General features: G+C 34.1%; 14 protein-coding genes, 1 long non-coding RNA gene and 1 pseudogene across 28 annotated transcripts; 4 read left to right on the top strand and 12 right to left on the bottom strand.

The window, feature by feature from the left end:
• Window positions 1-13,608: 13,608 nt before the first annotated feature.
• Window positions 13,609-14,960, bottom strand: LOC140831683 (uncharacterized). The gene is made up of 3 exons (XR_012117909.1): window positions 14,943-14,960; window positions 14,753-14,851; window positions 13,609-13,840 (listed from the first exon to the last, which is right to left on the bottom strand). It is a non-coding gene; the product is annotated as an uncharacterized lncRNA (long non-coding RNA).
• A 2,061-nt stretch (window positions 14,961-17,021) lies between these two features.
• On the bottom strand, window positions 17,022-18,817 carry LOC140832710 (allene oxide synthase 1, chloroplastic). Its single transcript, XM_073196862.1, has one exon. It carries the CDS (start codon window positions 18,753-18,755, stop codon window positions 17,145-17,147), a length of 1,611 nt encoding a protein of 536 aa, XP_073052963.1. The 5' UTR covers window positions 18,756-18,817; the 3' UTR covers window positions 17,022-17,144.
• Window positions 18,818-23,606: 4,789 nt separating this feature from the next.
• On the top strand, window positions 23,607-27,184 carry LOC140832707 (uncharacterized). Its single transcript, XM_073196860.1, has 5 exons — window positions 23,607-23,786; window positions 23,865-23,934; window positions 24,022-24,333; window positions 26,365-26,705; window positions 26,785-27,184. The coding sequence occupies exons 1-5, from the start codon at window positions 23,640-23,642 to the stop codon at window positions 27,001-27,003; spliced, it is 1,089 nt and encodes a 362-aa protein (XP_073052961.1). The 5' UTR covers window positions 23,607-23,639; the 3' UTR covers window positions 27,004-27,184.
• A 660-nt stretch (window positions 27,185-27,844) lies between these two features.
• LOC140832708 (dirigent protein 2) lies at window positions 27,845-28,731 on the bottom strand. The gene has a single exon (XM_073196861.1). It carries the CDS (start codon window positions 28,606-28,608, stop codon window positions 28,090-28,092), a length of 519 nt encoding a protein of 172 aa, XP_073052962.1. The 5' UTR covers window positions 28,609-28,731; the 3' UTR covers window positions 27,845-28,089.
• A 319-nt stretch (window positions 28,732-29,050) lies between these two features.
• On the bottom strand, window positions 29,051-32,225 carry LOC140832706 (probable hexosyltransferase MUCI70). 2 transcript variants are annotated; one of them, XM_073196858.1, is made up of 6 exons: window positions 31,772-32,225; window positions 31,143-31,360; window positions 30,820-30,996; window positions 30,583-30,738; window positions 29,796-30,072; window positions 29,051-29,635 (listed from the first exon to the last, which is right to left on the bottom strand). In XM_073196858.1, exons 1-6 carry the CDS (start codon window positions 32,118-32,120, stop codon window positions 29,400-29,402), a joined length of 1,413 nt encoding a protein of 470 aa, XP_073052959.1. In that variant the 5' UTR covers window positions 32,121-32,225; the 3' UTR covers window positions 29,051-29,399. The 2 variants fall into 2 exon arrangements, with proteins under 2 accessions (XP_073052959.1, XP_073052960.1); XM_073196859.1 differs by having other exon boundaries at window positions 29,053-29,632; window positions 31,772-32,223.
• A 2,989-nt stretch (window positions 32,226-35,214) lies between these two features.
• LOC140832705 (chaperone protein dnaJ C76, chloroplastic) lies at window positions 35,215-37,556 on the top strand. Its single transcript, XM_073196856.1, has 4 exons — window positions 35,215-35,683; window positions 36,168-36,424; window positions 36,570-36,738; window positions 36,827-37,556. Exons 1-4 carry the CDS (start codon window positions 35,615-35,617, stop codon window positions 37,424-37,426), a joined length of 1,095 nt encoding a protein of 364 aa, XP_073052957.1. The 5' UTR covers window positions 35,215-35,614; the 3' UTR covers window positions 37,427-37,556.
• A 5,286-nt stretch (window positions 37,557-42,842) lies between these two features.
• LOC140832704 (protein DETOXIFICATION 33-like) lies at window positions 42,843-46,841 on the bottom strand. Its single transcript, XM_073196855.1, has 9 exons — window positions 46,461-46,841; window positions 45,468-45,663; window positions 45,034-45,379; window positions 44,845-44,931; window positions 44,666-44,722; window positions 44,325-44,563; window positions 43,575-43,693; window positions 43,276-43,362; window positions 42,843-43,140 (listed from the first exon to the last, which is right to left on the bottom strand). The coding sequence occupies exons 1-9, from the start codon at window positions 46,713-46,715 to the stop codon at window positions 43,084-43,086; spliced, it is 1,443 nt and encodes a 480-aa protein (XP_073052956.1). The 5' UTR covers window positions 46,716-46,841; the 3' UTR covers window positions 42,843-43,083.
• Window positions 46,842-50,785: 3,944 nt separating this feature from the next.
• LOC140831916 (uncharacterized) lies at window positions 50,786-51,199 on the bottom strand. The gene has a single exon (XM_073195625.1). It carries the CDS (start codon window positions 51,197-51,199, stop codon window positions 50,786-50,788), a length of 414 nt encoding a protein of 137 aa, XP_073051726.1.
• A 12-nt stretch (window positions 51,200-51,211) lies between these two features.
• Window positions 51,212-51,796, bottom strand: LOC140831915 (uncharacterized). Its single transcript, XM_073195624.1, has one exon. The coding sequence runs from the start codon at window positions 51,794-51,796 to the stop codon at window positions 51,212-51,214; it is 585 nt and encodes a 194-aa protein (XP_073051725.1).
• Window positions 51,797-59,333: 7,537 nt separating this feature from the next.
• On the bottom strand, window positions 59,334-62,909 carry LOC140832703 (F-box/FBD/LRR-repeat protein At1g13570-like; annotated as a pseudogene).
• A 1,179-nt stretch (window positions 62,910-64,088) lies between these two features.
• LOC140832702 (BEL1-like homeodomain protein 4) lies at window positions 64,089-70,598 on the bottom strand. Of its 6 annotated transcripts, none has more exons than XM_073196854.1 (7): window positions 70,284-70,598; window positions 69,974-70,129; window positions 69,693-69,907; window positions 68,952-69,590; window positions 67,556-67,941; window positions 66,598-66,658; window positions 64,089-64,681 (listed from the first exon to the last, which is right to left on the bottom strand). In XM_073196854.1, exons 3-7 carry the CDS (start codon window positions 69,852-69,854, stop codon window positions 64,295-64,297), a joined length of 1,635 nt encoding a protein of 544 aa, XP_073052955.1. In that variant the 5' UTR covers window positions 69,855-69,907; window positions 69,974-70,129; window positions 70,284-70,598; the 3' UTR covers window positions 64,089-64,294. The 6 variants fall into 6 exon arrangements, with proteins under 6 accessions (XP_073052955.1, XP_073052954.1, XP_073052952.1 ...); XM_073196853.1 differs by having other exon boundaries at window positions 69,693-69,899; XM_073196851.1 differs by having other exon boundaries at window positions 69,693-69,896.
• A 4,891-nt stretch (window positions 70,599-75,489) lies between these two features.
• Window positions 75,490-79,547, top strand: LOC140832701 (uncharacterized). Of its 7 annotated transcripts, none has more exons than XR_012118160.1 (3): window positions 75,490-78,853; window positions 78,973-79,043; window positions 79,275-79,546. XR_012118160.1 is itself a non-coding variant. In XM_073196847.1 (2 exons), exons 1-2 carry the CDS (start codon window positions 75,914-75,916, stop codon window positions 78,660-78,662), a joined length of 2,613 nt encoding a protein of 870 aa, XP_073052948.1. In that variant the 5' UTR covers window positions 75,491-75,913; the 3' UTR covers window positions 78,663-79,544. The 7 variants fall into 7 exon arrangements, 1 of the variants encoding a protein (XP_073052948.1); XR_012118159.1 differs by having other exon boundaries at window positions 79,235-79,546; XR_012118156.1 differs by having other exon boundaries at window positions 79,116-79,546.
• Window positions 79,548-90,716: 11,169 nt separating this feature from the next.
• On the bottom strand, window positions 90,717-92,225 carry LOC140832700 (probable galacturonosyltransferase-like 1). Its single transcript, XM_073196846.1, has one exon. The coding sequence runs from the start codon at window positions 92,017-92,019 to the stop codon at window positions 90,946-90,948; it is 1,074 nt and encodes a 357-aa protein (XP_073052947.1). The 5' UTR covers window positions 92,020-92,225; the 3' UTR covers window positions 90,717-90,945.
• Window positions 92,226-96,253: 4,028 nt separating this feature from the next.
• Window positions 96,254-98,076, bottom strand: LOC140832699 (uncharacterized). 2 transcript variants are annotated; one of them, XM_073196844.1, is made up of 2 exons: window positions 97,901-98,076; window positions 96,254-97,373 (listed from the first exon to the last, which is right to left on the bottom strand). In XM_073196844.1, the coding sequence occupies exon 2, from the start codon at window positions 97,353-97,355 to the stop codon at window positions 96,654-96,656; it is 702 nt and encodes a 233-aa protein (XP_073052945.1). In that variant the 5' UTR covers window positions 97,356-97,373; window positions 97,901-98,076; the 3' UTR covers window positions 96,254-96,653. The 2 variants fall into 2 exon arrangements, with proteins under 2 accessions (XP_073052945.1, XP_073052946.1); XM_073196845.1 differs by having other exon boundaries at window positions 96,254-97,397; window positions 97,901-98,056.
• A 1,010-nt stretch (window positions 98,077-99,086) lies between these two features.
• Window positions 99,087-100,261, top strand: LOC140832698 (pathogenesis-related protein 5-like). Its single transcript, XM_073196842.1, has 2 exons — window positions 99,087-99,337; window positions 99,447-100,261. The coding sequence occupies exons 1-2, from the start codon at window positions 99,283-99,285 to the stop codon at window positions 100,142-100,144; spliced, it is 753 nt and encodes a 250-aa protein (XP_073052943.1). The 5' UTR covers window positions 99,087-99,282; the 3' UTR covers window positions 100,145-100,261.
• A 422-nt stretch (window positions 100,262-100,683) lies between these two features.
• Window positions 100,684-107,164, bottom strand: LOC140832697 (uncharacterized). The gene is made up of 17 exons (XM_073196841.1): window positions 106,692-107,164; window positions 105,614-105,970; window positions 105,383-105,523; window positions 105,028-105,160; window positions 104,814-104,927; window positions 104,638-104,711; window positions 104,485-104,559; window positions 103,950-104,042; window positions 103,805-103,865; window positions 103,374-103,706; window positions 102,353-102,479; window positions 102,168-102,267; window positions 102,013-102,082; window positions 101,704-101,856; window positions 101,526-101,621; window positions 101,096-101,415; window positions 100,684-100,949 (listed from the first exon to the last, which is right to left on the bottom strand). The coding sequence occupies exons 1-17, from the start codon at window positions 106,776-106,778 to the stop codon at window positions 100,767-100,769; spliced, it is 2,517 nt and encodes an 838-aa protein (XP_073052942.1). The 5' UTR covers window positions 106,779-107,164; the 3' UTR covers window positions 100,684-100,766.
• Between the last annotated feature and the right edge of the window lie 4,786 nt (window positions 107,165-111,950).

The raw sequence follows: 111,950 nt of genomic DNA, 5'->3' as shown, positions 1-111,950 counted from the left end.
CGTTTTTATGTTTTGGCTTTTGACATGGTTAAGTAAGATTAAATTATAATTTTGATAATGTAATTTATCAAATATTTTCAAGTTGTAATTTTAGTGTACGTAGTAAAATCGTCCTTATTTTCAATTTTAATCATTTTTTATTATAATATTGATATGATATTGAAAAATTGTGACATGAAACCGAAAAACAATAAACATTGATGACGTGTCCAGCATCAAGTCAACAATACTTTGATAAAAAAAAATGATTGTAGAACCAATTTACCGGACTAAAAGTGCAGGACAGATCTAGAGTTTTTAGAACTAAAAAAGAAAATTGCGAGAAGTTAAACAAAATCAAAATCATAAATTTATCGACTTTTTGAAGTGATAAATACAGAAATTAACAAGATGTGAAGAAGAACTTGCGTATACATAACAACTAAAAGGTTTTCGAGTATTTTTCCTTGAAAAGAATTAAGATAAAGAAATGAGTAAATATTTATCAATCACACACAGCTAAACATATGTTTACCTTTTTTGGCTTGCCTTTTTACACACAATTATCAACGAGGTTTGAACAAAAACTTGTACTAAATTAATTTCTTACTTTACTTTCTACAATTGTGAGTGGGAGAAAAACAGCTAGCATTCAATTTTGTCTTAAGTTTTTATCATGAAAATGGCTGCCCTACCAACCACAATAACCACAATGGAAACAAATCCAAAGCTAATTTCGACATCTGTCCCCAACAGAATAATAGGTCTCAAAACTATTGCCATTTATTTCTGATACTTAAATTTAACCAGTTGACCAAGTAAACACGTGTATATATACACTTCATCCATCTTGTCTATTTTCGTATCCATGAATAAATTGATACTTATTTATTAGATATGATTAAACATATATAAGTTGTATTTTCAATAGTTGAGTGTTATCTAATAATATTTGTGTTTATTAATTAGATAACACTCAACTATTGAATTTTTTAGCGAGCCATGACCATCATATTCCAAAACATGATGCACAAAGAGATCGAGAACTACGTCGACGATACAGTGGTGAAATCAGGCAAAGGTGTGAATCACATTGCAGTACTGGATCGAGTCTTCGAGAGGTGTCGAGCAAATTAGATGATATGTCTCTGTGTGTGTGTGTATAGTTCATTTGAAATTGACATATCAAGATGTTGGGCTTCTTGATATGTCAATTCCAGATGAATTATTCTAAAAAAAATTCCAAATGAATGGAAAATGGTTGAAATTGAATTTAAAAAAGTAATCATCGGCGTGAGGGCTTAATTATTTTGCTGGTTTTTTACTGTAAAAACTTTCAAAATTTTAGTCTTTTGAAGGTGGATGAAGAAGGGACATGCATGCATGTTAATTAAGGAGTTGGTCATTCCTTTGTCGTTCCTTTATTTCCTTCGGGTACATATTGCATAAATTAAGGTTATTATAAGGATTGAAATATTAGATATATACGACATATTCTCCTTAATATTATTGGATTATCCATGTTAGTCTCAATCATATTTCCATTTGTACTAAGGCTGTCGATGTTTAATTTCGATCATCGGGGAGGAATCTCCATGGTTTTCCAAACTTAATACAGATGGATGTTCGCGCAAGCAAGTCGTCTTTAGGGTTTAATAATTCATGACCATGCATATATATTAATAGGTGTGCATGGTAGGTTTGCACGATAGGTCATGTGCACGGCAGGTATGCAGCATATCAAAACTGTATATATATATTGAATAGTCATTCGTAAAAAATACATAGTTTACCGGGAATATTAATAAAAAAAGAAGAAGAAATGTTACTAAATATAGAAATTGAAACTATATATTTTGGACAGTCGAAAAAATACAATTGAGATTGATGTATTAATAAAAATTTTAATATTTTCCACACAACCCTAGCTAGCTAAAAGATTCAATCACAGACCAAACTTTAAGTCACAGTTCATCCCATTATCTAATCTTATTCGTTACGCTATGGTCTCTATCTAGTTACAATATATAATGGACAAGAAACCCTTCGAATTTCCCAGTTAATCGAAGCCTAATTTCTAGCTAATTTTAATATTCCAACACAAAGTTATGAGTTCTCAAATCTCCAAAAAACACTTCTCTGATCTCATCTGTCCTAACATTCGTCCAGACGCAGAGAAAAACGAAGCAGTAGAAGAAGAAGAAGAAGATGGCGATAACCCTATCTCCGTTACCACCCACTTGTACTTGAAGCCTGCGCAGAGCATGGACAAACTCGACAAAGAGGTGGTCCTCCGCCGCATCCGCCACCGCAAGCGTGTCAGCAAGGTCAAATCCTCCGCCCCGCAAGCCCTTCTTAACTCCAAGCCCCTTGCTTCCAAGAGAACTGCGCCTGATCATAATAATAATAATAAGAGTCCTTCGATCCCTCTGATGATTAAATGGGCTGATGATGCTTTTGCTGCGCCGTAGAAATCATTTACAGATGCTTACAATTAGCTATCTATATATCTATATACGTGTGTGTATGTATTTACGTTGCATAGAAATTATATGTTGGACGGTCCCAGATGATTGTTCATAAATTTTATATAAATATCGTGTGCAAATATTGATTTTTCCTTGCTACGATAATTGTACATGATTATGGGTAATTAAAAAAATTATTTAATGTCGCAAAAAAAAAATTTATTTAATAGTGTTAAGATCGTGAAACATCTAATTGTACGTACGTAATTTCTTGAAAATAATATAAATACTCACGATTAAATCATTCAGATGAAATTTCAGGCATCAATCAAATCAATGAATTAAAATTACAATATTATCATTTATATTTTTCTTTTATTTATATTATTTAGCTATTGATAATAGGCAACATAGGAATTAATTTATTATCTTATGCCAAATTTTAATCTATAAAATCAAATATATTATTATTTATTCGATACTATTTCATATCTTAATCAAATATTTTAATAATTACTACATTATTTATCTATAAAATCTAATAACCCAACTAAACAGATCTTTATTAAGTGAATAATACTCCTAATCTATCATTAGCAGTTGTTGACAGAAAGTCCAAAGATTCTTATTTAGTGATATTAACTTTTGGTGAGCGTATCCTTCAAGATTAGCACAAAATTTACTTTATTTTCTATTAGATGATTCAATCTTAAAATTATAACACTTGGAATATTTTCACTTTATAGCACTTTAAATAAGGGGTAAAATTTTAATGGAACGCAACTACGAATTTTTTTTAAGTGCTTGTAGTTTAGATTTATGAGTGGGTCTCATGTGAGACCGTCTCACGGATCATAATCCGTGAGACGGGTCACCCTACTCATATTCACAATAAAAAGTAATACTCTTAACATAAAAAATAATATTTTTTTATGGATGACCCAAATAAGAGATCCGTCTCACAAATACGACTCGTGAGACCGTCTCACACAAGTTTTTACCTAGATTTTAATGGCATCTCGTGCAAACTAATTTGTTGAATATATAAATCACATTATAGTTATAATGCACTGAAATATATGTATCAAAATATATATGCATGGACGTGTACATCTAGTAAAAATTGGTAAACTTTGATATAAAAATAAGAAAATTAGAGCTGATATAACACCATAAAATACTGATGTGACACGGGAAAATACTGACGTATCTGATGTCAGATCAATACTTTATAAAAAAGAATCAACCAAAATCCAAAACATAACCTAACTTAAATGACCAAAACCCAAACTTGATGCTTACACTATCAAAATACAAAATAGGTAAACTTATATGCGCATTTTGACTATTATCCTATCAGAATATAATCATATGTAATATGCCAAGAAATGAACCTCCTGACATAGAAAAATCTTCTCATTAAATTGTATCAAAGTTAGCATGAACTATAATATTTGTGAGAAAAATATGGAGTCCCTACATGGCTTAATTGTATTATTATCTTGATCTTAACAAGGTAGAATATTAATGTTACTCCCTTCCCAATCAATATATTATTATCCTCTTTAGATTATCATTTTCATTGCTTTTTCTTGAGATTCTATTTTATCTTCCATTAGTGTACACTAGCTAGTATATACATACACATAGATACATATCGTGGTTTTTTTTTTTTAAATAAAAAAACTTTGAGATGACCCAAACAGTAAAAGTCAGGAACAATCCAAATGGGCCTCTAATCAATTTTTTCCTACTCTTTTTTTTTTGTTTTTTCAAAAACACAATAAGAATGTAATAAGAAATTAAGGGCATATGTTTAGTTGAAATTTCGAAAATACGATTGTAAATATTTCCATAATTTTGTTTTGATATTCTTATAAATTTAAAATTTTGTTTTAAGGATTTTTTTTTACTTAACTATACCAATTTGGAAACTTATAAAATATATATATATATATATATATATATATATATATATATATATATATATATAAATGGTTTTATAAGTTAATATGTTTCGGCTTTTGATTTTGTAACCAGTCAAAATTTAGTATTTGCAATAAGGTGAAATTTTATTGATATTTTTAAAACTTTCGATATTTTTTTCTTGATAAAATTTTGGTATCATGTGGTCAGACACATTAGAAGACTCAGTACCACATCAATAACATCGAATTTTACGTCAGTAATATCCAGTACCACGTTGATAATATCTTACACAACGTTAATACTTCAACAAAAAAATATATTTCAGTAAGCCAATGGTTCCCTTGTGAAAACTATATTATTTAATATATTAACATAGTTACTCTCAAACATTATGAATTCCTATATCCCGAAAATGTTTGAATCCTTTAATTATATATAGATATTGTAGGTCAGAAATATGTGCCTGTGAGATTATTTTTAATCCCATTTGAAGCATAAACATTATTTATCGAAGAAAATACCAGATTACTAATTATATATATATATATATATATATATATATATATATATATAGATATTTTAGTATTCTACTTTTATACGTCAATATATTTTTTTCCCAGTGTCTTCGTATTTAATAAATAATAAAACATTGACTACAATGAAATGTTTTGTTCCATATTGTGCTTGGCCAAAAACTCGCACGTACGTACATGTTATCTTTTAAAGACAATTTTATATTAACACACTTTAGATGTTCTCCCTCAATCTTTCTAGTTTGATTAACCAATAACCATATAGTTTCCAACCTTATAATCTATCTAACATACATATAATATAATATAATTATATAAATATACCACTTTCATTTGTGAATTTCTTTATATGACCTTGTTCATTTATTTAATTTAAGTTAGCAAGTAAATTAATAGGTTATCTTAAAGGTGTTTTTTTTTTTTGTAATTCATTGTCATCTTAAATGAACTTGGACATTAATACACATTCATCTTTATTTCCTAACTTTTATGCCAACAAAATTATTTATTTAAATTTTCTTATTAATTTAATTTAAGTTAGCAAATTAAATTAATAGGTTTTTTAAGAGTTTTTTGTAAGTCATTGTCCATCTTAAATGGATTTGGACATTAATAAACATTTATATTTTTTTAAAATTTTAGGCCAGAAAAATTATTTATTTTAATTTCTTAGTAAATTTTTTAACAAACTAATAAAATCATATATTATATAGATATTGAAATATAACAAAGATTAGAAATTTTTAGTTTAACATCTAACATACATATATGCCATTTTCAATTGTGTTTTCCCATATGTACCATTATATTTCTAGATTTTATAATTTGGATTCATGGAGGATTAATTTTTTCGCTGCTCACTACCATTTAATAGATATATTGACCCATTTATTTTCTTCTTATTTATTTTCTTCCTACGTTTCTTCCTTTCCTTCACCATGGTCATTACTGTTGATGGGTTATTTCATCCACCTTCCAGTGAACTCACCGATTTCTAACGCCTGCAATTTGTTTATGTCGCTGTGATCCTCAATTTCTCTCTGTTATTTTGGTTTTACTTCTTCTACTTTTCATGGCGTATGGTATACGGTCGGCTGCCATCTCGGGATTTGTATTAGGGTATGTGTTTCGCTCTCTTTATTTCTCTCTTGCTTGCTTTGTTGCGGCCCCTTTGCATCTTCCGAGTTCCTGTTTTTTCTATGTGTTCTCCTAACGTTATTTTCCCTCTTAGCTATGTGTGTTATCTTAAAGAGTTTCATGTAATCATTTTAATTTGGCAGTGGCGCTGCTCAATCTCGACGTGTTGGTGGTGCCGGTTTATCTACTTCCAACGATTAGCTGCTCTGTTATTTTCACCATGTTTATTTGCATCGATTGGATTGTTTTCCCCTCTTTGATATGTTTATACTTTTTTATCTCATATGTTGTTGTCGTTCAATGATATAATTCCATCATACAACACATATTGTGTATGTTCCTCTGGCGTGTTCTCCTATTTGTAAGTAATATGTTGTTGTTTTCATCGTGCCTTTATTTTACTTGGATTTTTTTGCTCGACTTTCCTATATTCATTTTTTCGCACCTAAAATACGTTGGTTTTTTCCCCAATTGCATTTCTTTTTAAATTCAGACAATGAAGGAGATATTGCTGGTATCAGTGTCTTGCCAATGGTTTCTTCATGTCAATTTTGTGGCGCAAGATTCCTTTGTGAAGCTCCATTTTTTTGTTGCGCATCTGGTAAGATTAGATTGGCATATTCTATTATTCAGATTTGCCTTGCTGGAATTATTCAAGGACCCATCATCTCCCGTGGCTATTTTATTCTGTTGTCAAGTACGATTGTGCAACAATGTTTTCTCTTTCACTTCATTTGCGGTTAGGCTTGACAAGAAATTGGCTTCTCTTCAACGTGGGGTATACACATTGTAAAATCCAAGATTCCCGATTCTTGATCGTGATAGTATTTGTAATTTTAGATTGGACAATATTATGTCAAACTCAAGAATTTGAATAATATCGTGTATTTTTCTGAATTTGAGATGTACAGAAATACCTGGATAAAGATTTAAGCAAGAAGATAATCCAATCTTGGAACTAAAAATCTTGAGGATTTTATCATGTAATTTTCGAAAATAATATTGGAAGATTTGTTAAGGATTTTCGAAAATAGTAGGGAAAGTCTACGCGATAAATGCAGTCTTGGAAAATATTTAAAAGTTCAACTATCAGGATTTTAGGAAAAATAATCCATATATTATTTGTGGAAAAATACCACTAAATTTCGGATTTAAGTAAGCAAATTTGTGGGATTTAAGAAATATAATTTTTATTATTTTAGGAAGTCAAAAATCTACCGAATATTGGGAATTAGACAAGGGAAAGGCATAATTTCGAAAATTACCTTGGGATATATACATAAATTTCGAAATTTAGGATAAAGAATAAATGTAGATTTGATCACGATTTAGATGGAGATTTGATTCAATTCAAACGTGATTTGATACACGATCAGGATAGCAGCCAACCCTTATAAATAAGAGGGCTCAGTGTCTCGAAAATCACACCATTTTTACTCTCAAATTTTCGAGAATTCCCCCTAGTTCCTTAGGATTTTCGAGCACAGCGAAGCGCTGCCGCAGTCCAGCCACCGGAGTTTTTCACGTTTTTCTCATCAAGATTTAAGGTAAGTGGGCTTGTTTTAAATTGTTGCATTTTTCGGTGCATGTAATTTTCGGTTTTATTAAATTTCGGTCGAGTACAATTCTTCTTCTACACCTTTCTGGTTACGATGTTTTTGGCATGATGTAAATGTTTTGACACTGTGAGAATTCAACTTGATATGGGTGGGAATCCCAACCATACGTACCCTTACGCGGTGGGGGAGATAACCGCTATACGGCCTCGCCCCCTTAGAGGAGTAAAAATTAGAGACTGATATCAGTAAACCATTGAAAGTAGAGGAATCTCAGTGTCAGGTCAATGATACGAATGTGGTATGAGTCAAAGTATGCATGGTGTGCGTGGGTATGTATTTCGAAAATGTTATGCATGTTGTTGTGTACTCGAACGGCCCCCACTTGCTGAGTATTTCTCCAAATACTCACCCCTTACAACCTTCCCAGATAAATCCGAAGATAAATCTGAGGAACTTGTTGAAGAAGAAGAGTCGGATCAATTTTGGGGCTGTTGAAATTATTCAAATTTCGAGAATTTTGCTGCAAGGATTTGAGAATTTTAGTAGGTTATTTTAATTGTAAACGCTTCCGCAATTTATTCAATTTATTCAGTTGTAACGACAATGATTATTTTTGCGAATTTATGAAATAAACTGGTTTCGGTTTATACTGTGCTACGAGGCTGGTCGTTTTTCGATTTTGTGATTGATAAGCGACGCCGGTTTCAATCCCGAGTTTCGGAGCGTGACACACATTTCGTGCGCTTGGCCAGATTTTCCATTCATTGCCACCACTTATACCTAATTCGGATGGTCCAAGGTATTTCCAACTTTATTTTTGGGACAACGATAATGAGTTGGAAAATAGGATGTCCGTTTTCTTGGACGCTTATGTTGACAGAGAACTCATGGTTTTGCTGATAGACATAATGAAAGTAAACCCTTATGCACAACTTCTAAAGAGGATAAATCAGTATTCTTCAATCAGAAACTTAAGATTGCATATTTCCAAAAATGTTCCTGTTGACCAGAGATGTTATAACAGCCCATCCGCTGATCAAGTTGCGGCTATTTGGGTCGAAGGCAATGATGATGCTAATATTCCACAAAGCAGGGACATAGTTGCTTGTCGTCGTGATGGTCAAACCCATCAAATACAATATTATTATGGTTATTATGATTCCTTGCAATATCCGTTTTTTTTCTGTATGGGGACAATGGGTGGCAGCAGAATATTCTGAAGGTAAAAAATGAGTATGCCCATGTTGGCGTGCATGAGAGTGTGCTACCACTTGCAGATGTTAATTCCTTCGATCGTATTATTGCTGGTGAAAGCCGTGGTGCATTTTTAATCTTTTACCCCATACTCAATTTTAGTAATTATTTTTTGCATTTTCACCCAAATAAACAAGATAATGGTCGGCTGCATATATTTATATATATGTCCTGCAACTAATTTGTGTGTATTTTATTTGTTTCATGCAGTTGTTCGTGGAAAAAATGATAGGATTGTTTCTTGTGGGAGTACTATTGTTACATGTTGCAAATTCATGGCAGCAACACTTCGTTAATATTGTAAGGTGGTCGATTATTGCAGCAATTTGTTGTCGATATGTACATTAAACTAGAAACAACGAGATTAGATTACTACAGAAGGCACAAAAGTGAGATAAGATCGGAATTGTACCAAGGTGTGGTTGACAGTGTAGCCAATGGTGAATCACGTGGGAGTGAGGTCGGGCAACATATTGTTTTACCAGCATCTTTCTTAGGAGGTCCAAGAGATATGCGACGTCGATATCTTGATGCAATTGCATTGGTTCAGAAATTTGGAAAACCAAACTTGTTTATTATGATGACTTGCAATCCGGATTGGAAAGAGATTCGAGAAAATTTATTCGAAGGTCAGCTTGCTCATGATCGTCCAGATTTGGTCTCTCGAGTGTTTCGTGAAAAATCACTTGATCTTAAGGACCGGATTCTTAAAAATCTATATTTGGCCCTGTTTTTGCTTATGTTTATGTTATCGAGTTCCAGAAACGAGGTCTACCTTATTGTCATATGATTATTATCCTGCAATCTAATTATAAGATTAACTCGCCTCAAAGGTTCGATTCTTACGTTGTTGCTGAGCTTCCAGATAAAGATGTTTTTCCTCGATTGTTTGGTTTGGTCTCACGACATATGATGCATGGACTTTGTGGCACGTTAAATTTATAATGCCCATGTATGGTTAATGAAAAATGAAAAAACCATTATTCTCGCCCTTTTTTAGAACATTCTGTTCACGATCTGATGGTTACCCTATATATGTACAGGAGGAGAAACGATGGTCGCTCTGTTGAGGTTCGGAACTGTACATTGAATTCTCAATGGATTGTTCCTTATAATCTTTATCTACTATATCACTATGATTGTCATATCAATGTTGAAATTTGTTTGGCATAACGGCTGTAAAATATTTATACAAATATATTTACAAGGGCCATGACAAAATAAGTGTTCATTTATCACCTCATAGTTCTAACTCATTTGTAGATGAAATACGAGCATTTCAGGATGCTCGCTGGGTGTTTGCTCCATAATCAGTGTGACGCATTTTGAATTTGATATGAATGAAATCTCTCACGCAGTTATCAATTTGCCTCTGCATTTACCGGACAAGCACACGACCTCCTTCTCAAATTACCAAAACTTGGGCAATGTGTTGGCATCCGAATGTGTCTCCAAAACTATGTTGACTTAATTTTTTAAGACTTGTTCGCACATTGTGGAAGCAACAAAGTTCTTATATTCTGAATTACCAGAGCATTTTGTTTGGGATCGACCAACTAGAACTTGGAAACCAAGGAAACAAAGACATGTTATCGGACGTGTTAACTCGGCAAATCCGGCAGAAGGTGAGAGGTATTATCATCGTTTATTACTTCTTCATGTTCGAGGCCCTAAGTTCTACTCTGATTTGCTCACTGTTCGTGGAATATTTTGTTTCGCTTTCAAGGAAGCAGCACAACGTAGGGGCTATTAAAAAGTGATAAGAGTAATTTTGAGTGTTTAAATGAGACAGCAAGTTTTCACATACCTATTGCTTTGTGTAGGTTGTTTGCTACGATCTTAGTACATTGTGTAATACTTTGTTTTGTTGTTTACAACCTTAACTGAAAATTATTATAGTACTATGTCTTATATAGACACGAAGTCTTATTATTATATAGATTTATCTCTCTATTGCTTAGTTTGAAAACTTTTGTCAATGAATTGCTTACTCTATAATATTTATTGCACAATTATTGAAACATATATCTCCATGTGCATCGCACGTACACCTACCTAGTATATATATATATTATAAGGTTGGAAACTATATGGTTATTGGTTAATCAAACTAGAAAGATTGAAGGACAACATCTAAAGTGTGTTAATATAAAATTGTCTTTAAAAGATAACATGTACGTACGTGCGAGTTTTTGGCCAAGCACAATATGGAACAAAACATTTCATTGTAGTCAATGTTTTATTATTTATTAAATACGAAGACACTGGGAAAAAAATATATTGACGTATAAAAGTAGAATACTAAAATATCTTTTTCCTAAACAATGATAAGGGTACGGCTACCGACACTTTCTCAAATAAATATGTCGTACATATTTTTCTTGGTATAATTTATTCGATGAACGTGAGCTGTAGATTATTGTGTTAGTTTATAGATTTATCTATTACACATCGAAAATTAACAGTTGTGTGTTCTATCATTATTAAGTAAAGTATGTATTTTTTTATTTTTATTTTTTGATATTATTGCGTCAGTAAGTTCTATCACCAAGTATATTATGGTAAATAGCATTTTCTTCATCTTAAATCTTTTGAGCAGGTCTTTTGTGAGACGATCTTACGAATCTTTATCTATGAGACGGGTCAACCCTATCGCTATTCACAATAAAAAGTAATAGTCTTAGCATAAAAAATAATACTTTTTCATGGATGTCCCTAATAAGAGATCCGTCTCACAAAATAGATCCGTGAGACCGTCTCACACAAATTGTTGTCAACTTTTTTTCTTCCGTGATAATTGTACATTTGTCAACAATCAAAATTACAAGGGATATTTTTCCTTATCGTTATATTCATTATTCATTAACATAACATAATCATAAAGTATAACATAAAAAATTCATCGTACCTTTACAACATAAGCCACGTGGGCACCAACCAATCAAATCAAAACATATGTGTTTTGCTAGCTTTTTTTTGGTATTGGCACGTTTTGACCTTCTTTTATTGTTGGGTTGTTTAGTAAATATAGTTGTAGCTTTTTATTTGATATTGTATTTTGAATAGTAAGTTATGATTGAGAAATAATATTTAGATCATATCGATAGATATAGCTTATCAAATCTCTTACGCTTACATATTCCTTATGAATATGTATTGAATAATTGTCCAAGTTCGTATTGCAAGTTTCAAAAGAAAATTATAAATTGGATAATGATAAAACTAGCCAAGATCTATTCAATGTGTTGTGGAGTGTGTTGTGGAGATTTCGTCGAGGGATAGATATTTTCGTAACTATATTATTCTGAGAAAGTATCAATTTTCATGAGTAACTTTTGTGAAGACAAATGTCTCTTGTTCATTTTGTGTCGCGGCCATTACTATGACAAAGTTCGATCAGCTCCACCTTATTATTATCTTTTGAGAGCTTTTTTATTGTTGGTGGTCCATAAACATTCATTGATTGATTATTAATTCATCAGGAGATGAATGTGACATTCTCGAAAGAAAATTTTTCGTGGTATCGAAATAGTAGTGTTCGTCAAGTGAAGTCTGCTGAAAGTGTTTATCATAGAGGCGTCATAAAAAGAGGGAGTCTTTTGATTTGTCTAAGTCTTTGTGTGATTATAACATTATTTAAATTTTAGTGGATTCAGTTGATATTTGGCCTGACTCTGTATACATAGGTCTGTCAACCGAATTACATTAAATTCATGGTGAATATGTGTTCTTTATTTTATTATCCACACGCGTAATAAACGACGATAAATAACGAGCCAATAATACTGCAAGATAACATAATTTTCAATTGATATCAGAGAAAGTTCATTATTTATTATAGTGTGACATCGGTCGCTGTTTGTTTGATTTTGCACAAAGATATTTTATGTGTAAAGGATGATTTATTTCCAAGCCACCACTACTAAATGGTGCAAACTACTCCCATTGAAAATCAAGGACGAGGGTGTTCATAAAGTTCATTGAGGAAAAGCTTTAAACACTATGTGAAAAAAGGCTTTTTACTTCGGATATTATCTGAAGTAATATGGTAGTTAAGTGCCGAAGTATATGGACGTGAAGTAATAGATGTACCTTTTACTTCGCATAATACCCGAAGTTGTAGTATTGAAAATACCGAAGTCATTTGGCCGGTTTTGGGAGGAAAACCGGTCCGGAATTGGACAAGTACCGAAGTAATAAATGTGTTTTACTTCGTCGATTATAGTGAATAATGAAGTAGTATATTATATATAACTTCATCTTAATTATTATTTAGCGACGTAATTTATAATATTTTACTTCATTATTTTCAATAATAGAAGAAGTAATTCAGCTGAAATACTTCGTAATTATGTATTTTAATGAAGTAATACATTCAAACAACCTCACAATTTATCCTATTTGTTGAAGTAAATTTATTCTATAACTCCAGCATTTATCCTATTTGTTGAAGTATTTTATATTATGTTACTTCACAAGTAACATTTAGTGACGAAGTAATAATTGTATTTTACTTCATTGATTATAGTGAATAATAAAGTAATATATTATATATAACTTCATCTTATATGATAGTATTTCACAATTATCATTTAGTGACGAAGTAATTAGTTCTAAATACTTCAGTAATTAATATTTTGGTGAAGTAATTGCGCAAAACAACTTCGCTTGTACAGAATACATAATTGCAATATATGACTTAATACACTATTATAATTAAATTCATAAATTATCCATCTAAAAATAATTAATAACCACGAATCCGTAATTACATATTCATCAATCCACAATTGTAACCCAAAAAATGCATCCAGAAAACCAAAAGTATATCCAAAAATCCACAATGACAAACAAAATATTTATCCCAACATGCACCTTCCATCTAAGCACCTACATGGGAGTAAACAAATTCACTCCATTCACTTCTGACCTCGTCATATTGACATTGGGTGTAATATTGATTCTTGATGCATCCTGCAAACTGAAATTTGAAAAAGAAAATACATTAGATTCTTCTATTTCAAATAAAAACCACCCAAATAGAAACATGATGTAGCATATCGAACACCAAGCAAATTTATTTATCCATGGACCATTAACGCACAACAGGGAAACAAATTCAATCAACTCGATTTCAGTTTTGAGGAATATAAAACAAGGTGGCAAATGGAAGCATTGATCTATGAAAGAACAGAGTGATTGAATTCAAGCAATCAATCACAAATCATACGCTGAATTCAAACTTTTATCATATGTTTGATCCCTTCAACTGCACCCCAATCACCATGCATTCAGAGAAGAAAAATAAGGAAAAACAGAAGGAAAAAAAAACAGAAACGTGGATGTCAATGACAGGTTTGTTTCATTGGAACTTGGAAGAAAAATGAATGTAAGCACTTGAGTAGATTTAAGATGAACATTTTATCATTTCCTCGAAGAAAATGCTAGAATTAGGCCACTACCTTATCGCCCACATGCACAGTGGACAAATCATGCAAGTAAAACCAGTTCTTATAAAGCATTGACTATAGTTATGTAGCAGCAATGGAAACGATTCGCATCACATAAAGGATACAATGAATATTATAATATTCTATCAACTACAATGATAGCATTTTCCCAATGTCCCAGAGACGTGATCCCAAACCAACCCCCAATGTATCAAATATATTAACATATATTAACTTTTTTAACACTAATATAAAATATATCACAATGACAACAATTCATCTCAAGCAATTATCTCAACAATAAAATATATCCCAATGGCAACACATTTTCTCAACAATAAAGCATATTCCAATGACAACACATTATCTCAACAATAAAATATATCTTAATGACAACAATTCATCTCAATCAATCAACAAATTTATCCGAAGAAGAAACTCACCATCTTCTCCAAGTGTGGATCATCACAATCGACAATCTCTTTCATGTACCTCATGACACAATATCCACACTCAACCGAACCACTTTGTTTCATATTACCCTATAATGGAATTGAAAAGTTAATGCAACAATCACAATCTAATTAATAACCACTACCAATTCATGTATTCACAAATAAGTACGATACATACCGTCAATATTTTATAACATGGCCCTTTAGAAATATCCTGAGAGGCATTGTACATCTTCACCCCACTACATTTTAAAAAGTAAGAAGTTATTTTTTTTCATATTTTTAAGTTAATGTATTCGAAATCAACATAATCTACTACCTACTTTTAAGTTAATGTATTCGAAATCAACCAGAATATTAAAACTTGCAATCAATTTTTTCACCAAAAGCTGAAGTTCCAAAAAACTGGTAAGAGTAAAAATGAAAGAAGATGGAATCAAAGGGAAGCAGGTACAGGAAGGGTTCTTTAAAGCAAATAATCTAATTAGGTAGCATTTGCTAATCCCCTTCAAAAATGAATATTCAACAAAAACTTATTGTCATAGTAGAAAAACATTGCAATGGGATGTCACGGAAGCAGATAAGTAGCATATTATTATATCAAGTAATATGTGACTGCAAATCAACAAAACAATTATAATCATGGTGATAACAGGTAACTGCATTAAAAACCTTAAATATTACAGGACAAATTCAAAGCACATGACTATGATTCAGCTCAGAAATGTATAACCATTTCAGTTGAGGGGCAATAGCCAATAAGATAAAGAAAAGATTTCAAAGCAAGACCGTACCCAAAATAAAATTGATAAAAACAAACAAAAAAAAGGCCAAATACCAACGCATGTAAAATCAACTCAGCTGGTTAAAAATTATCGCACCGCAGGTAACATAAAATTATAAATCTTCAAGCAAGTAGATACTGTTACAGAAAACGTATGTGAAAACATGAATGCCAAATCAAAACCAGTACAGACTTCAAATCACAGATTAATTGGAAAAAAGATAATCAGGGACGGAATAACTAGACTTACGGTGGTGGTGGTGGTGGTGGTGTTTTGCTTCTCTCTCGGTGAGCTGAACGCCGGTGGTGTTGGCGGTTCGAAGCGAGAATGGCGGTATCAGCTCGTCTATGAAAATAATCGATATAACGCAGCGACGGTTTTTCAAAATCCGTCGCTAATAGCGACGGCTTTTGATATACCGTCGCTAATAGCGACAGAGTTTTTAAAACCGTCGCCGACGAGATCGGCGACGGTTCAAAAACCGTCGCAAAGTGTCAACACTCACCAAATGTTCAGCGCGGTTCATCTTATTACTTCGACATTAACTTATTTTTCTTCTTTTTTACTTCATCAACATTGAAATACTGAAGTAAAATATAATAATAAAAAATAGTGAAGTCCGTGTTTTTAAACATCCGAAGTAAAATATATTATTCGCTTGTGTTATTACTGAAGTTATTGGTAATGTATTACTTCGTAAATTATTATTGTCGAATTAAGGTCTGGCGAAGTAAAATGTCATTTTTCACATAGTGAAAATCAAATTTTTCAGGATATGAGCAGCCAACAAAGACGAAGAAACCTGAAGTGCTAATGAGGATTGATTGGTTAACAACAATCCGAAAGCATTGAATGCAATTTTCAATACCATTAATTCTAATTAGTTTAAATAGATATCCACTTTTGAATATGCCATGGAAGCATGAAGCATCCTTTTAACTGCATATGAAGATGTGACTGCTGTAAAAATTTCTAAGCTTCAGATTCTTGCTTCTAGGCTTGAAGTGTCAAGGATGCATGAAGACAAATGATTGCTGGTTCCAATGCCAAATTGTGCAACATAGCAAATGAGAAATTTTTTTATGGGAGAAAAATATTCTGATTCAAAGGTTTTTTAAAAAAAAAAACTTTAAGATCTCTTCCTAAAATATTTGACATAAAAGTGGCTGTAATCGAAGATGCAAATGACGTTGACTCCATTAAACTTGTTGAATCGATGTGTTCTCTTCAAACCTTTGAATTGAAGTTCAAGAACAAGGAAAAAGTGAGGGGAATTGCTTTACAAGCGTGAGGATATCGATGTATTTGACAATGATGATAAACTGGTTAAATTAGTGGGCACATTTCATAAAAACTTGATGGAATTAGTGGAAAACGAAGGTAAGTATTTAAAATTTAAAAATTCTAATAAATTTTCAAGTTTTGATAATTAAAAAAAAAAACAAATTTACTGCAAATAAATTTGAAAAAAATAGAGAAACAAGAAAATTCAATGTCACAAATATGGTCAATTTGGCCTTGTTCAAACCAAATGTACCTACTGGTTAAATTACAACAATACTATGAAGACTAGAAAAGCTAGACCGAATACCGGTCTAAAAACTAGCCGGCTTCAACGACGTTATTGTGACAGAGGAGCCCAGCGGCGACACCGCCGCCTCAATACCAAAGGAATCGTAACGGCGGAACAGCTCAACTAGCAGCAACCTGGAGGCCAGAACCACAAAATTCTTCCCAGCGCACTGTTTGTTGTTAACTGTGGGGTTCTCTGTCTCCGGTCCATTAGACCACAGCACGTGTTTCAACAGTTTCTCCCCTTCTTCGCCGAGGAACCGTGTGGGAACAAACTCCTCCGCCCGGTCGAATATCATGGGGTCCATGGTGGCGAATGGCTGGTACCCGAACAGCATTTCTCCTTCTTTCACCTTAAACGCTGCATAGTGTGACTCGATCACCAAGTCGCGCTTGGCCTTGCCGTACTGAAGCGAAACCGGCGGCTCGATACGCAGAGCCTCGTACACCACTGATTTCATCAGCGGCATCTTTTCCATCACCGCCATCGTGACGTTTCCGCCGCTGGATTTGATTGCGGATCGGATTTCTTGAGCTAGTTCAGCATGCAGCTTGGCTCCAGCTCGGCCCACCCGTTTGAGAATGTTTGGGAAGAGGATTCTCATGCCACCGAATGAATTGAAGCACGTGGAGTATAAGAGATTATGGCAAGCTTCGTCTTTGGTGAGGCCGAGCTTTTCTGCTTGATCGAGAAGTGGGGCTGAGTTCTGGTAGAAGAATTCGTACAATCTTTGATAATCCCTCTTGATTAAAAATGGCGGCAAGCGAAACGTGTGGAGAATGCCGTCTTCTAAACCTTTGGGCAAGCCTAGGGTCAGCAGTGGGTGTAGCTGGAAGAGAACCCATTTTCCGATAAGGGTTGGCCCGTCGGATCCGAGCTTGGTGTCATTCGGGTTGACGCCTAAGAACGATCTAGCCAAGAAATTGAACGCCGCCTGTTCATTGGCGGCACCGAAGTTTGCTCTCCCTTTGGTGGCCAATTCCTTCTCCAATCTCTCAAAGGCTTCTGTGTAGCTGTTCTGGAATTCAGGGATTACTTTCTCCCGCCGATGAGAGAGTAAGAAAAACATCAAAGTTTTCAGCTTTGCGTGGTTGGGTTCGGAGGGGTCGAGGTAAGAGAGTGTCCTGTAGCCGCCGGAGAGATCAGTGGAAGGCATATATGTGCCGGTGAAAAGATCCTTCTTCTCAACTTTGTCAGTGTCAAAAAGGATAGGAAAACTCTTGCCATCGAGCAAGACGACGACGTTTGATGCGAAGGAAATGAAGGGACCCGGCGGCATGTTGACTCTGAACACCGTGGAATCATACTTCCGGATTCTTGATTTGAAGAACTCGTCCCGGCCTTGATTGTAGAAATAGTCTTGCCTGTCTCTCCACGGGCCGATCAAGGGCAGCCCGTAGTTGCCGGGGATTTTCCGAACCGGAAGTTTAGAGGGGGCCACCGCCTCCGTGTGCCGCGGCGGTGGAGAAAGGGATGGTTTTTCCGACAAGGCTGATTCTATGTTGATCGGCTGAGCAGAAAACGATCGCTGGATTGAGAGCTGTGAAGGGACCCTAAGTAATTTTGCTGACGAATATTGGGAGGAGAATGAAATCTGTGAAGAAGAGACAAACGATACATGAGAGGAAGCCATTGCCGAGTGAATCAACCTTTTGACTGTGAATTATTTGTGGTGGAATCCGATGTATAAATACACACGGAGTTTGTACTGAATGCAAATGGATACCTTGTCAACTACAGAAAAGGAATGAACTTTGCCTCGAGTGGGAAAAAAATGGCCCACTTTTCTTATTATTACAAATAATTTTTTATACTATAAAAATAAATAAATAAATAATTATGGTGGTTGTTTCCAGTCCAATTTAAAGTCAGTCATAAAATAATCTAAAAATAATTTTATGGAATTTTTTTTCTTTCAAAAAGTTGAACTAAAAGTAGATGATTAATAATAATTGTTTGATTATAATAAACATAAAATCAGAGGACACATTATTATATTTTATCAATTTTCCGTACATCTTATTTTTTAAATTAAATTTAATATAAGTTGGCACATGATATAAATAAAATATTAAAACAAATGAATAAAATTCAATACATCATTTATGTTTTCACGGAAAATTGATGAAAAATCTCCAATCAAAACATTTCTTTGAGTTTATTTCCTACTCACAAAATTGTGGTACTATATCATATAAAATGTGTGGAAATGTGGTACTAAAAAAATATCCAGTGATTGAACAAAAAAAATTCGACGACTAGAGACTGAAGACCAATTTTCCGATGTTTTTACATGTCGCATAAAGCTATTGCAACTACCGGTGATTGATTCGGAAGTGTGCGATACCTTTTTATTAGTCTTCAGGCGATTGGCTTGGGAGTCCCCGTCAAACAAGCATCAGAGTCAAGACACTATCAATCATATTATTACGTAGAAAAAAGCTGTTTTGTAAACAAATTAGAGTCTAAACAAATCACTATTTTTTTTAAAAAAAAAAAGCTGTTTTGTAAATTTTCATATCAAAAATTATTGTATTGTGATATAAATTACATAGAAAACTTATTTTTTATATTTAAAAATAAATTTGAATTTATTTTTTTCTTAATTTTATGGTTCCGTCCACTAAAGGTGTTGCACAGTTTCCGATGTTGAATCTATTTGACCAAACATATTTGGACCCATTCGGGGTTTTGTATGTGAACTTGAATCTATAATTTCGTAGAAACTCTCGTTTGATAAAATAAATATGGTCGGAAATATAAAGGTCATAGCAAAATCCAGAGGTCAAACAAAAGAATGTGTTCAAATTTATTGTTCATATGAATCAAATAAACATCTGTTATTCCTAATGGATTTCCGACCAAATTCACACCACCGGCCATCTGACAACTCCCAATCAGGGGCGGAGGCACTAAGGGGGCTGGGTTGGGCTCCAGCCCCACCTAAATTTTTTTAAAAAAAAAATAAATATGTTTTATTTTAAAAAATTTGTTGATTAGTCCCTAATCTGTATTTTTTTCTTCTTTAGCTTCTCTATTCTTCTCTCTCAAATCATCACAATTTTAAATACTTCAAATTGTCGTAACTTCATAATCGGTCGCCAGTTTTAAAAATCGATTGTAGATTCGGAAATCTCACGGAAAAAGTTTTTTTTAATACCAAATTTTCAAAGTTTCTTTGTCGTCTTGAAATCAGCCGTCGCCCATTGGTCACCGTTTTCACCGAAAATATGAGAAAATCTTAACGTTAGACTTTCTACCGCTCGTTCTTGTTGTTCTTCGTTAGATTTCGAATTTTAAAGGTAATTTCAGATTTTAGTATTTCAAAATTTGGGTATTTTGGTTTTTTTTTTAATTCCGATAATTGATATATGTTAAATTTTTTATTGTAGTTACTATTTTGAGCCGATTGATGATATTGATAATTTTTGAGAATTTATTTGAGCATTATTTTGAATTTCCAGATTTTATATTGAGTATTGCGATTTTTAGTGTTGATTATTTATTATTTGGATGTTTAGATGCTATAGAAAATATAAATGCGAATTTATGGAATTTTGTAAGAATTTTGGAAAAATTCAGAATTATGTAAATGGGATTTTCGAATTTATATTCAGTAGTGTTTTAGCTCTATGTTTTTGAAGGTATTAAATATTAAATACTCTTGTTCTATGTTTTCATGAAGTCAATTGTTAAATATTTTTATTTTAATTTTTTTAATTAATTATTTATTTTATTAAATACAGCATGGGACGGAGCCAGTCCCAGGTAATTTTAAATCCTGGCTCCGCCCCTGCTCCCAATGCACGGCTATTCTATTGGGTTCTTACAACAATGTGACGGTCACACGCACGTGTGCGTGTGTGTGTATATATGTGCGTGGCCAAATTGAGTAACATCTACTAATAACAGATACTCTTCCAATGTTCGACTCACATTATATAAAATATTAAGTTATAAATTATTATTTTATTTGTATATATGATTTGTAGGATCGATTGTTTGTTGTTTTACTAAAAGTTATAGTTAGTGTTAACGGTCAAACTCAAATATTTTAAATCGTACAATAACTCAAACACCACGTTTCAGTTGTTCTACTCGATCAACATGAACACTTATTGCACCAAACAATCTCGCTTCTCAGTAATTGTCTTCTTTGCAATCAATGAGAATCGAACACATGAACTGAGCTCTGATATTATAAATTATAGGGCTGAGTGATTTTCGCTTTACCGAAAATTATAGCTAGTGGTAATGATACAACTCAAATCTTTAAATCATATAGTAGCTCCAACACCATGTTTTGATTGTTCTACCCAACATAAACAATTATACACACAACATATTTTATAATTTATACGTCATACAAATTTAGTCATCTCATCTTTCAAATCAAATGTGACATACTAAAACTTTACTAACATTAAGATTCATTGGCACGTTATATTTATTGAACTTTGATCTAAATTATACATAATTTTAATATATCAATTTTTTCACAAACTGCAATTCCGTTCAGATGATTTTTCTCCACAAAACGTTATTGTCGAGTTTTTTACTTCAGTATTATTTATTTATTTATCATAAAAATAAAACTTCTAGAGAGACGTCTTATTTGGATCTCATATTGTACATAACACGACTTTTAGAACACGCAAACTCGATGTTGATTCCACATGACACAACGACTCTACGGCGGAGAAAACATGGTGATCCAAATCCCCACAATGTCACTGCCGAAAACATCAATTGATCATGGACCATTGTGCCACTTGTTTTAGTACTGCGGCTGGACCAAACAAGTTCGATTCATATGAACAAAAAATAAAATTTTATTTTTGTTTTCAAAAAATTTGGATCCAAATTTTCAATCATAAAGGTCTCAAAATACTTCGTTGCCAATTTAATTAAATATAAATCAAAGAGTATGTCTTATATGAAATGGTCTCACGAATCTTTATCTGTGAGACAGGTCAACCTTATCGATATTCACAATAAAAAGTAATACTATTAGCATAAAAGGTAATATTTTTTCATGAATGATCCAAATAAGATATTTGTCTCACAAAATACGACATTTGAGACTGTCTCTGTTAAGATTGGAACTTGGACCTAACTCAACCCCAAAAGCTAGCTCAAGGGGGGAGGATTGCCCAAGACCATATATACCACTCAAAGGTTATATATCCAACCGATGTGGGACAATTAACACACCCTTTCACGTCCAGGAATGAACATTTGGAGCGTAGAGTTTACAAAAGACCCAATTATGAGCAGAACGGGTGGCCTAATTATAGGCAGTCCAACACATATCGGTTAGATAAATAACCTTTGAGTGGTATATATCGGATTGGAAAATCCTCCCCACTTGAGCTAGCTTTTGGGTTTGAGTTAGGTCCAAGTTCCAATCTTAACATGGTATCAGAGCCCGGGTTTCACCGTTATGTGTTGGACTGCCTATAATTAGGCCACCCGTTCTGCCCATAATTGGGTCATTTGTAAACTCCACGCTCCAGATATTCATTTCTGGGCGTGAGAGGGGTGTGTTAATTGTCTCACATCGGTTAGATAAATAACTTTTGAGTGGTATATATGGGAGTGGACAATCCTCCCCTCTTGAGCTAGCTTTTGGAGTTGAGTTAGGTCCAAGTTCCAATCTTAACAGTCTCACATAAGTTTTTTGTTTAAATCAAACATATTATTTAGTTTCCTTATGAATTATGATTCCAACTTGTACTAAAATTGGAATTGCCCATATACATATATTCTTTTATGCAATTTGGAATTGTCTATTTTCAAAACTTGATCCAACTTACTTGTGACCTTACAACTAATTGTTGTTACAATAATATAACCTTATTGGAAAATTTGTAGCTTATTGGGAAGAAGTTGGGTGCATTTATTGGGAAACTTGAGTTGATTTTTGGCCCGCAACTCAGCTATCAGAGTTTAAAATATATTTTATGACGTGAGACCTACAGTCTCAAATTATATAGATATGCTTCTTTTTTCACATAAATAAAAATACTTATTGAAAATATCAATTATATTTTTCGATTTTATGCTTATTTAAGGAGAGTTTATATTAATTGTTTGTTGTATTTCTAATAGTTAATTAGTTACAAGACTCCAAATTAAGTAGGGATGTATTAAGAAAAGAATAGAAGAAATATGGCTAACTATGCATACATACTTTTATATTTGAGATATAAAAATAATGATTATTTTTAACTTTAAAATTTTATGCTAGCTGCTAGCATATCCTAACATGGTTGGTACTGACACCAATTATAAGAACAATAGATTGAATTTTTGCCAAAAACTATAATCTATAATAATATTATAACTTAAATATTTTAAATCATATAATAACCTAAATATCATAATTAGATCACTCTACCACCACGTGTATTAAAATAAACTTATACTCCAACAATAAACTTAAAAAAAAATTAAAATAAAAAGTGAGAAAATGGAGAAATGATATCATTTTTGCTGAAGAGTGAGCGAGACGCGAATGAGGGGTTTAAGGATAGCACAGGACGGTGTAAAACTAAACCCCACTGAAATCTTGCTCAAACGCGAAATGGAGTTGCAATCTGCGTCTGTTTTCCTTCAAAATTGTCCTCCACGCACCCGTGTTTCGCTCCTTCAGCTTCACCCTGTAAGCTCTCTCTGTAAAATTTTCAATCTTGTTCCCTGTTGAAAATTTTAATTATTCCATGAAAGAAATGTTGGTTAGGTCAAAGGACAGTTTAGGGGCCACGCTTACTTTCAAAAATGGATCCCCAGATGCCAAATTGAGCTCAAATGTACGTTTTCTCGCTTTAATCTTCCTATTTGGTTTATCACTGGGAGTTCTCAGTTATTTACTTTCCTTTTTACCCCGTCTTTCGCAGCTCTCTCGGTATCTTTAAGGAGCAGAGTGGTTGTGTCTGCTGCAGATAATAATTCGTCTAGTAATTCGAGTTTTCGAGTGAGTGCAATTAAGGGTTCGGAACCATTTCGTGGAAAATCAGGCTCTGTTTCTTTCGGTGGATTGAGCTACCAATCGGGGGAGGAAAGAAAATTGGTGTCAGCGCCTTTTGTTGAGAATACTGGATCATTTCTGTGGATTTTGGCTCCTGTAGCATTAATATCGTCCTTGATTGTTCCGCAGTTATTTATCATTGGCGTTATCGAGGATCTCTTAAAAAATGAGGTTCTTGCAGGTATTCTGGAACTTCCTTCATGAGTTATAACGTTGTTTGATTGAATTTGGTGTTTTGCCATCTGTTTCTGATTTTTTCTTATATATTATATACTGGTTGTTTTTGCTGATGAACTGGCTGGATTTGAAAGTTATATGCTATGATCTCTTTGTGCATACTGATGTCTATAATCTATTTGTTGTTCACATATAGGAACTCAATATGATAAGTTATATATTATTAAAAAAAAATTACATTATATCGTTCAACGAAGTTGTGCTCTACGAGATTTTAAAACATAAAATTGATCAATAATAGAATTTACATCAATATGTTTAGGTAAATCTCGTTCAATATAGAGTGTCAAACAATCGGCAAGAAAGTCATCCTTCATTTAATTGCGAAGTGCCGTCTTCACATGCTTCATTGCTGAAAAAGCCCGCTCAGTAGTGGCAGTAAACACAGGTAATGTCAAAACAAGATTAATGTTCCATTTTGAAAAAATTCAAGTTATAATCCTAAACAAGAATAAAATAATTATTAAACAAATAAACAAGTAATAGTCAATCATCAACTCAACAACAAACAATCAAGAAACCACAAATCACGCACAAAGAAGCTATAAAAAACAAAATAAAAAATGTATAGCCGATTCTTACCTGGATTGTTGCCTTGCCGATGAGCAATTCGATTTCTTCGGGAGTCCGCAATTCTATTTTGTCGCTAAAGGGCTTGGGACTAGGGAGAGAAATTTTGTAGAATTAAGGTGGGAGGATCAGAGGATATGGAATGAATTTGGTCTCATCCTTGTAAATGGACGGGACTTGATTGGACTAAGACATTGATGTATGACGGTTTTTTGAAACAACCGTCGCTATTAGCAACGGTTTTTCAAAAAACAGTCGCTAATAGCGACTGTTTGGATTAAAACCGTCGCCGATTCCTTCGGCGACGGTTTTACTAAACCGTCGCAAATATTAGCGACGGTTTCTGAAACCGTCGCTAAAAAAAAAGTGGGCTGGGCTACAGCCCAGTACAGCCCATACATAAATCCGTCTCTGCATATAGATCTTAACCTCCGGCCTTGATCTTATCAGCTTTAAAAACTCTTTATTACTTTATTTTTTTTATTTTTGGTTGATTGGAATCTCTCTAATTTCTGATGCCTTCTTGAATTTGATAAACTTATGCAACTATTGGCATAGACTTCCAGCATAAGGGTAAACATCGTGTCACATGTGTAATTTGTTGATTTATTTTTTTAACAGTAACATTTGAACAAGTATTTCTAACCTTATCTAGGTACGAGCATTTGTCATTTTACCAAAAGTTATCGTTAGCGTTAGCAGTACAACTTAACTACTTTAAGCCATACGACAACCCAAATATCATGTTGTGATTGCACTTCTACTAGAAACAGTGATCTCTCAATAATTTCATCAACTTGTAACTTATGATAAAATAGCATGTAACATTGGTTTTTGATAATAATTGTAGGATCAAGGGCTTGGTCTCTTAGCAAAAGCTATAATTGGCTAAGTTGCAGCTCGAATATTTTGAATCTTATGACATCTCTAATCCCACGTTTTGATCGCTCTCATAGGAGATAGGAGAGACTATTATTGCTCCCTGACATCTCATACTTCATATGATGTGAAACTAATGAAGAATGATGAATAGAATTAGGAAGTTTTAAGAGTGGAGAAAAAATTAACATTGCTGGGGTTGAAGTTCATTCTTTGAGGTTAAGGTCTGTACTTCCTTTATGCTCGTGCATTTATAAATTATTTAATGTAACATAAGGGAAGAACGGAATAATGGGTTGATGATGCTAAAATGTAGAGTTGTTGGTTGAATTACATGACATACAGTTGGGCTTTAGCATAGTGATACTTCCATGATTTGCAAAAGGGTTGCCTGCTTCCATTAGTTTTTATATTTGGAATTTCAACCTTTCTTGTGATCTTGTGTTGGTTCTTATACACATTTTTTCCGATAATTTTCTTCATTGTGTACTGGACAAACGTTTAGTTTTTCTTGATCTTGATGCAGAAATTGTTACCTCATTTTCTACCGAGGTCATATTTTATGCCGGACTTGCCATATTTCTACTTGTTACTGAGCACGTTCAAAGGCCATATCTGCAGTTTACCTCAAAGAGATGGAGCCTCATCACTGGCCTACGAGGATATTTGTCCTCTGCTTTTTTCACCATGGGATTTAAAGTTTTCGCTCCACTCTTTGCCGTTTATGTCACCTGGCCGATTCTTGGTTTACCTGCATTGATTTCTGTTGCTCCTTTCTTATATGGCTGTTTGGCTCAATTTGCATTTGAGAGACTTCTTGACCGGGATGGATCTTCTTGCTGGCCTCTTTTGCCAATTATCTTTGAGGTTAGAAATCATGAAATTAACTGTTGCCTCCAAATTAAAAGGGGGACGTATTTTAATAAGATTGGTACTTTCTCCGCAGATATATAGGATATATCAGTTGGCCAGGGCTGTGGGATATATTGAGAAGTTAATGTTTGCAATGAGTGGTGTATCCATAACCCCTGCAACAGCAGATCGGGTGGGGGCATTTGTTTCCTTGGTACTGACATTTCGTATCCTAGGTGTTACTTGTCTATGGTCGTTACTAACGTTTCTTCTGAGGCTCTTTCCATCCAGACCAGTAGCGGAGAACTATTAATGTAAATAGAGTATTCCAGTACAATTGCTTACCTTATATTATGCATTCTTGCTTTTCTTTTGCTCGTCTTAAAATGTTCTTTTTATCCATTCCTTCACATACTGGTCCATTTTCTGACTCAACTGGTGCATTGAGAATTAGTGGGAAAAGAAAGAATAGTGATGTTCACTCTTAATTTATCGCATATAATCATTATACTTTGGCTTCACAGAAGCTATTCTATCATATACTCAATCCGGAACATTATTCTACCAGAAATCTCTACAGGAGCATTCTCCATCTCTGAGATGATGAAAATCTGTTACTATCTCTCAGTATAAAATCTTGTTTCTCCGAAAGTGGACAAGATTCGGATAAAATTGTGGCAGTCTCTACAGATTCTCAGGTTCTTGATGATTCTCAAATCTTGGTGCCTGGAGACGTGCTAACAAGCCTATATGCCATGGGGTGGTCTTTCACTGTGATGAGGCCTTCTCTCTTGCTTCCTGATTCCAACCAACCTTTTGACAAAAAGTGAGAATATTTTGATTCGTGTAGTTTCGGAGATTGCTTGGTTTGTTTGGTGTTATCTCGAATTGGTTGCATGGTTCACTCGTACTCTGAATGGTTTAGATCTAGAAAATACACTAAAGATAATTTTTTACCAAAAACCTACTTGGTACAATCTATTGCATTATAATAACTATCCTGAACATAGATTAGTAGAGAAGAACATTACCCAGTCTGATAAAATCCTTAATTTTTTGGTGCAATGTGGGCATACTATTTTGCATCGTCGTACTTGACCAAATTGTTGATCCAAGTTGAAGAAGTATTATATTGACCATTACATACTTGCATGTACCAAAATATGTATCTCAACGACTACTGTGATATATATTGTTGCAACATTAATGAACACCAATTGGAGTTTATGACTTACAATCAGTGAAAATCGAAAGTCAGAAGATTGATATCTTTGACTGAAATTATTATGCAAGAGATATTATTCTTATAAATCTCGTCAAAAGATGTAGAAGTAGGGGGAAAGAGTTGAGAAAAAACGGGGAACTTTTGCGCTATAATTTTTGCCTTGTCCAAGATTGCTTAGGAGCCATTAGAAAATTTCAAGTGCAATTTTATATGATAAATTGCCTCATCCGTTTTAGCAAAAACAGCTAGGCCACGCACGAAAGCAAAGGACCCTGTGCCACCCACAATACTCAATACTTCTCTTTCTTTGTGGGTTAAGCTTTTGGCCTGGATGCTGATGCTGCCCGAATATTCATTTGTATATATGGTAAGATAAATGATATTGAACGCCGAATGCGCAAAGCTTTCCACAGGGATTATAAAACCTTGTGCTTTCCCGACTACTCGAGACGTGTTTTCGGGTCCCTCTGTTAGTGTGTGGTGGAATATCAGAGCTCCGGCAGGTGGTGGTGGTGGTGGTGGTTCCACCGGACGGGCTTCGGGGCCAGTGACTCGTGGTTGTCGAATGTAGAATGACAGGGCTACAAAGGGTGTCAGGTTCTTTCTATAAGGCTGTGGTGAGAATAAAGCAAGTAGTACGACTGCGATTGTGGCTAAAAGGACAGCGGTGCAATATATGATTCTTGACAGCATTATTGTGATTATGAATTGGATTCACAAATCTATAAAGGGTTCTTTTAATACGACATCTTTTAGTGTGTTTGTTCGCATCTATTTTCTGGCAACTTAATCCACCTTTAGATCTTTACCTAATCCTCAACTCATTGATTGCATATTTTAGTTCTTTTATCTTTCAAGAATGGTCCCAAACATCGTTTGGAACTTCAGAGACTTAAAAGATCGCATGTGCTAAGCTAAACAACGGACTTGTAACTTTTGGTAGCACAATACGCATCCCCTCCTATAATAGATAATATCTTTTGTGTCATTATTGTCCAACTGTTTGTATATTAAATTAATTCATCCGTCTCTATAGTTATAACTTTAAATACAAGGACACATGAGTTTCAAATCTTTGGCTCAGGTATCCAAAGTCGACTTAAATGAAGATGATCGTGTGAAATTCTTCAATAAAAACATCATGATAGCAAATTTGATTCATTTGAACAGATCAAAATGGGGACTCCGAGGAGAAAGAACCCCTGAAGTCTATAATAAAAAAAAATTTACATTTAAACATTTAGTTTGGTTCCCAAGGGGTCTAATGAACAATTTACAACAAAATTTCACCTCCAATATCCCTATCCTGAACCACCCCACATAGAATAAAAAACTTGCCTCCATGAGTAACACGAGGAAGAACGAAGAAGTATTCGTCCTGACAAAATCAGACATAAAAAATTGAACTCAGTAGCCGTCAATCATGAACATGTGGAAGCCAGATTAGGTTGGTGAGCATTTGCAGCGAAACAAATGCATAGAAATCAATTTGTCAGAGGCTTTGCCTTGCGTATATGACCCATGCTATTCACGAGATCCTTTCTAGTGCAGACGGGGAACAAATTGACCTTCAATAACCCTTTAAGCCGCCAAAGAACATATGGAAAACTTAGTTGATCACGTGAAGTGAAGCGAACAACCTCATCAAACCAAAGGCACATGAACAAATTAGTAGCTGGAGTGTGCTTCCTCACGATTATGGACGCCTCAGCTAGAGCTGCTTGAGAATTACAAGCATCGTAAACGTTAATATCTCATTCTCATTGTATCCCATATTTGTGCAAATTTAATAATTCATTAATGCGACGAGGAGATAGTATCCATCACATTGTTCAACAGTATGATTTCAGAACATGGTAGCACAGGAAATGCAAGCATACCTTTCTTTCCGTCAAACCTCTTATCCTCCGGAAGCCTATCCTGGCGATACTGTGCCAATTGTACCTCTACTTCCTCTGGAGTAGCTTTATTTTTCTTGACGACAGCCTTTGCCTCATCATACACACTACTGCGTGCCCCATGTTCAGATATTGCAAGCTCATAATTTGAACGCCAAAGCAAGGTTTCCAACACACCAAGAGGATCCCTCCTTAATTGAGACTTGGAATCCACCCAAATAGAATATCTAGCATTTGGAAAAAGACGATGGGGAAGCAACTGGCAGAGAGGTAAAAAACGTAAGTACGAAAAGTGGCATATGTAGAAGAAAATAGAACATGTATGTGCCCGATTAGCAACTTTCCCAATTCCCATTATAGTTAAATTAAATAATCGACATTTCTGGATTAAGATATTGGCCTGGCTTTGTCATTTTTCCAACTCTATACCCGGGGGAAAAGAAAATCACACGTACAAGTTGAAAAAATAATCATGCATGCCAAAATATAGGGGCGGGTGCGATCTGTGACAAAATCAAGCTAACCAGAAATACTGCTATAAACCAATTTACGCAGTTGGAAAAAAGAACTGCAATGTATCTAAGAGCATGGGAAATAGGTATGTAACTTGGTCAGTAATGCTGAATACTCAATTCTTAAGTATATTTATTAAAGACGGCGATACTTGCATCTGCATTCTACTTTGTACAATGCACTAGCTGCGTGAGTTATTCTTGTTCCAAAATAATTTGCACAGAAAACGAATGAGTGAAATCTGAGAGTTCTTTACCTTAGGAATTTTACCATTTAATCTCTGATCTCGGAAAGGTAAATCCCTGACTACTATAACACGCCATTTTCCAATAAAATGGTTTTCGTTTACTTTTTTCCCCTCTGCTTCCTGTGTTGCAAGTGTAATTTCATCCCAGAATGCCACATAGCAAACCTGCAGGAACTTTAATAACATAAACACAAGGCAAAAAATTACAATCTCCACAAGATTTACACGTTGATAACAATGGACGACCTTCTGAAGTGATGTCTCTGACATTCCTATTGGTTGATAAAGATCATCTCCACCACCAAATGCACAGGTGGAAACCACAGCTTTGCAAGTATCCATATAACTTTTATCTTCATCAGAAATTCTAAACCCTCCATTTTCAGTGTAGAAACCACAGTGGACCTCAGGCGTTTCAGTCACCTATAACATTATAAAACTTGTGCCTCATTATTTCCATCAAAATGAGACATAAACAATAATAAAGCTTCAGCATGCCAACTAACGGCATGCAATAGTTCGATGTTAGTAAAAAAATTGAAATTTAAGGACAAGAAGGACGTAATTACCTTAAAACTTTGCTCTCTTTGTTCAAGAGTCTGGTTCCCAGTGAATAAATTAAATCTTGTACCCTCCAAATATCCTACAGATAAGTTTGATTTCTCTTCTTTATTGGTTCTATCAATCTCTGTAATGTATATCAACTTTTTTATTCGATTACTATGATCTGAATCTTTCGGAAGATCTAAAAGCTCGAGTTCTTCAGGAGGTAGGATACTCAAACAACCTAAAATAATTCAAAAGAGAGAATCACAAACTCGAAACATGATAAATTATAAGCTTGCCCCACGATCGAGAAAATATCAGTCACAATAACTTACCCAACAAGTCTAATCACGTTTTGATACAAAGTAACCAAAATGGTATAATATCAATTCTTTCCCACTAAAAAATAACTCAAGAAATATGGAAACATGAGATTTTGCAGACAAAAGCTTGAGTAAATAACTAAGGAAAAGCTGGTGGAAGAAAAAGGGACAGTTCCCACTTCCCACTAACCAACCTACCAACAATCAGGATTCAGTAACAGTTCTACACCCGTGCCCACACCAAAATGAATGCATACAGCAACCAACCAATCAAGATTCAAATTCTCCAAAAGAAAAATGCTTCAAAAGGAAAAGAAGAAGCGACTCACGCTGTCGAGCGCCCCCAACAATCCGGGTTGTTGGATCGAGCCTGTTCAAATTCCCCGGAGTGTTATTACTACTCCGAGAAGCTACATTTACCAGATTCTTGAGCCGATGAGGACCCGAATTCGGGACTCTGCCGATTTTAACAGCCTCGTATATGAGGAGCACGACGGCGAATAGGAGGACAACGGCGGGCCACCACTTGAGGAGTTTAGAGATGAATTTTCGAGTGAAATCGGGTCTCGCCCTCGGGCCCTGTATCTTGCGCTTACGGTGGACCCGGACCCGCGAACGACCCGAGGGCTCGTCGTGTTCCTCATCGGAGACGGAAATTGAGATGCTGCTGTTCAGCATGCCGAGATTGCACCGAAATCCTGACGAAGTTGTTCCATTCTCCTTGCATAAATCGGTAAAGAGATATCATGTCTACTCAACTCATGCGACTTTTCTAAAGGCGCACTTCACTCAATTCCTACTAACAAAGCCTACAGTACGTTTGGACAAGTAAAAAAAGAGATTTGGATTTGGATTTGGATTTTGGATCTATGGATTTTGAATTCTGTTTGGGTGTTTGGCAAAATTTTATATGTAATTTGGAATTTGTTTTAACCATTAAAACTAATTTATTTTAAATTAAAAAAATCTTGTATTATTATTTTGTAGAGATATCAATGAGATGAATATAACTAGACACAATACTCGTCCCATGAAGAAAATTTTGACGCATTATTCGCCTCACACCGTTTAAATTTTTTTCGGATTCCTCCCACTGCGAATGCAAAACGGGGATAGTTAGATCCATGAGGCCCGTTTTTTTAAAATGAAAACAGTAATTTTCTTCTTACATGACTGAATTATAAAACAAACAAGTCCTCTAAACACAACATAATCGAAAATAATTCATGTCTTCGACCACACTTAATAATGACAAACAAAATATTTTCACGATATAATGAATTACATAAAAAAGAGTTATTAGCTCATAAAAAAAATATTGACATCTCAAATGGACATTAATAAAACTAAAATCATAGAGTATTTATATGTATATATATGAGCCGAGCATTATAGGACGCATGACTCATCCCATGTCGGGACGAGCCTGAAAAATTGGACTCATACCTGCCCCATGACCTATTTAGTATGCATAAACCCTGCCTCAGACACGGCGAGTTCATTGCGAGTCTATGTAAAAACTGGACTCGTTAACATCCCTACTATTTTATAATATGATTTGTTTGTCAACAATATTTACTAAATATTCTATTTTTTATATCCAAAAAAAAAATTGGAACATGTAAAAAATATTTTTAAATTAATACTTTATTAATAAATAAAAATTATAAAGTTTATCATTAAAAATAAATGTTCAAATTTTGATAAATAAAGTGTTTACTATTAAAACAACAATTTTTTAATAATAGTGTCTTATTTATAGAATTTGTAGAAAAAAAATATTTAAAATTGATTTTGAAATAATTTTTTCAAAAATATATGTGATATAAATATTTATGAATTGATAATATGAATTTTTGGATTAATAGTAATTTATAAAATTTTAGAAAAACATTTAAAATTTATAAGCTAAGTTATAAAACTTTATTAGTAAAAATACTTCTATTTCTTTTCATGACCCAAATCTCATGAAATCCCATGAAATTTTACCTATTTCGCAAAGATTTCAACTAATTAAATCAAGAGTGGGCCTCATGTGAGACCGTCTCACGGATCTTAATATGTGAGACGGGTCAACCCTACCCATATTCACAATAAAAAGTAATAGTCTTAGCATAAAAATTAATACTTTTTCATGGACGACCCAAATAAGAGATCTGTCTCACAAATACGACCCGTGAGACCGTTTCACACAATTTTTTGCCTTAAATCAAATCTCATCAATTCCACTAAATATCAATCTCATTTTAAAATTCCATATTTTAAAACATTAAAATAATATTTTTCAAATCCTATCAAATTCCCCCCTTGAATTCTATGATTTCAAACACACTCTAAGGGTTTTTTTTAAAAATATTATATTTTTAAAACTTATTTATTAAAATATAGCAGAGTTTAAAACTTTACAAAAATATGGCAATCCGGAGTTTGAACTCGCGGATTCAGAATCCGTCGGCGACGGTTTAACAAAAACCGTCGCTACTAGCGACGGTAAACCAAAACCCGTTATTTCATACAGGTTATTTGTAATAAAGCTTAACTTTGACAGATTATTTTATACAAGTAAATCCTAATAGGTAACATTATTTTTTTAAAATTTAATATATTATTGTTATGGAATTAAATTTATATATGAAATAACGTTATTTTATTTTTTGAGAAATTAAAATATATTTTGAGCTGAAGGATGAGATAAATTGATATGCGACAGAAAGAGAATCACTGAATTTTTATTAAAAAAAAAAAAAGACACGGACCGAAGAAAAAAAAACTGCTCAAGAAGAGTGCCGAAACTGAAAATTTGAGCTGAAGGATGGGATGAATTCGCCAAATACTCGGTGTGATTTGTAGGAAAATCCTTGCCATAGCGACGGTTATTGTTAAAACCGTCGCAATTTGTGACGGTGTTTGGTATACCGTCGCTATTAGCGACGGTTTTGGTTAAACCCTCATCTGAATCCGCGAGTTCATACTCCGGATTGCCATATTTTTGTAAAGTTTTAAAATCTGCTATATTTTAATAAATAAGTTTTAAAAATATAATATTTTTTAAAAAAAAACCCCACACTCTAAAGGCCAAAGGCAAATTGACGAAGACTTGTTTGTTTCTCGTACATTTATAAAATAAAGTATTTCATGTTAGCCTAATTAGGCGCCAGATTAGCATTTACCAGTCCATCCCAATAAAAAAATTGCACATGATCGATTATTTTTATGGTCGTGGTTTTTAAAATCAGACATAAAATTTTGTGTAAATAATTAAAATTGTATTTGACTCTTAAAACGTGAAAGATATGTTGTTTTACATAGCGAGTTTTATGTTTATAGATTCATCTATTTATTTAACTATCAATTTAAAATGACAATGAGCTAATTTAAGATAATGGAGACCGTTAATCCCGAGCAACAATGTGATGGATCGGACAAAGTTTTGAATATAACAGTATGTCTCTTGTGAGACGATCTCACCAATCTTTATCTGTGAGACGAGTCAACCATATCGATATTAACAATAAAAAGTAATAATCTTAGCATAAAAATTAATACTTTTTCATGGATGACTCAAATAAGAGATATGTCTCACAAAATACGAAATGTGATATCGTCTCACACAAGTTCTTGTCTCAAACTGAATGAAAATTAAGTCAAAAGTTGAATATATTATCTATTTTGTACATGGAGTTTATTATTAAAACTCAAATCCAAAATTTAATATTTAAAAATAAAATTTAAAATATCCTCCAATTTTCAAAATATCTTCCCCAAAGGAGGGAAGAAAAATGAAATACTTGTACCGTCGACCATTGACCCTTTCTTGATTCTTCTCCTCCTCCAACTTCTAATCTTCTTCTTCCTCCTCGGCCAAAGTATGCAGGCAGCCTGCGGCACTCCTCTCTTTGCACACACCTTCATTAATCATCACAAAATCAACAGCGTTAATAGCTAACTACCCGGCGAACTCCAAGCTATCATCTCACAAGAAAGCAAGTAGAACTAATGTTCCGGCTTGCAGAGCGTCTGGGTCTTCACAGTGTGGTTCCGCGATTACGGACTTCAATCTTTACGAGCTTCTTGGGGTCGACGATTTTTCCGATCGGTCTCAGATCAAGGAAGCGTACCGGGCGCTGCAGAAGCGGTGTCACCCGGATATAGCGGGGCCGGCGGGGCATGACATGGCTATTGTTCTTAATGAAGCTTATGCTCTTCTTTCTGACCCTCTTTCACGCATGGCTTACGACAAGGTTGATGATGAGTTCCTCGTGTTCCTTTAATCCTTTGTAGTTTCTTGCTTTAATATTGTCGTATTGAGGTTTTTTACCCGCAGAATCGACGGGTGCATTTATCTGTTTGATAAATAATCTGTGATTTGGGATTGAGATGATTATATATGCTGAAAGTTTTACCTTCATTAATTTGTTGTTGCTTAGCTCCCTCAGTAAATATTCAGAACGGATTATCCATTTTCTGGTTCTTGAAGTAACTAACGATGGAAGAAAAAGTCCTAAAAGTCATCAAAGATTGTTATTAGCTAATTTTTAATGTTGATGTTATGAAATTAATGCGCTTGTCAAACTGTCGTGCAGTAGTAGTTTCCCCATAAAACAACAATTTGAGCATCGTGATGAACTAACGCAGTTGAATTTCAGGCATCGATTAGTTCAAAGAGGTCTATATATCATTTGTGTATTCTTCTCATTCTGTGCTTTTAATACATGATTTTTTCAGGAGCTATCAAAAGTTGCAGATTTGCGAGGGTACACAGGCAAACCTATATATTCAGTGTGGCTTGGATCAGAGAGTGAACAAAGGGCTGTTTTTGTTGATGAAGTCAAGTGCGTGGGTTGCTTGAAATGTGCCTTATCTGCTTCGAAAACATTTGCTGTTGAATCAGTATATGGGAGAGCTCGAGTCGTGGCTCAATGGGCTGATCAAGAAGACAAGATTCAAGAAGCTATTGGTGCATGCCCAGTCGACTGCATCTCGTGAGGATACAATACACACCAATTGATCATATTTACTCTCGTTTAATAGCAGATTTTCTTGATTTGATACATTTTTTTTATCTATAAGAACTAATATCACCTTTTTTATTCCTTGTAAATACTCATTTTTGCAACTAAACAAAAGGTTTGTGGAGAGGTCCGACCTGCCAGCCTTCGAATTTATCATGTCCAAGCAGCCGCGGGGCAGGGTCAGAATAGGTGTAGGCAATACAGTGGGAGTTCGTACTTCCGATATTTTTAACGAGGTGGAGAAATTCCAGGCCAGATATACCAAGCATAAAGCTTACTCCAAGGTGAACTTTCTGTGTCCTAGTAACGAGTCACTGCATTTCAATGCTGCAGTAAGTAAACAGGTCCAATGAGCAAAACTTTTGATTGAAGGAATCAGAGAGCCCCAGAGCATCAAGGGCCTCAGCTATTCAGGCTATTCAAATGATATCAAATTGGTTGTACTGGCAATCTCCCCTTACAGAAGCTATGCCACCAGCGACACTGTATTTAACAACCGGGACAACAAAACGTGCTAGACCTAGCATTAAGAAGTTGAAAGCCGCTGTTGCAGCTAGAAAAGAAGCAGGGACAACCACTACTCGACCTGAAGGGTCGTCGTCTGAGTATTGGGTGCCATCTACGCTTGGGCTCCCCGAGGCAACCACCCCATATTGTGTCTCAAAACCTGCCTTCAATCCTTCTCCAACCCAAAAAACAAGTCGACCACGACCCAGTGAATCCTTGATCCTCAAAGACAAGTTGAGCTACACTTTACGTCTGGGCGTACCGATAGCAACCGCCACAGTTGCTGCAATCGTGGCTGGGTTACAGATTGGAGAACCGGTGGGAGGCTTAAAAGACCACATCGGTGGTCCTTTAGCTCTAGCAATTGTCAACAGTTCTTGGTTCCAAGTTTCTTTAGCAGGTGTTACTTGGTATATCATTGCTATGTACTTGGTCGAATTGGTTGAATCCATTCGAAGAAAATAAGGAAATTATAATCAGTCATCTCTATATTTTTAGATCCCGGATGGCATGTGTATAATTAATTTACTCTATTGCGCACTAGTCCATTTGTAAAACATAGGATTGAATAAATTTTTTACACTGTTCTTCTTTATTTTATCTCTAACGTTGAACAGTAAAAATGCATAATAAGATCGCAACAGATGCGAATCATCACTTTTTCATACTCGAATGAAAATGTTACTCCTTTTTTCTTAAGATGGCACATTTTTTCTTTTATTAAAAAAAACATTGCATTAAATTTTTTTTTAAAAAAAATACCGACGAAGCATTCTTAAGTTCTTACCTCGACTATTATCTGAATATGATTGAATTTATTTTATACTCAACTATAAAAATTTATTTGGTGACGATTATACGTCTGTCTTAAATTAACATAGAGTAGGTCTCACATGAGACCGTCTCACGGATCTCAATATGTGAGACGGGTCAAACCTGTCCATATTCACAATTAAAAGTAATACTCTTAGCATAAAAAACAATACTTTTTTATGGATTATCCAAATAAAGATCCGTCTCACAAAATACGACACGTGAGACCGTCTCACACAAGTTTTTGCCATTAACATAACTTATCGTGTAAATATTTGCAATGATTTTTTAAACTTTAAAAGTAAATCAAATATCATCAAGATAATAGGGTTTTTTTTTTCGTACATTTGATTACCAATTTAAGGGTAAATTAGTGAAAAATCCATCTGCACATCTTTAAATTCAAATTCAGTACCTCATCACATTTTTTTAATATTTAGTACCTGACAATGATATAAGTTTAGTTTCAACTACCTACAAACCAAAAGTTACAATTTTACTCTTTTATTATTTTAAAAAATATTTAATTTTATCCACAAAAATTACACATTTTTTTTCATCTAAAATATAATTTTTTTAAAAAATTGTTTTTCAATTATCATAGAATTAGAGTAAATACTTATTTTGACATACAAAGTACCTATTACGGGGTTTCGAATACTTGATTATCTTTTTGAATACTCAAAATATATAAGAAAATACAATATTTTCGAGTAATCACCACAAATTCGGTCATTGTTGGTCTTTTCATGAAAAATCAATTATGATAACTTATTCATGTCATTTTATTTATATAAAAAAAACGTAATTCACCACTCATATTAAAATAAAATTAGATATTTATTTTGACTTACAAAAGACCTATTTTGGAGTTACAAATGCTTAATTTGGCCTTTTGAATATTTCAAATGTGTAAGAAAATATTGAATTTTTGAGCAATCACCATAAATTCTGTAATTGTTACTATTTTCATTGAAATTGCGTTAGAATGACTTATTCATGTCATCTAATTTTTGAAAAAACACAGGTTCTCACTAATCATTGAATTGGGAAAAATACCTATTTTGACCAATAAAGTACCTATTTTGGGGTTCCAAATATTTGATTTGGCTATTTGAATACTTCAAATGTGTAAGAAAATACTTAATTTTAAATAATATTAAGTGACTTTTGATGTTGTCATTTGTGAAGTTAAAATGTGATACTTATATTGGTACAAAGAGTATCTAATTAAAGTTTACAAATACATGCTTTTACTCACTAAATACTCATATCCAATTATTGGAAGATATCAAAATACAGTTAAAAGTTAATATTGAGTGTCATTGATGATCACATTCATGGAAAAAAAATTTGATACCTAAATTTATACAAAATAAGACATAATATGAGTCCACAAATACTTGATTTTATCATTTAAATACTCAAATTCGATTATTTGAGGATGTCAAATTATATAGTTTGAAGTTAATATTGAGTGATATTTGATTATGATATTAGTGAATTATAGATGTGGTACCTAAATTGGTACAAATAGTACATAATTCGCTAATACATATACTTGATTTTACCATTTGAAGATCAATTTTGATTATTTTGGCATATAAAAATATTCCAAGTAATATTGAGTACTTTAAATGTGTCATTTGTGAAGTTATATAATACCTAAATTGATACATATAGTATCTAATTCGAGTGTAGAATTCTTGATTTTACTTCCTAAATACTAAAATTCAATTATTTTTTATGTCAAAATATATAGTTTGAAGATAATATTGAGTGATATTTGATTATGATATTCGTGAAGTAAAAACGTGATATCTAAATTAATACAAATAATGCCTAATTCAAGTCACGAAATACTCGATTTTACCATTTAGAAACTCAAATTGATTATTTGATGATGTCAAAAAATGTAGTCTGAAGTTAATATTTTTTATGGTCTTGAAGTAAAAATGCGATACATAAATTGATATAATGAAAACCTAATTCGAGTTACAAATAGTTGATTTTTACCTCATAAATACTCATATTCTATTATTTGAGATGTCAAATTAAACATTTTTAATTTCACATTTTTAGATTTCACATTTATAATTCACGGATGTCATTATCAAATAATAATATGTCACATTTTTAGGCATCACATTTTTACTTGAGGAATGTAAAAGAATATAGTTTGAAGTTAATAACTTTTGTTGGTGTCATTACCAAAGGCCACTCGATAATATCCATGGAGTCGAATTAGGTACTATTACTATTAAATTAAGCATCACATTTTTACTTCACGAATATCATTATCAAATGTCACTCAATATTAACTTCAAATTATTAATTTTGAACTCCCCAAATAATCGGATATGCGTATTTAAGGGTAAAATCAACTATTTGTAACTCGAATTAGGTATTTTTTATACCAATTCAGGTATCACATTTTTATTTCATGAATGACACCATAGAAAATATTAATTGCAAACTATATTTTTTGAACAATAATCAAATATGAGTCTTTAAATGGTACAATCAAGTATTTCGTGACTCGAATTAGGTATTATTTGTAATAATTTAGGTATCACATTTTACTTCACGAATATCATCATCAAAGACAACTCAATATTACCTTCAAACTATATATTTTGACATAAAAAATTAATTGAATTTTAGTATTTAGAGGGTAAAATCAAGTATTGGTACATTCGAATTAATAATATAAGTACCAATTTAAATATCACATTTTAACTTCACAAATAACACATCAAAAGTCACTTAATATTACTTGAAACTATATTTTTTTATATGCTAAAACAATCAAAATTGAGTCTTAAAATGATAAAGTATATGTATGATCAAATTAGGTACTATTTGTATAAATTTTTTAGTATTACATCTTTAATATATGCATTTCATCCTCAAAAGTCAATCAATATTAACTTCAAATTATATATTTTGACATCATCAAATAATAAAATTTGAGTATTTAAAAGATAAAATCAAGTTTGTGGACTCAAATCATGTCTTATTTGTATTTATTTAGTTATCAAATTTTATTTAATGAATATCGTTATCAAACTATATTTTGATATCTTCAAATAATTGGATATGAGTATTTAGGGAGTAAAATCACGTATTTGTATACTCTAATTAGATACTCTTTGTATCAATATAGGTATCACATTTTAAATTCACAAATGACGTCATCAAAAGTCACTTAATATTATTTAAACTCAAGTATTTTCTTACACATTTGAAGTATTCAAATAGCCAAATCAAATATCTGGAACCCCAAAATAGGTACTTTATCGGTCAAAATAGGTATTTTTCCTAATTCAATTATTAGTGAAAAACTGTGTTTTTTCAAAAATTTGATGACATAAATAAGTCATCCCAACGCAATTTCAATGAAAATACTAACAATTACAGAATTTATGGTGTTTGCTCAAAGATCCAGTATTTTCTTACACATTTGGAGTATTCAAAGAACCAAATTAAGCATTTGTAACTCCAAAATAAGTATTTTGTAAGTCAAAATAAATATCTAATCTTATTTTAAGATGAGTGGTGAATTATGTTTTTTTATATAGATAAAATGACATGAATAAGTTATCATAATGCATTTTTTACGAAAAGACCAACAATGACCAAATTTATGGTGATTCTTCGAAAATATAGTATTTTATTATATATTTTGAGTATTCAAAAGGCGAAATAAAGTATCTGAAACCACGTAATAGGTACTTTGTATGTTAAAATAAGTATTTACTCTAATTCCATGATAATTAAAAAACAATTTTTTTTTTGAAATTATATTTTAGATAAAAAAATGTGTAATTTTTGTTGATAAAATTATATATATTTTAAATAATAAAAGGGCAAAATTGTAACTTTGGGTTTGTAGGTAGTTGAAACTAAAATCATATGATTGTCAGATACTATATATTAAAAAAATATGATGAGGTACTGAAGTTTAATTTAAAGATGTGCAGATGGATTTTTCACAAATTTACCCTTAATTGGGTTTAACGTATTTATATTCAATATTTGATTAAAGAATAATGTTTTAGTAACATTATAAAAATATATCTATCTGGACATCAATAGTAGTAGGAACTCATTCAGAGATTTTTTGTCCACATCATTGTCACTAAGGTGGAATCGGGTAGAGACCCTTCTTGTATCACTTCTACACAATTCGCATTGATCCGATAAACATCGGAAGTCTTTTTTCTATCGTTCTTGTGTTTATATTGAGAAAAAAATACTTTCATACTAACGAACTACATACGATGCGTGTGTGAAATAATGACTATTACATATATGAATCATGAATATGATAATTGATAGATCGAGTTGATTCATAAAATTTTGTTATCGTTCTAAATCATTATTTGGATAATTATAATATAGTTATATTAAATATGTAATTTATAGAGATAATTTTGAATTTTTAAAGTAGATTAATTATTATAATTATGATTAAATTATATGAAAAACATTATTAATCTAAATAGATATGATACGTTTGTAAAAACTAATTTGCGTCGCAAAGTCAAACGAGTAAAGAACTCATTCTTCAAATGCATTTAGTGGCAGTACTTGTAACTTTTTAAAAAATAGAAGTTTAATGTTAAATTATTTAATATAAATATTTTATTTATTTTAAAATAAATTTGTTCTACACTTTATATTTTTAGTTTTATCACATAGTCCAACTTCTTCCAATTTAGTTTTATCATATGATACGTTTGTAAAAATAAATATTAAGCATTTAAATATGTCGAGTAGCTCGCGTATATACAAACTAAAACTCGATTCAAGGTCAGTCAAATCAACCTCGAATTGAGTTTTTCACCGGACCACATAAAAAAATTAACATCTCCATTCTTTACTTCGATTTGCACAATTGCTGCTCTTGTTTTCAATCGATAGGTATACATCCAAAGAAGTACTGGTTCGGAATTCTTGATAAATCTTGTGTTCAAGTTGAGTTAAATTAACACCACCGTGATAAGTTGGATGAACATTGACGAATGTCATACTTAGACATATATTGATCATTTAGTACGTTAAGTGAAAGTACTAAGATTTAGCTTTACTTTTTTAAAAACAAAAACTCAATAATTTATGTGTACCTCACATTTGCCAAAGGTGACAAAAAATTTCAAATTCTTCGATCCAAACACGAGCTTTATACTTTTTCGTCAAGCTGAATCCTCAGCCCCGACAAATTACAGATGAACCAAATCAGAAGATTAATAACATTGGATTCACGAGTATATTTAGCCTCACCTCTTTCTTGATTCTAATCGCGATCAATGATTTGCAGTTGATCCACCCCATCTCTTAACACGACTTTCTGCTTCATTCGCCTGCAAGAAGTAATATTTGAACTGAATTGATCGAGGTTTTACTCATAAAAATACGAACTTTTGATGGATCCGTATGTAGCATAGTGTGTGCGTGTGTTGTATATGGAAAGGCAAGAAGCAAGCTGAAATTAATACTTCTTTCTCCCAGTTTCTACTTGCAACTATCCATATTAAGATAACCGTCTGCAAACAAACTCCTCCAATCAATCCACCCCAAATTCCCTGCAAAATATATAAGAAAATAACGGCCATGAAGCTCACGAGTTACATTTTTTCATATAGTTGCATGTCTTATGCGCGACTCAAAACCAGAATCTAAGTTCACAACCTATGTAAATAAACAACTTTATTTCATTTCTAGGTTAGAATGGATAACGTTAGTATTCAGAACATAAATCATTAAAAATTACTAAGGAAAGTTTGTTGCGATTTACCATTGCGCCTAAGTGAAGTGGGAAGCCCAAGCCTATGCCAATGGGAAGTCCTACGATGTAATAGCAACCAATGTTGATGTATGCAACAATAGCCTGCCATCCAGCTCCAACCGCAACCCCTAGACAAAATACATTTGAACATGGGAATCTGTGAGCAACTCAAACAATACTGCAATAGTCGCCCCAATAGCGGAGCCAGAATTTATATTTAGGTGGCGACACAATCTTCAATTAGTGTGATGGATTAAAGAATTTACGAGGGGAGGGCTGGGGTGGGGTGGGGTGGGGCGACCACCCCCTCTGGCCTCCTTCTGCCTGTCGCCCCCATGAGCCTAATTCGACGTGAGTCTGATAAAACCTATGGCTAAAGAGCTCATGGTGACCATGGGACATTTATATGTCAGTTATAGTTGAATTTCAGACTGCGTTCGATAGAATCAAATACGGTTCACAAACCTATTGAGCTTTGAACTCAAAAATATAAATGGCATGTATAGGACAATGCATTTGGACATCATATTTAAACTGTTGTTTTGCATCAGAAACTTACTAAGAATAATTTCAAAAACGTTATGCAAACATGAAACTTCTGCTTTAAGAAACATGGTAAAATAAATCCAACTCAATTATGTTCTGCAATGAGCCAAATGCATATGTATAAAAAATTTCCCAGTAAGCAAGTTAGTGCACTTGAACATTAAGTCATTAACACACGGATTTAACATCTCAAATGTGATGTTGCATCATTACCAGATAAAACAGGTTGAAGGCCGCTTAGTAGAACTGTAACCGCAAGCAAACTCGACAATCTAGTAGTCTCCTTAGCTACAGGATCACTACTGGTGAAAAGGTATGGGTAAATGTCTCGAGTTCCTATTACGATTGCAGTACAAACAATAGCAATCAACATAGTCATGGCTGAAACCACAACCACGGAAAATTTTGCAGCTCTAGCATTCCCGGCTCCAAGCTCATTTGATACTCTTACACTGGATAAAAAATGGTGGCGGTTCTTTAGCAAATACAAATAGATATGCATTTATATGCCAAAATCATACATGATGTACACATAGATGACGGCTAAATATTACCTTATTGCAGCGTTAAATCCGATTGCTATCATTGCATTCCATCCTTGAATGTTCATACTACAAAAAATGTTTAAATTTGAGTGATCCTAAGCAATATAGGTGATCATATCACAAGGATTTTTTGTCCTTCGATGAAACATGAAAAGAAAATAATAAAATGAAAAAAATTAGGAGCATACCAGATAGAAACCGCGTCAACGGGTATCACAGGGTTATCCAGCCGGCCTACTATGACCACTAATATCATCAGATACCAAAACTCTAAGCTGCGATATCAAATCAAATTAAGGAATGAGAATCAAGAATTCAACAAACAGTTTTCCCAACTTTCCAGGGAAAAAATCAGCTTATCATTAATAATCTCTCACCATAACATTACAGCAGAGGCCAAGGAAAGCTTAATAAAACCGAACAAATCATGGAATGCCAGCCATGAAAATCCTGTCCATGCACCATCGGATTTGGTTATGAAAATGTAAATCAACTGCAAAATACAAATAAGCCACCATGATGCATTTAGAGTGATTGCTGCTCCAATTAAACCCCATCCGAGTTTCAAGATCAGAAGCCAGCTGAAGAAAATATGCAGAACCAAAACGAGAGCGGAAATCCAAGCCATTGCCATTAGCTTCCCTTGCGATTGCAAGAATTTCTGTATAGGGAAATTCACGGCATACGCAAATATTTGTGGTATCATCCAGATGGCAAATTTACCTGCAACACAAATATCAGGTTTAAGCATACAAAATTAATACGTGAGAAGAATCGTTTTGATTTGGACATGAAAGGAGAAAAATGGCACCTGCAGCTCGAGAAATTTCAGGAGATTCCCCGAAGAGAGTGAGGATTGGGGGAGCAAAGAGATAAATGGGAAGTAATAAAACAGCTGTAGTTAACAAAATCACCCATGATCTTTGCATGTATACACCCAACATTCTGATCTGCCCCGCACCATATGCTTGCCCACATAATGTCTCCAATGCACTTCCCATTCCCAACTGCAAATTTATTCAATAATTGAAAACAATTTGTCAAGAGTATTTCCGTTAAACTAGAATCTTGGTGCAAGATATAAAAACAAGAGAAATGATACATGTCCAACACTTCAAGTTCAGACTAAAGTGGGCAAGCAGGCAACCCCTTAAATGAAAGATTTTCAATTTTCATTGGGTTTTTTTTAATAAAAGATTATATGTTAACCCCCCAAAATATAGTAAGCCACACTTAATCTAAGTGTATATGTCTGCCACCTCCTTTAACTAAGATTCAAATAGTAAACTCCAGGGAACTAACTTGTTTGTGTTAGCTATATCAAAAATGAAAAAAAAAAGTATAAATAAGCCACAAGCGTACAAGCCATGTGCCTATTAGAACTGTGTGTTGTATCATCTTCAAGAGGAACAGAAACAACCTCTCAACTAAATGTTAAAGTTTTGATGTGGTATTCTCTAAAACTTCAAATTTTGTCAGCCCCAATCTCCAACCAAATCTTTTCAGATACCAGCTACCACAATCACCACATGTACGCACAGCATAGCCCACAAATCATATCATCTTTTAAGCATACAAGAAGCATTATGCAGGCTCCCCTGAGTTAATATTCTTGTAATTATATTTATTGAAAACAATTGAGTCTCTGTGAATCATACCAATTACGAGCAGATTTTTCTAAATTTCAAACAAATAAGGATATCGCAGCTATGATGCATCAAATCACCCCTAGATTAACATATAACTGATTTGAAGCAAATCCCCACAAAAAGACTAGGAAATGAAGCTAGAAAATAGATCATACCATGAACCCATAAGCAAGACCAGCAATCACGGAATTCTCCACAGAAACCGCAGCCAAATCCAGCTCGTTCAACTGACCAGAAAAAGTTTGAGTCAATGCACCCAATGAATACTGAAATATATAAGTGATAATAGCAGGCCCCGCGAGTCTCCATAGTCTCTTCGATTCCCCACCGAACTCCTTCGCCAAGCTCACAACTTTTCCTCCGCCCGGCCGCTTTTCAAGAAGCGATTCCTCCACGCCGCCGCCGTTCATGGATATTGACGCAAAAAACCACACCCGTATGTAATGTGAATAAAAAAGGGCCAATAAAAACAAATAAACTTCACATAAAGTTCGGAAAAAGGGACATTTATATATCGACTCCGCTTAAAGAACGAAACCAGTATTCAAGTAGATCCGAATCAATTATTGAAGTTGAATACCGAAAAGCCGTGCGCGGAAAGAAGAAAACAAAATGGCCAAAAAAAAAAAAGGAGTTGTAAGAATTTAATTACAGACCACATGATAATAATAACAATAATAAGACTAGGTATATTGTGAGACGGTTTCACGATTCTTTATCTGTGAGACGGGTCAACCGTACCGATATTCACAATAAAAAGTAATACTCTTAGCATAAAAGGTAATATTTTTTCATGGATGACTAAAATAAGATATCAGTCTCACAAAAATTTTTGTCCAATAATAATATAGTGGTTCTCTTGTGAGACGGTCTCACAAATCTTTATTGGCAAAAACTTGTGTGAGACGGTTTCACGGGTCGTATTTTGTGAGACGGATCTTTATTTGGATAATCCATGAAAAAGTATTACTTTTTATGCTAATAGTATTACTTTTTATTGTGAATATGAGTAGGGTTGACCCGTCTCACAGATTGAGATCCGTGAGACGGTCTCACATGAGACCTACTCATCTTTATTTATGAGACGAGTCAACCCTACTGATATTAGGGGTGTTCAAACTTCGGATAAAACCGAAAAACCGAAAATCCAAACCGAAAAAACCGAACACAAAACCGAACCGAAAACCGAATTTTATAATTCGGATATAAATGTTAAAACCGAAATTAATTTGGTTCGGTTTCGAATTATAAATGTCAAATCCGAACCACCCGAAAAAACCGAAATTTAATTAAATTAATAATGTTATTTTTATTTTATATATTTATTGAGATGATATTAGTGAATGAAGAATTATTTTGAATAATACTTTTTTTTTTTTTTTACAAGACAAAATACTTTCATTCATTTGAAGAATTAGCAAAGTACAGGTTCATGAGCTCACCAAGACAAGTTGGTGTCTCTACCCACACAAAAGGACTATCATAAAAGCGAGATTGCTTTGCTAACACATGCGCAACCTCGTTTGATTGTCTACGGACAAAATGAACCGTGAAACCTGGTCTAGAAGCTACTATATCTCTACAACTTTCCATTATGCTTCCAAACTCCGTGTTGTCATTCGCATTTCCCTTCATGGCCAGATGGACAGTCTGTGCATCCACTTCGAACATAACCTTAGAATAATCCATATTGCGGATCCAAGACAAGGCTTCCAACAGGCCGATTGCTTCTCCTTCTTTGACGCATCGAAGTCCTTTAATCATGGTTGTTCTTGCAGTAACAAATCTACCCTCAGCATCTCGTATCACCATACTTACTCCAGCCGATTGAATATCATCAAAGAAGGCTGCGTCAATATTGCATTTAACAACGCCCCTAGGAGGTGGTGTCCAAGAGCTCGCTTGTGGTCTTGTTCCTACTTTCTGTAAGTCTTTATCATTCCTCTCTAGGGATATCCAGTCATAAAGGAAGCTCATGGCTGTATCTACCACTCTAGCTGGGGTATCGATATGGTTGTTCCATAATAGAGAGTTCCTTTGTTTCCAGATTGCCCAAAGTATGGTAACAAACTTGCTCAGCTCTGCTCCGCTTATTTCTTTGATGATCCTGAATACCCAATGCGTGAAACCCTCTGCATCCTCTGCTTGTGCTTCTACCATCTGAAGGACCTTGGCATGTTCCCAACAATCTCGTGCGAACGGACATGATATAAATGTATGCCAGGAATTTTCCAGGTTCTTGTTGCACACTACACACAGGGATGGCACTTGGATTCCCCGTTTTTGTAGATTTATACGGTGAGGGAGACACTCTCTGCAAGCTCGCCAGAGGAAGACTTTGATTCTTGGTGGGACTTCCAACTTCCAGATTGCCTTCCAATTACCATGGATCTTTCTTGACTCTCTGTGTACATCCAAGCTCATAGCCACGTGGTAGCCCGACTTCACTGTGTAAACACCCGTCTTGCTAAAATGCCAAATTCGCTGGTCTATGGTGTGGAGCGGTCCTAGTGGAATTTCAGTAATGGCTTTGATATCCCTGTCCTCAAAGATCGATGCTATGATGTCGTGGTCCCATTCCCTTGTTTCTGGTAGCATCAGCTCTTTCACTGTCCAGTGTTGTAGCTCCGGCATCACAGGTTTTTCGACAAAGAGATTGGTGGGATCACGAAGCCATGGATCTTTCCAAATGTTGATATGACTCCCATCACCAATCCTCCATCTATATCCTCTCTTTAACACTACTTGGGAAGCCAAAATGCTACGCCAAGCAAAGCTTGGATTATGCCCCAGATTGGCATTTAAGAAGTCCCCTCTCGGGTAGTATTTAGCTTTGTAGATGCGACAGATTGTAGCATTAGGATCACTAATAAGTTTCCATCCTTGTTTTCCCAGCATTGCCAAATTAAATCCATAGAAGTCTCGAAACCCCATTCCGCCATATTCTTTCGGGACACATAACTTTTCCCAGCGAAGCCAATTTAGCCCTTTAGCTGCGTTTTGTTTTCTACCCCACCAGAATGAATTGATCATCCGCTGTATTTCCTCTGCCAAGGATTGGGGGAGGAGAAAGTAGAGATACAATATGTTGGGATTGCTTGAGCCACTGATTTGATGAGGATTTCACAGCCCGCCTTAGACAACGGCTTTTGTTTCCAAGCTTGTAAGCGTGTCCAAACTCTATCCTTTAGGTAAGAAAATATCTGTTTTTTGTTTCTACCAATCAGCGAAGGGAGACCAAGGTATCGGCTCGTGTCAATAGCTGTCGAGACTCCCAAGATATCTGATATTACTGCCCTTTCGGCGTTGGGGGCATTACCACTGTACATGATGCTGGATTTTGAAAGATTTATGGCCTGGCCCGACTCTTTCTCATACTTTTCTAGTATACTCTTCACATTTTTCCCTTCGTCTGCTTTTGCTCGGAAGAAGAGCATACTATCATCGGCAAAGAAGAGATGACTGATGGAAGGAGCCCCTCGACACACTTTAATCCCATGAATCTGTCCCAGTCTCTCAGCTTTCTTGATGAGTGCCGAGAGTCCTTCGGTACATAAGATAAAAAGATAGGGTGATAAAGGGTCCCCTTGGCGAAGCCCCCGATGTGGAATTGTTGGATCAGTAGCCTGCCCGTTGACCAGAAAGGAGTATCTGACAGTAGTGACACACAACTTCATATATTGGATCCATTTCGACGCAAAACCCAGTTTTTCCATGATCCGAAGAAGATAAACCCAGTCAATGCGATCATAGGCTTTGGAGATATCGATTTTTAAAGCTGTGTTACTAGTTTTTCCTCGGGTTTGCCTCTTCATCTGATGGGTGATTTCAAAAGCAATTTGGATATTATCTGTTATGGATCGGCCTGCAACAAATGCGGACTGAAACGGTGATATAACATGGGGCAGAACCTTTTTCATTCGGTTGGCGAGGACCTTGGAGATTATTTTATAAAGCACATTGCAAAGAGAGATGGGGCGAAGGTCTTTCATGGCCTGTGGATTCTTACATTTCGGGATCAGCACCACATTTGTGTCATTCAGTGTAGGGGGAAAGTCATGGCTTGCAACCATCCTACACAGCTGGAGAATACCTCTGTCCCAATGAGAGACCAGAACCGTTGATAGAAAGCCGGGTTAAAACCATCAGGCCCCGGGGACTTGTCCGGTTTCATGTCAAAGACGGCATCTTTAAATTCATCGAGAGTGAAAGGCCGCAAGAGATCTTCATTTTGTCTCTCTGTCACGCACGGTTGGACCTCATCTGTCACTTCATTTGACATGTGGTTATTTTCTGCGAATAGATTTTGGAAGTAGCTTTGTACCACTTCGCAAATGTTTTTTTGTTCATCTTGCCAGTGTCCATTTACATCTTTCAATCCACTTATCTTGTTTGTTTGTTTCCTTGCCGAGGCAGAGGTGTGGAAGAAGCGAGTGTTCCTGTCCCCTTCTTTTAGCCAGTATTGCTTTGCTCTTTGACGTCAATAGTCTTCCTCTTCCACGAGTAGAGAAGCGAGTTGTGCATTCGTTTCCTTGAATTTGGTGGTGGACTCTTCATCATACTTGTCTCGCAGAGACTCCAGTTTTTCCTTACATTTTCTGATTTTGGTTCGGAAGTTTCCATCCACTGTCTTGCCCCATGGGTCCAGCACCTTCGAACATAGAGTAAGTCTTCTTAGCACGTCACTTTCTCTGTTTCTGGTCCAACATTCCTCCACTATCGGTTGAAGTTCAGGTTCTCTAAGCCATCGGTTTTCAAACCTGAATTGGTGCTTTTGGAACACTTTTTCCTTGACCTCTGTTTCTAGCAAGATCGGGGAATGATCTGACACTGGTGCACTTAGGTTGCGAAGTCGTGCCAATGGAAATTTACCCACCCATGACGGTGTACCCATTGCTCTGTCAATTCATTCTTCCACAAAATTTTCAGATCCTCTACTTCTTTCCCATGTGAATTGATGGCCGAGTAATGGGATATCTGTTAAGTTGCTGTCCTCGATTGCTTCTCTAAAACCGCTGAGTAGCCATGGAGGGTGTTCAACTCTTCCTCTTTTGTCTTCGGTAGATAGCATGTCATTGTAATCACCAATACACAGCCACGGCAAGTTGGATTGTGCAGCCAAAGATCGAATAAGGTTCCAAGAGTCTCGTCTACGAGTCCTTTCCGGATAGCCATAGTATCCTGTACATCGCCACTCGCCATTCATGTCATCAGAAACTCTGAGATCCACATGGTTGCTGGAGTAATTTGTTACTGTGACTTGTTCAGATTTCCTCCATAAAACACCAATACCACCACTACGTCCTATTCTATCAACAGCAAAAACATTTTCGAAACCAAGAAGAACACGGATGTCTTCTAGTTTTTGAGAGTGGGCTAACGTTTCAAATAAAAAAATAACATCGGGCTTATATACACGGGCCAAGTCTCGAAGAGAAGGAATTGCACGAGAGTGGCCCAGTCCCCTGCAATTCCAGCTTAAAATAATCATTGCTCTGGGCAGGCCTGGAGTCCAGGTCCTGCCCCTAAATCAAGTTCGATATTGTTGTCTTTGGGCCCATTAGTATATTGGCCTTCAGTAACTTCCCGAACACTGTCTACTTCCATCCTTTTTTTATGGGCCTGTTTTGGATTTTGCCCACGTCTTCTTTTCCTTTCTTCCAAAATTTCCATCTCCTGATCTTCCCGCCCTCCTGTTAGATTTGAATTGATTGGTGGGTTAGAACCTCCAGTTTGCTGGTTGTATCCCGTGATTTGTGGAGTTATCTTCATACTCTGCATGGAATGCGGATTGGTAATTTTCACGATTGAGGCCTGATTCTCAGCTTCTGCTAGTATATTCGGAATGTGCATATTCTCCGGGATTCCTTTGTTCACGGGTCCTCCTTTGTTTCCTAAAATACCCCCTTGATCATTGCGGAGCCATTTTTCACCTTCTTCTTCGCCGGTGCCCCGTGTGGCAGCCCTTAGCCAGGGGCCCCATTCGCGGTTTAGCTTGTCCTCAGGGATAGAGAAGCGCATATCACAGAACTTGTCAGTGTGTCCCAACATACCACATACAAAACAAAAGGAGTTTAATTTTTCGTACTTGAAGTTAACTGTGAACGAAGCACCTTGCGTGTTCCTTATCTTCTTGTATCGTTTTAAAGGCCCGCGAACATCGAACATAACTCTAATTCTCATGAACTTCCTCCAGGCTGTAGAATTGTTGTTTACATCATATTCGAGGAAAGTGCCTATGAAATTTCCAAGTTGTTTTCCAATACTTTCAGACATGTACCCCACTGGAAAATCATGAACCTGGACCCAAAAAGCTAACGTAAAAAGCGGAATCTCTTTCGGAATATCCTCTGGTGCCAACTGCCGTAGGAGGAGAAACTGATTGTCAAAGGACCAAGGGCCGCTCTCCATTATCCGTTTGACGTCCATTTCGTGAAAGAACTGAAACAGATAGGTCCGAGACCCCAGATCGGTGATATTTACCCCACGCCCTGGTCGCCAAATGCTTGCGATTCGGTTTCTCATAGCGATGAAATTTATGGGACGTTCTGTAAGAAATCGCCCCACCAAGTATAGATCAAGATGTAGCAACCCTTCTTGGTTCTGGATGGCTTCCAGAAATAATTCCTCATCTTCCTCGTTTGTGATTGAAAGGCTTTCAAATCTATCTACCATTTTGCCTTACACAGGTGGATCGAGAAATTATGGTGAAAAAAGAAGAAAAACTCTCAACCGGGAGAGAAAGACATGACCTCTCAACAGGGAGAGAAAAAACGTCAATTTTATTTTGAATAATACTTAGTTGATTATTATTTATGTAATTCATTTGTACTTTATATTTAAATATTTTACTAAGAAATCATTTAAAAAGATAACATATTATATTTTATAATATATTTATATTGTTAATTTAAATAATTGTATCAAAACCGAAATAACCGACCGAAATAACCGAACCATTTCGGTAGAAAACCGAACCGAACCGAAGAAAAATGGTTCGGATATCGGATTATATATTTGTAAAATCGAAAACCGAAAAAACCGAAATAAAAAACCGAAAATCGAACCGAACCGACCGATGAACACCCCTAACTGATATTCACAATAAAAAATAATATTCTTAGCATAAAAAGTATACTCTTTTATGGATGACACAATAAGAGGTCCGTCTCACAAAATACGACCTGTGAAACTGTCTCACACAAGTTTTTCCCTTAATAATATACCAATATTTGAGTTTGAAAGTTGTATTTTTATATATTCAAATTTATGTGCTTAGTATGTTGAAAATAGTTACTATTAACTATATAAAACAAATATCACGTAAAAAAGAAAAAAAACGCCTATAAATGAAAATACATAAAAATAAAAATAAAAAAAATTGTATTTTGGTGTTGATTATTGTGGAGATAAACCTCCATTATTATATTTAATATTCAAATATACGCATTTGAGATTTATTATTTTGATTACTAGTATTTTAGTGTTTAAATAATAAAACCTGCCATAATAAACTGAAAGGAAGTAGTGCAATTTTTCGAATTGAATCAATGTTTATTTATATAAAAAAAATTGAATGAAGAAGTGCGTATTCACAAAGTTGTACGTCATATTTTTTGTGAAAGTCAGGTCTTTTGGGAGAAGTGCTATAAATATAATTTTATTTATGAACAATGTCGTACGAATTTCTCTAATATGTTATGAGAAACTTTATATTTGTTGTTGTCTATAAATTCTGTTTTTTGTTTTGAAGTTCCTCGAAAGAAATTGTCATCACCACAACACCAAAATAGTGATCACAATGTTTCTTTGAAGAGAGCAATATCTGAGTATATCTCTCGTGAGACGGTCTCGTGAATCTTTATCTGTGAGACGAGTCAACCCCTATTCACAATAAAATATAATACTATTAGCATAAAAAACAATATTTTTTCATGGATGACCCAAATAAGAGATCTGTCTCACAAAATACGACTCGTGAGACTGTCTCACACAAGTTTCACTACAACAATAAATGGCTATTGTGACACTTTTTTGTAGACATTTTTAATTAAATGTTGTTACAAATACTTAATAATGACACTTGTAAAAAATTAATAATGTGTAAAATAAAAAAACATATTAGATTAGTTATCATGACATTTTTAATTGATGTCATCTTTTATATGGAGGGAAACAATAACTTTTCCCACATCGTAAAAAATCGTTAAAAACTAAGAAATTACACTAGAAATAAGTGTGAGAATATTTGGGTTAGATAAATATTGGAGGAGGGAAAATAATTGTCTCCCTCCATATAAAAAATGACATCAATTAAAAATGTCAGGATAACTAATCTAATATGTTTTTTTATTCTAACATTTATTTTATCTAATTTATCTCCTCCTATATTTATCCAACCCAAATATTCCCACATTTGTTATTGTATAAATAATATACATGACACTTTTAGTCGTCATTATAAATGATTTTAACTAACATATAAATTTGTCATTATTACTATAATAACAAGGCATCTATAAATGTATTTAAATATGAGTTTTCTTGACATTTAAAATTGTCATTATATGAATTATTAGTAACACGTATGAAGTTGTCATTAACATCTTATAATGACATTAAAAAATGTCAGCAGGTTTAAGACGACATTGGAATAGATGACATTTGTTGGAGGTGTCACTAAAACTTAAATATCACTAAATATTGAATATGATGACATTTATGAATGTCACAATAAACATTTTTTCTTGTAGTGTTTTTTCCGCAATTATCATATTCTAGAAAATTATTTTCAAACAATGTTAATTTCTTGGACTTTTATTTTAAACAAAAAATCACATGAGACCATTTTATAATTAATTTTATGAGACAAAAATCTTATCTCATCTTATTCATGTAATAATTTCTAAAATTAGATATCAAGCGAAATATATTTACGTGTCTTACAAAATGCCGTCTCACGTGAGACGGGTGGATACAATAAATTCTTGCCCCAATCAGTCAAATAAATATATTTTGTTTAAATTTACGGAATAATAAACAAATAAAATTATTTAATTAGCGTCTCTCGTCTTGATGTGGACCAAAAGACAGGTGGACAATATTTAATTCCAATTAATGAATAAAAACCATAATTATTAATAATAAAATATGTGTGTACGTGTTTGGACCGAATGATGGACAGATAACCAAAATACAGATCCAATAAAGTTTTGGAAGTGAAAATCTACCACTCTCTCGATTGTGGATTGGGATGAGTCGAGTGAAGGATCATTTTGGTCGTTCCAAAAATGTAAAAAAAAAAAAAATTAAAACTGCAAGACGAGTTTTCTAATGTTTGAATTAAATATTCAAATTTATTGATTTAGTATTATCAGATTATTAAATAATTAATGATTTTAAAAAAATAAAATATGACATATTTTGGTCATATGAAGTCCAAATAATTTGAAATTTTGATATAACGTAGAAGACTCAAATATATAGAAGTTTCATGTTTTGAGTTTTGGAAAGTTTGATTATAAGAAGAGAAGATTATGGTGGTGTTATTTTGAATTATTCTCAATTTATTATAATTAGAGATTTTAATAGTTGAGTTAAGATTGAAGAGTTGTTTGTCAGTTGTAATTAATTCTGATTACATATTCGAAGTCTACGAAGAATAGACTGCATGTTGATATAAAGTTTTTGTAGTTTAACAGATGTTATAAAATAGACTATTATTTGAAGTTAATTTATTAGGGTATATTTGATGTTAGTATTGATAACTAAATACACCGAAATATAAATTTTTGAACAATGAAGATTCATAATCGAGTTTTATATTTTTACTGAATTGATTGTTGTTAGGCTATGTGATGTTATATATCGAGGCTGTTATGATTGTGTTGATACGGTAACAATGATCTGATAATTGTTACTAAATTATTTAGATACATCACAAGCATCAGGATCAAAGAAGTAGCCATATTTTATATATTTACTCGATTATCATGTACGTGTTAACGTACGAGCATATGTTGTTTTTGTTTAGCATTAATAAATACTATTGTGTTGAACAATGGTAAATCACCGTAATTGGGTGATTTGATATTATATTTGTTGTTGTTTATTATTGTGGATGTTGTTGGCTGTCGTTGTTGGGAGACGTTTCGGTGATGTTGTTCGATCGACGATATTGCTGTCGCCGGAGTAGGGGTACGACATATCGTCAATGTTGTTGTTGCAATAGTATGGGAGTGATGTCGTTGATATCGTTGATAGTCAAGAAACATCAAATGGAGTATTTCTGTTATGATTTCAGCTATATTTTATGTTGTTGATTAATATAACTGTTATGTATTAAGATGATCATTGTTGTATTTGCAAACCCTTCGGGGATTGTTTCTGTTGGACAGTTTATAGTACTCTGTCGTGAGACATGATAGAGGTGAAGAGCTAGGTATGTCTAGTTAAACAGTCATGTAGTTGAGAGTGTATAGAGAAAATATAGCTTATTATCTTATTTGAGTTATGTGTGTATTTATTATATTGTTTCTGCTATATTGATGTTGATAGTGTGACGATTGCACTATTTTGTCGTATATGCATTATATTAGTACGTCATTGAAAAGAAAATTTTAATGCATATGATGTCACATGTTGTATGATTACGTGACGAGGTTTGGGGCGCTACAAGTGTATAATAATCCGATCTCGAATCTGAATAGATGTTTGATTCCGTGTGGATAACTCTCTATCAAGCTTGTTTATACAAGTTAATTTTATTTGATTTTTAAGCATTATATATTTTAAATTTTTAATTATATAATCGATCAATTCACAATTTTTATGCACTAATTTGCATGTTTTAAATTTAACTTTTTTCCCAGAACCTTAGCTAACCACCAGGGTTCACTTAGTTGGCATTCCTAAATGCTGACGTGGACTTGTAATTTGGGGTTTTTGGTTTTGATGGGAAAATAGTACACGTGGCTTAAATTCCACCTAGCACAAACTAAAAAAAATTACGAAAACCAAAATCCCCACATGACAAGTCCATGTCAGCATTTAGGGATGCCAACTAAGCAAACTCCAGTGGTTAGCTAGGGCTAAGAGAAAAAAGATGGAAATTGAAAAAAAAATAAAAAATTAAGTTGGTATGTTAAAATTGTGAATTGACTCGTAACAAATGAAAAAATAAATAATGTATAAACTACAAAAACAAAAATATAATCTCATTTTATAAATTTTGGATGTTAACCCAAAAAGTGCATATATTGCTCCAAGGTGAAATCGCTCACCTTAGGCACCTCTCACCTCCAGCTCGACAAGATTGTGAGAGGAGGTAAATCATGGTGACTCAGCCAACCAGCAGCAGCTAGATCTTATGCTACGCCGCGCACAAGGAGCTCTCCCTCATTTGAGGGAATTTAACTCCCACACTGCCGCTTGCGAGACTCGATCCCTGGTCATTGATCCAAAATTCACTGCTGCTACCAACTGAGTTAAGCCCATGCGGAAAAAAAAAATTAATAAAAAAATAAAAAAATAATGAATTTTTGTCTTTGTGAATAGAGGACGGAGGATGCTCTTATCTAATTCTTCTTTTTAATAAAAAAAAGAAAAAAAAAGGAAAACCACATGATTTCCACGTGTCTCTTGTCAATTATGCCGACAATAATATAATAATTCATTTAATAAAAAAGAATTATATATGTACATAACTACATAAGCGATCATATTATTTAAATAGTCAGGGCCGTGTTTTTTAGAGACAAATCAGTCTAATGACTGAGACTCTCTCTTTTTTTTGCCCAAAAATTTAAAAAAAATATTATTATATATAATACTAGTTATTAGATAGTTCAAAACCAAGTATTTATATATGCTTGTATTCGATTTCTTGTCTTGCATAATTACTACCCAATCAAATTCAATTTAATTTAACTGATCATATAGGCAACCACTATAGCACCAGACTGAGTCTACTATATATATATATATATATATATATATATATATATATATATATATATATATATATATATATATATATAAATGCTCGAAGGATAGGTGCTGCATGTTATATATGTATTAGGTGCTGGATGTTCCCCAGCCATTATCATTTCTTCCTAATTTGATAATGGTTGGGGGACATCCAGCACCTACCCTTCAAGCATTCCCAATTTATTGAATAGACGACGCTCGGCCCCATCACGTCTATTAAAGTGTGTGATTGATTAGGTTCACTCGACCCCATCTCCGCGGGCACTATCCGCAAGGGTCGATCCAACGGTTCGGATTTTTCGGGCCCAGATCACTCATGTGGAGTAATCTAGGCCGTTCATTACCCGTGCAGACAGTGTCTGCACGGACAGGTTGAAACAAACCGATTGATTACAAGAGACGAGAGAGCGACCACATTTAATTTTTTTTTCCAATAATACCAATCTACATTAATTAATAGCATTTAAACAAGCTAAATTTCTAATTATTGTAAATTAACATAACGGCCAAAAGGATCCGGTAAATTTGCTCATTTTATATTTTGATTGATCTTGTAAGTATTAAATTTTTGGATTTAGTTTTGTAAATTAGGTTATGTTTTGGTTTTTAGTCTTTTTTTTTTTATATTAAGTATCGACGTGACGTCAGACACATTAATATCAGGTTTTGGTATGGTAAATTAGTTTATGTTTTGGTTTTGTTTATGTTTTATGAAGTTGAATCTCCAAACTCCATAGTTTACTGCTACCTAACCGGAATCCAAGTTAGTACGTCTACACGACTTTCATTTGAAAGCAACAAAGTCTGAAGATTGTAGAAGACGAGGACTTGGACAAAAGTCGTGTTGAAGATATTTCGAACTTTAATGCCAAATTGATTAGAGTACATCTTCCTATCAGACAAAAGGTGATGCCGCATTAATTGCATTAATGATATTTGGACAGAAACAATCACTAATTAGTTGTAAAAATACAAAATGCCAAAATCACAACCACTGAACGAAGTGGCATATGATAATACACTCGTAAAAGGCAATTCAGTAACATTAACTGTGTTCTTGCTTAATTTTCGGATATGAAACATGCTGATAAAATGTATTTCCTTTAACCGAAACACGGAAATACAAACAAGATTCCCAGCTAAAATCCCCAAAAACATAAGTAGATATGATTTACATAAACCGATTTATGGATCTAGATAGATGATTTCTGCATGGGCAGAAGCTCGTCGGAACCGGAGCAACTCCTTTAGTAAATTCCACCCGACATCGATTGAGGCAGGCTTGACAGTCATCCTTTCAAGAACAGGCGAATTTGCCAGTAAAAAGTTGATGAAATTCAGTTCTTGTTTGATCCCAGATATCCCAACAATCTTAATAAACTTCAGTTGATTAAACGTAAAGCTTTCAAAGTTCTCCGGAATATTAGATATGGTTCTTACATTCGCCTGCAGCTCCTCTGCACGAGCCTGTATAAGGGAGATAATTGAGGTTCAGCAGAAAGTATACTAAGGAAAGGGACATCGTAAAATACGAATTTCAAGAAAACAAGATATGTTTAATACATGGTTGAATGAGATACAGTAAAATTAACAAGATTAAAAAAACTAACCAACATCTCAAGCTCCAGAAGATGAGGAGAACTTCTTAGAAGGCAAAGTGCTGCCAGATTCTCTTCCATGTCGTTGAAATTGATTCGTATTGAAAGAAAACTAAGATCAACACAAGGTTTCGGTAGCTTTGCTGGTATGGTTCCGGCAGCCAAATACTGGAGTGAAAAGTCAGAAAGAAGGAGATAGTTGACTAGAAAGTTGAGACAAAAACAAAAGTAATTGATTGATAACCGAACGCCTGGTTAACTATAACAAGGAGTAATGTAATAAAACATTATAAATTAAGCTGGATAGCAAGGTACATGACAATTCCAATATAAGACCAAATAACGCTGCTATCTAATCAATATAATTTTTCAATTAAAGCACTGTCGGCGCCTGACATTTTTAAATCTTGGAATTTAAGTTATGACGATAACTGATGGCACCTTCAAGAAATAGCTCTGAACTTCAAGCCTTTGAATATTTGGTAGACAAGCAAAAAACTTGATCAAATTCCCGGTGCTGCCAAAAGCTAGGTTTCGGTCACTTTCAGCGTTAACATACAGTCCAATAGAGACAATAGCCAAATGGAATGTGTCTTGGAAACTAACATCTTCAAAAATGCCTCCGATGTCAAAGAAAAGAAGATTTGGAGCATGTATATTAAGAAGGGCAAAACCATCAAAGTTCATCAAAGTCAGCCGCTCAAGTAAAGGGCAGCTGGATATCATGTACTCAAATGCACTTTGCTCCATGGTAATGTGCTGAAGATCAAGGCTTTTCAAGCTTTTAAAACCAACAAATGAAGATGGAGGCATTAAAAGGCAGTTAAAAAGCTCCAAATGGACCAACTTTTGGCAAGAGTATAAGGAAGAAGGGAGCTTTTAACGATTGCCTTTCCATATCTCAAGTATAAATTCCTCGACAGAGCCTCGAGACAGGAAAAGAATCCACTTATCAATATCACTTACACCTTGAAGATCTCGATGAGAAAGTTTAAATTTATGAATAGGGCCATTGTGAAGCAATAGGACGTGGTCAACAATACTCACAAGCTTGTTTTTAATGAGGGTTTGATCTTGGGTAGAGACTAAAACTGATTGATTATCAAATACAAGATATGGAAGTGTAACCCATTTGTATCTCCATTTCCTTGACAAAACACTTGTTCTCACAGCATCCCTTAGGGATAAATATGACAAAATTTTGTCTATAATATGCCCTGGTAAGTGGCCCATTTTGTCCACATCTGTTTTCACATTGCTGGGTACGTCCGGTGGTTCTCTTTGCTTCTGTAAATCAGAACGTTTGCAAACCAAATCAGAGGGTTACAGAAAGATAAAATTATAAACGTAATAAATGCGGAAAAACAATAATCAAAATATACATGTCTAATAAATCCTCAAAATATCCAGCTTAATATCTAAAGCTAACTTTTCCAGAAATTTGCGATGGGGTAATTTGTAGACTAAAGCCTACAGAGTACAGATATAGAGAGTATATAAACACAACATATTTTCTCACAATAGTTCCCTTTGCACAAACTTTTGGTTAGTTAACGGTTTATCTTCTTTTGAAAACTAGAAGATTAATTGCAACATGGACGGGAATAAAATTATCCTCACACTTTACAGATGATAAAAACTAAGAATGGAAACCCTTTTCCAATTCAAGTATTGCCTGGTTTGGATAATGCTTTTGAAGATAACTAAGCAGCTCATGCCATTTAGTCACTCTGGCATTGCATTGAAAAGTTTAGAAACAAAACAACACTTCAGCACAAAGAAACAAATATATACCTGCACAGAGATTCAAGCATCTAGGCATAAGCGCAGCACACACAAGTCAATTATTTTTAAACAAAAAAATCTAACAAATAGAACAGTGAGATCTGGAAAATTAAATTACCATATTGCTCATGGTGGGCAACAAAAATGTTCAGCAAAGTAGACTTCAGAGTTCAAAGTATGTTGTAGTTCCATCGAGACTTATTCCCATAGGAAAGCATGAAGAAAACAACAGACTGCCAGACTGCCAGGCTGCCACCTTACAGCAAGACACAAATCTCTACCTGCTCAAACATAAATAAAGTGAATATAAAGATCATTCCACGTTTTTCTAAGTTAAGTATTCATAAAAAGTTGCAAAATCAGTTCCGTTTACTAAGATAATGTGTCTTTGCAGGTTCTGTACCCTTCACAACCACTACTAAATAAACCGGCACACATACAAAATTTCATTTCTTGCTTTGAGATAAAAGGTACTTATTCAGATTCGAAATAAACAAAATATTTTCTAATTTGAAGTTTAATGTGATCTCACATATCACAAAATATCTGTAAAATTTGAGATAAAAATGGAGGACATAGCACCTCAAATTATTTCTTGGGCACCATAATAAAACCATGACCACACATGAATAGCACCAATCAAAAGATTAACCAGGTCACGAGCGGACTAGAACTCAACAACAAATTCTTCTTCTAAACTCTAGAGCTGTTAATTAGAAGAAATTTAGTGCGGGTCAACTCATACTGCTTGCTGCCACTTTCTCTGGTTTTCTTTTCGACAAAGATTAAGCAACACAAATTTTCCCATTTACAAAACATCCAAGATCATCTAAGTTTTAGGCACAATTATTCCTCAGTAAACTGATCCATAAAAAAGAACTACCAAAACAAATGCAACTGATACAACACAAAATTAAAACGTAAAAAAATTAAAACCTACATTATCTACTATGACCTAAAAGGCTGAGACAGCATCCAGACAAAATTCGAAACTCAAACAAAATTGACTAACCCTTGACGAATCCAGAACTTGCATTGGAAGCAAAAGAACCCTTTAATTCTTACAATATTGTGAAGCCTGTCAATAGTGTCAAATGCGCAATCTTTAAAATCCAAAGTTTATGGGGGATGAAGTGATGAACGAAGCAAATTTCCAGCGTGTTGGACGGCGAGATGAAGTGGGAGAGACTCGTGTTGACGTCAGCGTGGGCCATTCACAAATGTCCTAATATCAGATCTCCAGTTTCTATATTAGATTTGAATGTTTTATTTTAAATAATTTGAGGATTAGATTTTTTGTGAGACAATTTTATGGGTATTCAATTTTTTTTAAAACAAATTATTTAAAAAGTATAATAATTCTACTGTACATCTCTATTTAAACTCCAATTATGTTCAATATAATCTTTTTTATATGTCTTTTGATTTATTATTATTATTTTGGATTTCTTTATAATTTTTTATTTTTATTTTAAAAAAAATTAATAACGTCCATATTTTTCTAGAGTTTGTCTCGTGTGAGACGGTGTCACGAAACTTTATCTGTGAGACGGGTCAATTTTACTGATATTCACAATAAAAAGTAATATTCTTAGCATAAAAAGTGATATTTGTTCATGCATGACCGTCTCACACAAATTTTTGTTATTTCTCTACGTATGCGTCTACATCTTTTAAAAAATATCATGGACATTTCACAGCTTAGAGGACAATGTGACCCACAATCTTTATCGCCTACATATACATCCGCTTGAGACATCCTCAACCATTTGAGGTCGAAGATTACAACGGGCGATGACTCGTTGTACATGCTCTTAGCTGTTTTATTCTTTAATATTCTAAAATTCCGGTCACTCTTTCCTTCTTTATGCCTAAGCACATATAAATTTAAGCAATAAATAAATAAAAAATGAATTGTTTCATATTTTTATTATTTTCTAATTTTTTTAACGATATTCCTATTCAATTAAAGATATTTACATTAATTAAATATATTAAAACACCCGTTAAATAAGAGTCAAATTTGTATTCTCGCTCTTTATGGATCCCCTCTATTAGTTAAGGTTGGACAGAAACCCATTCAATTGGGCCGAATCAACTGTGGCCCGAGTTTGTTTCTATCGTCTGGGTTCGATTTGGGAGGTTTATCCCGAATTCGTTGGTTTAAATAAATGAAAAAAAACTTATTCTTTTTTTCGTTGAATAAAAAAATATTTTGGTATATAAGAACGGTTGTAAATGACCTATGGGTGCACTCGGAAGATGGATTTGAAATTCATAGATTTCGATTTATTTTATTGTTATCTTAAATCTACACCTTACGTTTTTATACATTAGTAATACAAAAATAAAATGAATTTCAAACGAAACAATAATTGGATAAACTAGAAATCCCTCGTTTTGAACATAAAATACTAGATTCAATATTTCTACAATTGCCAATATTCACCGACCTCACAAACCATAAATTTACACTTTGAAAAAAGCCAAAATCCATATTTCATCACCACAATTAACTCAAAATATATTCTCTCTTGATCTATTTACAAATTGCACTCAAAGTATAAAGAAAACCAGCAATCTCACACTTTGCTTAAACTAAGCAATGACTCGATATTCTAGTAGGCTTCGAAGTCTCTGATCGAAAGTTGGTTCATTCTTGGAACACTTTCGACATGCCTAAGCCCCAATGTAAGCGACACATCCCGCGCCGAATTCCCAACCCGAACAACATCCCCGCGGCGGTCACCGAACTCGCCCATTGCCGCCACGTCGTCGCCTGGCGTCAACACGTGTTTTCCCAACGAATTTGAGCCATGCCCATGATTAATGGTGTTTCTTGAAAGGTCCTTTTCTGCTGCATTGATTTCCAATCCATTTCCACGCGATGAAGATATCGGAGTCTGTGCTGTCTGTAGTACCTCTTCTTGAAACTCTTTATTGTACATTTCTTCAACCATGGGCTTCCATAGACGAACCCTCGCATTTATGAACCAGTTGGAAACCTGGAGAATGCATGAGGTCTGTGATTTGCAATAAATTCGTTTGTTTCTGTATTGGATTCAGTGGTCAATGCACCATAATGATAATAATTACAGGCCCTTTGTCTCTCTATGCAAGAATGTTCTTTTCTAGGTTAGGCAGGCGGTCCTAAATCATTATGAATCTTAATTTACAGTCAAGTAATTTGTCTGCCTCCCGACATTTAATTCGTCCAAATTTAATACTCTAACAATAAAAATGTTTCCATATTGTGATTAAATAAGTTGATCCAGGGTCATATGTATAGTACTTGAAAAATGAATATAGAAATGAATTATGACAAAATTAAACTTTATTAAACCATATATATGCATAGAAAATTTAAAATAATGCAGTCCATGTTCATAACTGTGAGGTCCGGGACCAAAGAGGGCGGAGATGATCGTCGGTGCCATGAGATTGCACGGACAATGAGCGGCTCTTGGCATGCTTCTAGACGAAGGGAATATGAATGAACCGATCTTACACCGGAACGAGAGGGATTCCAAAACTATTCAGGTATGAGACTGTGCAGTTGAGGAGAGTTTAAAAGATTTTATAAATACTATCAAGAATGTGCATTCTTCTTTTCGGTAGCTCATCACATAAGAACTCCAAGATTAAACGTGCTTGATTTGGGAAAATTTTGGGATGGATGACCTCTATGAAGTTTCCTAGGGTATGTGGGGCATTACAATAACTGTGGAATTTGAAAAGGGAAAATTATATTTTTGCCATGTAATTTGCATGTAATAAATTTTTGTTCGATCATTTCATAGTTTTTTAGTCCACTAGTTTGTACTATTTTCGATTTTAGTTTTTTTCTATAGGATTGCTAACATCGTGCCGAAAAATAATGACATGTCACCAAAATTGATGTCGTCATGGACATTGCTGACATGTTTTATGTCATGTCAACACTTCAGTGAAAATGACTAAAATTTTGAAAAAATTAAAGTGAAATATAATGGATTAAAATCGTGAATTGATCGATTATATGACCAAAAATGGAAAACGTACAAGTTACGCGAATAAAAATGTGATTTTCCCAACTTGAAAGCATACTTGCTTGCATAAAGAGTACTAAAGAGATTACTACTAGATAATGTGTGTATAAGTTAGTAGCCAATCAAAAATTAAATAAATTAACTATTTTCACATAAACTTTCAAATAATAATTTATTAATCCCTTGTCTAATGCTATCATTCAAATATTAATTACTATAATCAAACAGCTTCAAAAGATTTCTCAGTTCCTCCCTCATACACAGTCTTTGTTCTCTTCTCACAAGAAATTCCGACATCAGCGACGGTCGAAACCCTCGCTAATACATATATTGGTTCAATATTTTGTTCAATAATTATATATTTTGACAACTTTTTTCTCAGTTAATTAGCGCTAGCCTACAACTCTGTGGATGTAAAAGTTCAACAATAAAGCACCACAAGATTAAGTTTTAAGGATTGAATCAATTTTAATTATATAGATTTATACGTTAATAATTATGTGTGGCGAGTTGTCTATTAAGTCAAACCCAAAAGAGTGAGTCTCATGAATTTTAATCTGTGAGACATGTCAAATATATCATATTCACAACAAAAAGTAATACTCATAGCATAAAAAGTAATGCTTTTTCATAAATTACCCAAATAAGAGATCCGTCTCACATAAGTAATTGCCAACCCAAAATTAAAGTGATCCATTAATGTTTTGGATATTAGTTTTAATATATCTAATAAGTTGTAAGTTTTTAATGTATAAAGAAATAATTGAATATTTTTTTTATGATAGGCTAAACAAACATATCATAAGATAATAATGATATATATTATTTATATATGAGTTATGGTCGCAAATATACGGCGCATTGATTTTTATACCAAAAGACGTAATGAGTACCTGATTTTTAGATAAACCAGTCTTTCGGGACAACAAATGTTTGTCTGCTTCACTTGGGTACCTGGCCCACAAAAAAATTTAATGTTATATTATTATGGATATCATGCAAGCATGTTATATATATTATAATCTCAGCACTATTATTATACGAAATCAAATATAGTATTATTTAAATGGTAAAATTGCAATTAATCTATGAATCATAATCATAATCCTAATTCTTAATATTATATTTATCACAGTTTCACATCCTATCTAATCTAATCAGTTTAAAATCCTTACATAATCAATCACTCGAAGGAAATGCGTCCTTGTTGTATATAAAACTAAAGTTTTGCTATTGCCGACAGTAGCATCTTTATACCAAACTGACATATCATTCAAGATCCTAGAATCAAGTCATCTGACCACAAAAGAACCCTTTCCTACTAAAATTTCGACCAAGGACCAATATTGTCTGAACAACATATAAATATATGATCTGGGTGCTTAATTAATTCCGAAATATTAATGTCGATAGTGATAACGTGGGAAAATATGAGTCATTAGATAAATTGTTGAGGTAGTACCGTATATTTATGATTACTTGAACTCAACCTGGAAAATTAATGTTGGAAGCAGTCTATATGTAGCTTTCATAATTCAAAAAACATGATAAAAATTGAAAAGTATGTGTTTAAAATTAATTTGTACACTTTTCACCTAAATTTTCTGTTTGGATATGTCCTAAATAGGCACGGCTCCAGTCGTGTATATGGATCGATTTTTCGAAGTGCGTCCGTGCATCATAGCTAAAATCAAGGTTCCTAACACACGGATCTTTGTGAAAAACATCCTATCAGACACAGTTCCCAACTCATACAAAATGTCGGGTGGCATTTGTTTGTATGTGTGATCAAAATCAAATAGAAATGGAGAGAGAGAGAGAGAGAGAGAGAGAGAGAGAGAGAGAGTATACGGATGCAGGAAATGCTCAAAAAGCCATGATCTCAGAATGTTGACAGATCTCTCAGGCAATCCTCTTTGGGGTCTCCAAGATTCAGGATCCCGCACTCCCATATGCTCAATTGCCTTTTGTTGCCTATGTTTTTGTTCAAGAATTTTCAGTCTTGGGGTTTCCCCTTTAGTTAACCCACTCCCTCCTGTGCCATATTTCTCCCCTAAAGCTTCACAACTTAGCTTCAGTTCCCCTATTATGGCATCCTTTATGCATCGGAAATGTCGCGACATCGCCTTATGGGCGAGCCCCGTGTATGCATCAGCCGTCCCTTGCCCGATTATAGTGTCCAAAGAGTTGACTATTGCTTGCATTTGTTCAAAGTATTCGGTGTATCTTGCATCCACCTGATACATAGATTATAACGCGATATCGAGTTACAAAATCAACTGTGTACTATTTCATCAGCCCTTGCTTTTGCACCAAAAACTTTAGTTGGTAAAAATAATGCAATTATATTTTTTTTTCAAAACTGTGAAGCTCAACGTCAAAGTTCAGTCCATGAATCATATTAGCAGCCACACAACCAAAAAGCAATTGTTAATGTTAAACTTTCCCTTTGTCACCAATTATTCCAACTTGCAATTTATTTATGGCCATCAAATATATAACTCTTGCTCTATTAATCATTATGAAGCTATTGCAATTGCATCAAAAGTTATAATTTTTCAATAGTCGCGTCGTATAGACAATCCCGCGCAACCTAGCTGGTGTGTGTGATTGTTGTATTTAAGCTTTTAAATCATTTGTGTAAGATGAATATATCACAAGGAATCGTGCGTGGATCTTCTCCAGCGGACGGAATCTAGAAAGAAACAAAGTAGAAGCGTTGGTTTTTATCCCGCAATTCTTGAGTATTGTTCAATTTGTTTATGATCTTAAAGAAAACTGACGAAGTTAAATGATGAAGTTCTAATTGTTAATGAGGACCTTTTCTCTTTTAAATCAAAGCCTGACAACAATTCACCACCATGCATTTTTTAAAACCTCTAATTCAATCATTATACAGAAAGAATCAAGTGAAAATATGGTCCCCAATGGAGCATAGACAAATTATATAAATATGTAAACAATTCTATCTTGATTGGATTCCCAGCTACTATGATGGAGGCATGCCGACCATTTGCTCAACATGTACCCCAAACTGTAGTCTGGCATGCCAAAAATACTAGAACTGATACCTCATCAAAATAATTTATCAGCATAAATTAAAAGGATTTATACTGATCGAGTATCCCTAAATATTTATTTAAGTTTTATGGTATTGTGACTTTTGGTGAGAAAATTCGCCTGTACTATGCGTGTGTGTGTGTGTGTATAGTTATGTATGTATAGATAGATAGATAGATAGTGATACCTCATCAAGCATTGAAAGTAGCATAATTTTCCTTCTATGGTGTTCAGTCCTCTCAGAGTGAGTTAAATGATGACGATGATCCTTGGACGAGGATGGTTGATCCGAAGTTGAATTAGGGTTTCTCCCTACTTTCTTGAAGTGCCTTCTTCCAACAGAGCATAATTCTTCCAGCAACTCTTGTGCAGCCCACAAGTATCTCGAATTCCTTAGGCCGGTAATAATCCTAACGGATTCTGCGAATCCGAAGTAAATTTGATTCTGATCATCATGATGATCTGATAATAACGTTATCGGAGAATGGAAGATATTTTGGTTAGCCCCAAGATTGTGGAATCCACATGTATGTCTTGAAGGTCCTAAAATTCCATGGCTGTGGCAGGAGAGCTCCCCATGTGCTATTCTTAATTTCTTGAATTTGGTGGCGTCTATGTTTGTTAAAGATGAAGACAAAGACAAAGAAAGGCCTTGCCCTTCTAAGATTCTACCCGAGCTAGCAGTTCCGTTTTCTGCACTATTGCTGCTCGGGATCCAAGTAAATTGTGAAGGAGGGGTTTCAGATGCTGTAACAGAACTAGTGAAGTGAAACCCATGAAGATGTGTGTTTTCTGATGAACTGGGAATGAACTTTTGAAAAGACAGCTGCATACAAAAATGATTTGACTCTAGTGGTTTGAATTTTGATGAATATAGCATTGATAAATTTACAACAATTGCAATCTTTCTTTTATGAAACTTAATTACCTCATCTGCAGCCACATTTACTGCCGCAAGTTCATGTTTTTGAGGCCAATAGAAACTTGCCTGGATCTGATCATCCAACAAGTCGGAGGCAGTTCTTTGCCACTGCATCAACCCTCCGTCGCTGTAAATGGCCGATGGCTGCTGCTCTCTTAAATTATCCATTTGGTGCGCTTGTATAATCCAACTGATCTCCTTGCTGTTTGGCTGCTAAAGATCTTTCAATACATTGGAAAATTCACTCATGAAGTACTTGAAAAAACAAAATTTGAGGCTAAAAAAACCTAATTTTCTTGCAACTTTTGGGAGGTTTCTTTTCTTTTTTCAGAATTGAAGGCAAGTGTTGTTGTAGGTAATTTGTACGCAAGCTTCTTGAATGGAGATTCGATAGCATGACCTGCTTATTTGACCGAGGCCGGTAAACCTAGCTAGTCTTCAACCTGATCAGTTACACCAAAAAGATCAAAAATAATCAAAGATCAATATTTTCACAAGGTAAAAGAAACTAATTTTCTTGAAAACTACATCAAGAGGGTCGATCCTTTTCGCTCCCTCTGTCAAACATTTCTGCTTAATTAATCGAAAACTACTTACAAATCGATAGGCGAGGAACGTATGGCTATAAACGAATCGAATCAAGGAAGCATCATTTTCTTTGATAAATGTGATAGAGAACTTAACTGATCTCCTTGTTCATGCATGATCCTTGATGCATCTTGGTTTACAAATCTACTTCATGGAATCTTGAGGAAACATCGAATCGGACAGTAGAAAAGCCAGAGAGAAGGGATAACGAAAGGGAAGAGGAAAAGAAGGTCTCACTCCCTCACTTCACTTTCACCAAACTTTCCATGTATTACAAATACAAAGTTTACCATTTCCGTGACAGCTTTTAATAAATTTTTATTCAAGTTCATGAGCAGAAAAGATGATGTTGTATTTGGATGGATATATATATATATATATATATATATATATATATATATATATATATATATATATATATATATATCTTTTTATCCCACTCGGATTCATGAATTTTGAGGGATTCAAATATTTTTTTCTACATGATGTACACATTCTTGATTCTTTTGCCAATCAAGTACTCAAGCTTATCATGAAGAATTTAAGGGTATAAATACTATAAATTATCGAATGTACTCATATATTTAATATGCAACGGTACATATATACATTTATTTCATGAGACGTAAAAATATAGGGTTTGTAATAAGGGGGAAGTTATTGAAAAATCCTCAACCAAAAAATTTCTTTGGCTTCACTCCCTACCCACAAAATTGTGGTACTATATCATACAAAATGTGGTACACTTCATGTGGAAATGTGGTACACTTCATGTGGAAATGTGGTACTAAAAAAGTACCTAGGGACTGAACACAAAAAAAAATGACGGCTGGGGACTGAACCCAAATTTCCCGTTGTAATAAATAAGCAATTCTTTTCACTTTTTTTTTCAAAAAATTCTTTTCACATTTACTAGCTCATTAAATTATATAATTTTTTTAATAAAATGAAACAAATGGTCTGAGAATTCGATGCTTAATTACCACACGAAATATGATCACCCCCTATAATAATACCCAAGTGTAGAATTGCTCACAGATTATCTTTTTGTCCTTTTAAGACAGAATACATAGATTCACTACACACTGACACAGTTTCATGATGACAACGACTTTGTCTCAAGGAATTAATACAGGTCATAATGCTTTCTTCTTGTTTGTTTTTTTCCCTGAGAAATCTTAGTGCTGCGGTGAAAGTAAAATTCGAGCCCAGAGGATCTTACAAATCTTGAAATTGATTTGCATAAAATTTTGGTTTTCTAATTAGTTAAAATTTGATATTAATAAATAAATCATGGGTTTTTTATCGTCAGCGTATTTAGTGGTGAATGCATAAAGAAATTAATTGCATTAAAACCTAAGTTTTGACTACTTGAACTTATCGAATAATGTATAGAATAATTTCCATATTTTATTTTCCCATAATGATTAGGAAAACTATAATTTATGTTCTTTGATAAATTTTAATCTAATTTTCGTATTTAAAAGACTCGCAAAATGGTGTACCGGTAGGGGACTACCAAAAGAAAACAGTAGCTGTGATGAGGTAGATTGATTATGACAACCACTGTATTGATATATACGAATTAAATATTTTAAAATTGAAAATTACAAATCAATCATTGATAAGTTATAAGTTCAAGCTGATGAAAATATAATGTCGAGCAACTGAGTTGATTGATAAGATTGTATTGTTTGTTATCAATTTTTTTTTTTTTATTTTCATTTTTGATATGTTAAATTGATATATTTTCATGTTATTTTGTTGAAAAATGAAATTTTATGATTTTCGAATAAATTTGAGTTAAAAAAATGATTTATAGCACATTTGAATTTGCTAAAATGGATTTTTGAAAGAATAATCAAAACTCACCGGCCAATTATTTCGATAGTTACCTATAAACAATTCATCCAAGTGAAAGGATAAGCATGTTGGCTTGGGTGAACCACCTTATCTTACCAGACATTGATGTCTGTCCGAACAGATCAACTATGGCTTGGCCTTTAATTTCATTAAATTAATGACCTTTTGAGTAATATATTTGATGCTAAATTCAGTAGTTAGCTAGCGGGCAAACCGAACGATTGTCACTGATTTGATTGGACTTCTTATCTAAGGCACTTGTTCCGCTCCAAAAACCGGTGCCTTACTACTTGGACTCTATGCACAGTGAGATATAAAACCACCTGACCACCTCTATGAGTCGCTTACTTTATTAGAAACCCTATTTTTCTTAAGATAAAATTTCAACTAAACAAAATGGCCGCGGGGCTAACAAAAGCTAAACCCAAGAGATTCTTTGAATGGCACCGACATAAGAAGTCATGTACGCCTTGTGACAACTTTGATGATGTCTTATGACTGCATACAGAGCTCAAAAATTATGATAAAAAATATCATATTTTAAGAGTCTTAATTGTAGTATTTAATTCATTGAAAACTTTTGGAAACAGAGAATTATTATTGAATTAAGTAAAGATTTGATAGAATTTTATTATATAAAAACTATAGTTTATTTATTAATAGATTTGATCTCTTCCTAGTTCCTAGAATTATTAATTTTTATTCTAGTTTTTTTTTTTACTTTTATATTTTTCGTCTTATCTCTTTAACGTGAAACATACAAGAAGTTGCAAGAAGTTTTTCATTCTTTCTACAAACAACTCTAGGTTAAGTTTTATTTTTGGTTCAATGAATATTTATACTATTTCAATTTTATCATTGTGAAGTTTTTGCTCTTTAGTTTAATTGTTTAATTCAAATATTTGTTGATTTATATTTAATTATATGAAAGTTATATATTGATTAACCTGACAATTTAATTTGGTTTATTATTTTCTACTCATATTCATTAACTCAGTGATCTTTAATTTTCATGAGCGATTGGTGTATGAGTATCGTTAGATTAAGTATGTTGCGTTATCATAACATATTTAGTCTAAATAAATCGATGAAACTAGATTTATCAATTGTGGCTATCTCGGTTGTTAGATTTCATGATTAAATTAATATGGAATTCTATCATGCACATTTGATTACTGATAAGTTTTGACTGGAAGTTGTGTTTGATGAATTAAATTAAAAAAATACAATGATTTTAGTTGTTATCCCTATAATTCTAAAGTTAATTGCTTGAAACTACATGAATAAATAATCTATCAAGCAATAATTAGTGCTACAATTGAATATTAGAACCCTCTTAAATCAGAACTCTTTAAAATTGAATTTTTTTTATTGTTATTTAATTTTGGTTTAAATTTATTATTTTTTTTATTGATTTCTAATTTTAATTTTAATAATATATTTTGTTCATATCCAACACAACCTCCAATTATTTAAATCATCACTAATTCCCTATAAATTCGATTCTACTCACCTATTACCATCATTTTATTTAGAGAATTAGAATTTAAGTTTGGTGACTCAACGACAACAATCATTTATGTAGTTTATATGTATATATTATTTGAAATAATAACAACAACAACAACAACAACAACAACTAATTTTTGCTGAAATTTCATCGCAATTATTGGATGCATGTATTCGAAGTGTATTTTATCAAACTGAGTGTTGGGATTAGATTAGAAGACGACCTCTTACATTCTCGAGAGGCGCATGTTCTTTTGTTTGCTAATCACCAAACCAACTAATTATACACTTGAAAAAAGAATTAATTTCAAGATTTATTAGACCAAAAAAATTAAAAAAAAAATTGCCAACGCAGTTAATTTATTCTTCGAATTCGATTTTATATGACGATATGATCATTTAGCGGCTTAATGTTGAATTTTTCCTTTAAAAAAGCCATAAAGAACTAGAAGAATTGGTAAAATAGAACTAGAACTAAATCTTTTTGAAACGACGAGAATATAAATTCAAGCCATTGACTCAAGCATTTCAATTTTTTTAATAGCATTAATTCGGTTGGGCCCTTTTGAAATTGACTTCACATCAGATTGTGTCTACCATCAAGATTTTTAAATAAATAAAATTAAAAAAAAAATACTACACTAGATGGAGTTTGTGTTCATTTCAAATGCTTGGCCCTACTGTTAATGCCAAATTAATTTCCCGTCTCAAGTCGAGAAAAATTCTTTTACAACAATTCATGTAATACAACTTCATTGATAGTATTAATGTCATGATTCACACGATATATGTTTTCGGTTGATGAACGAATTTGGGATGCAGAAGTTTGAGGAAATGGCTATGTATATGTGGGCGATATGGAAGGAAAGAACTAATTTGTTGCACACTGAGGAAGAGCACACATTGTAGTAAATCAATTGGGTGGTGCATGGACTTTCTAGGTGAATATCAAAGTACCAAATGCATGGAAAGGCCGACTTCAGACTCAACCATTACAGAATCATCGACGAGACGACTACCTCCTCCTCTGGGTTATCTTCGTCTAGATATGGATGTCTCTTTTAACACAAATCTGAATGTATATGCAATTAGAGGAGCTAAGAGAGACCACTAGGGAAAGATGATATGCGCTTTTGGACAGAAAATCAAGCATTATCGGTCACACATGGATGAAGGGCTAAAGACTCTATGTTCAGATTCTCTACTGACGGTGCAAACAGTCACCAAGCCACATGAGGATTGTGGATACATGGGAACCATTGTGGCATAGATCGGAGAGTTGATGAAGGGCCCTATGGTATCGCATTTATACCATATCAAACTATTGGCTAACGCGGTGGCACATGCTCTGGCAAAATTTTCTATTTCATCTCCTATATCTTTATCTTGGGTGTCGGGTGATTTTCCGTTCTGGATTGATAAATTTTGAACGGATGACTTTTGATTATTGAATAAGGAATGCAAGTTTTCTCGTCAAAAAAATAAAATAAAAAAAATAACAGTGAATGCTACATCAATTGGTGCATATGATGTTTTTCCCACTCAAGCCAAATACGTTAAATAAATTTGGTATATGTTCATGTCCTCCTACCATTTTTTTACTTGCTTTGGTTCCTATCTTAAACGTGGAATAAGCTTCCTCGAAAACGATTTCAATATCCTCTATAACTTTATTTGTCTAATGTCTAAGAGCTATAATTTGACGAATAGATTTATCTCGCAAAATTGACTTTTGAAACGTAGAATGCGACTGATATTCTGCTAAAAACTAGATACAATATTTTCGTAATATAGAAAGGAATATTGTTTTCAATTTTTATTTATTTTAAATTTTCCCTCCCCCACCCTAGGGAATAGGGATCATATGTTCACAGAGAGAGCTGCTCTCTGTTTGCTTCAATTTTGCTTCTGTTTGCCTGAATGGCATTTCATATTCTTGATAGCGTATTAATTATTGCTTCACAAAACATGAACACTGCACATTCTGGTCAGTAGTATAGTATTCGATTTCGCGCGTTCTTCAATTTCTCCTGTGGCCCGTATACTTTTGCATCTGCGATGTTCATCCCAGCCAGCTCCTTAAATTTATCTCTCTCGTAGCTCCTTCTTTGTTGATGGAACGTATTTTATGTCATTTTAATTGATGAGTTCGTCTATCAGAATCTGACTCCGAATTATGCAACTGGTGAAGAAGTCAAAGTTGTTGTCTTTGAGAAAGGATTTGACTCGTAATCCTCGTTTTATCGTTTCGGAGTTACCACAAAGATATGGTAAATCTCCCTGTCCAAATCAGCCGCATCTTGATCCTCAGCCGCTTCGACGCCCTCAAAAAGCTTCGCTTTTCTTTCTCCGACGACCTATTAGACGGCGTCCTCATAAACCTCAAGCTCCACCCAGCTGCAGCATTGCAGTTTTTCGAACTAGCCTCTAAACAACAATATTTCAGACCCAACTTCAGATCCCATATCAAGATCATCCACATTTTATCCAATGCCCGAATGTTTCCCGAGACACGGTCGTATTTGCATGCTCTTGTCGATCTATCGGAGAGCAACCGTCATCCAGTTCATTTGGTTTACGAAGAGTTGGTTAGTGTTTATAGGTTATTTAAGTTTTCTGCGACTGTTTTTGATATGATCTTTAAGGTTTATGTGGAAAGTGGTTTGTTGAAGAATGCGTTATACTTGTTTGACAATATGCCTAAATGTGGTCGCTTGCCAAGTTTGCGATCATGTAATAGTCTGTTGAGTTGTTTGGTCAGAAGGAATGAGTTTTGCGAGGTTGTTTGTATATATGATCAAATGCTCAGAGTGGGGATTTTACCTGATAAGTATACTTACGTGATAGTGTTGGATTCATATTGTAAGGATGGTAAGATTGCTAAAGCGCTGGAATTTGTGGAAGGTCTAGAGAATATGGGTTTTGAATTGAATGTAGTGGGTTATAACAGTTTGATCAATGGGTACGTAAAGAGGGGGGACTTGGAAGGGGTGAAAAAGATGGTGGGCTTGATGACTGAACGTGGAGTTAGTAAAAATGTTGTTACGTACACATTGTTGATTAAGGGATACTGTAAGCTTGGGAAAATGGAGGAAGCAGAGAAGGTCTTTAGAAGGCTGAAGGAAGAAAAAAGGGACATATTTTCTTTGGATGCAAAGTTGTATGGCGTGCTACTCGATGGGTATTGTCGAGTTGGGAGAATGGACGATGCAGTTAGGATTAAGGATGAGATGTTGTCTTCAGGATTGGATATGAATTTGTTCATTTTCAATTCTTTGATAAATGGCTACTGTAAAAGTGGCCGAGTTAGTGAAGCGGAGCTAGTTTTGACAAGTATAGTTGAAGGGAATTTTAAACCAGATGATTATAGCTATAACACATTGCTGGATGGGTACTGCAGAGAAGGCTTGGTAAATGATGCTTTCAAGCTTTGTCATCAAATGTCTGGTAATGGTGTATATCCCACGAAAGTAACTTATAATACCCTGATAAAAGGATTATGTCGAAATGGTAATATTGACAATGCTTTGCAACTTTGGTATTTGATGCTCCAAAGAGGTTTTGTTCCTGATGAGATTGGCTTTAGCACTCTTATCCATGGACTTTTCAAAGAGAGGAACTCTGAGAAGGCTTTGATGCTGTGGAGACATGTTCTAGCTAAAGGATATGCAGCATCTACAGTTCTGTTGAACACCATGCTCAATGGATTGTGTAAGATGGGAAATATGATTGAAGCGGAGCAGATTCTTGAGAAGATGAATGAGCTAGGTTTTACTCCGGATGAGATGACTAACAGAACAATGATTGATGGGTATTGTCGAGCCGGAAATATTGAAAAAGCATTTGAAATTAAAGGAATTTTGGACAAGAAAGGAGTTTCAGCTTGCCTTGAAATGTATAACTCGCTGATAGGTGGACTGTTTAGGGTAAAGAAATCAAAAGATATAGCAGATGTACTTTCTGAGATACGTGTGAAAGGACTCAGCCCTAATATTATCACCTATGGATGCCTTATCACCGGTTGGTTCAAAGAAGGAGAAGTAAAGAAAGCTTTGGACTTATATCTTGAGATGAGAAGACAAGGAATTGCTCCAAATGCTATCATATGTAGCACCCTTATCAGTGGACTTAGCAAAGTTGGTAGGACTGATGATGCAAATATGTTATTGAAGAAAATGATTGATCTGGATGTCGTCCCTGACCTCAAACGGTTTTACAAATGCTTTAAATCCAACATGGCCGGGAGTGAAACACAAAAAATCTCAAATTCTCTTGATGAAATTGCTCAAGGACCAAAATTTTCCAAGCATGTGCTGTATAATGTAACTATAGCCGGGCTATGCAAATGTGGGAAGACTGATGATGCAAGAAAAATTATTGGAGATATTTCCCAAAGAGGCTTCGTACCTGATGAATTCACATACTCGGCCCTTATACACAGTGCTTCAATCTCCGGAAATGTTGATGACGCTTTTCTTTTACGTGACGAGATGCTGAGAAAGGGTCTTTCACCAAATATTGTTACATACAATTCTCTTCTAAGTGGCCTGTGTAAATTGGGAGAAATTGATCGTTCATTGAGGCTATTCCATAAACTATACTCGAAAGGTTTAGTTCCTAACTTAATCACTTATAATACTTTGATTGACGGATGCTTCAAGAATGGTAGAACCGATGATGCTAATAACCTGTTGAAGAGAATGACTGAGGAAGGAGTTTCTCCCTCAAACACCAAATATTCAATGTTGAACAGAAATATTTCAAATATTAGTAACATGGAAGAAGTGGTTGCACTTTTGGATCAAATGGACAAGATGGGAATTGAAAACAAGTCTACAGGATACGGGACACCATGCAAAGGTAAAATCTTTATAATATCCTAGCAAACCTCTGCTTTCATATTACAAATAATAATGGTTGTTGAATCCTTCGCATTCCTTTTAACTAGCATGCATAATGATATATTTAATTGTTATATATTATATTACATGTGCAGCTGAAGCAGTAGGTGCATGAAATACACTCAAATTGCACATGTTCATTAATGGCAAGTTGCGGGTTTACGAAAGAGATATTTTGGGTTGGAAAATAGAATATCTGGATTGCTCGATTGATCTTGGAGATAAAATCCGAGCATGGTATTTTGCAGTATTAATCTTGCTGGTAAACGTTGTCGTCCCAAAGAGTTAACAGGCAGATTTCAAATGGTACGACGTCTTTCTTACCCGTAGCAGATAATGCAAAAAAATCCGTTTTTTCTTTCCGCTCATGTTGAGAAATTTTTTTTTGCTGAAAACCATGAATATTTGGAACATATAATTTTTAGGAGGAGCTACTTATCATATCATTGCTGATTCTTGTAAACCCAAAATGTGAGAAAAAGCAAGACATCAGCAGGTCTATTTCAAAACACCTTTCAATTTTCATCTTCAACTACTCCCAATTAAATTTTTCCGTTTGATTTTATAGATGTCTCTGACGATCATGCAAGAAATTGGACATCAGAAATTGCTATAATTCGAAGAAAGGCTGATTCGAGCTCGTGGTGCTTGATATGGTCGATTCTGATTGATTGTAAGCATTTATAGAAATGCTATCTAGGATCATGATTTGGCTTTCGTCATTCAGAATTTCCCTCGAAGCATATGATCGAACCGAATCCATCCAACCCGTCCATCCTCATGCTCCAGACGACCCTTTGCAAAGGATTGATACCGCTGGATTAAGTTTCGTACAAGCGTAAGTGTATCACCACATTGTCCATATGTTTAGATGATGGACTTTGGTTCTTTGTGTGTGGTGAGAAAGAAATGATATTACATTATTAAATAAATTGACACAACTGATTAGAAATATATCATTGTACTGGCCAAATTTATAACCACTAAAAACAATAACATCGTACAAATTTTGGTCTCTGTAACATGTTCATGTGCTGTGCTGATCAATTATTTATATAATTTTATTGCCACGTTGATGCCTAATTTTCTTAAATTATTGGGGAACTAACTAGTAAATTTACATTGGGTACATTATTTGTCTTCGTTATAAATCAAATTAATATATGATAATCATCGTCTATTCTGATAATAATGAGTTACAATTTTTTCTTGAGTAAGGTTCTTGTGAGACGGTCTCACGAATCTTTATCTGTGATCCTACCGATATTCACAATAAAAAGTAATACTCTTAGCATAAAAAGTATAATTTTTCATGGATGACCCAAATAAAAGATATGTCTCACAAAATATGACTTGTGAGATCGTCTCACACAAGTTTTTGCCCATTTCTTAAATAAATCTAACTTTTCCCGAATTTGTTCACATGCTATCCTGAACGTTTAGAATTATTATTTCTATTTTTTTGCAATAGGTACTTAAAATGTGTGTGTATATATATATATAATTTCGATTCAATGAATGATATTACAATATTGGATTAAAAATTATAAAATTTTTATAATGGCTCTTTCTTAGCATGCCAATAATCTTATATTTTGAAATATTTCATTTTTATTTTCTTGTCCTGAATAGGAAATAGTAAATGGCGAATCTTTGCACGAGATTAATGTCGTTTTATTTTATTTATATATCAAGATATGATGATATTTTTTTTAGTATTTAATTTTTTTGTGATTTTGATTTTTTATATTAGTAAGTTGTCTTTCAATTTTTGACAATTATATTCTTTTTCTGTTATATTATTGATGTGGTACGACATGTTTACCACATACATGCTTCAATCATTTCAATGTTACGTGAAAAGACTAAAAATGAAAAAAAAAAAAAACAAACAAACAAACAACAAAGAAATGAGAATAACAAACTAAGGCTTATCAAAATCGCAAAAAAATAAATATATGGAGCCACAATTTCCTTGATTTTTTTGCCTAAATATGTCTGATATGTTAGAAAGAATATTGTTATGTTTTGGAGATTAGTAGCAATCAGTGTCGACCGAACCATGAAAATATACGATTCATATATTTGTATTCCCTTAAAATAAAATGGAACGTGAAAATGGTAAGTGGAGCTCGGACTACGAGCCTAGGGTGTGAGAACCCAAAATTTTGGGCATGTAATTAATTAAATATAGACATGTATAAGAATTTATTTTCGAGTTATAATAAATTCGAAAATATTAAATAATACATGGTATTGGAAATTTCAAGCCAATAAATACATGAAATTCAATTTCAGTACAAATCATGTATTAATTTCGAAATAAGGCTGGATATCAATCAAATTTGGAAGGAAATATTACAAACAAGGCAAATTTTCTCAACAAGGAAGCATATCAATATGTATGGAAGGAGCATCTCGATAATTAAGGAATAATTATCTCGCAATTTTGGAAGGAAAATCAATCGGTTTTTGGTAAGATTTGAATACCAAGTTTAGCTCATTTCTCCTCTCCTATAAATACCACATCAAGCCTAGCATTCCCTACACCCTAAATTTCGAAAATTTGCTCTCCGCATGCTGCTGAAATTTTCGAAATTTTTCTCCCAAAAATTCTGCACGAGTCATCAAAATTCTGTCTAGTTTAGAAATTCGTTTCTCACGTTTGGTTGCTCAGAATCCGATCTCCACCGTTCAATATATCCTTCGATATGTTCCGAATAACATATCCAAATTTCAGCAAAATCCAACGGTTCAATAAGGCGCAATGAATTTTTCAAGACGGCTGATTTTTCGACGATTGTGCTGCTGCGTTTTCAAAGTGCTGGTTGCATGATTCTACTATGTTTTCCGAGTTCTTCACGTTTTCTTCCAGTCTAAGGTAAGTGGGCTTGTTTTAAAGATTAAACTTTCGTTTATGCATATTTATTTCGTTTTTTTGAAAATACGGTCGAGTACGTTCTTCTTCTACTCCGTTCTTGTGTTGGTTGTCATACGGTTTTGAGCACTGTGAGGATTCGACTGTATATGGGTGGGAATCCCAACCATGACGTACCCTTACGCGGTGGGGGACATAACCGCTATACGGCCTCGCCCCCTTAGAGGAGTAAAAATTAGGGACTGATATCAGTAAACCATAGAAAGTAGATGAATCTCAGTGCTGGTCAATGTTAAGCATGTGTTATGAATGATGTTATGCAAGTCATGTGATTTCAAAATTTTATGCATGTTGTTATATTGTACTCGAACGGCCCCTGCTTGCTGAGTATTTCCCAAAATACTCACCCCTTACTCTATCCTCCCCAGATAAGTCAGAAGAAGAAATAGAGAAAGAAGAATCGGACACCAGTTTTTGGGACTGATAGTGGACGCATGAAGAGTTTTAATTAAGAATATGTTCTCGTGAGTTTTTAATTCAAGTTATAAACGCTTCCGCAGATTTTTATCGTTTTCAGAGGTACTATTGTAAAGAAGATTCCATTTTTATGGCATTTATGATATATAAACTGGTTTTGGTTTATACTGTACTACGAGGCTTGTTGTTTAGCAATTATGTGATTGTTGAATAACGCCGATGTCAACTAACCTCGATCTCGGGGCGTGACATTTAAGTGGTATCAGAGCCGCCAGGTTCATAATCCAGTTGGGAAGAAAAATTTGTCAGATTATGGCAAAAGGCTGACGCAGTCCCCTTCGGAACTTCCAACAAGTATTATTCACAACTTTGATGTGAGGCGTGGTCCGAAAACGAGAAAATCCTTCATTTAGACCTCCGAAATCACGTTTTTGCTATTTTAGGAAAGTTTCGTAGAACTCATAACTTTTCGTAGGAAACTCAGAATTTAATTTCGTCAACTGTTCTGGAATCCTCTCGACGTATTCTTTCTATCCATGGATCAATGTCCAAAATTTCTATTTTTGGAAAAATTCTGGAAAATTCACGTTCAACGCGTTTTTGGGATTACTTGTAGAATTCTTATGGAAATTTATTATGAGGACAATTAGTATTTGTATATATTTTGGGAATATATCTATCAAAGATAAGTTGACTTAAGCTTCTGATTTAAGGAGAAAAAAAAATTGACTCGAGGATGATAAGTTATTTATGAAAACTAATATGAGAAAAGTTGATATAAGAATTATATCATAAGTTTTGGGTACTGTACTATAGAAGTTGATTTTATGTCGATAGTTAATTGTGTGAGCAATATGTTTGGGTTATTAAGAATATTAAGCGTTAACTTTAAATATGTAGGACATTGGAATATGTCGTGAGAAAATATCATCAGGTTAAGGAATTTATATTATTTTGGGATAACAAGTAGGCTACGACCTTACGTAAAAAAAAAAAAAGTAAGTTATGAGATATTGATGGGTACCAAGGAAAGTATAGTACAATAAGTTTTGACTTTTATGGTACTAAGAATGATTCAAAGAGAATGACATCCAGTGAACTCCTTTGTATTAGAGCGTGATAGGCTCATGATCTTGATGAAGTAAGATTTAGTAAAAAGAATAAATATTTGAAGTAACGACTAGGTTATAATTTTCGGGATTTAAGTTATAGATCGATATTGAGTTAAGTTTCAATATTCTATATGGGTTTTAATTTTTGAGATAGGAATCGGGATAATTTCAAGATAAGATAAAATTAGTATCAATTCGTGTATGTTCAGTGCCGACTTAATTCAACTCACTTCGGTAGATTTCGACGTCACACTAAGGATGAATTGGTTATCTAAGAGCTGTGCAATAGTAGATGGTCAGAGTAAGAATGTCAAACTCTGAACCCCGAATCAAGAAAAAAATCAGATACCATGGTGATGCCAAGGAATAAAAATACATTTTTCTGTTACCTAGACTTTGAAAGCCATAATATCGGGAGAAGAAGTTTACCTAGCAATGGTGAACAAAGTGCAAGAAGGAGATGAGCCGAAGTTGGAAGATATTCCAGTAATACGAAAATTTTCAGACGTTTTTCCAGAAAGACTGCTTGGAATGTTCTCGGACTAAGAAGTAGATTTCGAGATAAATTTGGTACCAGTGATGCACTAATCTCCAATACACTGTACCGAATGGCTCCAGATGAACTCAAGGAGCTAAAAGAACAACTTCAAGAGTTGTTAGACAAAAAGCATATTAGGCCAAGTGCATTCTCGTGGGAGCTACAGTCCTATTTGTAAAGAATAATTATGAAAGTATGAGATTGTGTATAGATTATAGAGAACTCTATAAAATCACAATTAGGAATAAATATCTTCTTCCAATGATAAAAGATCTTTTTGATCAACGTAAAGGAGCTACAATATTCTCCAAGGTTGACCTGAGGACATGCTATCATCAGCTATAGGTCAGAGCAGAAGACACCCCAATGTCAGCATTCAGAATAAGGTCATGTAAGATCAAAATCAGGACTATCAGTGGACCCAAAGAAAGTAGAGGTAATTCTAAATTAGCTGAAACATAAGAATGCAATCGAAATTAGAATCTTCTTTGTATTACCAGGCTATTAGCTGAAATTCGTCGAGGGTTTCTTTTCAATAGTCGTATCACTGACGAGACTCGTACAAAAGAACTATGAATTCAACTGAAGAGAAAGATGTGAAAGAGCTTTCAAACATTAAAGAAGAAGTTAGCATCTACACCAATGTTGGTATGATCTACTGAGGACAAGATTTTACCATCTACAGTAAAGCTTCAAAGAAAGATATCAGATGCGTACTCATGCGAGATAGGCGAGTCAACTGAAGCCGCATGAGCAAACCTAAGCTACTCACGATCTCGAGTTGGTAGAAGTGATCTTTGCTTCGAAAATTCGAAGACGCTATCTCTACGATATCAAGTGTGAAATATTCACAGACCACCAAGCCTCGAGTATTTGTTCATGCAAAAAGAATTTAAAATGAGGCAAAGAAGGTGGATAGAGTTGCTCAAGGACTATTACTTGACAATAAGCTATCACCCCAGCAAGACAAATAAGGTTGTCGATGCTTTAAGTCGGAAAAACATGGGTAAGATAACCCTAGCATCACTCTCCGCACAACCATGTCTTCGAGAAGCAGTCAAGTTAAATCAGAGTCGAGACACGACACTAGAGTTTTTCGAAGAATAAGCCAAGGAAATAAAATTGTCAGATTTTCAAGTGGACCCAGACGGAATCCTAGGAATGAGAGGACGACTGTGTGTGCCAGAGATCGACAATATTCGATAAAAAGTGATGTAAGAGGCGCATAAGTCAACATTCACGATCTATTCCGTCATTACAAGGATGTATAGAGATTTGAAAGAATGTTTTTGACGAAGCAGAATGAAAAGAGACATCGCCGAATTTATATTTAAGTGACAAGTATGCCAACAAGTGAAAGTCGAGTTTCAACGACTGGAAAGACTGCAACCGTTAGAATCTTAGAATGGAAATGAGAACATATTTCCATGGATTTTGTTGTAAAATTGTCAAAGTCAATACAGAGTCACAACAGGGTGCGTATAATCGTAGATAGACTCATAAAATCTGTGTATTTTCTACTCGTCCGAAGGAATTATAATATTGACAAGTTGGCTACTCTATACATGGATAACATTATACGGCTACATAAAGTGCCTACAATCATAATTTTGGATGGAGATCCAAGATTTGTGTCACGTCTGTGGTAGAGCTTTCAAAAAGCCCTGAGAACAAAAGTTACTCTTAGTACGGCTTATCACCCTTATAATGATGGTCAAACAGAGAGAATGATTCAAACCTTAGAAGGTTTGATAAGGGCATGTGCCTAAGACTTCAGTAGTAATTGAAGTGGACATATACCCCTGATAGAATTTCTCCTACAATAACAGTTATCACGGAAATATTGGAATGAATATATTTGAAGCTTTTACGGACGAAAGTATCAATCACCACTGTACTAGGACAAAATAGAAGAGACAGTCATAACTGGGCTAGAACTAATCCAAGAGACAATGGAAAGGTGGCCATCATCAGAGACTGACTCAAGGCCGCATAACACCAGCAAATGAGTTAGTCTGATCTTAAAAAGAGACCAATGTAATTCACATTGAGGGAAAAAGCTTATATAAGGGTCTCACTAGTTGAAAGAATCATTAGATTCAGTAAAGCTGAAAAAGTGAAACCTCGGTACGTATGACTATTCAAAATTCTGGAGAGATTGACATATTGGCTTACAGAATAACATTGCCACCAGATATGTCTAGAATCCATAATGTATTCCACAAGTCCAAAATAAGGAAATACATCTCGAACTGAAGCCATGTTGTGAAAATTAAACCGCTCATGATCAAATGTAACATGGGGGAGAGCTGAAATATGAAGATGTCTCTATTCATATCGTGGACACCAAGAACCAAGTATTGAGACGACGTATCATTCCTTACGTCAAGGTGCAATGGTCAAAACAAACAGAACGAGAAAACTACATGAGAGTTTGAAGGGAAAATGTGCAAGCAATATCCCTACCTTTTCCAAGGTCAAGTCGACTCAAGTTTCGAGGACGAAACTTCCAATAAGGAGGGAGGAATGTGAGAACCCAAAATTTTGGGCATGTAATTAATTAAATATAGACATGTATAAGAATTTATTTTCGAGTTATAATAAATTCGAAAATATTAAATAATACATGGTATTGGAAATTTCAAGCCAATAAATACATGAAATTCAATTTCAGTACAAATCATGTATTAATTTCGAAATAAGGCTGGATATCAATCAAATTTGGAAGGAAATATTACAAACAAGGCAAATTTTCTCAACAAGGAAGCATATCAATATGTATGGAAGGAGCATCTCGATAATTAAGGAATAATTATCTCGCAATTTTGGAAGGAAAATCAATCGGTTTTTGGTAAGATTTGAATACCAAGTTTAGCTCATTTCTCCTCTCCTATAAATACCACATCAAGCCTAGCATTCCCTACACCCTAAATTTCGAAAATTTGCTCTCCGCATGCTGCTGAAATTTTCGAAATTTTTCTCCCAAAAATTCTGCACGAGTCATCAAAATTCTGTCTAGTTTAGAAATTCGTTTCTCACGTTTGGTTGCTCAGAATCCGATCTCCACCGTTCAATATATCCTTCGATATGTTCCGAATAACATATCCAAATTTCAGCAAAATCCAACGGTTCAATAAGGCGCAATGAATTTTTCAAGACGGCTGATTTTTCGACGATTGTGCTGCTGCGTTTTCAAAGTGCTGGTTGCATGATTCTACTATGTTTTCCGAGTTCTTCACGTTTTCTTCCAGTCTAAGGTAAGTGGGCTTGTTTTAAAGATTAAACTTTCGTTTATGCATATTTATTTCGTTTTTTTGAAAATACGGTCGAGTACGTTCTTCTTCTACTCCGTTCTTGTGTTGGTTGTCATACGGTTTTGAGCACTGTGAGGATTCGACTGTATATGGGTGGGAATCCCAACCATGACGTACCCTTACGCGGTGGGGGACATAACCGCTATACGGCCTCGCCCCCTTAGAGGAGTAAAAATTAGGGACTGATATCAGTAAACCATAGAAAGTAGATGAATCTCAGTGCTGGTCAATGTTAAGCATGTGTTATGAATGATGTTATGCAAGTCATGTGATTTCAAAATTTTATGCATGTTGTTATATTGTACTCGAACGGCCCCTGCTTGCTGAGTATTTCCCAAAATACTCACCCCTTACTCTATCCTCCCCAGATAAGTCAGAAGAAGAAATAGAGAAAGAAGAATCGGACACCAGTTTTTGGGACTGATAGTGGACGCATGAAGAGTTTTAATTAAGAATATGTTCTCGTGAGTTTTTAATTCAAGTTATAAACGCTTCCGCAGATTTTTATCGTTTTCAGAGGTACTATTGTAAAGAAGATTCCATTTTTATGGCATTTATGATATATAAACTGGTTTTGGTTTATACTGTACTACGAGGCTTGTTGTTTAGCAATTATGTGATTGTTGAATAACGCCGATGTCAACTAACCTCGATCTCGGGGCGTGACATAGGGACTAAGTCGATTCTTAAATTATACATTCAATGCTTTGTTAAAAATCGACCCATCAAATGCATTGATAATAATAATGTACGTTCAATTGATATTGTTTCATTGCACGTAATAAAAGTTTCTTCCATCTATATCGATGTGCTATTTTTACAATCATTTTCAAGAATATTAGAACATTCTTTGAAATTTTTCCCATTCAAAGTCTGTACGGGAAGGTGAATTATCGTTTAAATTATTCAACTTAATTATTAGTAAATTTTATAAAAATAATATTTAAATAACTTCAATATAATCTCTAGAATTTTTTTAAACAAAAAATATTTGATACGAAATTATTTTAATATATTTACATGGAACGGGTGCTTACATTTATATTTCTTCAATATTAAATGAATTAATAAATATAAAGTTCAATTATATAAAGTAAAAACGCGTTAAATGATATGATATGTTAATTCCCTCATACGTAAGAATATATAAATAGCAACGACAAGTGCATCATTCTGTATGTGTGTGTATATATATATATATATATATAGAATATTATGTGGGATAATTTTCAGACAAAAACTTATGTGAAATGGTCTCACGAGTTGTATTTTGTGAGACGAATCTCTTATTTAGGTCATCCATGAAAAGATATTTTTTTTATTTTATTTTAAGACTATTATTTTTTATTGTGAATATCGATAGGGTTCACCCATCTCACAGATAAAGATGCGTGAGATCGTCTCACAAGAGACCTACTCTAATTTTCAAACTAAGAAATGCAAAACAATTTCGTAACTATACTCATTCCTTCTCAAATATATTTGTTTGTTTATTTTTTCAACAAAGATTAAGAAAATCGTTGAAAAAAAGTTTGCAAAAAACTTCTTAATTTATCCTTATTCAATTCATTCAAAAAATGGTTTTATTTTCCAGTATTTAGTCGATACACATATTAATAATAAAAACAACAAAAAAAATGTTAATGCATGCAAAAACTGAAATATACATTCGGGACATGCAAAAAAATATGAAGTAAACATATAATTAAGAGAGAGAATATGATTATAACTTGTGTCGGTTAGAGACTAGACAAATTTGAAAATTCAAAATGTTGAGTTATATCAAATTCTCAATTCTAACGTGATATCAAAGTTCAGGCATACCATTATTTATTGTACTGTTTATAGTTGTGTCATTTGTAAATTTCACGATCCAAATTTTCAAGTAAAATGTTTTAATCGTCCTGCATCGATAGACTAAAATCTCTGAAAAAATACGGAAAATATGTTTGTTCAACATGCGATAGAGCGAATTGGCTTCAATACAAAAAACGATGATACATATTTAAAGCGGATGCCTAAAAAGTCTCCACTTCCCATGTGAAACTTTGAACTATAACATCGCTATTTATGAAGATGTAGACTTGATGGGGTTGCGTCGCATCTTTGTATTTCCCACCGACGACACATGCATCTCAATAAAATATTTTAATTGATGTTCAAAATTAACTAAATAAGCACGAATTTTATTTTTATTAATACCATTAGTTTTTCGTTTAAATCAGCTTGCGAATTTTGTTATATTTTCTGGGTCTGAATCGAATTGTTTTCTTGCTCGGTTATTCGAAAATATACTTTCAAGTTACGAAATTGGGTCGATGATATTAGCTAGACTCGGTCAAGTTTGCAACGGCCTTTTAAATTGAAGAGGAAGATAAAATTTATAGAGTAAATCTCATATAAAAGTGTGTCATGGATTTATATATGTGACATGAGCATGACTCGCTTCATACTTTAAAAAAATTAATATAAAAATAATATTTTTTCATATACACCAAGTCGAGTTTTTTCTTAATCCAATATATTTGCTCTTATCATTTATGGGAAGAAGTTACTCGTAGTATTTTCTTTGGTTTCCTAAATCGATAATGCAGGATCGGCATTTTTAATTTAATATTATTTTTAAAAAAAAATAATTAATTAATTGCATCAGATCCTCACTTTAGAAGAAATGGAGCTCAGCCACGTCAAAGATTAGAGCCAACATTATGTAAATATAAAATATGAATAAAAGTCAAATGACGCTTAGAAATCGTTGGCATTTGCAAAATAATAATATTGAAATGAATAAAATATTTATAATAAAAAAAGCATTATATTTCCTTAAAAAAGGCATAATAATTTAATTAATTTTCAAAAGAGGAAAAACAACCAAACTGAGTTGTCGGCATGGCATGATCTCATTATGCAAAAATGGTGGTGATTATTTAATATTCAATACATTTAAATGAAAAATCATCTCTTAAATTACAAATCTTTATATTGTGAATAACCTTTATATTTAAGTTTTTTACCTCGTCGAAAAACTTCTTAATTTGTCCGATTTTCAGAATTTTCGATTCTCCTTTATAATATTTAATGTTTATTTTGTTTTGTGGGTTTTTTTTTTTTTTTTAAATTTTAATGAGTCTAAGATTTTTATAATCAACTGGCTCTAACGACTTGTTTAACAAAAAGAAGTCATGTGTAAGGATAAATCAAGAAATTTCTATAAAAATAAATATCATTAATCGGAATCGATGTATCTTTTAAAAAAAATCAACTTTAATCAAAACATAGGTTATAATCGTAGCATCCTTCGGCCCGAAGTCATTTTCATGTACGTTGAAAGCGAATATAATAAATATACTTTATGAAAAGGAAATATATCAAGAAAGTGAGATCAATTATATAGTTTGGTAGCTCAATAAATTTATATTTAATCTCGAGAAAATTGGGTTCAGCGACAAGGTTAATTATAACAATTTTCAAAAGGGTATACTTTGATATATTACAAGCAATCAATTTATATGCTGGTTTGATATGCTATAAGCAACATATAATTCCTAAATATACATATTTCGTATAAAATTTCAAGAAATTCTAACAGTTGTATTGAAGTTGTTGATATTCATCGTACTCGTCTTGTTATTTATCAATGAAACTATAATATATTTTATTTGCGTGATTTGCATAAAATTTATTCGATGTACATTGAAAAATAGTTGTTAAAGTTTCATCGTTATAAAAAAATATGGGTATGAAGCTGAATTTACAAAATATTCAATATGAAACAATAATAAAATAGTGGAAAAGGAGAGGATTTTTGAACCCACCGACGTTAGTTTCTTCTGTACAGCAACCAGTGAAGTTCGTAAACATACCTCATTCAAGAAATATTAATCTTGGACTCTGTACTTTCTTGTACAGTCTAGATTCATGGATTTTATAGCAACCTAGGTACACCAAATTTACAGCGCAAAATTCAAATCCACGGTTTCTATACAGTGTCCTCGAATATATGTATGTCTTTCTCAAATTCTACAAAAAGAAAAGATGTTAATAAATTTTTTTTGATAGTTTGTGATCTGTCAAGAATTTCAAGAATCAAATGAAAACGGAGGTTTCAACAGATCGTAAGGCGCCCAAAGTGCATCCAATGGGCAGGGCCTGTTAGCATCAAGCCTCGCCCATGGCTTCCCTTTCCCACTCCAATGCAGCAAACTAACCGGACCCGGATGCAAATCCCGGCAGAGCCCACGAAAATTATCTCCGCCGAGGCCGTGTTGATTCCAGCTGTGATCAACCGGCGCTATTTTGCCGGCGAAAACCAGCAAGAATGGCGGCAAAGAACCCAGTTCATATATCCTCATTCTCTTCTGTAACTCCATCCATTCTTCAATCTTTCTCGTGTAATCCCCGTCCCGCCACCGGAGCAGGTCAATCACCATTACTCCGGTGTTGAAATAGCACGCTTTTCGATCGGCGAATGTCAGGGAAAGCGAAGGGCTTGACCAGAATGTCGGGGTGAAATAGGATGTGAAATTGGCATTGCAGTACTCCGGAGCCGCCAGGACCTTGTCTCCCCCGAGTGGGGTGGCGGCGAGCTTCGCAATATCATCGACAAGGACTAAGTCAGAGTCTAAATACACGACACGGCGGACGCAGGGCGGCAGGAGGTCAGCCAAGTAGCTGCGGGCGTAGTTGAGAGGGCAGTCGAGGGCCGAACGGATGGATGTGGAGATCAGACCCGCCACTGCTGTATCGTGGAACCGGTAGACTCTGAAGTTTAGGTATGGGAAAGACGCTCTAATCGTCGTAAGTAAAGACGAGGATGAGGTCGAGGCCGGGACGACGAAGTGCAAGAAGATGTTCTGAGGGCAAGAAGTGTGTTGGAGGATGGAGAGGATGGCGGCCATGGAGCCTCGAATGTAGGCCGAATCCAATGTCATCGCCACATGGGTAGCTCCCATCGAGCACACCAGCTCCATGTGGTTGTTATCGTCGGAATCAACAATAGAAGGGCAATAGGGGGCATTGTAGAATTTGGGGGCTTCTCTAAATATTTGTGGGATTTTGGTTATTTCATTTTGTTTTGCAATAGAAGTTGCAAGAAAGAAGCAAGCGGTGATTGTAAAAAATTGAGAGAAGATTGGGTGTGTAGGGTTCTTCATCTAGATCTTGTGGATGTTGGGGGCCGAGAGGTCTTTTATATGATTGGAGGGCTGCAAGTGCATAGCTGGATGGGCAGCTCGGTCCAAGATTTTTATATTGATTTTCTTGGTTTCATGCCATGTCTTAGATTTTTCAACATTGGGTTTTTTGTATTTTCTTTAGAAAATCTTACAAATGGAGGATTTGTGAAATTTGAAGACATTATGCATGTTATGAGTCGGTTGCATTTAGGATAAGTGATGGGAGTAGAGAACAAAACTGTATGGTTAAACGGTACAAATTATGAAATTTAAGGTTAAAGGTTTTCACTTTTTGCATGTGTTGTGGAAGGCATGTTACATGTCCAAAGTAAATCTAGTTGATTAGTTTTCTTAATGTTTTCTCCTATTATTATATTATATATATAAAAAAAAGTAAATGTGGTCCAAAATTCTAATTAATTACAATTAGAACTCTGTATTTTTAAAACATCAGACATAAAATTCTTTGCATTTTGTGCAAAATGTGTTGATTTAAAAAAATTTACATGATAGGTATGTTAGTTTGTTAATATTTTTTAGAGATTTTCACGAGATCTTTTTAATATAAATATTACATTTTTTCCTAAATTTTTTATGCATTAATTTCATTTCTGTAGCCAAAAATCATAGCTACACCACTAATTTTATCTTTGATCTGTGTCAGTGGTGGCCACGCAATTTTGAAGTCCGAGTCTCTTATTTTGAATAATATTATATATTTATCTCATGATGTATGTATATATGTGTATATATATATATATATATATATTCATTACAAACATATCTCAGTACGTACATCATAAAATTGTGAAAAGGACTTGATCTTGGAAACTTTGAATCTACTCATCAGTCAAACAAAACAATAATGAAATCTGAACAAAACGAGTAAACAATTTGTACGCGTTACAACTATCCATTTTTCTAAAAGACAAAAACTACTATAAAATTATAAGATAATTTTTTGAGAGGGTTTTTTATTTGATCTCAAAAATTTTATTATTTTTACTTTAGATATGTTAAATCATCTCATAGCAGACTTATTCTATAGTTCTCGACAATTTACTTTGGTCCCACGATTTTAAAATATTTAGAATAAAACTTACTTATATATCATGATAATATTACTTTGTATACGAATGTAGGTACTTAGGAATAGAAATTTATCAGACTCGGCATTTAAAAAAAAATTCCTAGTTATTAAAGAGTTAGTTGATCTTTCATTTTTCTCCCAACACAGTGATAATACCTATCATCTGAAAAATAAGTAAATAACCAATAAAATCAGTGCAAAATATTCACACCACACCAATAATATATATTAGCTCACAAGTCATCCTTTTTTTTTAAAAAAAATAAGTCAACTTCTTTTTTAAGCAAATGCAAGGGTGTAAAGTTGGTATTTTTTTGGAAATAACACCAACTTCTGGCTACTAATTCATAAGGACATTTTCAATGCGGCACCAAAATTGTATGAGTAGGTCTCATGTGAGACCGTCTCACGGATCTTAATCCGTGAGACGGATCAACCCTACCCATATTCACAATAAAAAGTAATACTCTTAGCATAAAAAATAATACTTTTTCATGGATGACCCAAATAAAAGATCCGTCTCACAAATATGACCCGTGAGACCGTCTCACACAAATTTTTGCCAAATTGTATTTTGTCTTCCCAATGGAGGCTGCACTATTTTGCTAGAGGTTTTCATTTTTTTTTATTTTTTTTGTTTTTTTATTTTTATTTTTATTATTACAAATAGTTATATTAAAAACTATAAATATTATTTAAATTTATTAATAATATAATATTGATTATATAATATAAACATATTCATAATTAAAAATATATTAAATAAAATATAATAATTAATGTATGTAAAATAAAAAAAATATTTCGAAAATATTCTTTTTGACGTAAGATTTGATTTAAATGAGTTGGAGATGAATGTTATATTTGGTGCAGAAATCACACAATTTTAATATCAAATTCACATCAAAATAGATTTTGTGGTTGGAGATGACCTAATATATTCACATTGTGTGTCCATTTCCAAAAAAATAAAAATTGTTAGTAATAGTTTGTAATCATTTAATTACTAATACATTAAGCAAGAATATCATAATAATAAAAATGTATTATGATAATATTTGTGACCGTCGAAAAAAATATATATAATCTATATATTTATGACGATTGAAGTATGGATACAAATAACTCGTAATCGAAGTCTAGTACACATACATATATACTTAAAATTATGAAATTGAGAGTGACAGAATGTGGGTCGTGTGTACTTTTCATGATAATAAATAGATGGAATGAAACATTAATTATCACGTGTATTTAATTTTGAATATAAATTATATAGGTAAGTTTTCAAATTTTGTAGCCCGAAGTTGACCTGTACGACATACACCGCAGGCTATTTGGACCAAGGGTTCGTCTGGAGTATAGAAAATTTCTTCTCAATTTTGGTTCCATCCCCACATAATAAGAACAAGATTTATTGTTCATTTTTATTCTTTTTCTGTAAATACAATTTCACATTTTAATCATGATTATTATTTTTTAGCCTTTTGATCATTTCTAAGAAAAACCTATATGAAATAATTATAGACACGTCTAAAATGACAACTATATTACCTCATAATAAAGATAAATATCCATTTTATTTTCTCAAATATAAAAATAAGCCCAAAAAATTCTCCAACTCTTTCTGTTATTTTGAATAAATAATATGATTTTTTTTTATCGAAAAAGTAAAAACAAAGTACTTTTTTTCAAAGGATGCAATTATCACGATATGTCAATGAGTGAGACAAAAATTTGTGTGAGACGATCTCACGGATCGTATTTTGTGAGACGAATATCTTATTTGGGTCATCCATGAAAAATTATTACTTTTTATGCTATGGATATTACTTTTTATTGTGAATATCAGTAAGATTGAACTGTCTCACAAAAAACATATTCAAAGAGTGACGCGACATTTAATCTAACAAGACGGTGGGAAGAATCTACATATGATTTTCACGTGAGATGGTAAAAATAGACGACTTGGAAATTAAGATGTCCCTTTTACGCCATTTAATTAACACTTGGTAATTCGAATTTATGTTAAATTATCGAGCCGTGGACATCATATGGGATTTTATTTAAAAATTCGTACCGATTCTAGTGGCCAACCAACCAACCAACCATGAGGTACAAGTACACACACATTTATAAGATTTTCAGTGCCTCGTACAAATTAGAAACTTGAGGATGGAATCCAATGTATAGAATGCTAAGGACTGAGGATCCAGACTTGACTTTTACTGAAACTGTCAGGCATGGATTTAACACTTGGCAGCTATGCCGTGGGAACGAGAACCCAAGGCTTATTCATATGTCGCCTCAGATTCTATAGATAGATAGCACAGATGTAATATTTTATTTATTTATTTTTAGTACATGGGAGGAGAGAGTGTGGGGATAAGGACTCGAACTCAAACTCCAACCCGAGCTCGAGCCTCTATAATTTTTGAACGAGGTTGAGACTTCAGGTAACATTACGTAAAGAAGATACACATAACGAGAGTATGTTTGGTATGGTGGTAAGAGGGTCGATGATTTATTGTATATTTTTCATTACACATCATTCGACGATCATATACCACGTACCAAAAATAACCTCAGAGAGCGTATAACCACTTCTGAGAAAGATAACTAGTAACCTCTTATGAACTATTCAATCTGTGTCCGTATTATCCCTACACAGCTGCAGACTCCATTATCAACCAAAATCATTGAAACGCTAGGACCGGAAGAAATTTTAACGACGATCCATGCAACTACTCAAATTTCACAGATGGATAAGCTATGAAGAGTCCAAAAGGCATCTAACTGGAGAAACCTTAGAGTTTCTGAACGAGAATCTTAAAGCTGAATGCATTGTCGTAGTCAACAAACAAGTAGAACGATTGAAAAAAAACCTCGGGGGGGAAGCCATCAATCGCTAGTGCTTATAGAACCCCAGGCCTGGATATGGAACAACATGGGAAAAATAAACGAAAAGGAAAGCAACCATAATTAAACATGACCATGCAAATGTTCGTCATCAATCAACATGGAGGCTGAAACCATCTATCTAATCACAGCCCGCGTGATACTTTAGACAATGTCATGCAGAATTTATATGCCACAGCAAATTAAAAAAAAAAAATCTAAACATAAATGACAAAGAGGCAATTTGCTTAAACACAAATCAACTTTGTTTGAATTATTTTGAAGAAATGACGACATCATAGTCCGAGCCAAACTCGTGCTCTGAAACCGGTAAATAACAGAGCACATACGCAAACCAAAAACTGAACTTCACCACCGGAATACTATTGACGTTCTACCTTCAGCACTGAATTCAAAGAGGAATATAAATACAAACTGAGAAGACACCAGCAGATCATGTTAGTGATGTAATAAACTTCAGTCCACATCAAACAATAATTTCTCCAACAAAACAGCAACAAACACAAGAAAGGATAACTGGCACACTGCTCAAGAACCAACAGATGGAGGAACCAATAAAATATTGAACATTGTCAACCAATTGAGCTCCAAGGGCAGATCCTTCTCAACTCCAAATCAATGTCAGGAACACACTCAAACCAATTATTAACAAGAGAACCTTCAATATAGAATCTGCCTGCTGTTCCTGATTTCCACGTTGGGGGAGACCCTGAGCATGCCCACCATGGAATGCATTTGAATACCCATGGTGGAAACCATGTCCTGCTCCATACATGTTGGCATTAGGAAATCCGTGCACTTGCATGTTAAAGAAAGATGGAAGCAAACCACCTAGTGCAGCCGAGAATGTAAAGTTTCCAAAATTGGCAGTAGCCATTGGTGCAAAACCTCCAAATGGACCAAATCCTCCCATAAATCCAAATCCATGTTGTGCAAAAGCATTAGGATCTGGAGTAGGAGCTGTCTCAGGTCTTTGCCCAGTGGGACGATGCGGAATCTCCAATCCCGGAATTGATCTAGATCGAGGATCAGTCGAGTTGTTTCCACGGCCATATAGAGGGACTAACTTTTCCTCCTGGATAAGGGCCTTGCAGACAGGGCATTCTTGAGAACGAGAGTGAATATGAAGCCACTTATAAAGACAAGGCCAGCAGAAGAGATGACCACAAAGTGTAACAATTGGATCTTGCGCCAAATCAAAGCAGATATTACACTCAAAATTTCCAGCATCACTGTTGTTATTACTACCGGAGCAAGAAGGGCTTGGGGGATGCCTGCTCATGGATTCCCCAAACCCAGTTGCCATCTTTCAACTGTGAATGCCCTAATTTTCCCACAAAAACCAAACCTATCAATAAACCTCGACAAACGTGAAATTGTCAAATATCAGCGCTCAAAGGAGATACAATTCAGTTTTTTTCCAACCAGATTCCTTTATAAATCCAAAGGTTTAAAGTCTCGATCCATAACATGCAAAAACAAGATCACAGTAGGATTTAATTCCCTTAAAAACCCAAAATAATGAACAAAAATACCAAACTTTTCAGAAGATGGAATTTTTAAGCCATACAAAACAAATTAATTAGGTTAAACGAATACTTGCTCCACCTTAAACAGTCTGATTCTAAACCACCCAAAATTTCTGACCGTCCCTAAATCGAATTTCATTAATTTAAGACAAATACTCATGAAAGTATTTTCAAATAGGAAAACATCCAGCGCGCCGAAAAATCGAGTCATATATGGCCCGAATAAATCGAATTCATGCGGATCTATGGCAAAATTAAATGGTAATATAACAAGAAATGGAAAAAAAATACAACGAAAAGAAAGGAGAATCAGAAAATTTACCTTCAGATCAGAGAAGAATCGCGCAGTAGAACCAAACAAGAAATGATGGAAATACGCTTGGAGAACAAAGATTGATGGCCAGAAGACGACATCGTTTAATTATCTGACTTTCCTAGAGGCTTCGCGGCTCGAACGGTTCGATATTCTGTCGTATTCCACGTGGCTGCCTCTTAATGAACATTACGCTATAGACGATGACAAAGTACCTATACTACCTAATGATGCATTTATGGACGTAAAAAAAAATAGAAATAGATAAAATTCATTCATAAAATTTTATTATAATTTTAAATTATTATTCTTTAGATAACGATAATATAAATATATTAAATATAAAATTTATAAAGATGATACTAAGTTTAAATTTTTTAAAATGGATTAGATATTTTAATTATGAATAAAATATATAAAAAAATATTATTTATCTAAATATATAAGGTATTTTCGTAAAAATGGATTGATATCACAAAGTCGACCCACTAAAAATCTCAATCTTTATATATTTAGTATAGATATCGATGTCCCTAAAATCGGCACATCTGGACGGATCCAAATTCATGTACGAAATTGATCTAACCTGTTAAAGGTCGGACCTCATTACTAACCAGGGGTCTGAAAAATCTGAACTCATAGTCTTTTCCGAAAAGACCGAGCTGAAGAGCATATCAAAAGAGCCAAACCCATGAAAATTTTGACGACGAGTTCACGGAACATTCTCTAACGGATCCAAGCCCTTAGTTTAAATCTAAGGTTCAAAGAACAAAGTAAATTTCTCAGCTACTTGGGAAAAAATCTTTGCGTGACGCTTAATTTAAAAAAAAACACTTGTGCAGCACGATCTTGGTCATGAAATCTGAGTCTAATATGATCGAGAAGTTGCAATTGAAAATGATTCAAAAATCGCGATTTGTCCGGTCAAATATATTTTTGGTCTTGTGTGAAATTGAAAAGAGGTTTGAAAGTTTAATTTAGATGGAAAAATTAGATAAGTGGGAAAGATTTAATTAGATTCGTAGATTTAGACAAAGGGAAATTTGGATTTGTGCATGCATATCGTGTTAGAAGGGCAAAAAAATACAAAATAAAGATCCGAAAGAATGAGTCTCTCAACTGTTTTTGGTAAACAATTAAATCCAACCTACTGCTAACAAAGCAAATTTATCTGCAGTCTCACACGTCTTGGAACTACCCTTTGACGTGCATTAGTTGTGGGTTATCCCAACCAATTTCTTTCAACTTCTTTTTTGACGTGAGGAATTATTTGCAAGACAAACCAACTACTGCAATTTTTTCCTCCAATCCGTCTATAAATATAAGCAACTTCTACGAAAACATACACTCTGCAGATAGAGAGCTTGTCTGCATTTAACACACTGAATCCCATGGCGAGTAAGCAAAATGTTGTCCATGTTCTGATCCTGATCATGTTCTTCACGGGTGATTAAAATTCAGATGAATTGTTTTAAGTGTATGTATTGTTATGGAAATGATTTTTTTGCTGATTAAATTTGTCTCTTGGGTTGGTTCATTTGATTTGAATTTGCAGGAGGTATAAATATTGCTTCCGCGGCTATATTCACGCTCCAAAACAGCTGCAGTTACACGATTTGGCCAGGCACGCTCTCTGGAAACGGCGTCGCCATTCTTGGAGATGGGGGCTTCGCGTTGGCCCCGGGAGCTACCATCCAGCTTCCGGCGCCTGCAGGTTGGTCCGGGCGTTTCTGGGCTCGTACGGGATGCAATTTTGATGAGTCTGGAAATGGGAAGTGTGCGACAGGAGACTGTGGTGGCACGGTGAAATGCACCGGCGGAGGAGTTCCTCCCGTCACCCTCGCGGAATTCACTTTAGGAAGCAGCGGCAACATGGCCGAAGATTTCTACGATGTGAGCCTGGTGGATGGCTACAATGTCGGCCTTGGGGTGCGGCCCTCAGGTGGTTCGGGAGACTGCAAGTACGCCGGGTGCGTTTCGGACGTAAATGAGAACTGCCCGAAGGAGCTGCAGGTGGTCGGAGAAGGCGCAGGCGCTGTGGTGGCATGCAAGAGTGCGTGTGCGGCGTTCAACAGGCCGGAATTTTGCTGCACCGGCCAGCACTCGACGGCGAGTACATGCTCGCCGACACAATACTCGCAGATATTCAAGAATGCATGTCCAGCGGCATACAGTTATGCGTATGATGATGCTACGAGTACGTTTACTTGCACTGGTTCAGACTACTTCATCACATTCTGTCCCACTTCATAAATTTGTAGTTCATAAAGAAAGTACCACAATAATCTTTTTGTTGGATGGTGAGAGCAAATGTTACAAAATTCTCAAATTTAATCTATGATTTTTGAATAAGCTCTGCAAATTCTTTGCGTGTATGGATTAAAGATATGGAGATTACAGTACAAATCTTATGCGTTTATATAATTATTATTATTATCTTCATCCATTTTCATTCCGAATAGGAAAAGAAAATAAAAAAGACAACATTAAAAGGGCCAAGATGCAATATCACGATCACGACTACTTTTCTAATGGAGAAACCACCATAATACAGACAAGGAACGATTTACATTTACAATTTTTTCCATTTTTTTCTGTATTAATCCATACATTATTAAAAATTCTCTACATTTGGACTGCCCTCTTCGAAAGCCAAATCCTCGATAGTCATCCATTTCCTCCCAAATCTTCTTGAAACTATTTCGGGCTGGGAATGGTCAAGATGTCTACACTATCATGCTCCTGCAATTTGTGCCACAATTTTTCCTACCAAAAATGACCAATCATCGAAAAAAATAAGGAAAACTAGATGCTACATACAATGTACACAAGTCCTACGAGGATTGCTGCTCGACTTGTTTAGAACTTAACATTATTACAACCATGAATTCAACTCGCCCCATCCAGTGCATAGACCTTCACCATCGTCCTCGTTGCTGAAGAGGGTCTGATCTGAGCAATCTAGCGATGCACCGCACGCTAGGTTATAAGATTGGCAAGCTGAATGACATACGCGTAAACGATTGTCACCATCTTTGTCGCATTTTTGAATAGATATCTGGTTTGAATAGTAGCAAAAATGTATCAGAAGACGACTTATTATAGGGCTCTGTGGACCCATGGCCTTGTAAACAACTAAGCAACGCCCAATGGCTTTCTACGAAAAGGCGTGGGAGTGAAAAAGTAACGGAGAAAAAAACTTACCCAACAGGACAATCGCTTAGCAGCTCCATCACAGTCTCGGCCTCTGATATAATTTAGAAATTTTCGAGGACCTCCTGGGAACAATCTATGGTAATTCGGCATCACAACAACTTCTTCGAGCTGCTGCAAGATACTCAACTCACTAGGCGCACAATGTTGCCCCAACACATCTTTCTCCAACACATCTTTGCATACTGAGAGGCTGGGAAGAAGCATGGAGCTATTCTGGCACGTATAGCCTGCGTAATCTGAGCACCGGAACTCACAGACACCGTCATCACAGACTCCACCATGTAGACTGCATTGTTCATCGCAAATGGCTGCAAATCACAATATGGTACTGTGTAAATCAACGCTTAGCAAAGATAACTTAATATGCTTTTAACAAAGTTAGTATAGAAGGAAATCGAATTGTGTAATGTTATATTACCTGTAGTGCAATCAGTCCCAGTGAACCTGTTTTCACACTCGCACACACCGCTATCGAGGCACCTTCCATGTCCACCGCAGTTGTTGGGGCAAGTACCTGTAAATGAAAGAGAAGACGTACCGTAAGCCGTATATAAGAATAAAAAAAAATCAGTACGTCAGAAGGTTGATATACTCACGTTGGCTACAATCATAACCCTCGAACCCCAAAAAGCAATGACATCTTGAATCAATGCAGTCACCATTAAAACTACATGAATTAGGACATCGACCAGAGACAGGGACTGGATCAATGTAGCAAAGTTCATGGTATGCTGGGCAGATCAGTTCACCTAAAGTTGGCAGGGGACATTTTAACCAATAGGTTACGAAACAAATGAGTGTTTACACCCTTTTACATAAAAACAGAGACACAGGCACACACATACACATATGTATAAGAACATAATTGATATGTTACCATTACGTGTGTAAAATTATGTAATTACCACTGAAGCCTGGAAATTGAACAGGTCCCCCAGCCTCAGGACATGTTTTCCAAGCACCATCAACCGCAACCTAGAAAAACATTAATAAATATTTAGGTTATGATACCAAGACGCTTGAAACTCGTCAATAAACGTGTTTGTTTACCAAATCCTACCTCCAGTGAAGTGTTTAGACACCGGTGCTGATAACAACCATTGCCTTGGGTCGAAGATCCCCTGACAAATCCGCTGCGCACTAATGATGAGGCCATGCACCTACATGCAAGGACAATATGAAAAGAATTGATTCAAATTTTACAGAAGTTGTAATTCTATCAAAGCTTTCTAAACAAAATGTCACCTTGAATTACTTCCCCTGACTTCACCTAGCATCCTGTCCGGTGCCCTGGCACTATTAGTGTCCATACATGATCCATCAGAGTATGCTACAAAATAAGTGCAATAATCAGCCAATGACGACTGACCACCTGCAAAACAGAGAAAATTCCCATTACATAGACTATTTAATTGTTAGGATAATTTATCCACATCATGAAAAAACACCGAAATAAAATATAGTCATTGTCAATCAGAAACAACTACCATCATTTCGTTCGATAATACAACATGAATCTATTATGTCAATCATCGTAACCAAATAAAGAATATGCATATGAACTCAAGTCTTGCACTCATTACAGATTATCACAAGTTATTGCTTTCATTATTTTGCATTCCTCAAAGAAGCATTAGATATATTAATGATTTTGTTCAGTCCAACTGATTCGATTTGGTTAATCAGCTAAGGTTGTGAAAGTTTGCTCCTTGTGCACTCAAGCCACAATGACAGAAAAATTGGAAGTTAAAATAGATGCTCGCTTTCAGCCTTCTCTAAGGTTGTGTTTGGAACGAAAGATTTTATTTATTTTGATTTCAAATCCACGCCTCAAATCTTTTGTATTCATTTGATTCAAATTTAGAATAAAAGATTTGAAATCCCATAACTAAGTACATTTTTTTGCTTCAATTCCCAGATCCACTCCTCAACCTAATTATTTCAAAGGAATAAAAGATTTGAAATCCTTAGCTAAGTACAATTTTTTGCTTCAATTCCCAAATCCACTCCTCAACCTAATTATTTCAAATCCATGGATTTCAAATCTTCCAAATCCAAATCCATCAATCTAAACGCAACCAATAGGAATTTAGGTGAAGTTAATGGAGTATATTTGTGAATCCAATTGGCATATGAAATGAAAACAATCCAAGCTAACATCATTAATAACATTTAAAATGAATTGTACTCAAAAAATTACATTGGTTGTTTTAAACAAAGAAAAGTATAAGAGTTAAACTTCAAGAAATGCAACTCAAGAACAAACCTTTGTTGGCCTGTGGAAAGTAGCGGGCCCATTGGGGAAGATCCTCACTGTAATTTACTATAGGACAGTAGCCTTCGGCTTCTCTGTTATATGTACATCCAGAAAACTGTGTGATGTTGCAGTGATATGCACCCTTCCAATGGCTGCAAGGTGAGGTAATAAACTCAATTCCCTGGTTGCGACCCCAGTCAAGGCGATCTGCGATGCTGTAATTTGCTTGGTACCATCCACTATCCTCAAGCAAAGCAAGGGTCATTTTTGAAACTACTGATCTTGTATCAACCGAGCCAGTCATAATTTCATTCATCAAAAGTCTTTTCTCCCAATGGGAACCTGTGGAAAATTGATGGCAAAATAAGAATCAGCAGTAAGATATAATCAAGTTAAGGACATGCTCAGGTTACTGATAAGAAACAAGAATGGAGAACAACCTGATGTGCCACGCCCGCCACCATCTTCAAGCTCCAATCCAGTGAAATTCGCTGAGAAAGCCTAGAAACATGAAAAAATTGCAAGAAATGTTCACCAGTACACTTTCTTCACTCCGCAAAAAAAAAATATTAACCAATAACCTACCCCATAGTGATGACGTGAGTGCATGATTACTCGAGGAAGCACCACTCTTGTTACTGTTCGTCCAAGTTTTTCATCCATAACTTGATCGATAACCTACAAAAAGTTTTAACAAAAATAGTTCAGCCAGATATCAAGAAGATAGAGTCAGAGTACAAGCAAGGGTTAAGTAGACTTTTTTCATTGATTCCTTGTGCTTCAAATCTTTTGCCTGTCTGTTTGAAGATCTTTTCACTGTTTTACAAAGGTGATAAATGGCATTTTCTGGTATCTTGTCTTCGTTCAGTTTCATATGCAAATAAGTCACAGTCGAGTAATTTCAGTTTCGAATTTTAGTTGCAAATATGTATTTTGCAAAAAACGAATCTGTTTTCCGGTTTCCACAAATAAAAATTTATCAACCTGCAAGGGAAACTTCCACTTCTAGGATATAAATGACCATCTTCTATGTGGAAAACATAGACACGCAATGGACAACATCCAATGATAATATCTCATAATAATACCAAGAAATGTTGAAGATTATGGCACTACGTACCCGACCTCGCCTCCTTTTTCTCTCATCCCGGAAATGAGCAAAGGCATGGGGATCAAATCCAAGCACGTGCACAACCTACGAAAGCAAGAAGTCAAGAGCTTAATCAAAAAGACACTTCCCTGACTAGCAAAGTCTGTAGCTTAAATTAACTACCTCATGGATTAGAGTGGCAGATAGTAAAGTTTCGGCTTCAGCAGTCAAGTGACGAGGTGCAACATTTACATGTCCTGTATCAGAAGTGGTAATCCTCCTCCGTCAGATAATGAATAGGATAAAATGCCTTGACAATAATTTATCTAATACAAAATTTAGTAAGGCAAAACAAATACCAGCAATAGCACGACCCCATTGGTCACGTTCACATGCCACTGCCCAAGCAAGAGTATGGCCTGTTGTTGGTCTGGTTGTGACGAAAAGAACCAAATCTGCATTAGCAACTCCCTCTGAAAAAATGATAATATTTTATTATTGAAGGAAGCATTCAAGGCAATTTGATATATGACACTCGTTATTTGAGAGATTACTCTGCGCAAAAAGGTTTACCTTCCACAGCTTCCCTTGGAAGCTGCACGCCTCCATCTTGTCCACAAGCAGAATATCCACTCAAACGCAAATTCCCCTTCACGGGCTCAACAGATAAAGCTCTACTGAACCAATCTGCTGTTTGCCCAAGAGCCTGAAAAATTACTGTTTTAGAGAGACAGCCTTGAGTAGTGTAAATTCCACCCTTGATATCCTTCTATTATTAATCTTCTCGAATATTAATGCACTTTTTAGATACCAAATTGCCATCACTCAACGACCTCCATTTGTAAGTTTCAAGCATTCGATCCTTCGACTTGATAACAGTGGACAACCAGATACATAAAAATAAAACAAAATCGAGTAAGACCATTACCTTGCGAAGGCGAAACTTTTTGTCATCCCCAGCAATGTCATCTAGTGTACAATTATACCAGCAGTCCCCATACACAGGAGGATCACTGTGAGGGTTACAAGAAGGTGCTCCAGAAACAGAAGTGCCACTTGGTTCCCCGAGCTGGTAAACAAAATATAAAAGTGAAGGTAAAATAACCAAGCCATAATTTTAAATGTGATAAATTCAAAAGTGGTTTTTGCAGAAGCTTGCCTTAACAATATCCCCCAAGTTTCGGCAGTCTCTATCCGATGAATGACCAACAGCATCATAATTTAAATAAATCCTAATGGGATTCTTAGCATCATTCTGTTGCTTCCCTGACTCAGAAAGACCAAGCAATGCCCTTCCGCTATGGTGAAGTGAGTTGGAATTATCAGCATTGTCATAAATCTGAGCCGAAACTGAATAAACTTTACGACCAGGTCTCTTCCTTTGCTCGATAATCTGATCATGAATACAAGAATGTGATTTTATATTCTCCTTGCCCTGTTCAGGTCCTTGCCTATGCAATATAAAATCTTTGTTGGCTGAATAAACACCATCCAGTGACAACAATACCAGCAGAACCTGAAATGCAGGCAGATAATAACTTTTACTGTCTGTTTACATACTACATTTACACTAATGTGCGAACCAGTATGAGGTCAGAAATCACTTGGAGCAGGTTATATTAGATAAAATAAAAAAATAAAAAATAAAAAAAGCCCCAGGAAATCCAGAAATCACTTGGAGCAGGTTAGACTAGATTATTAAAGTAAACAAAATAATGCCTACTTTAACCAAATCCATTATTCGCAAAGAGTCAAAGACATGAATCAACAGACCTGTAGAAACGCACAAATTTAAGACACAGTTTATGCGTGATTACACGTCAGTCAGCAAAGACATAAATCACACTGATAGACAAAAACAAGGACCAAAATAATTTCTCTTCGCCAAACCCAAATAGGAAATCTTACCAAGAAGGCACAAAAATGTTAAATACAAAATTAGCTTCCTAAAATAACCCGGGTTCACAAATCAAAATTTATCAAAAATTGGAACAAAGTCCCAGATTTTGCAACTGATAATGGAACACAAGTAAATAGTTCCGAATCCTAGCAGACTTTCTATTTTTATTCCCCGGCATTATCTCCCCACAACATCCCCCAAATCGACGAAATTATCAATTACAGCTACAACACTTCAATAAAAATCTAATCTTTACTTCTCAGTTCATACAAAATCCACAAGGGTCCAAAGAACCCGTAAACTGAACAAGAACATACGAACAAAAAATAAATATGACCTTGGCACAAATGAAAACAAAACTCAGTTTAAATCTTGGAAGCGAAGAATTCTCGAAACATCGGTAACACCGAATCCTTAGCTCCATGAAACGGTTGCGTTTAACGGAGAAAACCTCGTTCCCATCAAATAGATGGCACTTCCCCGATCGGCTCCCACCCACAGAGAAAACTCAAACCCCTCTGCATTACACAGCCCATACACTGAAATCCCTTGAACTCCACAAAATAAGGCACAAAGATTTCAGCTTTTCCGAGAACTCATCCAAGAATGGCAGCTCTTATCTCCGCTGTATCATGCAAGACAGTATATTGTCACCTCCAATGGACCGTAAATACACCTCAGAAATGTTTTCAAGTTGCAACTTTCGAGGGAGTTAAACGGCGTAGAGAGAATAAAGAAAACGAGATGTTGAAAATTACAATAAATAAATAAATCAAAGAAAGTTAAAGACCGGTGGGAGTGGGTGGAGTTTGACAAGATAATTCTGAATCGGCCCTCCCTAAAAGCTCTTTAATCTACTTTTTTATGCATCAATTATCTTTTCTGAGGTCCTTCGTAATATGTAATCAGCATATATTTATTCCATTTAAGCTTTTTGGTAACTATTTATCAATATGGATAAAACAACTAAAAAAAAAAGAAAGAAAATGGTAAGATTCTGAATCAATTAATCTTTTAAACAAGAAATTTGATTATTGACATATATTTTAATAATTTGGTCAAAAATATAAAAGGAAAGATAACTTTACTAATTATTATAAAGTCCAGTTATATCAATAATAATAATAATTTTTTCCAGAAAAAAAAAATCAACATTGATGTAGATAAGATAATTAAAGTTATTTTATGGTCAATATATAAAGGATAAGATTTATAGCTTTAAAAAAATATAATATAATTAGTAGTATTTTATCACTCATAAAATGTCTGCTTCAGCAAAGAAATACATTAAATAAAATGGTGGAAATCTAACGCATTTATTAGATTTGAATTATCATTAACATGTAAATTTTCAAACCAACGTTTAGAAATTAAAACCTACCATTAATTTCATTGATGACGCAAGATTAACTCGCCTAAGTAATAGAGTCGTTCGTCACTTAAAATAAGAAAATTCAAATTATTAACTATTTAAAAATAGATATATATATATATATATATATATATATATATATATATATATAAATATCTAATTTACATTACAAAATACACAATTTCATTTATTTATTATATCCTAGGTGATTAATAATAAGTTCATCATGTCTCATTCAATTATTCCATCACATCAAGACCAACATCCCCCGTTTATCTTGTACATATAAAATAAGACTTTTCTAATTCATGCATTTATCATAATTTAAAATTAAGAATTCAAGAATTATAAAGAAAATTTAGAATTAAGAATTCAATAATTATAATGAAATTATAATTTTGCAACAATTACATTATATCACACAAAAAAAGTGGTAGTGTACAAATTAATGTATTGGTTAGGCCTTTGAGCACTAGAGCATGCGAGTGTTATGTATAAAGTAGAGAAATATAAAGATATTATAGAAAATGTTAGTTGGGATATATATCTAAAATCAAAAAGCTAAATAAAAGTATAATGGATTGGTTGGAGAAATATTATTGTCATTTTGTTTAAGATATGCGATATAGTTAAAAATATAATATTTCTTATGAGAAAATCTCATATATTTATATTCGTGATATGAGTCAAATAAATTCATTTGGTATAAAAATAATATTTTTTATACATTGGATCAGATTGGATATCATAAAATTGATACGTGAGACGCACATAAAATGACGACGTAAAAAATACGTTGTTGGGAAAGCTTGATTTAGGTATTTATTAGGACGGGATAGGGCTTCTCATGCTATGTAATAAATTATTGAAAAAATAAGCAATTAGAGTTGACCAAGTCGAATTAAATATTCAGCAACGGTGATAACACAACAAACTATGAATACTTAATAGGTAATGCTACCTTTTTTAAAAAATTGATAAATAAATAATATATTCCTGCCTCTTTTCCTTTCTTTTATTAAATTATATTGCTGCCTTTTTTTTATGTTGGCCAACGTAAATTATTTTTTATTTTGTTCTTGGATTTTTATAATTTTTTTGTACGGTTCCAACTTCTTTGAAATTAAATTAAAAAATTAAAAGTTACTCGCAATTTCATTGACTTGTGTCATTTTTTTGTGGGCAAATTGTAGTAATTGATTTACGTGGGTCTCACATGAAAATTATATAAAGCTCATATATATAATGATCATTACTATATCGGTAGAGCATATGTTTTAGGTAATAAACTTATGTGAGACGATCTTACAGATCATTTTTTGTGAAACATATATCTTATTTGGGTCATCCATAAAAAACATTACTTTTTATTGTGAATATCAGTAATGGTTGACTCATCTCACAGATAAAGATTCGTGAGACCGTCTCACAAGAAACCTAATTTATATTTTAACCTAAGTGAAATCTAAAACAAAACATAAACCACCTTTGACACATTTGCAATGATTTATCGTCTAGTCGTTTGATTGTTAAAATACAAGGTTTTAAAGAAAATTAATTTGAAGTCGATATTTTTTCTTTATTTTTTTGGGGTTTTCACTGTCGCTCTCCCCCCTAAATTTGAGTCTCTTGGGTTATTTACATATAAAACTTGTAAAGTTTACTATAATTATATATAAAAAAAAAATCATGTTTATATAAGTTTACATTTACTTCTATTAACTTTAAAATTATACATATCTTTGTTCATGTTTATATAGACCTTGCATTTGTCACCTCTTATTCATAATGTTAGATAATATGGACATTTTAACATTAATTTAATGAAAAAAGTTATGAAACTAGCATAAAAATAAAATTAAACCGAAACAAAAAAATTTATTTCGAGTCAGAACAAAATATTAAGGTTTATTCTATGTATTTTAAAACTAAAATCAATAGAACCAAATCAAAATATTTTTATAATTTCAACTTTTAATTAAATTTGTTGTTTGATTTTATCTTGATTTATATTTAAATTTTCACTTAAACATATTGAAATTAAAATAAATCGAAAATATTTTTTTAATTTCATATTGAGAGGATTGATATATATTTAGAGGACTTATATGTAATTTTAAAAGTTAGAAGGTGTAAATGTAAACCTAATACAAAAATGAGGGCTTGTGTATTAGGGGGTGGGCACATGTTGGGTTTTTCGGGTTTCGGGTAGCTCGGGTCGGGTATCCGATATTTCAGGTGGTGTTTTTACTATCCGAATAATCGAGTACCCAATAACAACATTTCAGGTTCGGGTATTCATATTTTTAAAAAAAAAAACTTAGGTTCTATCATTTTGTGACTAAAAAGATCTATCAAAAAATATGTTTATCCAAATAATCATGTCTAATTTCTACGTCAAATTAAACAAGAAAAATTCATATTTGAAACTATTTAAAATAAGTAGTAATAATTAACGAATATTTTTTTCATTATATTTTATGTAAATTGAGACATCGAATAAATTAATTAGAAATAAATAAATATATTTTTTGACCTCGCTTCACTTGAATATCTATTTAAACTATACATTTAGCTTTGTGAGTTTTGAATATTTGATTATTACATCAATTCAGTTATAGTTAGTGGGAGGAGACATGTGACATCTGTCATCTATGTTTAATGAGCTTGCAGATCACTTGCTATGAAAAAAGAAAAAAAGTAGACATGTTATATTTTTTGTGTCATTCAAGACCAAATTTATAATTTTTTTTAGGAAAAAATATTTCAGGTTATTGAGTAGAAATTTTCTACCCGAACCAGACCCGACTAAACATAGAACCCGGAAAATGCACCCGATCGGTTTGGGTCGGGTGACCAAATCCGATTGCATGTGTATGTCAGTTTCAAAGTTAGTTGATTTTTACGTAACTATTATAACTAATCATATATTATAAATATCATTTCAACAAACCTAATTTAAATTTTTTAATATATATTTTTTTTCGTCGCCCGACTTTTTTTCTAAATCTGTTCCTGATTTCTCTTCGACCCATTTTCAAACACAATCATGTGAATTTGCTTGGCTGAAGCAAAGTTTAATATACCGATTTTACACAGCTACACGTGCAATTAAACCTGTGCCACCTACTAATAAAATAAATAAATTATTACGGATTTTTATTTTTATTTTTTGCAAGGATTACAGATTTCAATATATATTATACTTTTGCTGCTTTGAAATCAGAAAGAAACAAATTGCAGGGAAAAAAAATTCAGAAAGAGCAGGATCGAGGTAAGCCCAGATTGCCTCAGATTCCAGTGTCCTAACAAATAATTTGTTCACGTAAACACCTAGTACTATAACAATAATCTGTAAACACATTTGACAAACCATAAAGGATATACTTGTCCAAAAAAATATTTGTAAGAATAATCGAATTTCTGATTATTGGTTGATCATCTATTCTACCAACTTGGATAAGGTTTATTTACGAAAATGTGATATATATATATATATATATATATATATATATATATATATATATATATATATAACAACGTGATTCCATGACATAGGTTATCTGGTTGGCCAAACCCTATTAGTAAAGGTTAGCTAGCAACCACCACATGGTATCATCGAGTGTATCAGTGGATGAAATAATGTTAAACATAGGAAGTCTAGTAATTGGACCATAATTATTACATCACTCATTTGATGTATTGAAATGTTTTAGGGAGTTTAATTATATTTTTCTAGATTATCGAACATTTGAAAAAAAAAATCTAACAAATAATCGCGATCTCTTCGTTCGAGCTCTTTTCAAATTTTCTCTAGGTTTATTTGGTGTATATTTGATTTTCCGACTACTGTATATATACACGTCCCAAAAGATAGTAGCTGTGAGTTCTTAATCATTAAAAAACAATAATTTGCTTTATTAAATTTTGTAATATATAATTGAAATTTCTTATATATTTTTTAGACATTTAGGACGGCGCTTATTGCGACCAATTCATTGAAACAATGGCTTGTTAATGTTGCCAGAACAACTAGAGGAGATTAGGGTCCATTTTACATCAATTTAGGTTGCCCTTTTTCCAAGCAATATTAATTATATTGACACGATCGAGGAGGAAATTTGTTACTACAATTTTTTTTATGAAAATCATTAAAAAAATTATAATTATAAAAATTTAAAACTAGTCGTTGTAGTCGACAAGGACTTTTTAATTTAAAATAAG

This window comes from Primulina eburnea, chromosome 5 (assembly GCF_022965805.1).
Source record: "Primulina eburnea isolate SZY01 chromosome 5, ASM2296580v1, whole genome shotgun sequence".
NCBI classification, from domain to species: Eukaryota; Viridiplantae; Streptophyta; class Magnoliopsida; order Lamiales; family Gesneriaceae; genus Primulina; species Primulina eburnea.
The sequence above is the reverse complement of the archived record's forward strand: the minus strand, read 5'-3'. Positions and strand labels throughout refer to the sequence as shown.

Coding starts and splice junctions, on each gene's coding strand:
- LOC140832701 (XM_073196847.1), top strand. CDS start 75,914: ATGGTAAATCTCCCTGTCCAAATCAGCCGCATCTTGATCCTCAGCCGC. Junction 78,507..78,642: donor ATACGGGACACCATGCAAAG/GTAAAATCTTTA, acceptor TTACATGTGCAG/CTGAAGCAGTAGGTGCATGA.
- LOC140832698 (XM_073196842.1), top strand. CDS start 99,283: ATGGCGAGTAAGCAAAATGTTGTCCATGTTCTGATCCTGATCATGTTC. Junction 99,338..99,446: donor CCTGATCATGTTCTTCACGG/GTGATTAAAATT, acceptor TTGAATTTGCAG/GAGGTATAAATATTGCTTCC.
- LOC140831915 (XM_073195624.1), bottom strand. CDS start 51,796: ATGATTATTTTAAGCTGGAATTGCAGGGGACTGGGCCACTCTCGTGCA.
- LOC140832708 (XM_073196861.1), bottom strand. CDS start 28,608: ATGCTGTCAAGAATCATATATTGCACCGCTGTCCTTTTAGCCACAATC.
- LOC140831916 (XM_073195625.1), bottom strand. CDS start 51,199: ATGGGTACACCGTCATGGGTGGGTAAATTTCCATTGGCACGACTTCGC.
- LOC140832700 (XM_073196846.1), bottom strand. CDS start 92,019: ATGAAGAACCCTACACACCCAATCTTCTCTCAATTTTTTACAATCACC.
- LOC140832699 (XM_073196844.1), bottom strand. CDS start 97,355: ATGGCAACTGGGTTTGGGGAATCCATGAGCAGGCATCCCCCAAGCCCT.
- LOC140832702 (XM_073196850.1), bottom strand. CDS start 69,854: ATGGATAATTTAAGAGAGCAGCAGCCATCGGCCATTTACAGCGACGGA. Junction 67,942..68,951: donor TACTTTCAATGCTTGATGAG/GTATCACTATCT, acceptor TCTATGTATCAG/GTGGATGCAAGATACACCGA. Junction 66,659..67,555: donor TTTGAGCATTTCCTGCATCC/GTATACTCTCTC, acceptor TTTGTGGGCCAG/GTACCCAAGTGAAGCAGACA.
- LOC140832710 (XM_073196862.1), bottom strand. CDS start 18,755: ATGGCTTCCTCTCATGTATCGTTTGTCTCTTCTTCACAGATTTCATTC.
- LOC140832704 (XM_073196855.1), bottom strand. CDS start 46,715: ATGAACGGCGGCGGCGTGGAGGAATCGCTTCTTGAAAAGCGGCCGGGC. Junction 45,380..45,467: donor TGAAATTTCTCGAGCTGCAG/GTGCCATTTTTC, acceptor TTTGTGTTGCAG/GTAAATTTGCCATCTGGATG. Junction 44,932..45,033: donor GCCTCTGCTGTAATGTTATG/GTGAGAGATTAT, acceptor TTGATATCGCAG/CTTAGAGTTTTGGTATCTGA.
- LOC140832707 (XM_073196860.1), top strand. CDS start 23,640: ATGAGGGGTTTAAGGATAGCACAGGACGGTGTAAAACTAAACCCCACT. Junction 23,935..24,021: donor ATGCCAAATTGAGCTCAAAT/GTACGTTTTCTC, acceptor CGTCTTTCGCAG/CTCTCTCGGTATCTTTAAGG. Junction 26,706..26,784: donor TTTTGCCAATTATCTTTGAG/GTTAGAAATCAT, acceptor CTTTCTCCGCAG/ATATATAGGATATATCAGTT.
- LOC140832706 (XM_073196858.1), bottom strand. CDS start 32,120: ATGCTGAACAGCAGCATCTCAATTTCCGTCTCCGATGAGGAACACGAC. Junction 30,739..30,819: donor CAGAGACATCACTTCAGAAG/GTCGTCCATTGT, acceptor AAGTTCCTGCAG/GTTTGCTATGTGGCATTCTG. Junction 29,636..29,795: donor GAGGTTTGACGGAAAGAAAG/GTATGCTTGCAT, acceptor GTAATTCTCAAG/CAGCTCTAGCTGAGGCGTCC.
- LOC140832705 (XM_073196856.1), top strand. CDS start 35,615: ATGGCTATTGTTCTTAATGAAGCTTATGCTCTTCTTTCTGACCCTCTT. Junction 35,684..36,167: donor CACGCATGGCTTACGACAAG/GTTGATGATGAG, acceptor TGATTTTTTCAG/GAGCTATCAAAAGTTGCAGA. Junction 36,425..36,569: donor TGCCCAGTCGACTGCATCTC/GTGAGGATACAA, acceptor ACTAAACAAAAG/GTTTGTGGAGAGGTCCGACC.
- LOC140832697 (XM_073196841.1), bottom strand. CDS start 106,778: ATGGAGCTAAGGATTCGGTGTTACCGATGTTTCGAGAATTCTTCGCTT. Junction 104,043..104,484: donor GAAAAAGGAGGCGAGGTCGG/GTACGTAGTGCC, acceptor AACTTTTTGTAG/GTTATCGATCAAGTTATGGA. Junction 101,416..101,525: donor TGGGACTGATTGCACTACAG/GTAATATAACAT, acceptor TGTGATTTGCAG/CCATTTGCGATGAACAATGC.